We start from the raw sequence: 133,759 nt of genomic DNA, 5'->3' as shown, positions 1-133,759 counted from the left end.
ATTGGCTCTAAATTTCTTGAGTCAGCTCAGTTGACGTCTAGGGATAAGCTACATAAAATCTTTGCTATTTGTGGAGGATGCTTTCCAGAGCTTAGTTTACTGTAGCATAATCTGGGATGTACACAAATGTGTTTCCAGTGCGTTAAGTAGAAAAATAGCAGTGGTGATCATAAGCCTTGGCCCTGTCTACTGAGTGAATGACGACGGCCCAATGTCTCACAGTATTTCAGGTTCCTGGTGGTTATTCCTCATAACTTTGTGACAACCTTTTTTCCTGATCCGCTGCTGTGGTGCTTAATATTTCCATCAGTGACCTGAACCGTAGCTTTTAGCTATAACTGAGGAAGCCACTCTCATCTGCAAGTGTGGAGTCATGACGTGCAGCGAATTGCCTGCAATTGAGTTGGTTTCATTTGAGATTTTTGTCATCTTTATGATGTCAAATCAAATACTTTTGTGGGCTAATGTGAGAAATGGTCACTTCAATTGGATATTATGCAGATTTGGCTCTAAATTAAATATAGAAAGGAAAGATGTCAATGTGTTAAATGCAGTCAAAAGGTATCCGAGGCACTCCGTGGTATCAGAAATTAAAGGATCTGTATCATGCTATTTTAGCCATCTGAAAGTAAAGTATAGGCATTCATATGATATATTGTACCTCTACCACTATGGAGTACTATTTTTTGTAATAAATATAAGTATTCTCTGGAGATATTTTTCAAACCCGGAAGACAGAACGCTTGGATTCAGTTAACTCCCCCTCTCTCCGCTCATGCAACTTTTGCAGTAGTAGAAATATAAATACAAAGCAAAAAGTGAAGTTACTTCACGATGCAGTCATAAGGAGTTGACATCTGCAACACAGCTTCATAAATGGCTAACACACAAGCTAACACACTCACCGCTCTGGTCCATCGCTGTTTACGTTATGGGACTTTGATTCTGGCGAAGGTTCACCAAACATCCATCAAGAGACAGACACAGAAAAACACAATTTTGGCTGATAGTCGCCACAACTTCTGGCAAGTGTCCTCTTCTTTAGGAGGGTTGAATAAAGTCCAGTCCTCCAGCCAAATACGCTTTTCTCTGACATTACAGACGTCAAGCACTTCCGTTCCGCTCTGACGACACAACGGAGCAAGACAGTCGTTCACAAGGAGAGGGCGGAGCAGCTGCTCAGAGAGCAGGATTCAGAGGGATTGCTGAGAACTGCGTGAATGAAGCCAAAAACCACTCTGGGCGTGTTTTTGATAAGGAAATAATAAGGAATAATAAGGATGTTGTGTTGATAGCATAAAAACATGGCCAAAAGCTCCAAAAAGTCGATTTTGCATGATTTAGCCCCTTTAAAAGTCCTTTATAGAGCTCCACAGTCACACCCACTCCCGGTCACGTGTCGTGTCGGCGCCGGTTAATCAGCTATGTCACAGACATGAAACATACAAGGTAAAATTGAAGATTTGTCTATAACGTTATAAACTGCAATATTATAAAAGTAATTTTGTTGTATTTTCAAGTATTGTTTGTTTGTTTCTTGTAAAATGCCCGCACAAGTGTCGGTAGTTAGCACATAGCTGATTAGCCGGCGTCGTGCCATTAAACTCTTAATAATTGACTTTTTCGAAAAGTCAATGCTAAAAATACATGGGATTTTTGTGTCGGACCCCGACATGTGACCGGGAGTGGGTGGGACTGTGGAGCCCTATTATTACATGGACAAAGCCTGTGTAATAAAGGAGAGAAACGTTACTGGCATGGCAAGCAGATCCACCTGAGATGTTTTCGACACACCACAGAGAGGGGGTGCCATAATTATCTGGGGTGCTTTTTCCTTTAGTGGAAAAATTGTGCTTTATTAAATGGAAAAAGCATATTGTTTGTTGTTGTCTCTGGAGTGATGTGTCACTGAGTATCTTAAAAACACAGTATTTATTTTTGAGTGTCTGTTCCCCTTTATTCACCTTAATTAAAGAGCAGTATTTCAATGATGCATTTTATTGCACAAGGCTATCTGACTGAACAGACTCCATGACCTTTTCATTAGTTTGTGAAAATAACCTCTTTGGACTTATTTAGACTTCCAGCTAAAGCAAGTCAAAGGTACTATACTATTTTAAGGCAGTGTTGCTGTTGTTTTCATGTCTTATCTCAGATTTCCATTCTCATCGACACGACAGCAAACATTTTTCACTTCACACTGCGGGGGCGGCGGCGCGTTGCAGAGGGTTCGTGTTACCTGAGCCTCGGGCAGGACCAGCCTGCTGCGACCTTGAACTTGGGCCTGCTTTAGAGCGATACTGGCTCCTCACACCTCCTGTATACAAAGTTGGCATTGGATGTATGTGATCTAAATATACAGATGTGTAAATAATTAACTTGGCGAAGAGGTGGAGGAAGGTCACAAGAGTGATGTGTAACTGAGACAGACCACAGGAAAGCACAAACTTTGCTTTATGGAAGCACAGGGGGAGGATGGAAAAAGCATGGTACCTAAAAGTGTAATGACATGATTATAGTAATCACACAGAAACTAGGGCCACTACCTCCAAATGTACCAAAAGTGGGACATGTTGTGCAATGTAATTGTAGCGTCATTAGATAGACTGTTATAGAAGGATTTAGTTTACAGATTTCATTTACATGGGCCAGCAGGAGGTCACAGACTGACCCAGAAAATTAGGACGCATACGTTTTATGCAAGGCGTGTATAGAATGCAATTTTTTGTGTTCGCTACAGCTATAGAAAAATGTCATAAACAATTACCCTCTTGGCCTTGATATTGGGACCCTGGTTGTCATCTTATTTTGTTCAATCTCAATTGTACAAGGAAACCCTCGATCAGACTTTATTTTTAAGTCTACAGAATCATCTGTTTCTGTGTTCTAATTGATTATTTCATTTTCTCAGTTCACTTTTGTAGCTTTTCCCTTGCATTGATTTGCATTTGCTCGCAGACACGGGACAAAAATACCACAACGATGTATCGGGGGAAAATTAACAAGACAGTGCAACCACAGCACAGAAATAGCAAAACACTTCACTTAGTGCTTTTTAGAGTATAAACACTCACACGTACTAATTTTGGCTGAGTTAGATTTTTGACATCTGAGCTGAATGGCCCAGTTTTAGTTTTCCAATATACTGGAATTGGAATTGAACAGTCAGCAGCTCTTCCAAACACTGTAGTAGGGCTGCACAACAGGACAAAAGATTGTGATGTTTGATAACTGTTCTGAATATTGAGCTAAAATTATCATTGTGATATTATACTTGAAGGCACTATATCTGATTTTTTCTTTCTCGTAGTGGAACAAATTTCACTTTGTCCTCCTTGAGTATATTGTAAACCCAGACTTTTGTGGGAAAAACACTGTCCAGCTAATTACAAGGCATGCATCAATTTCATGAACTCGCAGGCTTGTTTTCTAGCATTTCTGTGACAATCACCCTAAAACGTCACCCTGCACTTTGTGAAATGTGCCTATAAACTCGTCCCTGTGAAAATCACGAATCACAGAAGGAAGACTTCAGTGATTTTTGCCAGACAGTATTATGTCTCCTAATAATACAGATACTGCGTCACCTAATAACAATAATTTGTTGAGATATTGCGCTGCCCTACTTTACAGCTGACTGATACCTAGATTTGCTTTGAAGAAATTCTTTATTAGTTGAGAAACTGTAGAAAGCATGACAGAAGTCTCCAGTGACTGTGGCTATATATAACGCTGACTACCATGACGCTGCAGTCTTTAGGATGCATCACTGTACCTATAACATAGCGACATCCATAATTTATTAACATAATCTCCTACATAAGAAGCCTTCTGGCAACACTGATCTCATGTGTATTCAGCGCAAATAGTATGTCAGCCACATTTACTGGTATTGCAGAAAGTGGTTAACTGTTTTGACAAAATGACCTGCTAGTTTGCCTCAGGAAATGAATCCTCAATATAAATTTGCCATTGGTTTTTTGATCTGACTTCGCAATATCCTTATATTCAATTTATGTACTTGTTTATTACCATGTGTAGAAAGAGCACAGCTTGTTGATACGTGCCTGAGATTACATCCACGACACAGATGGTATGTTTCTCTGTTTTCACTGGGATCACCATGATGAGATATGATCCGACAGTCAAACAGTACACACGTAAAGCCACAAGGCTACACACAGCACAACTGTTTAAAAATGCAAGAAATAAACGTGACAGCCTCTTTTTGGTCATGCGAGACAAAACTTGCTGTAATTCCAGAGGTGGGTTGAGTAGCCTCATTGTTTTACTAAAAATAGAAGAAAATAGGGTATACACATGATGTCATAACATTCCGCAAGTGAGAGGCAACGTCGTTTGAGTGGCACTGTTGAGTTATATTAAGATTTTGCCTCTCAGACTAGAAATTTGTTAGCGCATAACCTTGTCATCAATTAAGAGCAAGTGAAACTTTTTTACTTTATTGTAGAGCGTCCCATAAACTGGTTGCATAACCCAAAGCAAACATTCTCTCTATAAATGTCAGAATGGTTTTATGCTATCTTGTTCGAGCATCCTGACCTTTTCCAATGGGTGACAGGAACCAAGCAAAACAGGAATCTATCTTTGCTGTTACAGACATTGACTTGGACAAACTTTATTGATCCAGGAGGGAAATTGCTTGGATACAGTAACTCATGCAATAAAGTTTAGTTTAGTTTATTTGTTTGAGCAGTTAACATTCTGCTCAAAAAGGAGTGGGCCGAAGCAAAAACTTTGGGTGACGGTGGCATTTTGATGCACACTGTCGTTGTGTCGTTGGGCAAGACACTTAACCCACCTTGCCTCCAGTGTCTGTGGTGTATGCAGCGGGTACGTCATACAGCTAAATATAACTTGTGATATTTAAACTGTTTAACTTCAGTCAAATGTTTTGGATTTCCTTCCACAAGCTTCTAACAATAGTTGGGAGGAATTCTGGTGTAACTGAGCCAAATTTGTAGGCCACCTTGCGTGCACGTGCCTTTTCAGTTCTGCCCATATAGTGTTTTCAACTGGATTGATATCATTATTTTTGACCACTTCAAAATAATGACTTTATTATCCATAAGCCACTTTGTAACCAGTTTGGCAGTTTGCTTTGGGTCATGTCCATGTGGAAGACTCATCTGCACCCAAGCTTTAACTTCCTGGCTGATGTCTTGAGATGTTGCTCCAATATTTCCACATAATGTTCTTTCTTCATGATGTCATCTATTTTGTGAAGTGCACCAGTCCTTCCCGCAGCAAAACAACCCCACAGCATGATGCTACCACCCCCGTATTTCACAGTTGGGATGGTGGCTTGCCAGATTTCCCCCTTTTTCCTTTTAACACAATGATGGTCATTATGGCCAAAAAAAATGTCTTCCTGGCAGAGTATACCTCTCAGCTCATGTCGGTACAGTACTTGTTTCACTGTGGATGATGACAAGCCAGCATCTTCACCAGGTCTTTTGCATTTGTTCTTGTTTATATTACAGAACCTTCTTTCCGATCTGTAATGACTGGACATTTCCATTCCGCCTTTGCTATGCCCGATCCCGTCAGACCTTGGAAGCTAAGCAGGGAAGGGCCTGGTCGGTACTTGGATGGGAGACCGTTTAGTAACACCAGGAAGCCTGGCGAATGTAGTGTGTGAGTGGTTGGTGATGGTCGGAGGGGCCGATGGCGCAGACTGGTTGCCTTGCTTCCGTCAGTCTCCCCCAGGGCAGCTGTGGCTACAATAGAAGCTTACCACCACCAAGTATGGAGTGAATGAATAATGCAATGTAAAGCTACTTTGAGTGTCCAAAAAAACACTATATAAACGATGCATTATTATTATTATTATTATTATTATTATTATTATTATTATTATTATTGTTATTATTATTGTTATTATTATTATTATTATTATTATTATTATTATTATTATTATTATTATTATTATTTATATAATTGTTTGAACCAATGAATGTTGCACCTTCAAGTGTTTTGAAACCCATCGATGAACCAGATTTGTGCATATTGGGCTTTCCCAAATAGTTTAAAGGTTAGTGTATATAAACTTCTGACTTTTTTAAAAGTAACAAAAACATTTCTAAAAAGATCTATCTCTCATTCTTCTGGGATTTATCAAATAGATTTTTTTTTATTCTATCATGTCAGACTTTGCAAAATATATGCAAATGTGTCTATTTATTCTATTTAGGCACATTGAGTTGCCTTGTGTACAAAATGCGTGGTATGATGTTGCCTTGCCTTGCCTTATGAAGTGTATGTAAACATCTGGTTCCCACTTTATATGGATGCAATATGTTTATTTAGTTTGCACTTAGTTTTTTGTTGGTATTTGTTCATTTACGGAAGTCTGGACTGAGAGTCAAATCAATTTCTATAATGACACTCTATTACAATTTTTTTGCTATGCTGTGGTATCACCAGCATACCCACTATCAGATATTTCTTCTATCTGTTTAAATTCTTAATCATTGCTTTGCTTATTCTCATCTGTTACAATAGTAGTATATCTACAGGAATGGTGTAAAACTATAATACAGAGCAATATGAATGCTCTCTTTGCTCTACTTTTTATTGCTGCGATGATGCTTGTTACTTGTAAAAGTTGTTTTGAAAAAGAGGCAGGGGGCATCTCTCTCTCCCTGGATCTGGCCGCGAAGGTGATCAGTCGCCTCAGCACATCGCAGCCTGCACCTGGCAGACTGTTAATAAAGGTGACGGTGGGAGGGCGGGAGCTGCTGGTGTCAAGGTCTGTTCACGGGAGACACCCAGCTTTGCCTCAGGTAACAGGCTCTGCATGTTCCTCTGTGGCAAGACTGCACAATAGGTGAAAATGAGGAGATGTGGAACTAACAAAGCTAACTATTTGACATTTTGAGTTACATTGAGTAGAAGAAATCCCTGCATTCTCTTTATAGCTTCAAAATAGCTACATTTGTGTTTCCTTTTAGTTGGCAGCTGTGGCTTCGTGGAATGAATGAACAGTGGTCCATTGAGAGGCATTTTTGGCTACATCATTATGCCTGTTAAAAGGGACATCCCGTCCCCCACATAAGACCACTGCATTTTACATCTTTACATTGTGTTTACAAGTGTTGCATCGCTGTAATTTCACTCCTTAATTTAACAAAAAATACTCTACAGTCCAACTTTATAGAAACCCACAACAATATCCACACGTGTAGCAATCAATATAATAACACCAACCTCCTCTTTGTGTAGCAGCACCTGTGTTTTCACTCCCCACGCCTCCCAAGTCACTTCATAAATCACTGTCAAACAACAACAGTTCATTCCCCCTCGTCCACATGGTTTGTTTTCCACATGGCACCGACACCTTCATCTTCTGCCAACACCCCACAACTGTGAAATCTGCTGATTTTTTTTAAGTCTCCCGCTTCCAAATCACCTGTTACTTAGCAACAGCCTCATGGATCCAAGATGGCAGCCAACAAGACATGTTTTATTGCGGTCTCTTCACCCTCCTCCACTCTTTAGTGTTGACCTGGGATATTGGAGAGACTACTGTAGCGTGATATCTGGTGATGGTGTGTTCTGTGCATTTCACATGCAATTCTCTCTAAACAACAGCAGGAAGATTAATGCAAACTCACTCATTTACATATGGCATTACCCTTGGTTGCCTTCATATGTTTTCTGCATCCCCTGCAGTTTCTATGTCTGGCGGTCCATGTGCGCTTTCTTATCACATCATTGCTCCCTTTAAAGTCTCACACACTTCATGATCAGCACTTCATCATGAGAATACTCGGCATCACTGTGCAGGACTGTAATTTATGCCATAGCATCAGCACTTCCATTTCGGTAACTATTGTAAGCCAAACAAGCTTTAAACAGCCAGTGCTGTTGTCGTATATCGTTTTTGATGATCTTGCGTCTGAAATTAGTTCAGCATAAAATTAGGAAAGCAAGTCTCTTAGATCTATTTTAGGTCAGAATAATAGGCCAAAGTAAGTATCAAGGTGACGTAAAAGTATTATTATTGTACTTTGATTGAAAATAATAATAGTTTTCTTGTTTGCCACAACTATTTACTTATAGTCATTTGGTGCATGTTTTTACACTTTCAGTATTCTGTTGTTGGCCTTTGAAATAACTTGTTTCGGCTACATGTTGACCTTATCGAGAAGTAAGCAATGGCTGCTTTTATGTAGGTAATACAATGTACTTACAAAACAAGAAAACACCCATGACCACACTGGATCTTAAAACCATACAACCTGCAAACTCTGTAGTTTAGATCGGATTCTTGTGTTATATTAGCAGGTCTTCTCTCAAATGTTATTTGTCCAGGATATGCATAAAATATGCACTATTCTTGAAAAAATGTATATCACACATATTGTTGCAATCACACTTATCATAAAAATGTGTATCAAGTTAGTTAGTTTTTCAAAATGTTGTATTATTTTGTTATTTTAAGTGCTGCATTCAGTGTTGCCATGGGGGAGGGGGTGAAGGTAAAAAAAAATGGAGTTCTCCATTTATGTGAATAGCTAAACAAGTCCCAGAATGCTTGTTTTTACCTGCAGATACCTCCTCCATATTCAAAGTGCAAATATCCCCTCTATAGTGACAAGTGCCTTTAGAGTGCCGGGCTCGTTGTCCCTCATTCTTACACGGAAACATGCACTGCTGTTATGTCGACTCCACTGGGCTTCCCGATTATTTGTATGCCCCGTGCATGTGGGAGAGGCAGGGAGAGCAAGACAGGCGAACGATCCAAGGCTACAGAGATTTAATCTGGCTGCTGTGGTCATGTGATTAATCGTGGCTAGGGGCCAGTGGATAGTGTAATTTATGGTAAGGGGGGGTGGGGGCACAACACATTTGGAAGGGTGCTGCTCCTGAGGGAAATCTCACTCCTAAACCAATCCGGTATTCTTGTCTGTCGCTCCATTACAATATTGCAGATGTGACAGCTGTGGCATGGGCAAGCTGCATTGTTTTGTTCCAGGCAATCACATATTCAGCCACGTTTTGTTAATATCATTAAGTCTCTACAATATTTAGACCAGTGCCAATGCTTGCTTGCGTGCTACAATAGTTAGCTTTTATACTTAAAATACACAAATGATTGACATGATCATCTTGGAATGTATTGTAAATCAAATTCACATTTTTTTCTCACAATGTTAAGGCAAGGTTTGTGAGATGTTTGTATTTCATATACATGACCTACTTCTCTTATATAAGGATATGAGGAACATGGTCAGATAAAGGATTCATTTTACATCCATTGTATTTGTTGGTTTATTCACATTACAAAAACATTGCACGTCATATAAAGGTTGCTGTAAACATTTTAAGCAGCATCAGAACAAGCCCCACTCAGGCGGAGCAGTTTGCGCTCCAGCCTTACAGCAAGAGGTCAGAAAGTAAAGAAGATGTGAGACCTTTCTGTGTGACGCTTGCATGTTCTCTTCATCTATAAAAATATGTACAATAGCCAGGATGAATACGGAACGAGTGGAAACTAAACCCAGCTGAATAGACTAAAGCTCGAAATTCTTAAAGTCACACAATCCAAAGTCCAAATTAGTGCTAGTGCAGGCCTTTGGAGATACTTTCAAATGAGGAATGGCACATTTAGTGAAACTTGTGCTCAAACTACTGTATGTACTGCAAATTTAGTTTGAACTCCTGGAATGGCTGGTTGGCTGTGTACTGGCTTTGAGGTAACAAAGTCCCATGTAAATGAGCCAAATAAATATTTATAATTTAACCAATTATAACAGGGTATTTTCTTCATCTGACTCAGTTCAGAGTTTTGGCTACTTTATTTCTATTGCTGTACATGATAACGACAGTAGAAAAGCATTGCTCATTATGCATCATTCTGGGCTCCCACTGTCCTCCTGGCTTTGGCCCACGTCGCCGCTGTGGTGACCTCTCCATCCTTCAGGCCACCGTTGCTGTGCCAGAGTATGACTGCGCGTGTGTTTACTTAATCCTCTTTCCAACTCCCCAACTTGGACATCTGTGGGGCTTGAGCAGGAAGTTGTCGCGTGTCTAGAGTTTTTCCAACGAGTTTATGTAGTTTTTGAGGCATCCAGTATCAAGCCGCGCTGACGGCTGCAGTTTTCTCTGACCTTCCTCCCCAGCTGCTCACAGACAGGGCCATCAAACTGAATACAGATACGCTAGAATGGCACAACATGAGAAAAACATGTAAATAGTAATAAACAAAGTCTCAGGTCTTATTTTCACAATATTTGCTTCTGATTCTAAATCGTCATATGAAGGTAGGACCTACTCTTGTGACACATTTTGTACAGTTTTACATCAAAATTTATATATATTGCCAATCCCTAATAAACACAGTCTTCTTTCCCTTGGCACTGTATCGTGGCATGCAGTTGAGTTTATTTTCCACTGCTGTGCATGTGCTATCTCACCTACCTCGCTGTTTATGCTACTGTTTTTCCTGCCCTCATTTTGTCATAAAAGCTAATGTAAACAGACAGTGAGTGATATCTTACCATTCAGGCAAAAATCTGTGTCTGTTTTAAAGATGTCAAAGCCAAAAGGTTAACAGTCTTGCCCAAGAAGCAATTGGTGAGCGGTCACAGTTACGTCACACTCCTCCTCATCATTCATCAATCCTAGAAAACCCGATCTGGCGAATGCAAACACAGCAGTAGCAGAAAAATAAATATATATGTATGGAGTGGTCAGTCCCTCGACCCTGCGCCCTTGAGGACCCACTAATGACGCATGTTTACTGGGCATCTGACACTGGATCAATCCCGACATCGATTTGCATCTTCTCCGGCACTGGTGGTCTCCTCTGTCTTAGAAGCAGACTGTCAACCCTGTCGCTATAAGTGTTGATTAGAATGAAATAAAAGACATAGTTTTCATTACCGCGATGTCATAACAGAGTCATTCTTTGAGATCGAGTATGACAGGGTTTGCCGGTAAATAAAGCCAACAGACTAATTAAATAACAAAGACCAAGAGAAATGCTGAAAACACTGTCCAATTCCTCCCTGTTGTTAATGATTCGGCTGGTGAACAACAATCATCATGTGCAAAACAAAGAAACACTTTCCAACTTGTGTATTAGATGCTGTCCTTTTAGAAAGCACACCTATCTAGTTTAATATTGTGGAGAATATACTGCAAAGACTCGCTGTCACATGGGATTTTTCAAAACCTCATAATCTACTTTGCTGGGTTCATGTGAGGATCGAGACCATGGTGTTTACTGACACCTGTTAAATGCTTAAAGGGATTGTGATGGAAATAACAAGATTATTCTACTTAAGAGTTAAGAAAGTGAGCCATAGAAAAATCAGTAAACTCAAACCAACAAGGAGATGCAGTATTTATTGCATGTTATGGCTATTTATAGGCTAGCCTAAATAATGAGCCAAACAATGTCCTTTAGGTGTGTTTAGAAGATCTCCATAAAGCTCAATGTGCAATTATTGATTTGTCCGTATAAGTGTGTGCCTGTAAATGACAAAATTATCACAATGACATGTAGATATAATGAGGAATGAATGCCATAAAATCTTAGTTATTATTTACTACTTTTCTGGTGCGTGAGTTAGTGGTGAGATGTCAGCTGAGATTTTAATGAAGGTGAACAAATTGCCTTAAGATTCAACAAACTGCAATCCACCCTTTTGCATTTTCAATAAATGATCACCAGAACAAAATATCCAGTTGTTGAGATATGATAATGTGTTATATTTCTTTTTGGAACCATAGCCTGGTGATATAATCGCATTGTGACTGTGAAAAAAACTTTATTCGCCCCTCCATGCCTTCTCCCTGAACTGTTTAGTCACATCGACCGAGGTCTCCTGACCCAAATCCTGCGCCGCGATTTATTTTTACGCCAACGATCAATAGAGTGAAATCATAATACATGTATTGGCCTGTATTTTGCCACAGTGACATTCTCCTTAGTGGCAGTTAAGGTTACCCCCTCTTGAGCCATGACATCGCTCCCTACCCTCCCCCTCGTGCCGTCACTCCTCTTCGCCGCCCGCCCCTCTCGCGCTCTACACTACCTCGCAGACGCACGGATGCTGCCGCTCCTGCATCCACTCTCTATCAACTCTTTGTTTTGGTCCATGACAGAATGAGAGAGGTGTAAATAAAACAAAGAAGAGAGGGCAAAAAGTATCGCTACATCTAAAATGGCCAGTTTCTGGTGAAATGTGTATGTTTTAAGCCAATCTATTCTGAGCTGTAATGAGATTAGGCGGACAGTGCAGACATGGGTCGCGGCGGCGTGGCACCTCTATTTGAGCTCCTCGGGGGAACCTTTAACCTGTCCGCGGACCTCCACAAGTGGACATGGCGTTTCTGAAGCGGAGGACCCAGCAGCGGACGCCGGCAGACAATAACAAACACTTGAATGCGTGCGTACCTGGGCAGCTTTTACGCGCTCACGCCTAGAAGAAAACCAAAAAGTAGCGAAGACAGAGCAAGTCTCAGAAGACGAGATGAAGTACCAGAAGTACATCACGGTGATGCAAATGGCCATGGGAGTGACAGCGTCCAATAAAGACTGCCTGCCCCAGAAGAGACAGCTGTGGTGAGTACAAAGAGGAAGTGCACGGTGCGCGCTTGTTTTTTTCACGTGGAGCGACTGGCTTTAAAAACACCGCGACTCCTGGAAATTGAATGGCGTTTCCCGAAACCATTTTCTCCCTACTCTGTGAAATAGCTACACCCGAGTTGTATTTTTATTCTGTCTGATGTTTTGGCATACGATCTTCTAAATAAACAGCGTGGATGGACTGGAGGATGGAGCGTAGTCTGGAAGAGTTAGTTTGTAGTTTTAGTGCGTTAATAATAAAAATAGTTGCACGTTATTCTGTTGTCTTAACAGTGAGTTTTTTTTAGCAGCTATGCTGCTGTAAATTCACCATCCTTTATAGAGTAACTGATTTTTAGAATATTTATTAAAAAGTGTTTCAACCAAATCATTATCAGACATTGTTGAGGTGTGAATGCCCTGTTTTACACGTTTTTTTCTGTGTTGTTTTTGTTATGTTGTGGTAGAGGAAACTGCGGGCATGGAGAAAACAGGTAAACTCCACATACAAAGGTCCCACCCGGCCAATTATTCAAACCCGTGCCCTTTCCGCTGTGAGCCGAGTGCTCTAACGGCTGCACTACTGCGAGTTTTCTGTAAGCCCCTCTTGACCAGCAATGGTTCTGAATTTAAATATGCATATCCCCCTTACCCACTTGCTTCCATCGTCTGTGCAGACTGTCTGAAAGAGTGAATAGGTTTATTGAGTTAATGAGTGACAGGTTCCTTGACATGAGCCCCATGAAGTACCCATTTACCCATTATTTGTTTATTATTTGTACTTTGCTAATTTCAATCTATGGCATTGCCAATTAACTGTTGCCATTGTAATCATCAGAGAGTTTGCAATCTCACTCTTTGAGGACTCCCATACAAAAAGTTGATTGTTTAGAGGGAAAGCCCTCATCAAGCCACATGATAAGTCTTGTGGATGCATGTGGAGATCCCTGAAGACTCCCATCTGACAGCCATCATGCAGAGCTAGAATATGTTCGCTCATCTTACTCAGGTTACTGCTGTCAAACGTTTAGTTAAGCTCAGTTGTTGAGTTGGTTCTGACACTTCTCCCTTAAGAGAGGCGCGGCGGCTTGTCTGGGCCCATCACATCACGTTGGGGGAGGGGCTCAGCCATTAAAACAGTGTTACAGTATCTCCTCCGACAGCCACTTGAACTGAAGGAAGCTGAACCAGCGTGTGTCGGCACATGCAGTTCTCTCATTCACTTCTCAGGTTTGCCTGCCTTCACTGACAGCAACTGTGGTGCCTCAGTGTGGTTTAGGATTGGCTTGTTGGGCTTAAGTTGAACATCATTTTTACAACTGTGGTTAGCATCGTGACTCTTTCCAAAAACATGTCTTATAATAAGGTTAGTCCCCGTACATAAATCTATGTATTTTACCCATCCTTCAGAGCCACTGGGGCAACATGAAGGGACCAGTGGGTCTTGCAGATCTTGAGAAAGGTTTGGTTCAGACTTCCAACCAGGAAAATGAACCCAATGCGCATATTTTTGGGGTTGATAAGTGAAAACAGAGCACCCGAAGGAACCAGACATGGACGGAACATTTAAGGCCCCACACGGTCAAAGAATCGAACACCAAACCTTCTTGATGTGAAGAAAGAGTGCTAACCACTCTGCCACCGTGCCACCAATACGTGCCAACACTAATGAATGTGAACAAAAGTGACACTTTTCCTGAGATTTGGGAACTGCAATTGTTTAACTCAGCAGTAAAGATGTTTTTGTGAAAGTATACTGTATCATCCGTCATATTCACACCATGTTTATCAGTGACACCTTTTCATTCTAATTCAGTTTAAAACAAAACCATGGCCCACTCATTATCTTCAAAAGAAAATGAAAAGAGGCATTGAGAAGTTCATGACAAGACTTATAAAAACAGTTTGAGGGAGTTTACCTGTAAAAAGAGCAGCTCGGTTACTTTGTTGACAGTTTATATAATGGGAATCCCTGTCTTGTTATTGGACCGTTGTTAGTTATAATTAAATACGATTCGTCTTTGAAAGTAAAATTCGGAAAACACATATTGCTATTTCACCAACAGAGAAAACTGTAATCAGTCCAAAATCCATAAACAGTAATTACTCAGTTGTTCGTGTGAAGCGGTCGTGCCCTCTCTGAACACGTGGGTGCCAGATGTGGGCTCCTCTCCAGTCCACGCTCATCCTGGTCCTCTCAGTGCACCTGCTTGATGAGGCAGAATGGCAGCGTCCCGTCTTCCCCCATCTCACGCCCCTCTCCTTGCCCCTGCCCACCCTTTCAGACTCCTGTCCCGTCTGTAGCTCTCCCCCTGTCCCACTCCGGGAGGCTGTGAGGCGTGATCACACAAACTGACAAAGCTTCGTGTTAGTTACCGCGGCAAGAGCCTAAGCCCACAGAGCCCTGTCATCACGATCATCACTTTTCACGAGAATATGTAAAAGTACTTGATCTCTTCTCACACTATTTCATCCCTCTCTCCCTTAAGTCAAGAAGTACCCATTTGCGTCAGAGTCATATCATCTTAGGCTTAGGGAGTTGACAGTCTTCAAAGGTGAAGCACTTCTCAGTTCTCCTATACTTCATACCCACGACTTCTCTATTCACAGTCCATTAGGAAGTTGCATGATGTTGTTAGTTTGGCAGAACGGTTGTAATCTCCGATCCCATGGTTTATTCCACTAAAGGGAACAGATTACACAGGGTTTACTGACTCACGGCTCACTCTCCAGCTTCCTGTTTCTGTGAAATATTATTTCTATGCAGACTGTATTTTTTGTTTGTTTTCTCCAGCGGAGATTGAGATTGAGATTAGTATTCTGGACAAATCAACTTGCATTATCACAATATGGAGATATCTTAGCCTCTTAAATCAGTGCAGTGTTGGTTAGCTACAACGAAAGAGAAGAGATATGTTTGATTCTTTGTATGTATTGGTTTAGAAATTTCAGAAAAAGGTGGGCCAAGGAATGAATGATGCAGTTTTGTAGTTTGCCCAAGACCATCAAACTAGAAATTCTTCAAACGACTGTATCATCATGTAACGGAGCAAAACATCTTCAAATTACTGGTAGTATAACAATATTATTGACCAACTTTTGACCACTGTAAGGCTGCACAAATAATCACAAACTAATGAAAATCTCGTATAGTTGTTAATCGCAAATGGCACTGACTGTAAATTAGCCAGTACAGTATACATATTATTTATACTGTAACAGCATGTATTTTTCCAACAACAAAATCTTGTGTCCATGGGGTATTATTACTGTGTATAAAACCTACTAACCCTGCACTTTAGACCGCAACAAACACAGGTCCCAAATGTCTAATGGGGATGAGCTTTTCCTTTGTGATTTGTATAATATTAGTGTTTTGTGGCATTTATCCCTGAACCATGGACATTGAGAGATGTGGCTGGCATCACATCCAATAAAGTTTACACTGAACAACCATCTGTATCACCATTGTTACCATAATTCTGAGATATAAGTTTAAACCTATGTGACATGTAACTGGCAGCAGTACATTTGGGAAAGAGCCTGTCACCACAACTTCAGACTTTGTGAGTCAGACGCTCTGTGCCTCTGGTGACTCAGGACTGTCATGGCTACTCAGGGGGACGACAAGATGCTGTCCATCACTGTGTCCCATAAATAGAGGACATTGCCTAATGAAGATCCCAAATTAGTAGGCAGCTAGTTCTTCCATGTTTGATAGCCACAAGTATTACACCGCTCTATTTGTTTTGATCTTTCAGAACGTATTAAAGAAACAAAACAACTGGACCTATGTGGATGTTTTGAACTGAAATACAGTATGTGTCATTGCCATTTACATTTACATGGAACAGATTGATTTAGTCACATTAATCCTGTTAAATCCCAAGACTTGAGGGGGCTCTGCTGTCAGGGAGGCCTTAAGTATGAGGCACTGTACCGTTGCCATAAAATCATTATTTGCCATAACAGTGAAAAGAACAGAATAATATAAAGTATTTCTTCAAGCCTTGCTCTCATTTTGTGTTTCCTGTCCGTTCTTGTCTGTTCCCCCTGATCGAAGTGCGGTTGACTGTGTCCCGAACTTCCTTTGATGTTGATGTCCGTTATTAGGACTGAAGCCCCCTGCTGACCTGCACGTTACCCTCGTCTGGTCACTGCAGGGTCAGACAGCTCTCGGACATGACGCCTTGTTTGATACATGTCTATATGCCTAATCTGGTCTGTCCATCTGTCGCTACTGTCGCGCTGAATCACGGCCACAGATCCACATTGTCCGCCTCTGCTCAGGTGCCATTCACACAACTTCAATACAACTTTACTCCAAGTTTGGCCAAGTCACAAAGTCTCCAATGTGCTTCGCTGATAAAACACACAATAAAGTTATACTTATACCAACACAATCATAAATAAAATGCTTAGAATAATTAGAAATCGTAAAAAAAAAAAGATTTGAAATGATGAATATGTATAAAAGGCAGTCAGTTAAACACACAGTTCTCATTCCGGGTTAAAAGTACTGCTACATCAACACTATTTGGTGTTTTCACCATCATTTCAAGGATGTTTTGGATTCTGAACTTCTGAGGGGGTCATTGAGCTCAAGTGTGGGATTTGTTCCCAGTGCCATTGTTTGAGCTTCTCCCCTGCAGTGATGGGACTGTGATGTTTATGTTGATGAGTGCCCAAAGTCTCTTCGGGCAGTCAGGACGACCTCTGAGCCATGCTCTGGCACTGCCCTCTGTTCCCTGTCCCTTTGCATTATGGTCTTTAGAGTTTCCTCTGCCTCCCAGCTTTGTGCGCCGTCATGCCCAGTCACCTGTCCTTTTTAGTCCTGACTTTATGCTCTCTGTCTCTGCCACCAGTGCCTCTTGACCCGCTTGTGGTTGCAAATTTAAATTGGGCTGCAATATCAAATTTGATAAAACTGCAATTAGAAAAAACCTAATAATCTAATCACAAATGCAATTACCTAAAAAACAAAAGACAAAACTCCTTTTAACCTCTACATATATGTTCTGCATTGCCAGTGATTCTTGTATGCATGGTTAATTTTCAGTTATCTTTTAGATGCTTCTAATGCTGAGAAGATAGAAAATCTTGCACTGTGACCAAACCTTTATTTAAAACATAGATTGCAAATCTTATCGTGATTGCTGTTGCTTCTTATCAGATTAAAAACATTGGATGTTTCTTTTTTATACAACATTAACAGTTGGGGGTACACTCAGATAAAAGGATCTGTTCTCACTGCCAATGCTGCCACTGTTTAAGACTCAGACACAGTAAACTCAAAACTATAGTTAGAGAAAATTAGAGCAAAAAGCAGGCAGCTGCAGAGTTGACAGTGTGGCAGTGGGAAACCAGTGGGGGATTGAACCATCAGAGCATTGCTCCTCATTGAGAGTGTTGTCAGGATGGAGATGAGAAGCACCTGCTTCTATCCCTGTGGTCCCTGATTAGCGAGAATAAATGTTCAGAAAATGACTCGCCATCTGGAGAAGTTTTACCGAGACTGTTAAAAAGTGTTTGCAGTTAGATGAAGTTTCTGTTGCTTAGATGTACTCTGTGTATTTCAACATGATGATGAATACATACACAATTATTATAGTGACTTTGTTTTGCCATCATTAACCATCATTCATTCATTGTCCACACTCGGTGACAGAAGGAGTATACTGACGGAAGTGTGGCTGCCAATCTGCGCCCACTGCCCCTGCGACCAACCCACACCACTTGTTCACTGCATTCCCACATTGACAAGATGGGCGAAGTCTTTTGCCCAAGGACACCACAACATGCATCAGTCAAAGCCGAGATTCAAACAGCTGACAACCTCACCACCTACCTTACCTACCTGTGCGACGCTTATCATCTGAAAAAATAGGTTGTACATATGACTGGATTTAATAATCGGCTTTAACTGGGCTGTATCGTATAGAATGTTATGTTTTTACAAGGAGCATTCATGTAGGCACTCCATTACTGTGTCATTGTACTGTCTTTTTCATGCAACACACAACTAAAAAAATGCAATAGGAAAATAAATCTACAATAATGCTTTGACAGTGAGAGAAGCATATGTGGGAGGGTGTCAGAATAATTGTAAAAATCTACATCTTTGATTCAGAAATCTTTATTCACATCCAGAGAGCACACCACATAATAATAGGTCTATAGAGTACAGCAACGATTTACAGCGATCATAACATCAGAGATTAAAGCAACCGACACATCTTACACAGACATATGGAAACACTGTTTTGTTTTTTTCTCCATTGTAGTTTTATGCGTTGAATCCCAAAGGTATCCTCATACCTCTCATTCGGAGATGATTTGAATCCAAGGCAAGAGGAAGAATTTCTATTTAAAGGTTTAGAGATGAATGTTTTATTCATATTCATTCATTTTGACTCTAGTCAATTTCGAATGTCTTTTCTTACAACTTTCAGATCCGGTTTTGGGTGGAGTTTGTGCTCATTACTAGTGGGTTATTGTGTGTTTCCTGGTGTTTTTTTGGGCTAACGGAAACTCTGACAATCATTGTCTTTGCTCAAAATGCTGATGTGTGCAACCCACTTTTTGAGAGCCAAAATCCTTTCATACAGTATATTAAAGATTTATTTCCTCCTGCAAGTGAGCAGTCTGCCCTTGGAATACTTTGATCCCTAGCCATGTGGAGCCTTGTGGAGTTTGCACATTCTACCTATGTCAGCGTAAGAGTCCCCTGGTGTCCCTCACCTCTAAAAAACATCTACAATGGGGTCTTCCCTGGGCCTGACAAAAATTGTGAAATGTTCATATATCAAGCCCACTAACCATTAACAAAGAGACCAATGTCAATTCTCAGACAGGTACAAGTTTAAGTACCCTCTCACCGTTAAAAAATAATGCTTCAACTTTTACCTCACAGGGCAGTTGTATACTGGAATTAGGTTACCAGATTAGGTCACAGGTTGTGAACCACTGGGATTGTTTAGGTCAGCTCTTCCTATTGTGGGGACCAGTGCTGTTAAAACCTTTAAGTCCTCATAAGCTGCTGTTGTGTGTGAGGGAATCCCTTTGTAAGTAAAACACTGGGATTATGGTCACGGTGACTGGACGCTCTACAGTAAAAAGGCCGTGTCACTGAGCACTCCTGTTAATTAGATGTTGATAAATCACCTTATCCTTTTAATTGAATCTTATTTGTGCTGATTTTTTTTTTTTCTTTTCAGTTTTAGTAAGTTTGGTGAGTCTGGGACAGTTCCAAGCCAGACCCCTTTTGCGATTGGTGGGGTTTGACTTAAGGCTGCTAGACAATGTGGTCCATGGTTTCTGCTCTCCTTCTAATGTTTACGCCTGTCAATAGACACATTTTACAATCAATATCCTTCTGGACATAAAACAAAAGCAGCGTGTATTGACTGATCTAATGCAGGTGCTAAGTGCTCACCGCATGCAAAGACAACACTGGTCCAATACTTGTCCATCTGCTTCAAGGGGGCATTACTGTGTTACTTTAGACAGCCTGTTATACATATAAAGGTTATTTCTAGATAGTTAGAATTGACTTTGCCAATTTTGAAAGTACAGTAATCGAATTACTGTCAGAGCCATATGTAACCTGTAACCTGCTGCTATTCACTGCTTCAATGTGCCTCCTGCCTTTCACTGATTTATATGGAGCTATTCGATTTTCTTGGACATTCCCTCTGTTTGCTTGGCCAACAGACAATGAAGGCTAATTCTGGCTAAACAATAGACAAGAGAGTGCAGTGTACCTAGTCTCCATCTGCAGGCTACCCGCTGACATTCAGCCCAATTACTCACACTTGCTCGAATAGCACTACACCCAACAGGAAAAGATGTCCTTTAAAAAGTAACGACAGTAAGAGGAAAGTTATGTCACGCTGATCCTCGGGCCATCTTTATGCTTTTCTTCAGGTCTGCTTGCACTTCAAAGCAAGACAAAGCATGGTCACTGTAAGCTCATGTAGTATTTAATGAACAAGGCTGTGCTGTCACTCTTCCAGTCACCTTCATTTCTACACGTCTGGAAATTGTCGAAAACGCTGTAGCGCTCGTTTCATTCATCCACAAGCACATTTCTTAATCTATACAGGGAGAATTTTTTGGTCACGAAGGATGCCTCAAGATTTTTGTCCTTCAGTGCACTATAAAGTATGTTTTTGTTTATTTCTCCAGGATAACCCCGCCAGATGGAGAGACGTCCCCTCCTGGTGCGTCCGGGGGCCCAGATGTGCTGATGGGTGCTACTGGTGGAGTTGGTGCTACAGCGATGCCTGCTACCTCCACACTGTCTCTCCCTATGAGCCAGGGCAAGCCCTCTCTCCGCCGGATCAAGGGACGCATTCACCGCAGCAAGAGCCTGGACAGCATGGACCTGCTTGACGCAAATGTAAGTATCATTAATGCAAAGTTCAAATCCGATGTAACTTTTTCTCACACATTACTATTAACAGGTGTTTAAAAGTTACATAAAATTAGGGATGCACCGATCCGATACTGGTATAGAATATTAGAGCCGATACTGAAAAAATACGATATCGGGCATCGGCTACAAATATCCGATACTGAACTGATAACAGTTTTGGCTCTTAACGCCTTAAAGCAGTAATAAGTAACTCTCCAGCTTTGAAAAGCCGCGGTTAGCATCATGCTAAAGCTATCGGGGGTATGCTAATGCTAACAAAAAGTAATAAAGGCTGGGTCAGAAACTATGATAGAAATACATAAAGAAGCCTAATAAAATAAAATGACCACTGCTCCTGTAGTGGCCAAGTGTTTGTATTTTAGTTTAAGAAATAGCCAAACTGATCTGAAATAATTGTAATGATCAGATCACTTCATCGTGAGCTGTTTATATTAATGTAACCTAGAGCCTGTCATATACCCAAGCATATTTAGTGCAGAAAAGTCCAGTGATCCTTGATAAATGTTTATCCAAGAGTTTATCAATAGATATAATTGATCTGTATTATCATAACAATAAATTATGACTTTATTGATCTTAAAATGCAGTAAAGAGTCAATTCAGTTTTTCACTCAGAGAAAAACCCTTTTAAGAAAGGCTATTGGTATCGGTAAATATCGGATATCGGCAGATACTCAAAATCAGTATCGGTATCGGTAGCAAAAAAGCAGGATCGGTGCATCTCTACATTAAATAGATGTGTCCTAGTACTTTGACAGCATCAGTTACACATTTGGTAGGTCTTGTATAATTGCTATAAATGTAAATTATTTTGGGGGTAAACCTTGTCTGCCTGACGGTTTCATTCAAATGTAGAATCCCTAAATACTGCGGCTTAAATCCCAGCCCAAACTCACAGGCACACAGGATGACCGCCTGTTACGCAATATTTCCTTGCAGTTTAACACATTCCCCATGTTGACTGTCTCTCTATGACTGGCTCAAATAACGTATTAATCTGATAAATGATTGGGTAAGCAGATTGAAACTAAACCCCTTCCTAACGCTGGGTTTGTCCATTGAGTCCAACCTTTTGCTCGCTCTCTCTCTCTCTCTCGGTTTATGTCCAGTCAGACGCTGCCAGAGTACCGCTAATGCTTGGTCAGGTCAGACTGGGTACAGTGTTGCTCCTTCCTCCCAAGTTCTTTAGCAAGAAAATACAATTGCTGTATGAATCATCAAAATCCACATTGGAATCAAAATTAGAAACGTGTGCGTAAAGTAACATGTTATTGAATCATAATCAGCACAATTGGTTTTCAGTAAATTGCTGAGGTATTTCCCTAAATAGTTGTTGATGCCTTGTTGTGCTTATTTTAGCCAACAGAAGGCATATAGATAATCAAGACGTCTCCTTATGAGTGCTCTTTGTATCTCTCTCCAGCACCCACATACTTCCTCCTCACGCTAAAAGGCCCTTACTCTCTACGTTTAGTGGCTGACCCTAATTGGGATCTGCCAGGTGCTTCTGCAGGAAGACTCATTATTCTTCCTCGCAACAGCAGCCAGCATGTCTGCACAGTAGCGCTCATGATTACATTTGAAAGACACACCATCGCAGTTCATACAAGTTAATGTATTACTGATGAGAGAGAGAGAGCAGGATTAAACAGGTCTCCTTCGGGGCCAGCATTAATTATTTTAAATCTACATTACTGTGAGTAGGTAGTCAACAGCGTCTCATTGCATGCCATTTAAAACACTAAGGAGCAGATATTCTTGCGCTTGTAAAAGTTGACCTGGCAAAGCTGTCAGGCTGGGCAATCCATCGAAATCGCAATCTCTACTTTGGTCGATCTCAGTACTCGTCATGGGACTTTATAATTGTCAAGCGTCTTTGGCAGAAACAGCTCCTAGTTTTGGTGTTTGGATGAGACTGCGGCAGATTGTTGTGTGTTAAATGAAAGTCAAAGGTCTGTCTAAGTTTATGACTCAGCTGCTAGTATTTATTTTAATCATAAAGGAAAGAATATCTAATGAGAGATTGATCGATATGAGAAGAAAAAAAATCCTGATTCATTTTTTGCCATTTTGCCCAGCCCAACAAAGCTGTGAAGTGTGTATGTGCATTCCACTCTGCATACAGTTTGTACCTCATTAACAGTTAAGTGGAAATTGGCTTAAGTTCAACAACAGGTCTGAGCTATATATAACCCTATAACCCTATACTGTATATAAGACCCACATGAGCTGAAGAAGCCTCTTGAATGAGAGGCGAAAACAATCCAGTTCAGTTGACTATGTTTTTAGCCACAATGGAAAACTCTTGATCGACTGAGAGCATTACGCATTCTCTGGATGTAACTATGGCCAGTCTGAGACATTAGTTCATATATCACTGACACATACTGGAATATAGAGACCAAACTCAATTCACTGTTGGCACAAAGTTGCTTCTAATTTTAGAACAATTTTTAAACGTCTTGAGCACTTCATTTTATTTGAGAAATTCTTGGCTGTGGGCCCTGTCTCTGCCATCCTCGCGGGGTCTGTGTGGCTCATTTACCTTTACGGACGACACTGACCAAAGAACAGAGGGGGCTGTGAACGTAGAATGAATGAAATTGGTGCAAATATCTCACCATCAAACACTTAATATTATCGTTTTTCAAGTGAACAAGGGGTCTAATTATAGCTGCACTGTTTTCATTATCAAACATAGTAGCACTGAATACTAATGCACACACTCGCATATCCGGTTTCTGAATCACACACTTACAGTTTAGCATCGGTGTGACTGTGATCACCCGCCTCAATCTCTCTCTACTCAAAGCTTTATCTCATAGGCGTCAATGCACGCACTACTACAGCACTACGGTGTGTATGCTCTTATTAACTCTTGGGTAAAAGTTGAAATCCATGGCTGAAGTCATGCCTCTTGCCGTTGAAATTGTATCCATTTCCAAGTGAGAGGCAATTGTATCAGCTACTTTGAGTGAGTGTTTAAGCAACGCCCAGAAAACTTTTGTTGTCTATCAGTAGAGCCAGTAAGTGTGCCACATAAATAATGAATAAAATAAATAATCTGCTCAGTGTTTTTGACTCAGTTGCTATTTATATCTAAAACCGCTTTGTGAAATATGTGGAAATCTGTAAGGTCCCTGGTTAAATTAAGAGTATCCTGCTGGGATTATTTATTATTTATTCAACAGGTAACGATCACTGCTCTGTTTGTCTCCTGATGCAAAGTAGCTGCCAATGCACGCTCCGGCCTCAAGGATAAAGATTGATCATGCACTACTCTGTCATTTGGTGGATCTATGGAGCATGAGTGAAGTTTGACCCAGTCGAGCCCTTGAACTGTCACTGATCTTCCTGTGGCATGTTGAACACAGAGGTGCTTTCTTTATATAACGCCTGTATCAAAAATGCAAGGGCTTAAACCTCTTTGGACATTATACAGAGAGAACATTTTATTATCAGATATTACCATCATTGAAATGCTCGGTTCATGTCACAATAATCGGGTATGATCAAACGAAGGTTAGCTTTACCTCATATACAGAGAATTTGGTCTGGTCCGTGGTCAACACTATCACAACTATCATACAGTTTGTGAAAATTCTATTCTCAATTCTTTCTCAATTTTTTACCATTGTAACAGAAACACAGGATCAGTTACCCAACATAGAGTGTTTGTGTCACGCGCTAGGGCCATGTGTGTTGCTTGTTGGTTTATCCATTTGATAGCCCAGCCTACTCGCTAATACCAATCATAGGAATAAACAGAGCTTCGAAAAATAAATAGCAAAGACCTCCATGTATTACTAGTAGTAACAGTATTAATATTGTGGTAATAGTAGTGATATAGTAGCATAATTGCTGACATCATAAATTGAATTTTATTAATTCAGCACATACATAATGCATAGTTTTGTTGTGTTATTCAGCGTGCTTTAACAGACCTCACGCCCTGTTCCTTATTGATAGCCCTGAGTGCAGCTGACAGAGGCAGTCAGAGAGAGAGAGAGAGAGAGAGATATTGCAAAGCAGTGATGGAGGTGATGGAGCAGAGGAGGTTATGACACGGGTGGACCCGGTGAGGGATGACGGCCTCGTTCGACAGCTCGGCGAGAGATGTTTCGATTAGATGAATATATTTTCCTCAGATCGACACCAAGTCTCACCTGGACCTTATAATTCACTCGGTTGAGCCCTTTTTTCCACACAGTACAATGCCACAAAATTGCATTTCATATACAGGTCGTTCATCTTACATGAGTTCTATCTGGAAATTGTGCCCTGTCTATCGGTCCAGATTTACAGTATATGCTGCCCTATATCCCACACACATTCAAACACAATGTTATAGTATTCAAAGAGGCTTTGTTGTATGTTTAATGCAGTTGAGGGTGCGACTTATACTCAGGAGCGACTTAAATGTCAGAATATATAATTCCAAATGTTATTTTCACACTGACAGCCGATAGAGGGGGCTCTAGGCTTGTGCACCAGTATCTGCTATTACTGTACCACAGAAGATTTAAAAAACGGTAAAATGAAAGGATTTAAATAACAAAGAGAAAGCTGTCTACATCAGGTCTACGTCGGGCTGAAGGCCAGAGCAAAATGGTGAGCTTTAAACTTTGTCCACAGACAGAGCTGAGGCACATGGAGAGGAAGGCTGTTCCACAGATTAGGCCACCTCGGTCTCCTCTGGACACAAGCCTGGACTTGGGAACAGCCAAAAGGAGCTGGTCTGCAACCTCATAGTTCAGAGAGAACAGTAGAGCTTCAGCAGCTCTGACAAGTACTTTGGTGTCAGCGAGTTTAGACACAATCAATAACATTTTTATATTAATTCGAAAGGGAATAGAAGCCAGTGCCAGCAATTGAAAATAGTTTAATTGATGTTTTATTAATACATAAGTTATGTATTTTTCTGGACATAGTTTAGCCAAATGTTTTCAATTTTCGATCTTTTTGAAGCCCATTAGTCCTGATTTGATCTTGGCCTATAAGCCCGGGGGTTCTTGAAAGTAAAAAAAATCATGAGGTTGTACTTTTCCAAAGTAAAATTTGAGAACCACTCCCAATGCTAAGTACACCAATTGCAACACACTGAAATTATACTCTTGATTATATGTAAATGAACATCTATTTTCCACAAATTGATCAACTTCAATATGCTTCATGCTTCCTTTACCACAGTGTTGATGTGTCTGCAGTGTTTTATGTTTAAACCTATACAATTATAAAAAGCCACAAAGGCTCGATAAGCTTCTTGTACATGATGACTATGTAAAATCTGATCCAGACATGTTTGATCCTGATAGTTCAATGCTATCTGGTTTCTATAGGATGTTTACATAAGCATATACAGCTCAAGCTGTGAATATAAGTAGCTATAAGGCGCTAAACAGTGGGACAGAGCAGGAAATCAAACCCCTATATTAGATCGAGAGCCCATTTCTCAGTCTGCCACTAAAGCAATTGCCATGCCTTTATATGAGTCCCAGTGGTGCATAAACCCCATCCCATGTTTTATATGATACGCCTTATATGTTTTCACTCTTCATTTATTATTTATATTGGCTTACATTCTGAACTAGAATGTCGTGCTCACAAATAGTGTTTGTAGAGCTCATTTACGGAGCTCTGCTTGCGACCACTATTATAAACTTGCTATGCTCTAAAATCTATCTGTAGAGGTCACAATATGGAGCATGGGTGGTGTTTGTAGGTCAAAGTAGAAAACTAAGCTTCAAAAGGGGGATAACATCTGAAGAAATTGACATCCCCTGAGGTCTCTATAGATTAATTATCAGGAGGCTTTAAAACCATGGCTTTATTATGGATGTTCTTGTTAAAAATGTTGTACTTTGGTGTCCAATGACCATTCCAAAGACAGCTGTGAGTCTGAACTGTCCTGAAGTATTCCATATTTTTACCATTGTAAATATCATGAAGTGGTCAGAAGCTTCTTCTTGCTCTTGTTGTCAAATATAGTACTCGTTACCACACATTCGGCCTATCTAAGCTCTGTCTCCATAACTCTACTTATTTCTTGTTAACACAATGATCTCGGATTCCAGGCTGATTGAGAGCCTAAACATTATTCCACGTTCAGTCACTCACTGCTTGTTATTCAAACTACTAGCTTTCCTAGTCCACAAAGGGACTTCAAGCAAAATGTAAGTGATACCGATCTACATTTCTATCAAAGCTGGTGCCACAAGTAGGAGTTATTACATTGGTCACAGTGCCTCTGTTTGTAGTAATATTCCAGTGTAAATCCATACACGTTGTCTGAGAGTGCTGTTGAGTTGGCCGCTGGCTCGCCCCGACTTTGATCACTTCCTTGGGCTGCGGGTTCACGGCAGCCATTAGGGACAGCTTATGAAGCGTCCTGCTAATGGTGTTCGCCATTTATCAGCTGGAAATCTATAGGCTGCAGCTCCCACGTTCCCTATAGCTTTGATTGTGATCGCAGTGATTCATTAGCCGTTTAAAGACACGGCGCCCCCTGCATAATGACCCACTCCCCGGCTCTGTGTGTAAGCTCATCCCGCGGCTCTGTGCATCCATAATGTCAGCGAGGAAGGGCACTCAAAATCAATGTTGGTTCTATACATAGATGAGTGATGATCTATGACATCTATACAGCAGCAGCCCAGATCAGAAGGGCCCATTTCAACACATGCTTATATCAAATACTTCTCATAAAATGAAATTAAATGTATCAATCACTGGAGGAGTGGGGGTGGGAGTGGGGGGCTGGGGGGGTGTAGTGCTTGCATACATTTGAGTCTTCATATTAGTATGTCCGGCGGCCCGCTGTCCTCTGCTTGATATTGATTGGTCGCATTAGTGAAGCTGTGGGTCAGCATTTCTCAAATAGGGACAGTACAGTAGAAGGAAAAAGGAATTACTGGAGGACACTGGCAGATAAGGATGAGACCGAGGCTGCCAGAGAACATGAGAGATGAGAGGATTAAAAAATTAAAATAGACAGGAGTAATGTTTAGCCCGAGTGTAAGTGAACCTACTCTGACTGGTGTCTGCCCCACAGGTGCTCACACCCCTCCTGCATGGGCTCAGTATTGATTTTATTATGTGCTGAAACTGGTTAAAGATGAATTACTGTTTGGCCCCTCTGGTTTCTATTTACTATATGTTTATTCTCATTATATGGACACTGAGGCTGTTCATCAATGGCAGATAAAGAACATTAAATGCTGAACTCGGCCCTAAGTGTTTTCTCTTTCTTCAGTTGTGGAATAATTGTATTGATCGGTTGTGGGCAGTTAACCCGACAACGCAGACTCACTCTCATGGGACTAAACTCACTATTTAGTCCCTGTTTTTGTGCGCAAGGTTTGCCAGGTTTTTGTTTTGTTGTATAGCTGGACATGAACATTGATTGTTTTTGAAAATAGCCATGTGATTGAAAATGTTTTCACAATCAATATCAAATTTCGAAAATCCTTATTTGAAAGCGATAACATTTCACATTCAGCAAGGCATTAAAGCTCAAGCTGTGGGCCTGAGGGGAACGTAAAAGCAAAATTATACAGTATATATGTTCAGTTAAAAGAAAACCACAAGAAAAATCCACTCCCCTTTCATACGAGTAAAGCCTTAAACACACAAATGCACTTCTCTTTATGCTTGAGCGTGACAAAAGACAATTCTCTGCTGTTGTCTTTATAAATATGTCCAGATCTATATTTGGCTCCAGTGCAAATCTAAATCTAAAAATACCGTCTTGGATTGATCTCCACTGCCTGAAAGCCTCCACTGCTTGTCCCTTTATGCCCATTGTGGCATTATGAAAGAGTGGATTGGGCAAATTTATGACTCTAGCATTCGTGCCTGGACCACGTGGGGGCAGCAGGCAGCAGCCCAGCCTCATTGTAACGAGATGGGATGGATCCACAATTTAGGCTCTCTCCCCTGTTTCCATGGCAACAGTGCTCGTGTGCCCCGGGTGTTGGAGGTTAGGGCGATAATGCATGTATGTTAAAGTAATGCGAGGCGGCAGATTTTTGTGTTGCAAGAGGCCACAGAAAGGAAGACACTTACTTTGCTCTGTGCCGCTGTGACACCAAGGGAGTTTTCTTTGTTCAAATGCTAGGTCTCAAATGCACAAGGTGTGACATCCTCCATACCATTCGAAAGTGGGGGCAGGACAGAATTCTATGGAAGAATACGATTATTTTCTGGATTATGGTCAATAACTTTGTAAGCTTTCTAGGCCTATTGACTTAAAGCAGCAGCGAGGACAAAGTTTGATGTCTCTTATGTGCATAATTGAAAACAAATGGGTATGAAAGGTTTTTCATCAAATTGTGTTTTGGGATGTTTCTTTGTGTAGATTTCTTTCCAAAGCAGTGTCACCCATAAAGCAATTGACTCTTTGAATAAAAGATTGGAGTTCGCAGAGTCTTGCTCTGGCTACAGGCCCAGTTTGTTTGACCTTTATTCTTCTGGCTCTCTCAGTGCTTAATGAGCAAACAGTAATGGTACTAGTGCATGTGGACTTTGGCAAGTGCAAATTTTCTAAATGGACTGTAGGCGTGATTACTTTCTATAATTAACCTTACAAATCTAATTTGCAATTTGTGCTCATTTTGCATTGCGCCCATACATGCATGATGTCAAAGCATCACCCACATGAGTACCGTCAGATCTGTTTTGTTACATGAGCATAAAATTAATTTTGAAATGGAGGAAGAAAAGGATAAACGCACTCTAACCAGCCGACACTGGTGTGTTAGCACCAATGTTCTCTGACATTTGGTTTGGTGATTTCCTGTTACTCAATGTATCATATAGATTTCAGTTTAGAGTCTGAATATAAATGAAATCTCTCAGTGAAACGTGCTTTCTGGCTTAACCGCACAAAGCTGAAATTTCAGCTGGAGGAAGACCTTTAGGGCTATAAATATTCCAGTACATTAATGTTGAAAACAGTGGCTACAATAAGCCATGGCTCTAGGTGTGATTTGTGTCATTGGCTTTCACTAGTGCCAACTGTCAGCTGGAGGTGACCAGACAGTGATGCTGTGTATAACCTTTACCTCCACATGGCCACCTCTGGGTGCTCCCGTTTCACATCTGACCTTTAATGTTCCCTTGGACAGAACTGTCCTCCAGAAACCCGACCCGTCGTAAGGTGAGACCTCCTCAGGGAAGTCACGATGCTAAACCACAGTGGAGCTTTGCGGTCTCTGTTGACAAAGACCATCAAAAATCTGGTGAAGTGAATTAATAAACAGAAGTGGTTTGTAACACAACTGTGTAGTTAGTCATAATGTAATCAAAAACACGATGTCAATAATGGTCAATCTCAATTATCGTCATGGGGCTTTTTTATTTTCAGATTTACAGTCAATTCTGTGGCAGGAAATGCACCTGGTTTTGGAGTTTAGAGGAGTAAAATGGAATGTTTTCGTGTAACAAAATGAACTGTAGTGTAGGGTGATGTTAGTGACTGGGTCAATATTGTCTATGCCCATATACCATCCTATTTTAATCTATTTACCATCATCTGTTTTGATCCGTTTTCTGTTGTATCGATAGACTAGTGAACTTCTCCATGAGTTAATTTTATTTCAAAGTACTTGAGTACAATATCTAAGTTTAGTAGGACTGGTCACTCTGCAAGTCAAATTGTAATATTTTACCCTGAATGACTTAAAAAGAAAGTCAGTTTCCAGAAGTTATAAACTAAATGTTAGTCTCATGATATTTGGTGTAATATTTTGCTTGTGCTTAGATGTTGACCGACAGTGTTAAATCATTGTTTGTCCTGACAACAAAAAACAAACAGATAAATATGCCCATTGCCCACTGTTATTAGTATTTCAATATATGGTTTGCGATATGTTATTGGTATCACAACTTAAATCTATGACAATATGTGAATCACAAAACTATGTATTGTCTCTAATAGTTGGTATTGTTCACATTGTTACATTTCAAATTATTTTAGGATTTTTAAACAATTATTTTATTGTATAAATACAAAAGTGGTTTCTTTGTACATGCCTTCAGTACTTCTAATGCTTCTTACTATGTACCATAGACACTTCCGCTCAAATGGTTTTTTGTGTTTTTTTTTTATGAGAATAGCAATAAATTAATCACAAATACAGTCTAGATATTGTTAAAGATGTGAATGCCTATTCTAGCTGGAAATGGATGATTTTTACCTACACTTTTATTCAGAGGTGCATTTCTAGCAACTATGGCTCCAGTGTTGTAATGGTACATTGTGTTAGCTAATTGTGTTAGAGGGTAATTGATGATTAGAAAACCCTCGTGCAATTATGCTAGCACTGCTGAAAAACTGTTGTGCCGATTAGAGAAGGACTAGGACTGGCCTGGATGACCCCAAACCTTTGAGCCCTCCATGGCATCCTTTCCACCTCGGAAACCTATACAAATGCAGGTTGAATTGCTATAGCAACCTTTCACGCATCAACTATTTTCTTACTGCAAACTCTACTGTTTAGCGATAGCTAATGTAAATAATCACTCAGCGTCCCACCAAGAAGAACACGGGCAATGACGTGTACCCTCCACAACAATGTGCCTGGGACAACCTCCCATATATATATACATTTTATATATTAGGATTAAATAAATAGATTAGTCAGTTAAAGGCAAAGCTAAAAAGGTGGGTCTTGAGCCTGCTCTTAAAAGCATGAACGTTCTCTGCAGCCCTGAGCTCCTCCTCAGGTCGTTCCAGAGGCGAGGGACGTAATATTGGAAAAACGCCTCACCGTGAGTCTTTTTGTTGACTTTAGGAATAACTAGGAGACCCCTGCCAGAGGAGCGAAGGGGCCGTGAAGGTTCGTAAGGTAAAAGCAGTTCTGAAAGATAAGAAGGACGACGTCACAATTTTTTTTGACAGGTTGGGAATTGATATGGGAAAGTTGGCAGTTTTGAATTAAACTTTTTAAGAGCATATTATGTATTTTCATTAAATTTCTTTCTTTCTTTCTATAAAATTCAAAATACAAATTGCTCATTATGGTATTTTCACTCTTACACTGTCAACACCAAAAGCAGCAACACTCTTATTACCGTACACTTTTCGCTGCTCTCTAAGCTCTCCCTGTAATATGTGTCAGTAAGTTTTCAGGATGGATTTGACAGGACCAGGGGCTGCTCTGTGCTCCATTAGGATCAGGCTGCTATTTCAGGACACTACCTGCTGAGAGATGTACTCTGCTCTCAGTTTTGATGCCCTCTGCCCAAGTCCATTACACCAGCCAATCATGAAACCTAGAAACTGGGTTAAGAAAACCGCGTTTAGGTCGACTGTGTAGCTTATGACGTTGTTTGCCTTTTTTGCATTAAGCTACATCCGTCTAATCAATGATGTTTTATTCTGCTGAGTTTTTTGGGGCAAAGTGTGGGGAGAGACATTCTGCAAATTGTAGGAGCCCACGACGCTGAGGACAGAACAGTGCTCTCTGCCATATGTTTACTTTATGTGTTTGATCAAATGTTAGTGCTGTAAGCAAGAAGCCAAGAATAATAATATCCATTGTGAATTTAAATAACAGTTTCTGTGATTGCGACCTAATAATGGGCTGGATTTTGCTAATGACGACATTAAAATACCGTCACCTTTAATGAGTTATATCCGCAGGATTTTACGTAAAAGTGCAGTTGTGTTGTGAAAATGGGACATTTCGCCGCCCCTGCCTGCGTGTCCTCAGTCAGATGTGTAAAGTGTTTCTTTGAGGAGGAGTGAGTCAGCAGCTCCTCCCTCTCGCACAGTGACAGTCCAGAGCCACTGAGCCCTCGGGGTCAGAGGTCACGTCGAGCAGTCAGTCAGAGACACAACAGTAAACTCTTCACCTAATCAACTGAAGATTTCATTTATTATAACTGCTTGTACATTACGTTTACTTCAAGCACATGCAGAAATGGGGTCTAAATTCTAGTTTAAAAATAATATAGGGCCTAAATCTTGAATGCAAACCTATGAATGTGTGAAGGCGTTTTTATCTCAGTGGTTATACCTTGAATTTATTTTATTTGTTGTTATGAAAAAAAAAACAGGTCCTAAATCTTGACACCTAAATATATCAGCCCTATCTTTGAACTGTTATACCTACATTCATTATGATATATTCACAGCTCAACTTCTTTACAAAGCTTCCCTGTTGTATTTGCAGTTGTATTTCCCTTCCAATTTGCATACAGTATGTTGTGGTGTTGTTTTTGCGCTCTCATGCATGCAGTTTACCGTCAACGCCACTAGGGGCACATTTGCTGCGCTGCATAATTAAGCGTCAATGTAGCTTACTGTCCTGCAGAGGGCAGAGTTTAATCATTAACAAACGTTGTTGTCGCTCAGTGGATTCTCCTGCTCAGCACCACAAGTATAACAAGTTTGGAAAAAGTCCACTCCTATAAAGACATATTTAATCTGAACCATTAATAACATGAGATTTTTAATCTGCTATTAACTATACACTTTTTAAAATCATTCGCATGTACATGCACATAAAAAGCTGTTTTATATGAATTTGCTAATTGCAGTGTAGTTGCAAAACATTATAGTCAAGGCCTTTACTTGCTGATTATGCTTAAGCCTTTTACATATTTCCAACAGCTAGTTTAGTTTCACGGGACATACTTTTTTGCATAATCAAGCACATTGTAAAGTCGCTTCTTGTGTAAAAACAATTACTCAGAAAGACATAAACCATACATTTGATGAACCATCTTTCAGTCAGTTTGTCTACAGATGCCTGTGGTGTCGGCTCCACCTCTGACTCCTTGGCCAACGCTGATGCCAGAAAATTTAATTAAGTCAAATCGACATTCCTCAAAGGCCCACTGGGGACCATTCTGCTGCGCTGAATGAGTGAGTGGCAGATCTGAGCTCCGGGAGAGAGAAAGACGAGTGATGGTTACAATACATGCTACAGTATTATGCTTACTATACTACTGCAATAGAGGCTAAACAGTGTCACAAATGTATTATCATTTTTTTGTTGCATGACCAAGCAAAACATAGGCTATATGTTCACATGGAAATACATGTTTTGCTCTGATCTTCTAACTGACTTTTGTTTTCTTGAAAATAACGCCATAATTCAACATATGCTGCATTTTCACTGTTGTAATTTCGATTGCACAAAACACAGAGATGTGAAGTTAGCGGGTAAGCTCCGGGTATGAGGTAGTACTGAGGGTTAGCTGGAGATGTTTCATTAAAATAACATGGGGGAGGTGCACGGCTGTGAGGGTGCTGGGGCGCACAGCAGGGGTAGGCTGATCAGTCAGGTGATAGGGATTTTGTCATCCGTGGGTCAGCACTTTTGTCTTGCATCCTGCCAGGCAAATTAATGAACAGTTCTTTATCGCTTTATTTATTCCTTTGTCTGGCATTGCCCTTGGATCTTCCAAACAAGCCTGTCAGCGTGCTGCACGTAGCTGCCAAGATTACATATGATTATGTTTATTGCGCACACATTTTAGCAGTAGCTCATGTTCAGAAAGGCATCTGACTTGGTACTGAGGGAGCTCCGTGAGGCTCAGTGACGTTGCCAGAAGATTAACTGTCCTCATAACCTCGCATCACTATTATTCCTTGGCTTGTTTTCTTTTAATAAAGCTGGCTGGCCTCCCTATAGTCCTGGGACGATTTCTGCCAGCCAGCCAGTCAGACAGGGAGCCAATACAGGTGGGCAGCAACAACAATGAGAAAAGATGTTTGAAAAGTTATTTCGAAAGTCCTGTAATAATCTTTATTAACTTTTTTTTTTTTTTTTAAACCTTTTTTTTACTCTTCAAGTACGTCTGCATCTCAAGGTATTACTGGGTGTGTCCTTAGCCAATCCGAAGACTTGTTACAGATAATGAGACTTGTAACACTTTCTATCATCTTTATGAGGGTTCAGAATTGTTGTTTTGTATTGTTTTTTTCTGAAACTCTTTTCAAGTATGAATTGGGCCAGGGGGAGGCAGCCACATGCAGCTCTTTAACCTCTTATACACACTTTTACGGACTGTATTTTCTCCAGTTCGGCTACAAATCTAAAAACTTCTCAATTGCTGAGGTTTTTGTCAACTTTTCAGTCGCTCTATTGTGGCTTTTATGTTGGTTTCTCCATCCCTCTTTAGTCACGTTTTTGTCGCTTTTTTATTGTGTTTTTGTTACTTTTCCGGCATGTTTTTGTAGCTCTTTTCACACTATATTGTCACTTTTTTTGTTGTTGCGTCTTCATCCTCGTTTTTGTTGCTCTTTTGACACTTTTTTTCAAGAAGCTTTTAGATTTGGGTAAAGCCAAACTGAAGAAAATGTGCTTGGTTCAGGTGGGGGTTAAGAGGTTAAAGTTTCATTCATTCATCATCATGTTTTATATATGGAAAACCGTCGGTCTGGTGCTTTTTGTCTGGACTCTTCATCAGTGAAGTGATACTGTCTGAGCTCTGACAATGCAGCAGGTGGGCGGGAGTGTCACGAGTGGGAGACAGACTAAATGTGAAGGTTTACTCAAACAAAGCACAACTCAAGGTTTGTTTTTCATCCGGTAAACAGATTATGGTAACATTGTACAAAGCTCAACGTTTGCGATGTTGTTAACGCCAGACAAACGTGCAGAAAAGAAAAAGCGTAATAAAGCTGCGTGGAGCGGGTGTTAGATGAGATCAGCTCAGAGGTCAGGATACTGTGAACTACTGTCAGTGTGACGGCCTCCCTGCTGTCACTGTGCATCCTCTATTCTGGTCTGAGGAGGATTCTTATCAACAGGACGACCTGACAGTGTCATTCAGACGCAGTCGCACAATAAAAGTTAAACAGTTGAACCTGAAGTCATCAAAAAGAGAGGGAAAAAAGTGAAACAAATGCTGATCAGTTTTGTGTTATACGAGCAAAGTGCACCAAATTGGCAAGGGATCATAGTAATAGTATAGGAATACATCAGCTGGAAAGCAAAGTACTTTCCAAATGAAGTCATCTCACTGTGGGTATGTTGCCAGAATTGGATGGATGCCGATTTTCATTTTGTCCATCTAAACCTGCTACTTTAATTGAGCTGTTAATGCACACTCACGCTTTTATGATGCTACAAGGCATTTCTCATTTGCCGCTATAACTCTTTAGATAGTTTTGATGCCATGAAATACACCTTAGTGATGCTTCTGGTCATGGGAAGGGTGACACTGAATGTTTCAATATGTATTTCAATCACAAAGTCAGCCAGCTGTACTCCGACTGTGCTGCATTTCTGCTTAGCCAGTAAGATACTTATTATCGCTCCTCTTAGTGACAACAACAGCAAGTTATCATAGGCGCTGATGGGGCCTCTCTAATGGCGGTCCATAAATAAAGTTGCATCCAATGAAGAGAATTGATTTCCAGAAACATGTCGAAGATTTATGCTCCCGGTCTGACTCTGCTGCGCTCGGTATATCACTCTTTCAGCCCTGGCGTTTTTTTTTTTCTTTTTTCATTCGCTCACTCCAATTAAAACTAAGAACAGTGCATTCTTTCACTTGGAGATTAGAGATGCCAAAATCTCTCTCTTTGCCTCTTTGATCTCGTCGGGGTTTATCATAACAGTTGACTTGCCTTGTGCTCTGTTCACCTGGCCCCTCGCGCAGTCACACACTAATTTATTTTAGTAATCCCCGAAAAATAACAACCTTTTTAGCGTGTTTTGTACATGGTCTTATTGCTTAAGCGCAAAATCCTTTATCTTTGAGACAAATTAGTGACGATACCACATCTTTCCGGGACATCCCATGTGATACTTTGTCAGTTTTATTGCAGCGATCCCACGCAATACATTGACCTGACCTTGTCTGCTGATAATAATTCTAGTATTGAACCAGTGCTTAATCCTCCCGCACAGCTCCATATGAACAGGCTTCAAATGGATTTGTCCATTGCCCGGCAGATGTTTCCGTGACTGTGCATGCCTTTAGTGTACACTGCCGTGGACACCCAGGCCCCCTTAACCACGGATGCAACAGGCTTTGTTTTATTAATGTTTTTCATTTCCTCTTATATGTCGGCCGAAGCCCCTCTGGCTGCTTGTCTGTCCATTCCCACATTCCTCCGTTTGGATGGAATTAAGGGAGAGGCCTGTGGTGAGGCAGGGCGCAGGAATGTCTCTGTTATCACTGGAGAGGACGAGGGGGGAGGAAGGGAACAGGGGGGGTCAAGCCACAGGGCCTCGCTGCTGTTAGCCTGTCTTCACTCAGGACAGTCGGAGGTGTATGGGGGTCTCCATCATCAAAGCTCTGCTCACTTAAGAGAGGGGGTTGTCCTGTAGACTCGTATAGGTTAGTGCTTCTGCCCCAATCTAATTTTAGCCTTTTTAAATCGATATGGGCTCTCCTGTCAGGCGCAGTGTCATGTAGATTATCTCACAGCCCTCACAGATGTCACAGCAGGTCGGCCGCGCGCTCAGTCCCCAGAGTGTGCTCACCCGGCTTTACTCTGCGCCGCACATGCACTGAGGCTGGAGCAGGCAGCGGGACACATCAGGTGCACTGTGGCTGTGTGGATGTGTGCTGGTGAGTGCTCTGTTTTTATGCCTTGTGTTTTATTGATGGCCTTGTTTTAGTGCAACGGAGCCTAGTGTTTGTTGCAGACTGTTTTGCCTGTTTTCAATTCTTCTTTCTACATTTATTGGTCATTGATTGCTTTTTTATTTTATTTTTTTTGCATATCTTCATGGGATGCTGCAATGTGACAACAAAATATGCATCATAACTCAATATCTGATGCCTTAGCAAGACCCTGTATCAGGTCCAGATCAGATTGCACAGGGAACAAAATGGTTATTTAGCAGGATTTTTTTGCATTGCTGGTGCGAGCTTTTCCTCCCTAAAAGTCTCTTATCATTCCCTTATGTTTCTGTGCTCAAGTAATACTGCTCCAATAAAGGTTGTAATAGAGGTTGTATTATTTTTGTTTCGATTATGCGAAAACATCTACTGTCCATTTTCTTCAGGCTAAAATCCACAATGCCTGGCTTTTTGTGAGATGGACTGTGTTGTTACATAATACCAACTGTAACTTTTACCATTTAATCCCCATCCTTGAACATAGTCATCCAGGCTGTATAGAAGCACAAAGAGGATTATTTTTTATCCTTTTAATATTCCGGTTGTAAATGGTACCTCCAAATCTGTGCTATTGAGAGATTAACACCTTACACTTGTCCTGTCAGTCCCTGGTTATGTTGTTTCTGGTACTTGTGGCTGGAAAAAGATCTATTTATGATTCCCTGAAGTAGTTAGTAAAGTAGAATATCCTTGGAAAACGACACAATAATCTGTCAACATTGGGATTTCTCATGTAGTTTAGACCTCCTTAGTTCATGTAGGGACATCTTAAAATTGTCTTTACTTTTATATTTCTACCTCTTTCTGTCATCAATGTTAATGCTTTGGTATTTACAATGTGCACTGTGAACTGGATCTTGGTTTTAAAACATCAAACGCAAATCTAATCGCCATTGCCGTGCTTGTCTGAAATAACGTAATTTGGGTTTTTTCTGTAATGTTCCAGCCCTAGTAAGTATAGGGGTTTCTCGACCTGATTTAATGCAGTCTTTGCGACGGATCATTGTAACCATTAAAATTGCGTTTAAGATGAATTTGTGATTGATCGCAGCCCTGTCTGTACTTGGTTGGTTTCCATGCTGAATTTGTTGCTGTGGTCCGGTGCAATGACTCACTGTGGGGGCTTGTAAAGGCTCTTGTCCTGCTCAGTGTGTCATAGGGGCTGACCTTCCCGGGGGACTGCTGCTGTTGCACTCTGCGCTCTGACTAACAGCATGACAACACAGCTAATCACTGTAGTGCCCTCTGCATAATGTTCCCTCCAATATGGTCTGTAATTAAAGATATGCATGTTTGGTTCAGCCTTAACAGTTGCATCATAATGAGTTTCCAATAAAGTCGATTCAAGATTTTATTTTCTGCTTTAGTCAGACCTTCTATATTTTTGGTGTAAAGCTGTGATATTTCATAGTTATGACTTTAAAAAAAAAAACATTTAAAAAGGCTACAACCGACCTTGCCTTGTTCTTAACCTCATGACACCAACGACCCTGGAGAGACGTGTTGAATATGCCAGATCGCTCTCATATGCTAGAATGAAACAAATCAACTCCATTTTTTTTTTTTTACCAAGTTTTTATTTGGTTGCACATTTTTAAAATCTTCTCTACCCCTGCTGACAATGAACAGTTCTTCTGCTCTTTCTTTTTACATGCCAAATTAAAATGTTGTGCTTTTGTAGTTGAGTTTCCACTGCAGACCAAGAGTAGAATCAATATACATATATGTCCATAGCTAAATATAGCTGCCTTTGCATCTGGCTGCATTACCCTGTAACTGTCCCACAGGAGCCTCCCTATATGATGTTTACCTTTCAGGTCACATGGTCAGGTCACCTGAGGAGGTCATGTGACTGCAGAAGTGAGGGCAAACATACGCAGATAACATCTATGTTCACTGTTTATCCATGCAGCTAAAGCAAATACTGCAAACCTCCTTTGAAAATGGTGGTATACTGCCAGTTTGTACATCTCACAAAGTAAAACCTGTCACTGCAAGACAATTTAATAATGTAAAGATTGTAGTATACTGACGGACGTGAAACTTTGAGCAATCGTATATAGTGTCATGTAGAAAAAACTTTCACACCTCCTCCAAGTTCTTTCCTCTGACAATGTCTTGCTAATCAGTATCAGAATCCTGACATTATGATGTTGTAGAAGAATTCCAGAGAAATGCACGTGTGAAAAAGATACATATGTTGCACAACAACAAATGGCCCAGCATTTATAAATGCTCAATCTATTCAACAAACATCACCTCGATCATATTCAAGGTTTAAAGCCTACCATCCAAGCACACATGCGACACAAATATTGTTTCTTTATTTGCAATAGTGAAGATTAGTTGATCAAAGATATTGTTGACCCCTGTAAAGATGAATATTATCTCAATATGTACTGTATCTAATCAGGCCAATATTTCAGACTCAGAGTTATCTTGCAAATAAACTATTGCAAAACAAAGGATTATTTCCTTTTCTTTTAATTGAAAGTTATGTTTTCATTGCTTATAATTATAATAATACACACTAGTATTTACACACTTTAACATATGCATTCAAATGTCCTGCTGCAGCATGGATAAAAACATAAAAACAATGCTGCACTGATCTTTAGGCTTTGATGGTCTACTGTATGAGCTCATAGCTGTCAGTACACTGTACAGAGCTGCATTGTGAATCCCTCTTGCCCTGCCAACCCCAGGCCCCAGATCACAGCCCCTGAGAGGTGGCTCAGACTGGCTTTGGGTGCGCTCCCCATTCTGCTGAGTTCATCAGACTGGGCCTTTGAGCGCGGAGCCGGCACAACTGCTAGTGGTGCTTTTCTTTCTTTTCACTCCACAAATGTGCTCAAACAGCAGTCCATAATCACCCGCCATTATGGTCTGTTGTGTCGGGCATTAGCAGCTCGAATTGACCAGTGGGTCGTTATAAAAATGCGCCTGACAAGAGAACACCAAAGCTGATGAGTGTGGAGGCTGGCAGTGCCCGCACAAAGGATTAGTCAGTAACACACAGAGGCTGGGTCCCTTCACATCTCATCAGCGGACGCTCCTAGCAGCCCCTGTGGCCGCTGCGGCTCACTGCTCCTGCTGCTCATCCTTTACCCAGTCCCCTCTGTAGCCACTGCTCCACCAAAAGCATCCCCACAATGTGAGGTTATGAACGTGTTTTAAGCTGAGTCATGTTGCTTTTAATATGAGCTTTCTACATTCAAATGTTTATCTTTTGAAGCTTGTTTAGTTTGGTCAGTAGCCAGCTACACAAATATCAAAAGTGCTATTTGTTGTGTTTTTCAAACTGTGGTACATTGATAGTGTTTGGGCTTTCCTCAGGTGGTTCAAGGTCATCTGTAATTTTAGACTTTAATGATTTTGCTTTTGTAATGCATTCAAGTTAGGTTTAGACACCCAGTTTATTATTTGGTCCAATTTAATTCTAAACCCTTTTAGACACAGTTTTGATCTTGATCTGGGGCTGGTGATACTTAGAAAGTTAAATATATATTGCATAATTATTAAAAGAGTTTATGACTTTTCACATACTGTACATATTTCAATAAATATGTATATACTGTATGCTGCCCACATTTAAATGCTAGCCCATTGAGTGTGCCACTGTACATTACAATTAAACTATAAAGTAGTTTTAGATATGCTCGGGCATGCTTTTACTAAAATGAAATCGTTTTCTTTCACAAAGTGTGTCTGCGTCGGACAGAGTCTTGCAAAATGACCTATTGAACTTTCAGGAATAAGAGCAGACTCATGTTTGATGCAAGCTGTACAAACGGAAACTCAATCTGCGTTGACATATTTTCGTAGGTGGCTGAACAAAGTTGAAATAATATTTATACAACCGTATCGCTTTGACCAATCATATTCGTTGCAGATGTTGAACGGCCCTGCTCTGGTTCGAGCGCTGTTTTCACTCCAATTCAAACCTAAATTGACTTTGATTCAAACCACATTTCCATAATTGAGTGACCAGTTGACATTTTTTCTACCTACATTAAACAGTGGGTCTTTAGTGCAACTATTTTAGTTTGAGTTCCTTTATATTTTTCCCTGGAAGTTCACACTGTTTCCACTGCTGTGCTCAGTGCCAGCAGCTTCATTCTGTTGGAATGCAGCAGTAACAGGCAGTACCATGATAAAACCCTCTGACCAATCAGAGCGGCTCGAGGGGGGCAGCTCTTTCGTCAGCTACAGTGCTGCTCATGTACCTATTCTTCAAACACCATGGCTATTGCAGTTCTGTTTTACAACACGTTACTTCAAATTTTATGCACATTTGTTTGTATGCGCATTGTCACATCATCACTTCTGGTGGTTCTTTTTGATATGACATTCCAAAGTCTATAACATTGGACACTGATAGAGAAGATAAAATAGTATTGTTCATATGGAGATCATACCCCCAATTAAAATGACTCATTTCATAATATACAGACCTTTTGTGATTTCACTTCAGATCATTATTAGGTCAGGTGAATTAAACCAATCTATAGCCACAAACAATAGACAATCCGAATACTCAAATTACAGTAAAATCAGATCTATCTTACAGAAGTAGTATCTAACTCTGCCCATATGCCTCTACCCTGTTAGACCGCTGACGGGATTATAAATCTCCTGTGTAAAGTGCATAACTACACCCTGCTCGTCCGGGAGTCGCAGTTGCTCCAATGTTAGACTTGTAAATCTCAACTCTTCCTTGAAATTCAATTACATGCTGCTTACAGAATGTGTCAAATGGCACTTTAATGCCCGCCACTCGCTGTCAACGCTGCAATACGAACCGCAGCTGTTGTACTGACCAGTCCATAAGTCTATCTCTCTGCGGAGGGGCAGAACATGCACGGGGGCTTTAAACAATTTATTAACACGGGATCGTTGGAACATTTACACCAGGAAGCCAGATATCAGCGCGAGAGCTGAAGTTATACACTACGCTAAAGGGACTAGTTTGCCTAATGTTCGCGACAAGTATTGCAATTAGGACATTTGGATTTGCAATACTGTGCAATTTGTTATTATTTGCAACCACATTCACACAGGAAAAGAGTCTTGCCCAAGGACACAATGACAATATGAACTGGTTTAAACAGGATTGAATCTATAACTTTGGAACCAAGGACGAATGCTCCTACACTGTCGCTACACTGACGCTTTATGTGTCCAATCAAACTTCTCTCTTTTATGCTTCTTGTGTACCTTTCATCCATAGCAGTGTATGCACTCTAGGGCTGCAACTAACGATTATTTTGGTAATCGATTAATCGACCGATTATTTTTACGATTAATCGATTAATCGCTTGGCTGTGAAAGGTGCATGGAAATTGAATTTTTTTCAATTTTTTTATCACATAAAGCTAAAGTGGCGCCGCTTGAGGACATGTGGATGGAGTAAACTTAAAGTAAACGTTTGTAGGAGGCTCTTTGTGCTAATTCTGCTTTCTGATTGGACGAGACAAAGACAGATATTTATGAAATTTACGATGTACAAAACACTGCAGACCCTCACTTTAAAAACAAAGTAGGTTTTCATCCAAAATACATAATTGTCATGTCTTTTTTGCTCAATTTTGGTCTGTGTTCACTAGAAAACGATTAATCGATTACTGAAATAGTTGACAACTATTTTAGTAATCGATTAGTTGTCGATTAATCGATTAATTGTTTCAGCCCTAATGCACTCCCACTATGTATAAATGCAATATTGACAATACCCATTTGTGACATGTCATCTTAATATTTTCTTGCATCCATGTGTGACCAAGTGCACCTTTTGGATGATAAAATTCACACGCCGGTGCCTGGGCGCGAGTTATTCACACAAGAACAAGAAATTTGCAAGACGGCGCGTTTATGAATCCCGCCGAGTTATGCCTGTGTGTCTGCTGTCTGTTTCTGCGGGCAATGATAATCTTTTAATCATCCAGGCGTCCTGAATATTCATCATGTACTAAGACCGTGATTAGGCTGGAGACTAATTTGTAGCCTTTGCGTCTGAAAGATAACTCCAGAACAGTGCGTGCTGATTTTTTTTTATTTTTTTTGCACATGACCAGGGTTGAAGGACAGAAAGCCAATAAGCACACTGATAATTTTGCTCTCATAATATCAAACAGTAGCACAATGTCTCTCGGGTTAGATTTGCTTCATATTGGAATGTAGTAACAATGAAGGTAGAGGGGGAATTGTTTTGAGGCTTTTATTGGCAACTAACACAATGGACTTTTTCAAGGAACATACACTGAATGAATGTTTCTTGTTTTGTTTCCAATAAAGGATACCTTAAGTAAAAGTTTGAGAAATCGTGTTTACTTGGCCATTTCTTCTTCCACAGCTGCTTGCATAAAGTACAGTGCATTTATATACACTATATTGAATCTGGAACTGTCCTGCACATTTTCAAAGTTCATAAATCACCCCTGACCTGTTCCACACTCAAAGTGTGTTCATTTTGCCAATAGTATGCGGCAAAAGAACCCTGTGTTTTTCATTGTCTGCCTGCAGACTGTGCAGAGGGCATACATTTAGGTAGTTGGCAAGATTTCAGTGATGCTGTTGTGAAGTTGGTTATTCGATTACCTTTGTGAGTGCAAGTTAGTTTAGTTCATTCTAGTTCACTTCACCCCCTCTCTCTTAAAACATGCTATAAATGGCCCAGCTCCCCTTGTGTCCCAAAAAGAACAAATTTAGAAAGGGGAGCAGAAAGAGGGATTTTTGGTTGGTTGATCACAGACTTTCTATTTGGGGTAAATTTAGCTTCCTCACTATCAGAGTGGAGATCCTCTGCAGGGATTTTGCCCTAACAAAGTTTCCCCAGTCGCGTCTGTGTCGGTTTCGATATAAAATCCCATTATTCTTGCAAGAACTCTGTGATTTGCCAGCGACTCGAAAACAAATCAGACAAACAAACAACTTTGAGTAAGTGCTGAGTAACGTTTATTGATTCTGCATATTTATAAAGGGTCACAAATGAGCTGTAATTGCAACTTTAATTAATGCAATTGTTTAAGTTCTATAGGATGACCTCGCATCAAACAACACTGATAACTTGTCTCTTGAAAAGCTGCTTTACCTGTAGTTTAAACCTCTACAAACAAGTAAATGCTCATGAAGGTGTTTAAAAATGCACACTGAGAGCTGAATCTTCATATTAAACATACATTACAAATCTTAATGATATTTGTCCATAATCTTTCAGCCCTTCTGGGTATATATACATTTGCTTTAATCATCACGAGTGTTTTACACATGACTACAAGTGGTGTGCTCCTATCATGACAAAGTCTGATTTATGGTCGACTATCTTTGAATATGTGACAGCTGGATGTCAGGAAAGCAGTTGACATTTCTAGTGGTAGATCAGATTTAGGGCCACTCCTACAAGATGGATGCCTCGTTGCACATTGTAAAGCTAAACGCTCGGATCTGTAAAAAGCTTTCTGATCCGGGAGCTCTTATCTGTGGTTATTCAATATTTGATGAGAAAAAAAAGAGACCCTCGTGTGGCTTGTGGAAAAAAAGAAGAAGAAAGAACATTGTGTTGAAAGGTCCTGACCGAATACAGGAGATGCCTGGCTAATCCTGTAATGTTATACTAATCTGGCCACAAACAGTTGGCCTCTTGAATCAGACATGTTGATATGGTTATTACTCTGAGAGGGTTACACCACCGTGATTTCTCGGCGAATTGCAATTGGTTATCAATTAGTGGAATAGGTATCGCTCATGTCCTTATTTGGTCACAAGTGTTAAGAAGTAATAGTACTTTGATTGGGGTTAACAATGAAGCATTAGACCACTAGCAAAAGAGGCAAATGTTAGAGCCAATATCCACTTTGTTGATAATAAAGAGCAGTGTTTGAGTATGAGAACAGAACAAGCACAGCACATATTAAAGATCTGATGCGAAAACTTTGACAGTCACTGAACTGTAGTTTTTTTTTTCTTTCTAAAATTGCACATTTATTGGCATCTCGGCTTCAGCTTTCAATGACATTGACCGATGGACCTGCATGGCATCCCAGCTGATTTCCATTAGTGCAGGGAAACAGAGAAGGACCTACAGGCCACGGGGTGCAGATAGACCAGAGGTGTGTACCGGCGCCTCTCAAAGACACTTTAATGCAGGACAGATGAAGAGAGAGATAAAACAACCACTGCATGTAGGCCCCTAACACATGCATTTCCACTGTTTATGTGCATCAGTAGACAGTGGTACATGTGGAGGATGCTCAGGTTATGCTGTTTCACTCTACATTAGGTAATCCGCTGCAGGAGAGGCTGAGCTGAATGAACCCTGTGATGTGCAGCCTTCCAAATGTGGCCCTCCATGTTCCCCTTTGTTTCCATCTGCTTGCTCTTCCATGAGAGCACCTGAGCTTTGAAGCCATACACTGTCCCGCCAAGCTGCGCCTCTTTATATGTGCATATGAGAGAGCAAGCAGCGCGCAAGCAGAACAGACAAGAGTGGCTTTGATCAAACTGGAGTGTCACTAATGCCGTGCTCTTCGCTGTCGCAACAACTCATCTGCCATCACTCAGGTGCGGACCGAAGTCAGAGGCTATCGGAGCAGCGCAGGATATTATGATTTTGACCGTTTTTTTCTTACACAGACGTAGGTTTTGTGCAAACTGAAGAAACGGTTTTGTTGGAAAGTATTTTAGACTATGTTGAACATTTTGCTGACTGCCCTGTACGATCCTGAGAGACAACTGAGGTGCTTCACAAGGAGTGAGCGACTTGCATCCATATTAGTATGTATCTGGGGCTTTGTGTACTGTCTTCTGTTCTCGGGAAAGTTGAACAAATGTTTTAAAATAGCGGTACCTGTCTAAAAAAAAAAAATGCATGCATAGCTCAATGCCTGTTGCTCTGTCATGGTCCTGTTTTTTGTTGACCTGTCCTTTGTCGAGGTCATTCTCTGCTTGCAGCCCTTGACATGTATGCTTTTCCAACGGCGGTATTCCAGCCCTGTGGGATTATTGTCTGGTGGGAATTATCCCCTTAGACCACCTAGACACAACAACACTGATCTGAGCAGAGTAAGAAACAAGGACTTTATATTCAGGAAGATTAGTTGGCTGTTGTTATGGTAGGCGGCCTTTTTCTACATGATTGAAAATAAGTTTCTAACGTCACTATTCTAGGCCACACAGAAATATTTGTTGGAATTCAAAGTAAACGTGGAACAATACTGGCTGAGATTGTTGCATCCTGTGGGTGGTGTCTGGTTTAGGAAGTGCAGGAGCTTGACTGAGTGGTATTTGGGGTTTCCTGTGAGGTGACTTATCCACCACAGGCACTCTCCTCAATGCTTTTGTTTGTTTTGGGCATCACAGATAGGGGTGCACGTTTGATTGTGGCTTTAAAACTTCACTTTGCTTACCTATTATGAGTAACAGCAACCTTAAAACATACTGGTAAGTGTACACTTTTTAAGTGAAGTGTTCAGGTGACCACACTTCTTGGACCCGCTAAAACAACAAAACAGCGAAAGTGAGCATTCAGCATCTGCAGGACAGCAGCGTCGGTTCTCCTCATTGTATCCCAGGCTGTGTATTAAGCTGGAAAACGGGGGTGCGCTTTCTTTTATGCTATTATTAAGAAAACGCTTAATTGCAAATATTCACAGATATATGTCTATAACTATGAAATTGCATTTGCCTATATAGTTATTCGGCCACGCATTTGCTCCTTTTGGCTTAACTATCTCGTGCCCCCGTTTTGTGTGAAACTGTCCACCCCTCTGTGTGTGCAATGGTACAGTCCGGACAGCCTCGCCACGGCCGCTGCTTACGGAGCAGGGAGCAGCCTGCCATTGCTGTGTACCGTCCCACTGATGCCTACTCTTCCTAACTTTTCATCCAGAGGTTAGCGAGGAAATCCTCACATAAGGTTGGCTAAAACGTATTCATTTTGACGCTAAACTTTCTTTTATGCTTTCACACGAAACTGGATTAACCTCGGCGTTTGAATCGACGAAGATAAGATCATGAACTTTGGACTTTCCATACGGCTTTTCGTGACATGTTTCCCCTCGTCCTGGATGAAATAAAATAACATCGTAGCCCGGCGCGGCGGCAGCTGGGCGAAAATTCATTTAGAAAAGGGAATACCGCACGTTTTTTACCAAAACACAGACTGCAGTAACTTTTACCCTGCTTCCTTGGAGCGGAATACGAGTGTAAAATGTCCTCCAAAGCCTCCAATAAGGTGGGTACCTGTCCGAGTGCATTTCAAGTGCAAGTGTTTACGTTTTCGCGTTTAACCTCTGGTGACGCCTGTTTGCTCCTGTGCAAAGCAAACAGAAATGCAAAGAAGCTTCCGAAATTCACAGACGGCATCTACACTGCAGCTTTTCTGTGTGTAATCTGGAGTTAGGCTGGCAGTGATGAAAGTTTTGTATGTTTGTGTGTAGCTGTGGGATGTCAGGAATCTCCACCCAGTTACACATCCACCCAACTAAACAACCATCCACGCTGTTTGTCTGACCCAGGTCCATCATTGTGCTGCTCTTGCCTCTTCTGGACGCCCATTATGTTTGATAAATATCAAACCCAATATGTTAGAGGGTCCATTCACTTGGCAGCTACCTGTTGATTGCCAAAGTTTCAGTTTGCAACTTGCTTTAACTAGGCCAAGAGAACTGTGCATGCTGGCTAAAGGGACACATTATTGTAAATCTCAGATATTGTTTATGGATCTGCCATTTCATCAAGAGATTCTCAGCATAGATCCGCTTAAGTTTGCTGTTGTATACCGAGATTATGTTTATCCTCCTTGTCTTACAGGCCTGCATTGTCTTTGTAAATATTTAGTTACCTTGTCATCATCGCCATACCTTAATACCTTTGATCAAAACCTCTCTCGTAGCCGTCATACCAGTCATGCTTGTGTTATTTCAGCCTAAACTGTTCCACACACACCTTTCATCAGCTGTGTATCAGTTAGTGACCCATCCGGTGCCTCTGTTCTTGTACTGTGTGACTAATGCCTGTAAAATGCTTTAGTCATTTGGCTATTGAAACTATATTGTAACGCAGCTGAACAGCAGGTTGAATTTAGTTTCAACTGGGTCAAGCCTCATATTAGACCTAGATATTGTGTGTTCAGAGTTTGGAATATGGATTTTTCTCCAGTTTGACAAGTGAGGAATGTGCTGTGTGTTTGTGTAACCGTGCTGGTCTGGGCGGTTCTTCCTGTCCAACGAAACCAGCTTCACTACATCAGCTGGTGACGTTATGGTGCACTGTACGTACGCCAGTGCTGCTGTCACACCTCTACGCTCTGACCGGACTACTATACACTGTTTACACTGGGCCTGAGCCAGAGATGATTTACACATTAGACAAATACCAGAATAATGGCCGTTAAGTCACTGGTGTGTTTGAAGTTTTCCTCATACTGCGGAATAGTACTGAAAGGTGATTCACAATCGAATAACAAACCTCCTAACCCTGTAGTTTAGACCTCTGTTCTAAAATGCACGATTCTTGTTAATTAAGTCATTCAAATTTGAATAATAATAGTAATTATAATACATTTTATTTGTTTGGCGCCTTTCTAAGCACGCACACACATTTAAAGTACATTGCACAAACATTTGGCCTTTCATCAAATTTCAATGCGCAGCCTTATTGTCTCGGCTGTTTTGACAAGGTGGTGTTTTCTCCCATGAAGGTTCACAGCGTCCCATACTCCTCTGTCTTGTTGACTCCCACAATGACTGATATCCTTAGGTTGGAATCAGTTACACGCAAATGCTTGCTAACATTGTGTTGAAGAATCTGGCCTTGAGATTGTCCTCAGACGGCCGCTCACATGTGGCACACATCTTGGTTTAGACAGAGAGGCTTGTCTCCAGCGCTGTCCACCTTTTATACAAGACATCCATCTTTCTCACCTCCCTCCAGAAACAGAAAGAGCAATGTGGTCATTGGAGGTCATTATGATGGTTTGCGTCAACTTAAGACAAGTTCAGAAAGTGTGGAAAGTTTCACAGAAGCACCAACTTACTGTGCAGTAAAAGTAAAACGACTTTTTGCATTGCCATTGAAGGAAGCCGTACTAAACAAAACAAAAATTCACTTCATTTTGTGTTCCCATATCACTATTTTCTCCAAATATAATGAAGTATGTAATAGAGTATATGATCATTGATAATTGGACCTACTTGAAGTTGCCACTCAGCCTGGCATAATAACACTGCATTGCATAATGACAGTTTTTTGGGCTGTGAGTGTAATTGCTGTTTTGACCCTTGCAGCTTTCCGTGAATATATAAAAGTAATGAGTTTACGCCTGGTGCCACGTTTCCTGCTCTGCCCCCAATGAAAGAAAGGATATCCTCACTTCAGATTTGCATCCAGACCACTTCGACCTCCCGACAGCTGGGCATGTTTCTGCGTGAGACAAGCAGATATTTTAAATATGCTTACTGCCTTACAGCAGCTTACAGCTGTGATGTGAGCTTTTAACCGGGGAAGGGTCTGCCATCAGAAGAGATAAGATTAGACACGTTTTGTTAAAAATAGCTCCGTTTTTAAAAAGCCTAAATGAAAGGATGTTTTGCTTTTTTCTGGAGATGCTATTGCAGTATTGTGCAAACAACTTTTTTTTTAGATACACTATGAACACGGTGTGTCAGTGGACAAAAATACGTTATAAATAGATGAATATCAAAACATCAGTCACTTAGAATGTAGACCTCAGCAAAGGCGCTAACTTCTGTCATGTTAGATGTGGGCAATAGATCAACCACAAGATAATATTAAACAAAGCTGTTGTTCAGAAGATGAACAAAAGGCTAATATCATCATTCATTTTTCTTTCTTTTTTTTCATTTATTTATTCATTTGAGCAGAAAAAAAGTATGTCAACATTTTACAGAAAGTAAAAAAATACAAAACAAGACTTTGTGCTCAAAAGGAGTAGGAAGAAGTTCAAGAACTTATAGTAAACCTACCCCTTATCTCTCATTCAAGTAATCTTCACATAAACTTTCCACTAGACTCATGCAAGAAACCGATGCATGAGTCTGTGCTTACATATTGATATAAATCGTTTATGATCGTACAAAATGTCAAAGAATTTCATCATTTACAGTCGTAAATAAAAAAATACACCATATGGTACATAAGAGTTATACCAAGGCACATCTCTTTCGTTCTGATCCTACAAAAATATAATATCGCTCAGCCCTGCTATACCAACTATACCCAAATGTACGGAGCTTCCGTATAACCATGTACAAGCTCCAATGACAATCAATGACAAGAATCCAACAAAACATCTGTAAAAAAAAAAAGGAAAAAAAATGGAATTATTAATATATTTACACATTTTAAGCGCACTAACAAAATGTGTTGAGATGAAATTTATGGCTCACCCCAGAGCTTTCTTGTTGTTCCAGATGTTTTGTTGTAGCGCAGTATCCAAAGAACCCAATACGGGGGACACGCGCTCACCACAGCTGGCTTCAGTTCTGTGCGGACCCTCAGGCCAGAACTGCCCATTTATGTGAACGCAGCACAAAACGGAGCATAATTTAGTGCATCAGCGGACTCGAGTTTTGACAAGACAAATGAATGGAGATGCATTAGCGAGGAGAAGGTTGTATTAATTAGCGTGGCACAGCAGGCCCAGAACAGCCTGTTTTGCTTTGATGATTGCGAATCTCCCATTTACATCACTGAAGGAGGGAAATGTAATTAGGATCAAGAGGAGGCCGAGTGGCTGCTGCAGAAATGATTGAGCTTGTTTGAAACAGTCGGTGGGAGCGCGCCGTCAAACTGATTCATGTTACGTTCATCCACTTTTCATTACAAGTGCTTATAGCAAAATCAAAACACTGTTACAGCTGCTTGAAGGGGAGGGTTTGCGCGGTAATTTATGAACGTCACATGGGCCGGGTCGTCATGGAGACTGCGGTTGTTTATGCCAGACGAAGAAGACAAGTAAACAACTTTTAATCATGTACTTTCGAAACTCTTGTAATGAATACTTCCAAGTCTATTTCCACTTTCAGTTTGAGCCACCGTCATAAATTGCGAAACTATTTGTCTGAGATGTTATTGTTATGAAGACATTAATTCTGTTAGTGAGACAACCACTCTACTATTATTTATTTTTTCTGTCTCGATGCATCATTCTGAGTCTCATTCGCCTCTGCATAACTGTCGACATGCAAGTAAGTGTGCTGCAGATTGAAGAGTGGCACAAAATATCGCCATGTTATTGTAATCGCTATATTAGTGTCGCTATATCGCCACGCAAAAAGCCACAGTATATCGTAGTAAGGTCATCTCTCACCACTGGGGCTAGAGGTCAGAAACACCAGGCAGGAGGATTAGCCCAGTGTGCATGTAATATCACTGAGTTCTTCCATCCAACTGAGATTTACTGTTATTTTGCTCACGCAGCCACAAAAACGCATGTTAAAGCGGTACTAAGTAACGTGTTTACCTTAATAACTCCGTTTCGTAGTCCCTGTGGGGGTAATACAAGTGTTTACGGGATGATTGGAGGGTCTTTCATCTCCCCTGGTGTCTCTGGCCAGAAAACCATGTTTGCAACTTGATTGCCACTGGTGCGGAGAAAGCAATACACACTAATGTAATCACGAAGAAGAAGCTAATATGCTAACGGGCAAAGCTAATTGCGGGCTAACGTCACTTTAAACAGTATTTACAGCCAAGTTTGAGTGAAAAAAAATATTTCCATTGTATAATTGGATGCACAGTAACCCTCTCTCCCTTCGCCTTTTCTGTCAGCGTAGTATTTACTCTCCAAGACAATTAATAAGTTAAAAAATCGTAACTTGCTACTACACCTGCAGTTGCGCTTATGGCCTCTAGGGGGAAGAGTTACTTAGTACTGCTTTAAACACAATAAACGCAATGTAACGCAATTTTACTTCCTTACTTTACTTACTTTTCCACTGCAGGTGTCGTAGCATGTTGTGTTTTTTTTAACCATCAATTGTCTGAGAGTAAATACTACACTGACAGGAAAGACAGAGGGAGAGAGGGATATTGTGCATCCAACTACACATTGAATGGAGATAATAATTTTCACTCAAACTTGGCTGTAAGTTCTGTTTAAGTGGCGCTAGCCTGCACTTAGCTTTGTCTGTTAGCCTGGTAGCTTCTTCGTGATTCGATTAGTCTTTATTGGTGACTCCGACCCGGAGGCAGGAAAGTTGCAATTGCGGTTTTCTGGCCAGAGACACCAGAGGCAGATGAAAGACCCCCCAATCATCCCATTAATACTTGTATTACACCCAGAGGCACAAACGAAAAGGATTTATTAAGGTAAACAAGTTATTTAGTTTATATTGTGCAGCCCTTTTGAGAAGTCTACACGGAACATGGCCTTTTCGTGGAGCACAGCGTCCTCCTGAAACAGACAGAGGGGTCTTTGATGGTGGCCTTTGATGGGACGTCCTGAGAGCCCTGAGGAGAGCAGGTGTATGCCGTCTGCCTCTATAAGAGCAGGCAGCTGCCAACTGCAGTCACAGCCTGTTAGTTCAACTCTGCTTTTTGACTTTGGGTTTTGGCCTCGTATTTGTGATGGTTTGATTTTTAACCACCAGGGCAGTGTTGTACAGTTTTATACACATTGTTTATTCATTTATATATGGCAACTACAACAAAACCATCCCGGTGGCCTGTAGGATTCTCCAGGATGAATTGTTTTTTTAGGTTTCTGGTAGTATAATTACAATTACAATATATTCAGAAAACCTACCAGAAACCGTAAAAAACCTGAAAATAAATGATCCTGAAGCATCATAGGGGCCGCTAAGCTAATCACCCATACAGCCACTGGGTCACTGAATGGTCAAACACTCACTAATATTAACTTCTTTACACGAGGGACGGCGTAGTATAGTATTGTCATTTTTCTTTTGTTGTGTCCTCTCATTCAGACTGATTCTGGAGTAAATAAAAAGTCTGTGTGTTTACAGGTTACTATGGATGTCATTTGCTCGGTCGATTTGTCAGCAACATCTACTACTAGCTACTGTTTTCCATTGCAGGCTTGGCTAATGGTTAATCCCCGCAAAACTCACTCAACTGTAGCAGATTTCATGTTTGCAAACACTACACAACACTGAAATGCTGCAAAGGTAACCTGTTCCATATGGCTTCTTTTATGGCCTACCTGGATGACTGAGAAAGTGTGTACATGTTGTAAAACGTGGTCAGTGACTCCAGGAGTTTTCTGGCTTTGTCCAAAAGCGCTGAGAGAAAACAGCTGTGTTTGAGTTGTGGAGAGTTGCCCTGGCACCTATCAAACATGTCTGACCTTATCGGGACTGATCCTTTCATCTCTGAGGGAAACCCAGGCACACAGCAGCAGCAGGAGGAGCAGGAGGAGGAGGAGGCAGGTGGAGGCCAGAGAGTGGGGCTGAGCTTTATGGCAACGAAAAGAAATATCAACTTTTATTATCAGTACTTCTATGTTTTCCATTCTGGTGCCATTTAACACAAAATAGAAGGGCAGTGCTGTGAAACAACATCTGGACTTTGTCTATGTTCCGGGATCATACTACTAAAAACTACATTTCTTTCTTTTAAAAAATGGATTTGTGATGAGCCCCACTAAATAATTCCCATTTGATTCCTCCAAACAAAGGGCTGTCACCGCCACATGATTGGTCCTGTACCTGTCGCTGATGTTGCTGATAATTGAACTTTAACCATAGATTTGACCAAGATTTGCTTGATATTTGAAGTACAAGTCGCCTGAACTGTGAGGAGGAGCGAGTGGGAGGAACCAGTGCAGCGGTTCTAATCAGAGTCACATGGCAGATCTTAAAACACCAGGCTGTAATCATGACATTAAGGCCCGGGCACTTCCATTTTAGAAAGTGTTTTATGCAGCACATAAACGTCTGCTTCCATTTAATCACATGCATGGCCTGGGTGGAGTAGAGTCTGACAGTAGTTTTGCAAAACAAACCCCCCTCTTAATATGACTGGGCTTATCGCGGTCTTGATTTCATAAACGTTTGTGTCTGGGATGTTTCTGGTGTTTGTCCGTGTAACTTTGGCAACATGACGTAGTCCTGGCTAAGCACATCCCTCGCAATGTTGACTTCTTTTTTTCTTTTTTTATTGCAATAACAAGGGTGTGTCATCAAGTCCTATAAAAACTCTTTTCCCCAACAAAATTGCTAGTACTGTCAATTTGCTTTGGTAAAATGGGTGTTTACTGCTGGTCCGCTGGTCAACATTGAGACAAATGGGCAAATGTTTTTGAGTTGAAGTAGTCTCCTCTGGCGCGAGACTGAAGGAGCAGAATCTAAACCACCTGGATGACTGTGCTCTGCCCAGTCTGTGTCTATAACTCCTCTGTCTGCCGCGGGAGGAAGCAAGGAGGGGAGGCAACCAGCGGCGTGTCGCCACTGAGCCTTTTTCATTTTGAAATACTCCTCTGCCCAGACAGATGCGCGCGGCTGCTTTTATGTTAAAACTTCACGGTTTGGGGCAGGCTTCACTTTAGCCACTGGAATCTTGCTGCTGTTTTGCTTTATCATAAAAGTAACTCAGCTCTTGGGCCAATGCGATCAAAGATACAGGTCTTCCATGGGTTTTACATTAGGGAGACGATTGAGGAGTCTCCATCCTTGCAAGGTCCATCTGACTGAAGGTCTTCATCCACCAGCTGAACTCTCCTCTTCAGTCTCTCGGGCCGACCTCTATCGTGCACATTTTTGTTATTGCTCTGTATATAGTTTTGCATATTGTTTTTTTGCACCAAAGGTTTGAGTTTGACACAGTTTTGATTTTATCGATGGGCTTCAGATTGACAATCAAAATGATTGCCTCTTGTCTACCTAGTTCTGGCCCTGCTACTTGCATTCCTCGTGGTTACAAAGCGTTCCATGCTGTAATAAATCCACAAGGGGATCCAAGCTTGGATAAATGAAGAGCATAAGGCTGTAAATGAATGCCAAATGAGCATTGAAACGTACTGCAACTATAGCAGTGCAGTGGCTTCATATTGACAGCACCGTGTTATGAAGATACATTGTTCCAGTCATTCTGCTCTGTCCTCATGCCATAACATCCCCATTTCGCACCATTATCATCCCCCCAGTGTTTACATGAGGCAGCAGTGTTATAGCAGTAGTCTCTCCTCTTCACCAGCGCCATGGCCTGGTCTCTGTCGGCTTTATCAGCCCCTCTCAGGCACAGGGGATTTGACACAGGGCGTTTTGTGAGAGTGCACAGTGAGGCGAGGGGGCGAGGGCGGGGGCAGGACAGAGTGCATGTGGCAGCCGAGGCTCAGCTGGTGAGAGAGAGGGGAGAGAGAAACCGCGGCTGGAACAGATTCGACCCTAGGCTGGTTGCCCTACATGCCTTTGCACATGCACCGCACTCAGCTGTTTGCTCATTTGCAACTTCCACAATATTGACTGTTCATTTCCCCTCTGCAGTCGAGGGATTCATCGTCTGACTGTGGATCTGTACTTTTCTGTTGTGACTATCGAGCAATTTAGAAAAGCTTTTAGTTTGCACAATATTCAAAAATTGCTATATTTGATAACTACTGTATCTTGAACATTGCCATAAATATATCGCTGTATCTTACAATTTGAACAAGTTGTTTTTTTTCCAGCAAATTTGTGAAGACTAGGTCTGTTAATGCTGATAACGCTGAATCAAAGTTAATGCTAATAACTGAATCAAAGCTAATGCTAATAACGCTAAATCAAAGCTAATGCTAGTAACTCTAGATCAACGCTATTGCTAATAACTCTAGATCAAAGTTAAGGCTAATAAGTCTGACTGAATCAAAGCTAATGCTAATAACTCTAAATCAAAGTTAATGTTAATAACTCTAAATCAAAGTTAATGCTAATAACTCTGAATCAAAGTTAATGCTAATAACTCTGAATCAAAGCTAATGCTAATAACCCTAAATGAAAGTTAAGGCTAATAACTCTAAATCAAAGCTAATGTTAATAACTCTAAATCAAAGTTAATGCTAATAACTCTGAATCAAAGCTAATGCTAATAACCCTAAATGAAAGTTAAGGCTAATAACTCTAAATCAAAGCTAATGTTAATAACCCTAAATGAAAGTTAAGGCTAATAACTCTAAATCAAAGCTAATGCTAATAACTCTAAATCAAAGTTAATGTTAATAACTCTAAATCAAAGCTAATGCTAATAACTCTAAATCAAAGCTAATGTTAATAACTCTAAATCAAAGTTAATGCTAATAACTCTAAATCAAAGTTAATGTTAATAACTCTAAATCAAAGCTAATGCTAATAACCCTAAATGAAAGTTAAGGCTAATAACTCTAAATCAAAGCTAATGCTAATAACTCTAAATCAAAGTTAATGTTAATAACTCTAAATCAAAGCTAATGCTAATAACTCTAAATCAAAGCTAATGTTAATAACTCTAAATCAAAGTTAATGCTAATAACTCTAAATCAAAGTTAATGTTAATAACTCTGAATCAAAGCTAATGCTAATAACCCTAAATGAAAGTTAAGGCTAATAACTCTAAATCAAAGCTAATGCTAATAACTCTAAATCAAAGTTAATGTTAATAACTCTAAATCAAAGTTAATGCTAATAACTCTGAATCAAAGCTAATGCTAATAACCCTAAATGAAAGTTAAGGCTAATAACTCTAAATCAAAGCTAATGCTAATAACTCTAAATCAAAGTTAATGTTAATAACTCTAAATCAAAGTTAATGCTAATAACTCCGAATCAAAGCTAATGCTAATAACTCTAAATCAAAGTTAATGTTAATAAGTCTAAATCAAAGCTAATGTTAATAACTCTAAATCAAAGCTAATGCTAATAACTCTAAATCAAAGTTAATGTTAATAACTCTAAATCAAAGCTAATGTTAATAACTCTAAATCAAAGTTAATGTTAATAACTCTGAATCAAAGCTAATGCTAATAACTCTAAATCAAAGTTAATGTTAATAAGTCTAAATCAAAGCTAATGTTAATAACTCTAAATCAAAGTTAATGCTAATAACTCCGAATCAAAGCTAATGCTAATAACTCCGAATCAAAGCTAATGTTAATAACTCTAAATCAAAGCTAATGTTAATAACTCTAAATCAAAGCTAATGTTAATAACTCTAAATCAGAACCAAAACGAAAAAGACTAATGCGGCTTAATAAGAAAACTTGATGCAAAAAATAACTTTTGCACTTTCTAAAGTTACAGTAGAGTTTTCTTTTACTGTAATCAGATGGAAGAAACCAGTGATTTGTTATGATGGCTTATTGTGATAGGATGTTGCACCTGATATTTCGCTAATATAGTTTGCTGATATAATATGGAGCCCTAGACTTAAGCTATTGTTTGGTAAAGTAATAATTTTTACATTAAATTACAGAACAATGTGATGTGATTTATTATTCAGAAGCAGAAGTTGGTCTGAGCTGTCGTATTGTTTCATCATTACATATGTCTTCACCAGAACGTAGTCAATGAGGTGTAAACTAGACTTGCCTGCAGAGTTTGAATAGTCACAATGAGTTGACAGTTGGCTGCAATTATTTGAGTAATGTGACGCCCTTTCCAAATGTTTTTGTAGAATTCCCTCCCTGTCTCCTTAAACGCTGTAGTTTAGACAGAGTTGACAAAGTCATAAAATGCTTGTCATTCCTGCGTTTGTTCAACTATTCATTCATGTTTCCGTCTTTGCTCAAATGTTAATGCTGCTCCGGGAAGTGTTTTGAAATGTGTCTGTGGGCTGATTCACAGCTTTAAAACATACATTACAAAGCTAGTCCTGATCACAATACTAGCATAAATCATAATTGTTCAGCCCTTGCCAAACTTTGAACTGGGGCTGAAACATACAAGCTCTTCACCGTTTAGTGGAAACATGCCCCAGACCAGCAAATGTTTACACCGGACGAGCCCCTCTGACTTTATGCCCAGCTTTATCCATATATATCAGACACATGCGCCTTCAGCTGTTGACTGTGCTCTTCCACATGCCGTTATCCAACATCGGCCTTGTTTATGTGCATCTACATTTGTGCCACGACCCCCTTTTGCCTTAAACATCTATATTTCATGTTTCTTGAAATGGCACTGCCTTTCGTCTTGTTCACTGTACTCGGCCACAATGCTATTTTTCCTGTTGCATCCTATGAAAATCCCGCAATCAACACATTTCCCGCGGTCCTCAAAGGGCAGCCCTAATGTTGTTGTTGTTGTTTTTTTGAGCCGCTAAATAACCCAGCAATAAGGCGCCATCGCTGATTTGCCGCGGCCCATCTTTCCTCCCATTGTAGTTAGTCCATTTTGTGCATCAGAGGACGTGAGCTTTATCAGAGCAGGCCGAGTTGAAGAGTTCTTTGTAGTTGTCATTACAAGCCAAGTCATTTATACTTTATCTTTCTGCGCTTGTGCAACCCCGGCGTTTAAACAATGCGCGCTTACCCCTCCCGACCGCTCATCCCTTTGCGAATGGTAATTATGTTGCTGGTTTAAAAAAAAAAAAAAAAAAAAAAGTGCTGGGAAAATGGCGGCCTCAACAGTAACTCATTAATTCACTATAGATTCTGCCCCACAACATGCCCATTGTGGCGCAGCTCTCACAAGGCTTGGGAATGCCGTCGAGTGGGCCCGGCCCGATGCTTTATGGCACCATGTGACACCAAGTCGTGGCTCTCAGTCGCATAGCTCCAAGGAGATTGTGCAACTCGGAAATTCTTACGGGGGTTTACTGTTGTTGCTGTAAAACACAACGGGTCGGCCTGAGGTTATTAAGTAAAGTCGAGGAAAACAGAGTTCAGTGTGTCTTCAGTGTAAAGCGTATGCGGCGTGTTTGATGAGCGGCCAGACTTTGTCCTGGGGCAGTTACAGCGTTTTGTCGTTTTATTCCTCTACTTATTTGCTCATTTTATTAATTTAGAATAAAGCTTCAAACGCGATACTGTATAAAAAGATTTGTTATGTGCACCATGGAGTGGAGCAATAGGAGGTGCAGTAATAAGCTAAGATGTGTCGCACGCAAAGATCCACGATAACTTGCAAAAATTAAGATTTCTTCATGATTTTTCTTTTATATTTCGTTCCATTTTAGCCTTGTTTTGGTCCTGATTTAGTGTTTTCAAGTCTTGTTTTGACTAAATTCGATCAAAAAAACCAAAGTGATTAAAGCAGTACTAAGTAACTCATGCCCCTAGAGGCCGTAAGCACCACTGCAGGTGTTGTATCATGTTGCATTTTTTTAATTCATTAATAATCCGTGAGAGTAAATGCTACACTGACAGAGGGAGAGAGGGATATTGTACATCCAATTACACAATGGAGATTTTTTTTTTACTCAAACTTGGCTGTAAATACTGTTTAAGTGGCGCTAGCCTGCAGTTAGCTTTGGTCGTTAGCCTGTTAGCTTCTTCTTCGTGATTCAATTAGTGTGTATTGGTGCCTCCGGTTCGGAAAAAGGAAAGTTGCAATTGTGGTTTTCTGGCCAGAGACACCAGGGGGAGATGAAAGACCCCCCAATTATCCCATCAACACTTGTATTACCCCCAGAGGGACTACGGTAAGGATTTATCAAGGTAAAAAGTAGTAGTAAAAAGTACTTAGTGCTGCCTTAACCGAGCACATTTTCTCCACTTAGGCTTTACCTAAATGTAGAAGCTTCCTGCATTTAGAGCTTGCAGTCTGTAGGCCAGTGCAACGCCTCAGTTGAAAGCTAAGACCTACAAAAATGATGGCTCTTTAATCGTGTGTTTTTGACGCTTTTTTGTTGTTGTGCTTTTGCTTTTCCAGCACGTATTTGTAGCTCATTTACCGCGTTTTTGTCACATTTTGGAAGTGTTTTTGTTGTGTTTTCGGCTTTTTTACTCGCTTTATTTTGTCTTTTTTTTTTTTTTTTTTTTTGCTTTTTCATCACTCATTGCACGGTTAAGGCGGGGGTTAAAGGGTAAATGAAACATGCCCTGCCACTATCAACATCACAGGGCTATTTAGGCGGGCTTCAGAAACGCTCCAACAGCCCGTGACTTTATAACAAAGCGTGCAGCTCCAAAGCACTTGCTGGAAGAAAAATGAAAGTGCGTGACCTTTTAGAACAAAATAAATCCAGGCGCTGACAGTGTGTGTTCGGGCTCCTGATATGATGTTGTTTTTTGTGTCAGGAAAGCTCTTCAGAACCAGGAGAGGAAAAGGTGAGGGAAGCGCGGTGGAACGAGGGACGGCAGTATAAAGGGGGCGTGGCTTCGTCGCTATCGGTCACATTCCTGCAGAGAGTGTGAGAAGTGGGCGGGGCCTGTGTGGGCATTGTGATAGTGGCGCGATCTGTGATTGGCTGCGGCTGAGGTTTCGAGTGCGCCGTCGTTGCTTATCGTTTTTCCTTCCCTCGGCCTGTATTCCGTTTCCAAGACAAAACCAAAGCAGAGAAAGAGAAAGAGGGCGCGTGCTTCTCACTGCTGCCTGACTCTGGTTATTTGAATCACTGTAGGCCAAGTGTCAGATAAACACATCAATGAATCTCGTGCGAAACTGAAACCAGAGATGGGAGTTTGTAGTGAGAGAAAAGTGCCAGAAGTTCTCCCCTTTGACCTCGACTCCGCTGCGTCACTGTGGACTCAGACCAATTAGTTTGGGTGAGCTGGGATGACATTGCTGCTGGATAAGCTCCGCTGAAGATGCTCTCGCCAAACTTTTTATGTAGTCAAGAGATTATCAATTGACTTCTCATGCATTTTATGATATCCAACTGCATCCTGAAGTTCATGTTAGCTTTGTAATTAAAACCTTGAATGTCCACACAATCTTACTGTCCCATTCCTAACTGATTGACTGGCTAAGACGGTTAAATACAGTGCCGTGTTTGTAAATATTTACAGTCATGATTGCTGAGATAGCATTTCTACCTTTGATCCGGTGCCTCGGTGCAGGCTTGATGCAGCAGACAACTTCAGAGGGAATCGTGGCTCAGATTAACGTTTTAATCCAAAAGCCAGGATTATCGGTTTTGTATTTTATTCCTCCCCTCACGATTCCCGCGCTGACTCTTAAGACAGAGCGAGGGGTGTGTCTGTGTCACTGCTGCAGGAGCAGGGCTCGGGGGTAGAGCGGCTGTTTGAGACTAATTAACTCAAACACATTTGAGCACGTCAGCGCCGGGCTGCACGAGCGCTGACTGTAGCTCTGCCTCATCGTCATCTGCCCCGGAGCGCATGCCCCATGTGTCCACTCCAACAGCACGTGCAGCCGCTACAGCAGTCACAACCTCCACTCAGGCCTGCCGCTGAATCCCTGTTAAATACTGCAGGGATAGAGCAGGGTCTGTGGGAACCTCCCGAATGTGCACTTCAGCCGTCAGTGTCTCCAATACATGTCATATAATGCCACTGACTGCACATTACCATGGTGCATCAGTTCATTCCTGATGATATGCTGATTTTGAGTTATTGAATGTGCTTACTAAATGTTTTCTAGTTATCAAGCTATATTTAGACAACTTTTCTATGCTAATAATAACCTTAGCCCTGGAGAACTTTTTACAGTGAGGCCAATATCTCTCGTAGTTTTGTGTGGACGAATAGAAAGCTTTTGGAAGTTGCATTGTTGTCAGAAACTTACACGTGTAACTGAGACTTCTGAGCGAGTTCCATTGTTGTGTTGTGTGTTTGAAACAACAACCTGTCTTTCAGTTAGAACTACTTCTCTTTGACCGAGTGACCAAAATCCCTTATTTGTAAAAGGCCTTAAGATGAGATCATTTTCAGTAGAGCGCAGAATTCCCTCTCAGTTTCCTGCAAACAGGAAGTGGAGTGTTTTCCTGTGGGTGCTGTGGCTGGTCTTGCTGACATCCTGCCTCCAGTTATCACAAACGCGCAGCTCCTTTGGCCTGAAACTCTGAGGATTGGGCCTTATCTTCACCATCATCTTGACACATGTTAAAGATTTCACCACAGTATGACTAAGGACTTTTCAGAAACAAGTGCTGCTGCTGACCTCTTCTTTTCTCCTTGTTCCTGGCAGTCATTGTGCTGTGTCTTATCCTCTTTGATACTCCCACTTTATGAAACATTCCTCTGGTTTAAAGCAGCCAGATGAAGGGAGGCTCTGAGTGATAAACTACATGGACTGCAAATAAGAAAGTTATGACAGGGAGTCTGTTATCTGCAGAAAGTGACCTCACAGCCACCTATGGACTGGTCATAGTCTGTTGAATAACAGTACATTTACTGTAGATGTTAGTCATCTGAGAATACAAGCACAACTGTTTCATTGTTCTGGTTTGCCTCATGTATGTGTGACGACGATGATGAGATTGAGAAATGCCATCATCTGGCTTTCCGCATATGAATTTAAATGAAAGGTGTAGGTTAAATATTTGCTGTTACTGGCCGTCTAAATATTGGCTCATACTTGAAGTCTTGGTATTTGCGCCGAGTGTCTAAGCGCTCCTCCTCACCACTCGCAGTGCATCAGCACCCAGGTAGAGAAAGAGAGAGAGGTGCTCCATCTGCAGTGAACTCCTGCTCGCCCCTTCAGCTTCTCTGAAGTGCTTACAACAAAGTCTTGCTTAGACCTTCAGGTCTCTACAAGAGTTGATCACGGGGACCAACGCAGCCTGTCAGTTTATATTGACGCGCTGCGCTCTCAGACGCTAACATGAGGGGTAAGATAAGAATAGTGTCAGAAGATGATGCATAATATACACAACGCTGGTGCTGTGATGTCATCGTTACAGGAAAAGTTGCGCAGCAGCAGTAACAATGGACCCACATAAACGGCTTTTGGAAATCTTTCAACATAGGACATAGTTTAATCAATCAATCAGAGTTTATTTCTTTATAATTTACAACAACACTTGGAAAAATAAAAGTGCTTCACATCAAAACATAAGAGAAAGCATCAACATTTAATGGCATAATGGCAAAATATAAAAACATCGGAAAAAACAAACCAATTGGAGCAGCACTAGGTGTTTTGGAAGTGAGTCTTTCGGTCTGGACTTTAACATTGGCAGGTCAGGGATGACTGGGAGCGAGGTCCACAGTGTTGGCCTTGCCACGGCAAAAGCACCATCGCCCCTCTGCCTGGACCTGGACCTGGGCACATCCAACCATATGAGAAGGCAGTGGACAGACTCCCGGACAAATATGGGGAATATGTCTATGAAGAGCTTTAAAAACAAATGGCAACATTTTCAAATCAATATAAAAACAGACTAGGAGCCAGTGGAGGGAGGAGATGATGTGGTGATGTGGGATCACTGATAAAACATTGCGTTTCGGCTTGAGCTTGTTTTCGTGTGTACAAGGTCTTAGTCAATTCAAGTGATGTTTTGTTGACCCTGTGAAGTTTCAGTTTTCAAACAATACTGATGTGGTATTTTTTCCCTTATCAACAATTTGTAGCAAAGTCTTCAATACAGTTTAGCTTTAACTGCGGTCATATGCTCTTTAACCCTCGGTGTGCCCTATGAAATGCCTATTCTTGGTTCAGTGTTTTGATTCTGGAGGGCTCATACAGGACTATCCCAGCCTCCAAGGGAACAAAGCGCCCCTGTTGTGCCGGTCAGCACCGTGTGTGTGCCCAAGTGCCGGACCTCTGCCTGTGTGTGTCCACTGGCTGCTCTTTTGTTTTCCCGCCCTGGGCCTGGCTGCTTTGGCCTGAGCTCAAGCCTGACTAATATGGACGTATTTATACACCAGGCTGCCGTCACACAGAGCAACTTCAAGCCCTCCATTGTTTCACACAACTCTGTGACTTCAGAGATAACTCCTGGGCTTAGTTCCTGCCTCTATTGTCTTACTTTGCTCCTTTACTTTTCTGTGTAAGCAAGTCTTTGGTGTCATCTAAGATTCTCCTACAAATACTAGAACTACTACTACTACCACTGCCGCTTATTTCATCTTTCCATTACTACGTCTAGTACTTCTTCTACTACTGCTTTTTGACTTGCAGATTTTAGTCCTAAAGGTTGTTTCTATTTTTACTTTATTCATTCGATGTAAAGCCCTCATGCATAACTTTCTCTCCGCATGCCACTCTCAATCAGCCAGGGTCAGGCGTTTAATAACTTCATTAATTAAAGTCTTAATCTCATCAGGGAAAAGCTACACTGCTAAATATTCTAAAAGTCACATGGAAAGATTCTCTCTCCTCTCACATTTTATTATGAACGAAGCGTGCCTAGTTTAATATCAAACATCATGCTTGTATTTGGAAATATACGTTCCTTTTGTAGTTGTAGGATAATTATACACATTCCCTGATCTGGCTGTGCGACGTCTGAAAGTCTTTGTGATATTGCTGTGTTTTTCCTTTGACTCAGATGTGACCTGTGAACTCTGACCGCTTCAAACGGCCCACGCCCAACACATGAGACCTCCCTCATTCAGGACTTCATGTTACATAATGTCCAATAACGACATGTATTTGATATTTATACTGTGTTATATTTGCAAATTGATCATCGTTAAAGTGAAAGGAAGCCATTCCAGATTGTTATCTGTGTCACAAGATCAACGTAAATGTTGTAAAACTCAAGGACCAAAACGACAGCAATACCGAACATGCGTCTAAGGATCAGCTCTATGGTTTTTAGCTGTGTGTCTTCTTGAATATATAAGTAAAGCATTTGGAGGACCACCTGAAATCTAATGTCTGCCTGAAGTCCAAGCTCTATGGAGACAAGCTGGTGACGTCCCGCTCCCCGTACTGTTAATAAACCAATAAAAAAAAAATTATAAGACATCATAGCCATGTATTTATATTATTTATCAAAAAGTAATCAAATTGTTACTTTTACCAAAGTGTCTTGGATGTTCAAACAAACTAAAACATGCAGGAGCGCTGCTTGGATATCCTTGTTTTTTTCCAAAATCTAACTTTGGTGCTCTTCAGTTCAGGGATCAGCAATTGACTTTAAAAAGATACAAAACTGAGCCACTCAAAGAAAAAGTGCTGGTAAAAGGCCTTTATTGCAGCATGGCCATTAGATTAAAACATTGCCTACGCGTTTCAGCCGTATAGGCCTTCGTCAGGGCAGTACAGTGTCTTGGATGTTGTTTGTTGATTTGTTTGAATAGTTATTTCTAGAGGTCAGTTCTTTAAAGGCACACTGCGTAACATTTGGGACTATACTGTTGCCAACAATACAAAACATGCTCCCAATGACCAGCTAAACATTATTTTTGTTGCGGGTAATCAAATAATAGATTTGGATGAGAACCTAAACTGTTCTCAATCTCATCTTTGGCTGCCTTAAGTCTACTTCTCTATGGAGACGAGTTGGAGACGTCCCGCTCCCAGTAAAGTTACAGTCAGGTCTGAGGAGAGATAAACCGCTCACAGCAAACATTTCGTTTGGTCATTTTTTAGGTATTTTTCAAAGATTAAAATATCTGTATTCATAGAAATAATGGATTTTTTTCTGTTTATTGAAAAGTAACAAGGTGTGGCTTGAAAAAGACTGGTTTCATTGATAAAACGTCAAAGCACAGCTGTTTTCTGATCTTTGTGCCCAAAAGATTGACATCTTCCTCCTTTTCAATTTTTGCCCTGTCAATACAGCTGCCTTTTCAGCAAAACACAATGCTTTATATTCTAGAAGCGCTGCTTAGCTTGATTTTGCCAAAATGGAAATAAAGAAGTTGAAAATGTAATTCTCAATTATATTAACCTCTCAATAAATTAACCTGGATGCGCTGCTACCAGACCCCCTTCTATAGTAACATAGATTGAGAGCCATAAACTCTGACCAGCGCTTGCGCCTATGACCCCTTAATGCACGCTGTCCCGGGCCACTGTAAGCATTAGCGCCTCTCGCGGCCTTGCTTGGCGCTTCCCTCTCGGCTGTAGTAAATCAGATGACCCCACAGTTCAAGGACAAGGCCACCACCAGCACCACCTCCTCCTCCTCCTCCTACCTGCCGCCCCCCGTCCCATTCAAACACAGGCCCCAGGGCTTTGTTGTTTCGGACCGGACAGTTGGGACAGCGGAAGGATGAATGGGTGAACACACGGATGGATGGATATAGGAGGAATGATGTTTGGGATTGGGAATGTCGGGGGGGAGATTCGGCTAAATAGGTCAGGACTCTTTCTCACAATAGCGGCGTTACTGTGGGAGTTGAAGGGGCAGCCGTAGACAAAAGTGTGTGTGTGTGTTGGGGGGGGGACCCAATTATGGACATAAATAACATCTACATCGAACTGCCATGGAAATGAGGGCCAGGGGGTTAACTGTGTGTGCTGTAGGTTTCATAGTCATCACATGCAGACAAATGAAGGGGAAAACAGCAGTGTCTTATGAAGATTGTTACGCAGAGGTGCACCGGGGATTGTCCGCTCCACACCTGGCCTTGAAGTCCAGCGCAGGTTTTCAGATAATTGGCTAATTGTACGTCCATGTACGCCCTTTAGTTAATCCTTAAATAGATTCAAGAATAGCCAGAAGACGTCAAATAAAATCAGATTTTTCCTTCTTTTTTTTTTAATAGTTGTTTTTGGGCTTGATATTTATCGTCTGTACTTTTCTTAATTCCCCCATTTTTTCTTTGTAAAACTTTGATTTCTTACTGAAGCAAATTGAGTTACTGCAGCTTGTGTGATTATGCACTTTTAGACAAAACAAAAGTTTAGGTCATTTTTAGTTGACAGGTTCGAGTATCGTTAGAGTCGATATTATTGTTTATCGCGATACTTTCCTGCCTCAATATATCGAACTACAAATTTGTTATCGTGACAGGCCTAGAATCAAATATCATCTTCCGTATATTGTAAAAGCAGACAATGTGAAAACAGGGTTGTGCATCTAATTACAGACATTTTATTGATATTTCCGTGACAGTATTGCTCCCTCAAAGTTGTGAAATTTGCTTATTATACTCTCGAACTATTTCATTGTTTGTAAATGGTCTATCCCACCAATTGCGTTTCACTATATTGTATTGTGATGCACAGCAGCTGAATGAACTACATTGCATCAAAAGCCCCCCTTTTTTTTGTACTTAGCAAAGTTGTGCCATGTCATCAAGCAGTATTAAGTATTGTAGAGAGAAGCGTGTACTTAAGTGGAGAAGGTGCTGACAGTAACGACCACAGTAATGATGAAGCTGGTAGTTTGGGGCTTTGCTGATGAGCGGGTGAGCGGCAGATGATTGTATTCAATGTATGGGCCGCGGCCGTAGTGTATATTATTTTAAAGGTCTGATTATGGACTGCGGTTTAAACGGGGAGTGAGTCACGTGCGGTGTTTGCCTGCCTGCCTGCTCTCCTCCTGTTTCTGCCACAAACAGCTGTAGCCCAGTCAGTCCCGCGGGCGCGCACTGAGATGCCTCATCAGCGCAGAGGGAAAACTGCAATTTAAAACTGAGCATGTAGCACTTGGGAAGTAGCTCGAGACAGGAATTACGCTCTGCCTAATTCAAACAGTTTCCCATAGTGTAAAGTGCAAACATTCTTCTGTACGCTTGTTGTCAGATCTGTGAATTTATCAAGAATATTCACCTTTTTTAATACAGTTTTTAAGATTCTTATGATATTGACGATATGCCTTTGCACAGACCAGCATAGTTTGTGTTGATGATATGAACAGCACCATCAATGGACACTGTTTTCGACTTAACTTACTTAGAGCAGTCAGTGATAGTAGAAAATCGGCTGCCCAGCTTCAGTCTAATCCCGTGTGGTGAGGTCAGACAAGCAGCTAAATACTTTCATTGCTTCGTTGCTCTCTAACGACCCGGCTTGGAATCATGTGGGCATGTTCACTCAATCTCTCCAACCAGAAACCGCCGTCCCCTCTCACTTGGCTGTTCTTTTATGCGCTTGTTGACACCCCAAACAGGAAGGCACACATTGTTTTTAGAGCTCAACGCCATTCAAGTCCATGGTTGGACTCATTTTCTATGTCACACCAACCGCTTCAGCAGTCTTGCCTTTCACTCATTAATTATTTTAAGGCTGTCGACTGTAGCGGTCTCCTCTATAATCCTGAAAAGTGTTTCTGTGTGAAATAGCATTGGTCAAACAACAAAATAAAAAAAGAAGTCTGCGTAGACGAGGGGGGCACCGGTAACCATAACTGTATTATGTTATTTTGGGGTAAACAGGTCAAATATTATTATCTCTATTTAATATGTCTTACTCTTATACAGTTATGCTATACTGATCAATATGTTTATTTATGATCATTATTAAAAAAGGTGTGGTTTGTCAAAGCACCAAAAGTCCTTGATTATGACAGAAGTTGTTTTTACTGGACGAGATACACTGGCGACTGACACATGCCTTTTGCCCTTGTGTTGCAGAATGCAGCGATGGAGGAAACAGTAATCTGGGAACAGCACACGGTGACTCTTCACAGGGTAAGTGTTTCCACGTTTTTCATTCACTTGTGTCACTCCCCTCTCTATATTGTACTGCTCCCGCCCCGAGTGGCTTTGGCATACCAGCGCCGCCGTGCGTCTTCTCTCTCCTCCTCGTCTGCTCAGTGCAGGCCGTCTCTCGACTCGGCCAGCTGCAGCAGCAGGATGTACGTCTCTGGAACAATGGTCGGAGAATCCAGATGGCAGGAAACAAATCCAAGGAACTCTGAAATCAGCTCCTGCTTCCCTACTACTTCTTCGGTCTTCCTTCCTGTTGGCACCACGCTCCCCCATATAAGACTAGAGACACTCAAGGAATGAACCCATGGAAGATGTATTTTGTTTATAATCCGTAAACCTTCGTGTTTCTGAAGCTATCACATTACCGTAAAATCTATAGGTGTAGAAAAGATTGTAATCCTAATCTAGCTCATTGTCTTGTCGTGGTGTTTGCAGTTAGATGGTAAACTCTGATTAGTCAATGCTTTGGTGCCGTGGGATTGAGCAGAGCACCTGTCTAGACTGGCCTGTTTGCTGTAATCTAATTAGTAGTGGCTTTATAGAGGCTGAAGGAGTGGCCCAGTCACTGCTGGTGTTGTTGTGGTGATAAGATTACATCATATGATGTCCCACAGGAGTAACTCTCTGCATCGGAATAACTGTGGTCTGCCCCAGTGGAAACCACTGTTTAATATTTATCAATAACATAAATCAAAAGCAGTGACCGGTGACTGTGATGCAGGATAATGTCTGAGTTGTTTTTGTGCGCAGGCACCTGGATTTGGGTTTGGTATTGCCATTTCTGGTGGAAGAGACAACCCTCATTTTCAAAGTGGAGAGACGTCCATCGTGATCTCTGATGTGTTAAAAGGAGGGCCCGCCGAAGGACTGCTACAGTACGTCTTCAACCATGTTCAAACAGTGTGTTTTTCACACATATTACTCACATTATTTTATTCTTTCAGAGAAAATGATCGGGTGGTCATGGTAAACGCCGTCTCCATGGACAATGTGGAGCATGCCTATGCCGTACAGCAGCTCCGGAAGAGTGGGAAAAATGCAAAGATAGTAAGTTTATAAACAGAAAACATAGACTCACTTTGTCACATCATTGAGATGAAGAGGTTATTCATATCAAGTAAAACTTTCTCAGACGATTCGACGGAAGCGGAAAGTGCAGATCCCGGTGTCTCGGACGGGGGACAGAGAGACGATGTCCGAGCAGGAGGAGGACACCGATGAAGAAGCTTATGACCAGCAAGATGGTCCAAGTGCCTATGGGGCGAGTGGAGGGACAGGCACGAGCCGGCGGCACGAGCGCGACCGCAGACGGGACCGCAGTGCCTCCAGAGAGCGCAGCGTCTCACCTCGATCCGATCGCCGCTCACAGGCCTCCTCTGCCCCGTCCCGTCCCTCCAAGGTCACTCTTGTCAAGTCTCGCAAAAACGAAGGTAAAGGCGACATACATTTGATTTTATAATATATGCTTCTTAATTTGACTAATTAAATAACTTTCCTTTTTTGGAAAGCAGAATATGGACTTCGATTGGCAAGCCACATTTTTGTGAAGGACATTTCTCCTGAGAGCCTTGCTGCGAGAGATGGACACATACAGGAGGGAGACGTTGTACTGAAGGTGGATGACCAGCCTTTACTATGTGAAGGTCCTACTGTTTTTGTACACTTTACTAAGGTCCTTTTTCTATATCTGCTGTTTTTTCTAGATTAATGGCACTGTCACAGAGAACCTGTCACTGATAGATGCCAAAAAGCTCATTGAGAGGTCAAAGGGTAAACTGAAGATGGTGGTACAGAGAGACGAGAAAGCCACACTGCTCAACATTCCTGACATGGACGACAGCATCCCATCAGCAAACAACTCCGACAGAGATGGTTAGACATATTCAGCCTTTTTACATTATTAATCACATGTTTTTATTCCGCTCTAATGTTCTTTACATTTTGACAGACATTTCAGAAATCCACTCTTTGACGTCAGACCATTCCAATCGATCCCCGGGGCGAGGTCGATCGCGCTCCCCTGACAGGCCAGAGCCATCAGAGCTCCTCCGCCACTCGCCGCGGCCCCTCAGCAACGGCAGGTAAATGAAATGCACTCACACGCATGTGATTCAGATCTGTCACATCTCCCATAGGCACCCATCTTTCTCCTGCCGCAGCATGTGTGAGCACCCCTTACACATCACTCACCCCGCAGGTTACAGGCTGCTGACTAAGTGACTTACTGCATTAATGCGTCAATCTATAGGTAAAGACATAAACTATCACATGCTAACTTAGGCCCCCGAGTGCCCATAATGCAGCGCTCTGCGGGACAGAGGAAAGACCAGAAAGACCACCTTTACATATCATTTTGCCTGACTTTCTTGTGACCCTGTTATGCTAAGGCAATGTTGTTTAAAACTTGAACTCAATGAAATTCAAATTTGTGAAGTTGTATATGATTTATTTGGCACAATCAGACAGTATTTGTTATCCTACAAATACTGGGAAAAATATAGTTACCCACACATCTGTACATGGGAGTGAAATGAGCTTGTTATCAGTTATGACATAACCACATAACTGTAGGTTCAGCAACTCTTTGTGCCAAAAGAAAAATGTTCCTTCTTTTAATTTGCTTTAATCAATTCTAATACTTTCTATTTCATGAGAGGTAAGTGAAAGTCCTCGTTTATCTCTAATCTGCAGCGTCTGCTGAAGTTTTACTATCTGCTCATTTAGAAAGTGAATAGAAGAATTTGACATACTTCCCACAGTGCTTTGCCCGGGGCCAGATGGTTCACTGAACCTGATTGGCTGCTCCGCTCGGACACATTCTTCACCCATGTCCACGATGCTACTGTGTTTTTAAAAGATGAGGTCAAAAGAGCTGAGCATTTCAACGGTCTCTGAGTGAGAATGAGCGTAGCCTCACGCTAGAAGGAACTTTGCCTTTTTCAGCAACATGGTCCAAATATTGGAAACGGTTGTGTGAGTAATCAGTGTTATTGTTTTTGTGTGTGTTATTTTTTACTTTAGGTTTATTTGTTTTTCCACTTTGAATTTTTAGTCTGTCGCTATTGTCCGATATTAGGTCCAGTTATTTCTGCATTTGTGTTAACTGTGACTGCATCCCTAATTAACTTTGCCGTTTTGTTCAATTTTGACGTGTAGAAATCTAAAATAAGCCTCCGTCTCTGTGCGCTTATTGGGGCCCCTTTTGTCCTTGTCAGAGTTTGTGCTTCTTTTCCGAGTCCACGCTTTCGCTAGCTCCTCCTCTCATCTGGCTGTGCTGTGGGAGATGGTGTCGGTTAGGGCACTGGGGACCTGTCAGAAACTGTGAAGCCTTTTTAGCAGCGTTCTGCAGCAAAGAAACAGCGCAGTCAGGAGTTGCACTACTCACTGTTTCTTCTTTCACTTTGGCTCTGCCTCAGTCATCCATTACCGCTCACCGGCACAGCCTCACACGCTACACTGCGTCCTCAGGCTTCAGCTATGTTAGTCTTCTTTAGTCACTTCTTTTGCTCATTAATGCGCCGTTAAATATTCAAAACAATACATATGTTTGAGATGTTTCTTTTATGCGCTTAGACAAGGACATACAGGGGAATGAAACGCATAATTGCCCATGAAGTTTCTATTTATCTGTTATCACCAAATGAAGGACTGTAAGATGCGCTCTTGCTTCAAAACTCCAGCTGAACTTTGGTAGCCTTAAGGAAGTAAAAGTTTGACTGTGAACATGCCCCTCCTCATGTGAAAGAACCTACTGGAGGCCTGCACGAGAACTAATTAGGACCTTATTGGGGACTGGAGCTGGGACTGTGGAAGTCGTAGAAGTCGTTTCTGTTCATTTCCAAGTTAAATTTAGCCATAGGACTTTGCAATGCTAAATCGGGCTTATTCTGCTTTCTGATCGTGTATTTGTTCTGAGAGCCAAAACGAGAAGTGTAAACAAACAGCTTTTACATCATGTGAAATTGTGAATGCTTTATAGTGAATAAATCAACTTTAAGAAGTAATTGTTGAAGTAACCGTTTGATTCGAACACAAATAGGTCATGTTTATTGAATATAAACAAATCTCACTTTTATGTGTTATTGTGTTATTATATTAATCATTAACACAGTAAGGCATTTAATGATGATAATCATGATAATAATAATGTATGGGACTTCTATAGCGCTTTTAAAGAACACAAAGAGTTAAGTTTAGTTTATTTGTTAATTTGAGGATACATTCTGCTCAAAAGGAGTGGGCTGAAGCAAGAGGTTATGAGCGGGGCGCCTTCCCTCAAGCTCAGTATAATAAAACTTTCCATTTCACAATAGTACAAAACGAACAAAACAAACACCAAAGGAACAACAGTAAAAACAGATTAAGTGCACTATCTGGTCATAGTAGAATTGTCAAGATGGCATTGACATTAAGTAAGATCACATGACTGAACTCATGCACTGTACACATTCCCCCAACGCGTAATACTAATTACACTAATAATGATAAAGCTACATAATGACATTGTAATCAGGCGCATGCACGACCCCTGCAGCGTGCTTCGGTTTCCACAGCAATAACAAGAAAAGAAATGTACATGTTCAGTTATTCAAACCCAGGCACATACAAATACTACATACATGTGCATGTACCCGTTTATTAATCAGCTTTATCCTGTTTATCCTATTATCAATCATACATTTAACAGCATCATATTGTCATCAGTCTAATTGACAAAAGAAGAACTTGTTAGAGCTTATAAACATAGACCAAACTTATAACCACTGTTTGAATATAGTTAAATAAATAATAAAATCAAATTAAATACAGTTAGATACACTATTACCACTTATCCATTGTGTGCACAAATGTCAGCATTGCAGAGAATAGAAGTGTTCATTGATAAGTTCATGAAAAGAGCATAATTAGCCATAATTAAGCGACCAATCTGGGCAAAGTTTATAACATAGATATTGTACAGAACTGTATCTAAATGCAGCACGAGAAGGTTTTTGTCTGCACTGAAATCAGCTTAATGTATAGTCACAGTTTGCATTGTCCTGCCTGTTGTATCAGGCCTTTCAGCAGCAACAATGCAGTGTACTCCGGTCTATAGTCTGAGTGAGTGGCGCAGCTTGCACCTTTGCATTCTGCACAAAAGCTCCCGAGTCCTGCTCCAGCTCTGTGCCAGCAGCCAGTCATGTGACACAATTGGAATTCAACCATTGTTTTATGCAGCGCTTTCTACAGCGTTAGACCTATTAGAAACACACTGAGCACAGACTCTTCTCATGTTTATCTTCGCCAGGTTAAACAGGAACTCTGAAAAGTATCCCTTCAGTAAAGTTTATGTTGGAAAACCTACATTTTCACTGTGGTGAGAAAAGACTCAGTTGAGAGAAAAGTGTGTTAAAGGTTTAAGCGGAGAGTAAAATGATATTTAGGCAGTACAATTAATATACTCTGCTAAAATAAAGTAAATATCTGGTGTCAGTGAAGCCTTATTGTGTTGGTTTAGCAGTTTAATGTGTTAAAATGTTCACAGTGAACTATTTTAAACATAAATCACAAGACAAAACAATCTCAATACATCCTAGAAGAAATGTAATTGGCCCTAGTTCACGCTGTGCACAAATTGCTTGTAGATTTTCCATTTTCATCGCTGTCTAATTATAGCAACCCTTGATGATGGTTTATTTTAAGAACCACCTGATTAGTGGCTTGTGCTCTGATCGTTTCGTTTGTTGCTCTTGTGTAAACGATTTGCTTGTTGTTTACTCGCAGCCACAGGAGCCGGGATGAGGAGCGCCTGCCCAAACCAGGGGCCGTGTCCACACCAGTCAAAAGCTCTGACGACGGCGTCCTGTCTCAGGCCAGCGACCAGGCCAGCTCCGGCGGGCTGCCTCCTCTGCCTGGTACACGCCTTCCTTCTCCTCATTGTCCTTTCGTTTTGTTAATTGTTTGGAAGTTTTCTGTAGATTTAGTTTTGCGGTGGCCAGTTACTGAAGCCAAAACATACAGGAAATGACTGTGCACATTCACAGGCAGATTTCGCTTTACTCTTTTTATCTGTTTTGGCAGAACCAAAGCCAGTTTATGCACAGCCTGGTCAGCCTGATGTCGACCTCCCCGTCAGTCCCTCTGATGCCCCTGTGCCCAGTGCTGCCCATGACGACAGTATACTCAGGTACACCTTTAAAGGAATAGGCCACCGTTTTTACATACTAAAATATGTTCTTACCTCACTTTAGACGTGTTAATATATCCCCGTCTGGTCTTTGTCCGTGCGCTCTGTCACGCAAACGGAGCACATACGCAGCCTCTCCCACATGTCACATAGCTCCGAAAAAGCTCACGATAGAAGCTACCAAGCTCTTCCACGTGTTCCCTATTTAAATAAAGTTACGTGAAGTGTTTTCATGCGAAGTATATTTACACAGAAATGTAACATGTCGATTTTATAAGCAAATAAAAAGGGGGACTATATTGTGAGGCGTAATGATACGAGGAGCAAAACGTCCGCGCAGTAACTCCTAAAGACTTCCCCCGCTCACTTCCGTCAATAACCTTTAGGAGTTACTGCGCTGACGTTTTACTCCTCGTATCATTACGCCTCACAATATAGTCCCCCTTTTTATTTGCTTATAAAATCGACATGTTACATTTCTGTGTAAATATACTTCGCATGAAAACACTTCACGTAACTTTATTTAAATAGGGAACACGTGGAAGAGCTTGGTAGCTTCTATCGTGAGCTTTTTCGGAGCTATGTGACATGTGGGAGAGGCTGCGTATGTGCTCCGTTTGCGTGACAGAGCGCACGGACAAAGACCAGACGGGGATATATTAACTCGACTAAAGTGAGGTAAGAACATATTTTAGTATGTAAAAACGGTGGCCTATTCCTTTAATCATACATCTTTTTCATTTTGTGACTTTCTTCTACTATTACTGCTCATACTACGACACTTAAAGGGTATCTAACCCCCCCTTCCAGAGGCTCAGTCTGAGAGTGTCAGATTTGAAAATCTCAACAGAAAAGGGGCGTTGCCTGGAGGACTAAGGGGCACGCGGGAGGGGTGAGGGGTGGGAGGGGTTTCGGGGTCTGATTGACAGGCCTGAGTCATTTGACTAACGATGCACTCGCAACGCTCCTCGTAAACAAAGTTCGAGCACAGCGAGCTAACTTATTTAGCAACATGGTGAGACAGCTCTACAGCTCTCTTTACACAGGACAGGCATCGTGGCAGACAGTGGCCTTGTACCCGAGACTGCTCTGAGGCGCGGGGTTGTTTTATTAGTGATTCCGCTGTCATTTACAAAGCTAACGGCTTAGCATTGAGCAAGATCGATGTTAGCATCGCAGCTAAGGGACCAAACGTAACTGTCCTGGCTACTTTCAGAATCTACCGATCTATTTTAGATGTAGACTTTTCACTGTGGTCTACATAAACATTGCAGATGTATCTCAGTGTCCCAAGCAGAGAATGTGTGAGGTATAGAGACTTGATTATATGTATTACAAAGCTTTATTTTATTTCTCTCACAGCAAAGTGCACAAAACATGTCACATAAAAAAAAAATATTGTGCAAGAACACTGTCCTAGAAATAGTTTTCGGTTGGTCATTGAAGATAAAGCAGATAAATCATCCATGTTTATCTAAAGGCTTAACTAAGGGTCTGTAACATTAGGCTCTTGGGTCCACAAAGTCATTTCTATTATTACTACATTTAGTGAATTACAGGTTTAACCAATGTAACACACGCACTGAACTACCACTAAATGATGAGTAAAGGCTATAATAAAGTCTTTACATGTATGCTTATTTAGTTGAAATAGTGAAAATGATAGATCTTATTTTTTTGGTAAGTTTTCTTACTTAATTTTGTACTTCCTGGCTTTTACAACATTGCAATTACCCAATGCAATTTTTCTTTTGTTAATCTTACTACGACAATATCAATCAATCAATAATGACAGTTTATATTTCATTTGAGGATCAAGCTGCATGTGGTACTCTATTCACTTAGTCTACCTAGATGTGTGCAATAAACAAATTGAACAAATACAATTTAAATTAATACTTGCCATACAATATCGAACTTGACTGTTTAATACTTAATTTATGGAATCAGAACTAGAACACACTGAACTGAATTTTTAAATGTGGCTCGATCATCCATCAAACTTTGATACGCCTTTTAGATTGATATAATTACAGTTTTGAGGGGAAAAGGCATTAAAAACATAGCAGTAAAGCTGAATTCTTGCATCCACAGTTGAGCTACAGGATGGCTTAAATTAACCAAGTAGCAGTAGCTCATGTACAGTATGCTGCATGCATGCAGGTCTTCTCAATGCACGGGAGACAAAGTTGACTTCTTATGGCTATACAGTTGTTGGGTTGCAGGTTAGTGTTCTAAAGGCCTATAATGTTATATAGAGGTACAATTATTTCATTTTTGAGGAAATGTTTGGTCTTGTATAAGAAAGATAATGGACCCAGTGACTGAAATTAGTGATCATTTTTGTAATCCATACATTTATTTTTTTGGCTGCAACTTGTGAAAGTGTAATGCAGTTAATATGAAAAACTGGCTCCTGCCTCCCCACTGGGGAGTGTGACATCACATTTTAGAACCTGCAACCCAGCAATACCAACTAAAATAATTACACATGCACCATTAAGTTTTCAGCTTCTAGAGACAAAGTGGTGCTGGTTCTACCTCACCAAACCATCCTGTGAAATATCTGACAGAAACAGCTAAAGGCTTCATTTTGTTCTTGGATTGCTGATCAGTGTCTACAATTAAATCTTGCATGGAACATTGATTTCATCTACTATGTTGTCCAGTGGCATGTCAGCTTATAGAATTCTTCATATTGCAATGTTTACTCCCATCGTTCTATATGTGGTTGGCGACTGTCCTTGTCCAATGTGCCTCCATTTCCAGAAACATTCTTTCTTTGCCCGATAGAGAGGTCGTCTGAAAATGTGAATTGAAATGCTATAAAAAAATTTAAAAAACACACAAAGACATGAATTACTTTAAAAGGGAAGTCTGTCATCAATATACTGATCAAATGCATCACTGTGTGATCCGATACATACAGTGGACATGAAGAATGGTTTGCATGCATTTTCTCCACCTCTTTCTCCACCTCTGACTCTGCATGGACAAGAAAAGTCTGTTACAACTCAGCATACATTTTTGCGTGCAAGATGTGTTAGCATCATTCTAATTTACATTTAAAATATAGTCCTCAATAAGGCAAAAAACTGTTTTCAATGAGAAGAAATATAAACCACTTGGGGAAATAGTAATATAAACAAAATGATAGGTGAAAACAATTCTCCCACTTACTGGTGTAAAATACAATACTCCTATGCTACATTTGTTAGAATTTTAATGCGAGTTGAGCAATATTGTGATGTGCTCACCTACAGGTACTTATGACAGTTCAAATGAGTGGCCAGTCCTGTCTTGCACACACCTCAAGCTGGAAAATCCAGAAAACCACTCATACACGGGCTTTTTTCATCCACTGGACTTTGGTTCATGGTTAGCCACTGCTCTCAGGCAACACAGTCTGCATTCTGAAAAGATTTTGTTCCATACTGCCAGGCCAGTCTGAAAATATAATAATGCATATTCCACAGTCAATCCATAATCATCTGAGAATTCTAATGGTAACTGGTGCATTATTTCCCTGTAATCGCACAGTTCGTCTGAAAATCATGTTCTATATCACTCCACTGCAGCAATTTCCACAGTAATGATTAAAAATTAAGCTACTATTGTTGTGGAAGTCGCTTTAGATAAATCATCTGAAAAAACTGACTCTGCGTTGTGCAGTAAACCTGTGTAATACACAGCTTCTTGTTGTTTAATCCTTACTTATTCTACATTTGCTAAACTAGCACTATAGTCTAGCATTATAAACTAGCTATGTAATCTACGTAATATATTTGCCACACAAAATTATCAAGCCAAAACTTAACATGCTCACCTTATGTCCTCTTGAAAAATCTGGACCTGTGCCTGCTCACAGCCTCCTGCTTGTCTGGCCTCTCATACTGGGCACAGAGTGGTTCAGGCACAGGTACTTTGTCTGTGTGCTCCTGGTATGGGAGAGGATCCTCAACCACACTTTCAAACAGCAGGGCCATTAGTTGGTCAATGTAGACTGTAAACAAAGCACAAAACATTTGTCTTTGTAAAAGCATTGGTTGTGTTGTTTTTAATGTGACATACCTGAGGTAGCTCTGGTCTTCAAGGCTCGCACGGTGTAGTCGCCACGTTTGTACTTTGGGTACACTATTGCATGCCGCAGTACACCTTCAAGTGTTGTAGCATGTGACCTTGTAGCATTTTCATTGTAGTGCAGGGCAGCAATTTGCAACCTACAACATTTTTAGGTACAGATTCACACAACATTTTTTTTTTTTTAAATGTATGTATGTATTACCTTGCTAACATTCCTCTGAAGGAGAAGCCTGCACTTTTGGGGGAGAACCTAATTATCAGGCTGTGGAAGGCCTCAAGGGTTGACGTGTGGTACACCGGGCTGATTTTCTCCACATCCTTCACAAAGCGTGGAGCCAACACAATGTCACTGAGCCTCTCACATGCTGCTGTGCCTACAGAGTAAATTACCATGACATAATTGTAAAGCAATTTTTGTTTCGAATGACAATGCCAACCTTACATTTTTGAAATGTACATAAAATACAATGAGTAGAGGGCCAGTATTACTGATAACAAATGCAAAACTTACTTGGTTTGAGCCACACTCTTGACCCTTCCCCAACCAGAGGCCCGTGTAGGCACCGAGGGAACAGGGCATTGTCGTGCGTGTGCACATTCTGCATGTGGTTGGCCACAGACGTCCACTTAGCGACAGCCTCCTGTCCCGAGGTGGAAGTCGAAGCTGCCCAATAGAGGTGATTTACCACGCTTTTTCTCCACTGGCCAGCGTCCTGGGTGCTCTTTCTCTTTGCGAGCTCATCAATTTTTTCCCCAATTCCTAGAGTTTAAAATACATATTTACTAAATGCAGAATAACCATAATATTACACAGCATTCCCCAAATGCATACCCTTTCCCATGTGCCATGGGTCAAAGTAGTGCCTGATTTCCTTCTTTTCCTCCCTTAAAAACTTTTGCACGCCGGTGTGTCGGTCCGTCACAATGGCCTCCACATTGACACCCCTCTCTTCCAGCATGGTCAGACTCCGCACAAAGCCCTCCTTCTCCATGCGCACGCTGTTTCCAACCTCATTGCTCTAATAAGACAAAAAATAAATTAGGTGCTGAAATGCACAGAGTGATCCCAAATTACATATTGAAACATTCCTTGAATTCCATTACCTGGACTAGCTGGATGTCAATGACTTTGTTATTACTGAGATTCATCATCGTGTAACTGCCATATTTGGCCGAATGTCCTACACGAATGCAAGTTGTACGTTAGCTGACTTTTACTTCTGATAAATGTTAATGAAATGTATTTACCAGGTGAATCTGCCCGCATGTCCCCGCCCAGTGACACAGAGCCGCTTTCAAGAGCCTCCCTGATGAGGTCCTCCTGCTCCAACTTCCACTGCCAGTTGACCGTAGGGATGAGGAGCTTGGCCTGATGCCTGTAGAAGCACTGCTCTGACAGTCCCTGAATATTGAAGGCCCTCAAGAACTATAAAAGGAAAAAATAGGTTATCAACTGATAATAGATGGAAACAAAATCCAAACAAAATAATTTGTGCTGTACCTTTGAAATCTGGCTAAATGATGAGCCGGTGAACAGCACAGCAGCACAGAGCTGTAGGTTTCCAGCTGGGACGTTGTTCACCATGGGCTGACTGGACCACTGACTGGAGAACTCACAGCGAGGACACTGTTGAGTGACCCGAAGCAGTGTGCCGACTGTGATGGTGTCCACAGCACAGCGACCAGTGCAGACAGGACAGCGCCTGAACAGCTCCAGCAGTTGGTCCTCGTGAACAATATATTTTTTGTCCTTGTGTGGAGGGACTTCAGTGGGAATGCTATATAAAATAAAGGATATTTCATCCCTCAAAAAAACAGGAAGCTGTATATATTTTTTCTATTAAAAAGCTAGATTTCCTTTGTACCTTGAACAGTTCACAGTGCTGGCACTGTCATCGATGTGGAAGCTGGGGTCAGACGCTGACACCTCACACCTTCTCCTTTTTAAAGGTGTAGAGGCTGCTCTGGGACTGTCAGGAAGAGGGATTTCCATCAGGTCCTCAGTACCACAACCGACGCTTGTGTAAGCGGTCCGGGCTTGAGTAGCTGTACAAAACACAAACAAAATAAACAAACATGTTAAAAATGGCCGTAATTATCATTTACACAAAACAGAGTGTTTTTAGAAATAAAATGACTGTATAAACACCTTTGCTTCGCCTGCTCGGCTTCACATTGGCCTGGACACTTGCATGCCTTACAATGACTGGATCAGTCTGGCAGCCAAATTCTCTGGTCACTGGCTGAAAACGTAAAAATACATATTATTTTTAAAATGTACACTACAGAAGAAGGGTAATGTGTTACATTTCCTTAGTGCATTTAATTGTTGTCTAATGCAGATTAGTGAACGTAAGCCAACATATGGATCCCAGCACCAGAGCACCCAATAACCATACGGTCCACCTGGAGTGGTCAGCCCTCTCGCCCCTCACTGACCACGATCACATATCACACGAGCGCGCGCGGAGCCACGGGCACCTGCCTGGTCAGTTTAGCCACACATTAAATGATAGCTATCCGTTAGCTTTATAGGTTAGCTTGTAGATGCACTCACGTTTTGCGCAGCTGTTGTCAAATATGAAAGCTACTGTCATCGCGAAAATGTAGACTAGTTTGGTGCTCAGTCTCAAGCACAATTACGCGCGGTCTCAGCGTAACTTTATTGTGCAGACTGATGCATTAGCCACTCCCGCTAGCTACAAAAGGCTATAAAAGTTCACATGTCATAATATACAGCGGTGTAACTGTCAGCTCACCGTCTCATGCGGTTCATAGCTCTCTGTTTGAGCGCGGTTAGAGAGTTGCCAGGCAGCTGATGGATGCAGACTGCTGTTCCTCTGCCCAAGTCAAGTGAACGAGTGCGGGGCGCACCGCTTGGAGCACACGCAGCCACAAGCCTCACCCAGTGCATAGTTTATTTACACGCCAGATCCCGCATTGTTTGAGACACTACTACAATCTATTTCTACGTGCACTATCGAAATTCTACTTACATGACATTAGTAGCAGTTTTAGGTTGTTGTTATTCTCACTCACCTCAGATTGGCGCCTGAAATCGTCCTGCTGGCGGGGCAGCAGTGTCGGTGGGCTCAGTCGTGGAAGAGCAAGGGTGGGGACTGCCTCATTCTTCAAACGAAGAACCTTACTGTAGCCCAGCTCAAACTCCAAGGAGTTGGCGAAGGAATCGCAAGCAAAATGTTGGTTGCAAACTCCAGCACGAGGCGGGAGTTCGCAGTTTTCCCCCAGGCCAATTGCGCGCAGCCACTGGCGCCTAATTTCTAAGTCCTGAGGAAAGTAATGTAAACCTACAGAACTATGACAACCTACAACACTACACTTTCTCCCCATCCTAACAAACAAGACTACAACACTACACCTAATATTACACAATACAGAACACTAAATACAGCTAACCTAGCTAATTCTTATGCTAAATGCTACTAATCTCTCACTAAGACTAAACTACAACTAAATCTAATAACTATCTAAACTACGACAAGCTAATAAATCTAACTAAAAGCTACGCTAATAAATCTAACTAAAAGCTATGTAATAAATCTAACTAAAAGCTATGTAATAAATCTAACTAAAAGCTACGCTAATAAATCGCAAACCTGAAAATCGATATAAAGACACTCGCTATTCCAAACTCCAACTCGCTACGGGGGCGTGTGCGGAGTGGGCTGCTTTTATACTCCACAGAAGAGAGGCCGCTGACGTCGGCGCCCTCCTGCTGACGTAAGCGCCCCGCTCAGAGCTTATCACGAAGGAGACCAACAGTAAAGCATGTAATGCACTCGATAAGGTGCAGATGGCGCCACACAGACGGTTTTGGACACAAAGACAGGATTTCAACAAATATGCACTAAATTGTTAAAATAGTGACAGATACATGTAGACAACACTATAAGATACCCATTTATACAACTTAGCTAGAAAAAAAAGTTGATTTTGGGGTTAGTTGTTCTTTAAAGTTTCTGCACAACAAGTTAATTGTTTTTGTTTCTACCCTTAGGCCGAGTATGAAGCTGGTCAAGTTTAAGAAAGGAGAGAGCGTTGGTCTGCGATTAGCGGGAGGCAACGACGTGGGGATTTTTGTGGCTGGCGTTTTGGAGGACAGTCCCGCGGCGAAAGAGGGATTGGAAGAAGGAGACCAAATCCTCAGGGTAAACACATCGGCAGTGATCATTAAAAACGTGAACAACAAACTCTCGTTATTGCCAAATGTGGAAAGACTTATTTAATTTCTATCACGAGGGGAAAACATCTGCCGTCATTTCTAAGCGGCCACACTGAAAGATCACTGTGTACTTGTCCTTCGGGTAAAACTACTTAAAGTTCTGCGTAATGAGTTCTTGGATGGTCACTGCAATGCATTTGTTAGTCTGACTCACCCCAAAGCGTCGTCTAGTGTCAAAACTCCCCTTGTTTTCAATATGAACACACAAAGGCGCTGGTTATTGCCCTTTGACCTCTGAACAGTTGCCCTCTGTTAAACCAAACACTAGTCTAACTTTGTTGTTGGGATGATGCAAACTCTTGATGTCATCCTTGGAGCTTCTCTGATTTGTTCACACAAGCCATAGGATTACAGCTGAACCACGCGCCAGTACGTAGTGAAATAACAACATGCTTGTCGTGTTTGTGAGGGCAGTGGACGAGTTCCAATGGAATGCATGAATGTTTACAGTTTACATGTCATTTCAGAGCCCAAAACAAACTCCTTTAAACAGGGAGCTGAAATCGGATATTTCAAAACAATAGTATCAATATCTCACCAACATTTATTTATTGTTATTTCATGTCGTTGTAAAAAGTAAGGATTCAACTATATGGAACTTGGAGCGATTTTGTCCCATGAAAGCGTTTGCTCGCATGCAAACCGAGCAGCACGTGGAAAAGTGGAGCTTTACTCGCGTAACATTTTCTTGGTCGATATTAGATTTGTGGCCCTATTGCTGTAATACACATCATTTCAATCAGGTGAAGCATGTTTCAGCACTTAGCACTAAATTACCTCCTAAGTATTCTGGGATGAATTGGACATTCCCAATAAGTAAGTAAGTGCTTTATTTGCCATTGTACACGTGTTCAATAAAATAGTGTTCAGGTGTTAGTCCTGAGCCGCTGTGACTGAGCTACAACACCACTGTAGGCCAGCCTGACCAGCATGTTTTTGGAGGTCGGGGAAACCGTAGCACCCGGAGGAAACCTGGCTGGCTGCCTTCAGTCTCCTCTGATCCTCTGAAACGGTGCAACCCCTCCTCGGTTTGTCCCCGTTTCTGATCGCGGTGTCCTGCACTGGTCAGCTCCACCTCCTCCTTCCTCTTCCTCCTGTGCAGTTCCCTCCGCTCCACAATTGTCTTTCACCATCTTTTGGGAAGAGCTTAGCAGTTAATCTGTTATATTCTCCAGTGAACATCCATTAGCCAGAACAATAGAAGGCATGTGTGGCTTAGCTGTGATTCTTGCCTGGGTACCTCCTCGTTTGTCCCTTCCTTGTTTCCTGTAGTGCCTTGTGACGCCTCCACTGTGCTGCAGGTGTGGGGGCTCTTGGTGTCTTTTCAGTTTCTCAGAAGAAGAAATTTGTAGGTCTCAAATTGGTTTAGCTCATAAGGTAGCTGTTTACTTTTAAAAAGCTTTTTTCTTTTGGACCATTATGGACTCTTTACAGTAAAAAAATCCACTGATCCCCACAAACCACAAATGCAGTTCACAGAAAAGGCAAAAATGCAGCCGTGCCGAGAGAGGGAGGTTGCTATAATAAACCAATTGAGATATAAAATGTAAATTACCAGAGTCACCGTCCACATAAATGTTTGTGGAGACTGCAGCAGATTATATATATACAATATTTATACGGTATTGAGAAAATCGGCCCACCAGCAAGTAAACCTGCCCACTCCTTGACTAAAACTTGTTATAGGATCGATTAGTTTAGCCCTTTCAAACTCAAATCAACTTTTGAGAACAGCGTCTCCATCTTGAGACTGTTTTCCTTGAGTTAATGCGTACTCACTCATTGATAAAGACCTCAGTGTCAGTGATTTCTGGGAAGGATAAAGGTGTCTCTCTGAGGTGGGGTTGAGCGGCCATGTGTTTCTTGTTCCCTGCTGCCCCCGGAGCAGAGTCAATAAACAGCAGTTATTGTGTTTGGGATTGCAGCAGGAGATGGGGGGGCGGCGTAAAGAAAGTGGACTTCCTGTTCTCGCAGTTAGGTTCATTCAGGCGTAGCACCCAATCCTAGATAAAGAAGAGAATTGTGTTGCTGCACGTCATTGGGAAAAATACTGCTGTGAAAACCCCAGAATTTGCCCATTGTAAAAAATATTGTCTAAGATACTTACCATAAAATACCATTGTTTACATTCCATATAGTATTATCATGATTTGATACTTTTGATCAACTTAAAACAGTGGCTGTGCCTGTTCGCTAACACATGTGCTACATATAAACAGTGGCTTAGGCTTAATACTGTATGTTTCTGTGTTGTTTCATCTATAGGTGAACAATGTGGACTTTGCCAACATTATTAGAGAAGAGGCCGTGCTGTTTTTGCTGGATCTTCCGAGAGGAGACGAAGTCACAATTCTGGCGCAGAAGAAAAAAGATGGTCCGTTATTGTCTCACCTGTGAACACTGTATGTTTTACTGCATTATAAGCTCATAAAGTTGATATTGTTTCTTTCCCCCAGTGTATCGGAGGATAGTGGAGTCAGATGTGGGCGACTCGTTCTACATTCGGACACATTTTGAATATGAGAAAGAGTCACCGTACGGACTGAGCTTCAACAAAGGAGAGGTTTTCCGTGTGGTGGACACTCTGTATAATGGCAAACTTGGATCCTGGCTTGCTATTCGTATTGGCAAGAACCATCAGGAAGTGGAAAGAGGCATCATACCCAACAAGAACAGGTAAAGCTACTATGGTGGGATAAACACATACAGTTTATGTATTTGGTAAAGTTCTGTGCAGTCATGAAGGCAGTGGTTTCACAATATAAACAATTTAATTACCTGTAAATGCTATTGGATATTGACAACTCAGGTGTTTATGCAAAAGCAACGATGTCATATCATTCGCCATCCTACCAATCCTTGCAGTGTTTTCCTACTGACTGTTTTTCTTCGCTGGTCCCCACAGAGCCGAGCAGCTCTCCAGTGTGCAGTACACACTCCCCAAAACGGCCGGCGGAGACAGGGCGGACTTCTGGAGGTTTCGTGGGTTGAGAAGCTCCAAGAGAAATTTGCGGAAAAGTAGAGAAGACCTGTCGGCTCAGCCGGTTCAGACCAAGTTCCCAGCGTACGAGAGGGTGGTGTTGAGGGAAGGTCGGTCTCTCTTGCGTGCTAAAATATCTTATCTTAGCGTTTTAATAGCTATTTCACTGAACTTTATTCTTTTCTTCAGCTGGTTTCCTGCGGCCTGTGGTCCTCTTTGGGCCCATAGCAGACGTGGCCAGAGAGAAACTGGCCCGGGAAGAGCCTGACGTTTTTGAACTAGCCAGTGAGTAAAGAGTCTTGTCCTGTCCTTGCAGCAGTTTTAAGATTGTATTTATACCCCAAATGATTATTAATAGCTACTAGCTGCAGAGAGATTTGTTACCCCTGTTTCTTTTCTTATTTGTCACAAAATATATATCTGCATTGTTATCTCTGCGGACACATCTGTGTTGTTTTAGCTTGAATGCACAAACTAATGTGTTGTCGTTATGAAATAGAGCAGCATTATAAAACGTCAATTAACCCCTGAGACCTCTGGGATTAAACTCGGTGTTTGAGTAACTATATTGTCTTTTCAGAAACTCAGCAACAACAAGGAGGGGAAAGTACGTCATACAGTGCATCAACTTGTGTTATTTTTTGTTGCTTTTCTTATATTCTTTGCTTAGTGAATGGCAGAGAAAACTAGCTTGTAATTTTGAGCATTATTTAATGCTTTGTGTATTCACTGAGAGGGATACCACTATATTTAATCCTCATTCATATTTATTAACCCGCCTGGCTTTAAAACTAAACCATAATATGTCCATTTTATCTTGTAATTCATTGATTTCTTAACACGCACATCAACAGTTTAAATTTAATGGTATTCCTCTTTCCTTTTTGAGGTTGCTCAAGGCAGCATGCAAACCCTGTGTGCGGCAGAGGTTTCTCAACACGCTCAATAGCACAGAACAGTTCCTATTTGTGAGCCCTATGATACACCCTTGTCCCGTGAACAGTCCCAAACAAACCATCTGACAACAACAAATTTATAACCCATGAAAAAGAATAGATGTGGCATTTAAATCTCATTTGTTCCAGCATTTGTATTTAAATTTTCCCTTCTGTTCAGTATGAAGCATATTGGACAGAACCATCGCTTATATCTGTCGTAGAATAGACCTCCTTACACATCCTTGTTGACACATCCCCAAGACTTATAGTACTGTAGCAGAAAATAGTAGTCATATTGTAGCAGTGTTCTCTACCCATGATGCAACATGACATGATTTGGCACCCATCCACGTTTGAATGTCTTGCTGGTTTAATTAAAATGCCATTGTCCGCTCCTGTACGCAGATTACGTGCTATGGATCTATTTTTAGAAGGGAGTGCATGCTACAAGGATGTCTAATTGGGGCAAAGGAGCACAGTGGTGATGTTTAGCTGCTGTAGTGGACATGATGCAGTGACGGTCTGTGGTTCCCTTTGCAGAGAGCGAACCCCGAGACGCAGGAACGGACACCAAGAGCTCGGGTATCATCCGCCTGCACACCATCAAACAGATCATCGACAGGGTGAGTCAGGAGTCATCAATGTGCTGCAAATGCTGGCACAGATGAATGACAAAAGGCTCCAGCACATTTGTTTTGGTTATGGACATTGTGTACCCAAAGGTGTTTTAATGCTGGTCACTGCTGCCACCTAGTGTCTGCTTTCAAAAGTGCCTAAACACTGACTAATGACACTTTTTTTTATTTTATTTATTCTTTTTTCATGGTAATGCAACATAAAATAAAGCAACAACACTTTACAGCAATTCTGCACAAAAGCCTCAATAAAGTATAGACATTCACTTAACTAAGCTCATAGGATTTCAAGTCTTTAAACAGTTAGTCATTTGTCATTCATGGTTTTGACTTTCAGGATAAGCATGCTGTTCTGGACATCACTCCTAATGCGGTGGACCGCCTAAACTACGCCCAGTGGTATCCCATTGTGGTGTTTCTGAACCCAGATACCAAACAGGGCGTGAAGACCATGAGAACCCGCCTCTGTCCCGAGTCTAGGAAGAGCGCCCGAAAACTGTACGAACGTGCCCTGAAGTTACGGAAGAACAACCACCACCTCTTCACCAGTGAGTCTGCAGTCTGTGTGTGTGTTTGTGTGTGAGATACATGGTCCTCTAATGGAAGGCAAACAGGATAAGTCGATAGCAGCTTATAATGGAATGTGTCGGTCCTGGAGTCACGGGCCACATTTGTTGTGTCTGGCCTTGTTCGGTCTTGACAAAAGAGGCTTTCTGAAACTGACTGTCATGCACCATCAGGCACCATCAGGCACCATCACCAAGATTTGTCTGCTGATGCATCAGAGTTTTGTTTTGTTTAGGCTTAATCAAATGATCAAAGTGTATGTAAAAACTCTTCTATTAGTATGTGTGGCTGTTAACTCCCTTTGTTCAGACACGGAGCTGCTGTTTGTATATAGAGTGTTTGATGGACATCAAAGTGGCTGTAGACGTGGTCAGTCTGCTTCAGGGCAGCTCTGGCTTGAGCTATCACCTCGATGTGTGATGAAATTAAATGTATGTTCTCTTTCTTTGTGCTCAGCGACCATTAACTTAAATAACATGAATGACGGCTGGTTTGGAGCTCTCAAAGAGACAATCCAGCAGCAGCAGAACCAGCTGGTCTGGGTCTCAGAGGGCAAGGTAAACTCTCATTTACAGTATGTAGTGCTAACCGTATACTGCAGATAGTTTGACCCTCTCTCTGCACTGAAGGCGGACGGAGCAGGCGATGATGACCTGGATATCCATGACGACAGGCTGTCGTACCTGTCGGCTCCGGGCAGCGAGTACTCCATGTACAGCACTGACAGCCGGCACACGTCTGACTACGAGGATACAGACACCGAGGGCGGGGCCTACACCGACCAGGAGCTGGACGAGACGCTGAATGATGACGTGGGTCCACCAGCGGAGCCCGCCATCACACGCTCCTCTGAGCCGGTCCGGGACGAGATACCTGTGATCCAGGAGCCTCCGGGATACGCAGCCTTCGCCCCGCAAGCGGATGCCTTGAACCGCATCGACCCGGCTGGCTTCAAGGCCCCGGCGCCGCAACAGGTAGCGTTTCTGAGGCCTGTGCGCCTCCCCTGTTGTCTAGAGGACGTGGTGTGCGTTAGGAGAGTGTTCTGGAAGCGCTACTAAAGCCATAATGTTATACTGCTACTTACCTCTATATAAGCTAATCCAAACTTCTGTGACCAACTATTTACTGCTCTCAGTATTATTCAATATATTGAATACATTTATTTCATATACAATATTTATATATATTTATCTATCTATCAAAATTATACTGTGAACGTTTGTGGCTTGGTGTCAGTGGGAGTGTTTTTTATTTCCAAAAAGTGGAAGAATTGTATAAATGTTATTGTATAATTGTATAACCGCGAGTTGTCTTATTGCCACAACTGTTGCTAATTTTAACTGAAACGTGTTGTTCAAGTGTCTGTACAAGTGCCCATGTTAATCTCAGACTTTAATCTAAAGACTCTGATACCTGAAAGTATTATATGTGCATGTTCCATGCAAGTGTATCCAGTGTTACTGTGAAATGTATTTTCCGAAAGTGCGGAATTGGCTGTTGTTACACCAAAAGAGCTGATCTTGTGGTTTTCTGTCAAAGACTAAGGAATTCAATGTATTGTAACCACAGTATTAAATTCTAACAGTATACTCTGATTATATGCATTTGTCCTGTTGCTAATTCTTTGAAAAATGCTTTCAAAATGTTGAGGAGGAGCTAAAACTATTTGGTGCCTGATTTTAGGTTGTGATAAGATGTAGATCTTTAAACTTCTCTACAGCATCTCAGAGCATGTTATTAAACATTTCTGAACCACTTCACAGAAAGCAGAGGCCGCTGCCGTCCCTAGCATCCCCCAGCAGCCTGAGCCCCTGGCTGAGACAGCGCCCCCCGCTGTTGATGTTACTGTAAAAACTATAGGGGTTGTGAGCACTGACCAGGCTCCTGCAGCTCCCGTCAGCCAGCCCAGCCCCAGCCCAGAGGCAGGCTCTCTTAGGAGGCTGACCCCTGAGCTAGCACCCCCCAGTGTCCCACCGGAGCCTCTGCAGCCTGGACTCAGTACTGACCCAAAGGTATCGCTCTGACTCTCTGAGGATGTGGCTCTCTGACTGGGCCCAGTGCAGCTCATTGAGGCCCTCTGCTGCTGCCTGTCCACTGCCTCCTGCTGCTGCTTCTGTCTCTTTCTCCTGCATGCTCTGACCACAGTGCTGCCGGGGAGCTGTGTGTGTGCACGTGCCGACAGTAAACAACAGTGGAGCTGCTTGTGCCATATGCAGAAGACCAGTCCCTGTTGCTTACCCTCTTTGCATGGCCGCGACTTGTTTGACCCTGTTAACCTTAAAATGTGGATGTGTGTGCAATTACTGTTAAACTTGAATTGTTTTGTTTCTTTGTAAAAGTACCCATTAATTTTTCATCTATCAAGCATATAGTGAATAAGTCTTCAGCTCGAGGCAGCCCTCTGATGAGATGGATCTTTAATGGGTTCTTATTTTAGATAGTCTTTTAAATACTTTTTGAAAAATGTGCTTGTTGTAGAATTTTTTTTATAACCTATAATTTATTTGGATGTCAATAGATCCAAAACAATGGGACATATATTTTGTCAATATACATGTTGTAGTAGAACAGCTTATATCCTTTTGGTGCAAATATAATTTTTTGTAGTATTAATTAGTTTGTTTCATACAAGATGAATGTCTCCCATTGTGTTGGTACAACTGTGTCATTGCTTTAGTTAATTTCATGTTGCATTGTGCAGAGACGCGATTGTGTTGCAAAGTTATGTACCGCGTCAACATTAACTCCCTCTCAGCTTCTCTATTACAGGTCTTTTCTCTATTTTCTCTTGTGCAATTAATTTTTCACACTTTTAATGCTACTCTTTAGCATTTGCATCTGGTTTGTTGCATATTTTGAAAATGCATTTTGTGATGACACAGGTTTTTGACTCACTGTATATTTTGTACTTTGATAGATGTATCTGAAAGATCCTGTCAGTGACAACACAGGACGTCATGGCATGAAGTCTGCAAACTACAGCCCTCCTCAGGGGTACCACCCAGACCAGCAGCCATACCGAGATTACGACCACCCGCCCAGTCGCTATGACATCAGTGCCGGAGGCGGCTACACCGAACCAAAGTACCGAAACTACGACGCTCCATACGAGAACAATGTGCCTCATTATGACCAGCAGCAGTGGAACCCATACGGCAGCTCCCAGAGCTTTGACCGCTTACCCTACGCAGACGGGCCTGACAACCACTACACCCCCCCAATCCGCTACGACGAGCCTCCGCCCGCTCAACCCTTTGACGGACGGCCACGCTATGGCAAACCCACAGGATCTGGGCCTGTCCGGTTTGATGAACCACCCCCTGCATCCCATGAGCTGCACTACGACCCGGACTCTCACTTAAACTCGTACCCCTCTGCCCGCTCCCCCGACCCTTCTGCCCCGAGGCACAACTACAGCCAGGGCCCATCCCCACAGAAAGGCTTCAAACCTCAGCCGTACAACCCCTCTCCAGTAAACTCTAGCCCAACACCCCCTCCAAAAACAGAGAGCCCTTCACCTGCCCCTGTGGAGGCCCCAAAACCCTCACCTACAAACGACAAACAGGACGACGACCCCGCTCATAAGCATCAGTCTGTCCTGACCAGAGTGAAAATGTTTGAGAACAAGCGCTCTGTGTCTGTGGACCGTGTCAGAGACGCAGGGGAATCGGCCACCAACAAGGTAAAACTAAAAACATTTCTAAAAGACGTTTATAATCTCCTCTATGAACAAGGAATTCACAATTATGTTTTTTAGGCTGCAGGAGTCATCCCTAAAGCCAATTCTTTGAGTAACTTGGACCAAGATAAGCCCTACAGGTAATGTGTCCTTTGTGTAAATCTCTGCGGCACAGTGCGTATACAATCTTAACTGTTAATCTCCCCCAGAGCTCCAGAGCCGCAGAAGCCCCAGACTAAAGTCGCTGATGATATTGTCCGCTCAAATCATTATGATCCTGAAGAGGACGAGGATTATTACAGAAAACAGCTGTCTTACTTTGACCAAATTCAGTCTGGTCCCAGCAAACCACACGCACAAACCAACAACTTCCCAAGGTACTGTTTTCATAATGGTTCCTGTAGAAAACAAAAACGCGTTCTTTGTCTTGATTTTTTATATCCCATCACTCTGTCAGGACGGAGTCGGTAGAAAAGAGATACGAACCAGTCCCACAAGTGACACCTTCTTTGCCACCAGCCACACTGCCCAAACCTGCACCAGAGGGTTAGTAGCTTGAACATAATGAACAACTATTCAACCAAGCCATGGCAACAAATGTAAACTGTACATTTTCAACACAGTGAAGCCACATGCCAGCAGAGAGGACACCGTGCAGTCCAACTTCTTGCCTCATAAGAGTTTCCCGGAGAAGTCCCCGGTCAATGGCACAAGTGACCAGCACTCAAAGACCTCCACGAGCACCGCAGTACCACCAGCCTCCAGCTACAACCGCTACGTGCCCAAGCCTTACACCACCTCAGCCAGGCCTTTCGAGCGCAAGTTTGATAGCCCCAAGTTCAACCACAACCTCCTGCCCAACGACAAGACGGAGATTACTTCAAAGGTGCATTGCGACTTCTTACACGTCTTGTATAATTGGCTGTACAGTTTGATCTCGACCAATGTGTGTCAAATGTTATTCATTTATACTTGATTGTTTTTGATTCAGGTCCAGAGCACAAGCCCAGTAAAACCGCAGATCTCTCCTCAGCCTCAGAACACCGATCACGACAGCGGCGTGGACACATTCTCCCGCACCATGGACTACCGCTCCAAATACCAGCAGAACAATGTCAACGCGGTGCCCAAAGCCATCCCTGTCAGGTACAAGACCCCAGTATAGGCCCATTTCTACTGAGGCGGAACAGGATGGGCCAGATAGTTGAACCGTTCCGAGCGCAAAGGGGGATCCAAAGCATTCCAACCCCAGCCCCTTTTGCTCAGGGATCTGAAATAATATTGGCTACTATCATTTCATTACTTACTTTAAGTGGCCCAATCATTGTTTCTGTCCCGTCTTGATTTGTTGATGTGAGATTCAGACCTTCAAAATGAGGTTCAGCATGAGCATATTCCTTTAGATTTAGCTGGCGGAAGTCGTGGTTTTGAAGCGATGGGAGCCAAAACATTTGGAATTGATGCACAATATCGTATTTTTCTGTACGATACCATTATCGGAGCGGTGCATCCCTAGTCGTACACTTAAAACTATTACGACCTCATTATGTTGCTGTCAGATACTCATTACCTGCATTAAACCATGAGAACGAGAAATGAAAAAAGTTTTGGAAGTATTTTAAAAAAGGAAAAACAAAAGTTCCATAAGACTGCATATAAACTGCAGACTCATAGTGCTGTTTTTGAACATTCTTTAAAAAAAAATGAGGGTTGTTGTTTTCAGATAATTGCCCCTGGTTTAAAAAACCTATAACCTTCTGGATAGGAATAAATAGAGGGTTATGAATTCCTCCTGAATCCACTGTTTACATTTAGACTTCAGTTAAAATGGTATATTTGTAATGCGAGTGAACCTCTTGTGCCTCAGCCCCAGTGCTTTAGACGACGAGGAAGAGGAGGATGAAGGACACACAGTGGTGGCGACAGCGAGAGGGATCTTTAACAGTAACGGAGGCGTCCTGAGCTCCATCGAGACAGGTGTCAGCATTATTATTCCTCAAGGTGCCATCCCTGAAGGTGTGGAGCAGGAAATCTACTTCAAAGTGTGCCGCGACAACAGCATCCTGCCGCCGCTCGACAAGGAGAAAGGTAACGCCGCCGAAATAGACACGACACGAGGAGGCTTTCAGGAGTGTTCAGGCTTGTGATGTGTGATGCGCGTGGCAGCCTGTAAAAGATACTTTTAAACAGAGGTGCACAATATCAGAAAAGCTTGCATTCATTTACTGTGTTGTTGAAACAATGTGATTGGTTATCGCTGACACTGAGTATCTGCAGTCATCAATGATAGTAAGTTCTGTTAAACCAGACTTAATGTGATCCCTGGGATTTACTCGTCAAACAGATTTCCTTTTTTTTTTTTTTTTCATAGAAGCTTGATGAATTACATTTTAGATATATTTCCTTTGTTCTGAACATGTTTAACACAATTTTTATTATGTTATGTATGAAGCATTTTCTTGGCTGGTGAACTCGAGTAAAGCTTTGTAGAAGAAGCTCACAGGGTAGAAGCGTTGGAGGCCTCTGATACAGACTGCTCAGTTTAACAAATAGGAAAATGTAACTGTCTAATTTGAGTATGTTTGTCCAGGGGAGACTCTGCTCAGCCCGTTGGTCATGTGTGGACCTCATGGCCTGAAGTTCCTGAAGCCTGTGGAGCTGCGCCTGCCTCACTGTGCGTCTATGACCCCTGATGGTTGGTCTTTTGCTCTAAAATCCTCCGACTCCTCGTCGGGTATGCTGTGCTTTCTGTTCTTTGGGGTCGTTTGGGCTGGCTGTGTGACAATCTGAGGGTGTGGGGCACTGTTTCGTCAGCTTTACCTCTAGGTTTTATTCTCTAAAAAAGGCTTCATTACTCTAATTTTCCATGAACAAACAAATCTTCCGGTGAGAATGAGTCTAAAGGTAAAGCTGACCTTTTATGATCATGCTTTTAGATTGTTTAGTTCATTTAAATCATTCAAATGTAACCCACTCCTCCCAATCATTTTGCTCAATCACCCATTTTTACATGTCACAAAATTTCCTCTTTGCTTTCTCCTCTTAACACCGTCTCCTCTTATTTATCTGCCACTTATAAGTTTGCTTCATCACTTCAATAATTTAATATTGCATGCTGCAGTGGGAAATGTGCTTCTTCCTCCTAATCACATAGCCACCCAAATCCTGACCTGAAGAACAGCTTAAACATAGTTTTACAATTAAAAAGTGTTAATAACAATCCCCTAAACAGAATAACAATAACAAATAATTGTTTTGTGTTATTAATGTTGTGTCTGACGTGTAACTGGTCTGTAATGGCTTTCGTCTCTCTTTGTACTTCTCTTTGGTTGCGCTGTGGTCAAAGCAGTGATGATTTTGGCCGTGGTCAGGATTAGTTGTTAATTAGCCTCATTTTTGAGCAGCTGAATGAGATGTCGGCCCGCTGTGTTGCCCGCCGAATTGTGTGCGGATTATCAAGCAGCGCCTAATCCTCTTATTGTAAAGCAAGGCCACTCTCCTCCGTCCTTCTGCGCTCTGCTTCTGCCCCTTCTAATGCTTTCTGGATATTTTCTCTTTTCCCTTCTCTAACTCAGGTTATTTTATTGGACATGCATAAAACAGTTTAGTCCCTCCAATGGGATTTTTACACATTATTGAATCACTGAACTGAAATCAATTCATATGAGCATAAATGACACAAGTTGAAAATACATTTGAATATAAAAGGAATTAAGCGTTGATGTTACTGAGAGAATTGTAAATGTTGTATTTCTTTATTTATTACTTTTATTTAATCAAGTAAAACATTAAGAACAAATTCTCCTTTTAAATGTTGGCCTAAAACAAACAATTACAACAGTATAAAGTTATACAGGGAATTAAAATCATTTACGTAAAACATTTACATGAGTTGTTAACTATGTTCTCTAGCCTGTGTTTAGAAGCAGAGAGTGAGATCAGTTTTATTGTAAAAAAATAATAATAATAGTTCACCCTGTAAGAAGGATCTCATTTGGGAGACATATTTACTTAGTTTCTTGGTTGATTTTATAAACTGTGGTAAGTTTGATTACTCAAGTGTTTTTGTATCTGATGTGTACTTTTATAACTTTCGATCAATACAGACTCAAGTGTGGACTGTATTCAAACACCAGCGTGTGCTTTCGCTTAAAGGAATAGGCCACCGTTTTTAAATACTGAGATATGTTCTTACCTGAGTTTAGATGAGTTGATGCGTAACTGTCTGGTCTTTACGTGTGCGCTCAGTCACGCAAAAAGACCAATGTTGTTGTTAGCATTTAGCCTCTCCTCCTCTCCTCATGGACCCAAATGGGAATGAAGTTAAAAGCGACCAAGCTCTTCCACGTTTTCCTTTTGTAAATATGGTTTTGTGAACAGTTACTCGATCCAAGTAGAGTCACACAGAATGTTCTTTGCGGATGAAAAGGGGAACTATATTGTAAGGCGTAATAACACCTTAGGAGCGCTTCGACTTCCGCGCAGTAAAGTCGAAATGCTCGACCATAATAGTAAATATAGTCACCCTTTTTATCCGCTAAGAACACAACAGGAGGAGAGGCTAAATGTAAGCAACATCTTTTTTTTTGCAACTGAGCACACGCACAACAACCAGACAGGTACGCATCAACTCGTCTAAGCTCAGGTAAAAACATATCTCAGTATGGAAAAACTGTGGCCTGTTCCTTTCAATTATTGGAAATCTGTCCTACAGAAATATTTACAATGTGAAAAAAAGGCTTAAGCAGTTCATAAAATATAATCCCAATAATTCCCTTACAGATTGGGTTGCTTATAAATAATATGCAACGATGGATCATTGGAATGTTTAGTAAAATCTACAACATTTCAGTAATTTTAAAGGACCTTTATCGTTTATCTTTAATTTTCGGTAAATAATACATGCTTTAATTGATGGGATTGTTAAACAAAACCAACTCAACTGTACTGTAAACTGTAACTCTGTCTTTAGGTGACCCCAAAAGCTGGCAGAACAAGGCTCTTCCCGGAGACCCCAACTACCTGGTGGGGGCCAACTGTGTGTCCGTTCTCATCGACCACTTTTAAAGAGCAGCCGTAGTGAAGTTACTGACTGTGGAGGGAAATCTCAAGCACACGAACCACTCCCCACAACGAGCAAAAACAAGTCTGAGGAAAAATACCCTTTAAGTGCCATTTTACTGCAATGACGGCACTGACGACCAACACTGACGACCTTTTTGTGGTGAAAAACTCTCCCCATCCCATGTGTCGATGTGAAAACAAATGCATGCCCCACGTCCCTGAAGAATACCAGTTTATATGAGGCGTAATGTACCTTTTAAGATGGGTTTGTTGACTTTGTTCATATTACCACCAGCGTAAAAACAAGCTGAAAAAGCTTTGTAGCTGTATTTATACGATATATGCACACATATATATATATATATGAGAGAAATTGTGCTCACCTTTACAGTCAACATTTTGCCATTTCCCTCGACTGAACGTTCAATTTTGTTTTTACAACATGAAGCAGGTTTTATTGAAGAGATGAAGATTGCTGTTAAAGAGGTTTTTTGTCGAAGGATTGTGCCAGAGTTGAGTTTTGAGTGGCACATATTAAAAAGCTCTTCCGATTTTTATTTGTTTTTCCCCTTCCCTGTTCCCGCTGTGAAATCATAGTGTTTCTAGCTGGCACTGCGTCTCTCCTTCCAGCCTGAGGGAGATCTATGCATGTTCTTTACTCAGGTCACCACTTCCTGACTCCTATCTCCTACCTTTGAAGACTCTTCCTTTGTGTACTCAAAACACCAATAAGCAGTGATGCCTTATCTGCAGATTATTCACTTATCAAGACAAATATAAGTTGTGAATAAATGTCATTATCGGTTGCCATCTTTTTTTCTTTTTTTTTTGAGCGCCCATATTGTACAGGTCCTTCTCAAAAAATTAGCATATTGTGATAAAGTTAATTCTTTTCCATAATGTAATGATAAAAATTGAAAAACTTTAATATATTTTAGATTCATTGCACACCAACTGAAATATTTCAGGTCTTTTATTGTTTTAAAACGGATGATTTTGGCATACAGCTCATGAAAACCCCAAATTCCTATCTAAAAAAAATAGCATATCATGAAAAAGTTCTCAAAACAAGCTATTAACCTAATCATCTGAATCAACTCAGTAACTCGAAACACCTGCAAAAGGTTCCTAAGGCTTTTAAAAACTCCCAGCCTGGTTCATTACTCAAAACCGCAATCATGGGTAAGACTGCCGACCTGACAGTGTCCAGGAGGCCATCATTGACACCCTCAAGCCTAACCCCATAGAGAATCTGTGGGATATTGTGAAGAGAAAGTTGAGAGACCCAACACTCTGGATGAGCTTAAGGCGGCTCTCGAAGCATCCTGGGCCTCCAGAACACCTCAGCAGTGCCACAGGCTGATTACCTCCATGCCACGCCGCATTGAAGCAGTTATTTCTGCAAAAGGATTCCCGACCAAGTATTGAGTGCATAACTGAACATAATTATTTGAAGGTTGACTTTTTTTGTATTAAAAACACTTTTCTTTTATTGGTCGGATGAAATATGCTAATTTTTTGAGATAGACATTTTGGGTTTTCATGAGCTGTATGCCAAGATCATCAGTTTTAAAACAATAAAAGACCAGAAATATTTCAGTTGGTGTGCAATGAATCTAAAATATATGAAAGTTTAATTTTTATCATTACATTATGGAAAAGAATGAACTTTATCACAATATGCTAATATTTTGAGAAGGACCTGTATAATTATTTTGGGTTCTGCACAGTTTAACAGTGAATAAAAGTTTGCTCTTCTCTTTCTGCTATGCATTACTTAAAAATAACGTCAGAAAATAAGTGGCTGTAAATATAACTAGCATATTGCCTTGTTTTTTTTTTTCGTTTTGTTTTTTTTTGTTTGTAAATGAACTTTTTTTTGTATGGTCTTTCTTTTTTGTATAAAAATTTAGAGAAAACATGTTTTAAAAAGTGGAAGGAAAGTTTAACGTGGATATCTTTGTATTCTGGATATACCCTGCAGCCTTGAACTGACAATAATCTGTAACATTTTCTACATATAAACAATATAATGAAGTCTATGAGGATCCAAAAAATGCTTAGGCTAAAACTGCATTTAAAACATGTTCAAATGAAGGGTGTGTCCCCCTCACCACTTTGTGATACAGATGCTGTATCGTGTGCCCTTAAATGTATTTTTGTACTAATAGACGATATATTATGTAAGGCACACCAGTACTGTTTTATTTTTAGATATAACACGGCTTTAATTTGGATTTTTAGATCTTCACGTGTGGCTGACTTCTTTTTTTTTCTTTCCTCTGCAACACAATTTTCAGTATACCACTGTATTAATAAATAAATCATTTTTGAAGTAATATGACTTCAAGGAAACCTTTTTTGTTGTTGCTTTACACAAGTTTAGAGCGACGAGAGACCCTGGTTCACCCACGAGACCCAGCAGGGCACACACAAATAGACAAACTAGTAAGATGTAATACAGTTTTGAGCCACTAATTCTCTATACGGAATATTTCGACTATGTCTCAGAAAGTGAAAAGTGGACTAAGGATTGCTTTTATATTCTGCCCTTTGGCCAAGAGAGAGAATTTCATGTCAAATACCAGGTTTTCATCAACACAAAGGCTGTTAAATGTGCTCTATCCTCACTATTGTGTGATTTTAAAAGTGCTACCAGTTTCTCGAGAGTGCCTTCATCATAGATAGGCTCATAATAGGGCTGAAACAACTAATCGATTGACAACTAATAGATTATTTGAAAAGTTGACAACTATTTTCGTAATCAATCATTTTCTAGTAAACACAGACTCAAATAGAGCAAAAATAACATGATTTTTTTTTATTTTTGATGGAAACCCACTTTGTTTTTCAAGTTAGTGTTTTGTACATTGAACAATTCATCTGTTTGTGTCTCATCCAATCAGAAAGCAGAATTGGCACTTAGAGCCTCCAAAAAACACTCACTTTAAAGCCACACTGCATAGAATTTTACCCAATAAATAAAATTGAAATACAAGCATTTATCTTACGACAGATATTTTCATTATTGAAAAATTACCTCATGAATTTACAAACAAACCTGTTTTTGCTGTGAGCGGCTCAGCTCTCCTACGACATGACTGTAACTTCACTGGGAGTGGGGCGTCTCCAGCTCGTCTCCATGGAGATGTGACTAAAGTCAGCAGAATTTGAGATTTGAACAGGTTAGGTCTTCATCCAGATCCATATTTTGATCACCCATTGCAGTAATAGCACTTTCTGTTTGGAGCTGGTCATTAGGAGCATGTTCTGTAGTGATGGCAACAGTATAGTCCAAAATGTTACGCAGTGTGCCTTTAACCCCTTAATGCCGAGTGTCGCGAATTTACGACATACCTCGTCCTGCAAGAATTTAGCATCAACTTGAAAGCAAAAACACATCCGATCTCTGAGTGAGAGGCGGGACATGGCCACACGACAGACCCTCCAGAACATCCAGGAGGACAGTTCTTCTCCTCTGCACCTTCATGGCTCAGACCCTCCATTACAGACCAGCTCAGGCAACGAAGACCATATGCAGCCAAGAAGAGCGACACAACAAAAACATGAAACCTCTTATCATCTCACGAGCGTTGACGTTGTTTTATAACTCTGTTTTAGAGATTTTGTTTTCTTCTATTGCTGTTTTTATTCTATTATAATTGACACATTGCATTGCACATTTCCTGCTATGTCAATGTTTAATACACCTAAAAACACTGATAATATATTATTTATATAACTAGAAATAAATTCAGGCGTCAAGGGGTTAAGTTTACTCCATCAACATGTCCTCAAGCGGAGCCACTTTAGCTTTATGTGATTAAAAAATAAAAAAAATAAAAATTAACTATCCATCCATCCATCCATTTTCTTCCGCTTTATCCGGGGCCGGGTCGCGGGGGCAGCAGTCTCAGCAGAGATGCCCAAACTTCCCGATCCACACACACCTCCTCCAGCTGTTCTGGGGGGACCCCGAGGCAACACCAGGCCAGCTCGGAGACATAGTTCCACCACCGTGTCCTGGGCTTTCCACGAGGCCTTGTCCCACTAGGACATGCCTGGAACACCTCCCGCGGGAGGCGACCAGGAGGCATCCGAAACAGATGCCCGAGCCACCTCAGCTGGCTCCTTTCGACGTGAAGGAGCAGCGACTCTACTCCGAGCTCCTCCCGGGTAACTGAGCTCCTCACCCGATCTTGGAGGGTGCGCCCAGCCACCCTGCGAAGGAAACTCATTTCGGCCGCTTGTATTCGCGATCTTGTCCTTTCGGTCATGACCCAAATCTCATGACCATAGGTGAGAGTGGGAACGTAGATCGATCGGTAAATCGAGAGCTTTGCCCCGACTCAGCTCCCTCTTCACCACGACAGACCGATACAGCGACCGCATCACTGCTGACGCCGCACCGATCCGTCTGTCGATCTCACGCTCCATCCGTCCCCCACTCGTGAACAAGACCCCGAGATACTTGAACTCCTCCACTTGAGGTAAGGACTCCCCACCGACCTGGAGAGGGGAAACCACCTTTTTCCGGTGGAGAACCATGGCCTCGGATTTGGAGGTGCTGATCCTCATCCCGGCCGCTACACACTCGGCTGCAAACCGCCCCAGTGCGTGCTGAAGGTCCTGGTTCGTTGGAGCCATCAGAACAACATCGTCCGCAAACAGCAGAGATGAGACTCTGAGGCTCCCAAACCGGACACCCTCCGGCCCCTGGCTGCGCCTAGAAATTCTGTCCATAAAAGTAATGAACAGAACCGGTGACAAAGGGCAGCCCTGGCGGAGACCAACACGCACCGGGAACAGGTCTGACTTACTGCCGGCAATGCGAACCAAGCTTCTGCTGCGGTCATACAGGGAACGGACAGCCCTTAGCAGAGGGCCCCGGACCCCATACTCCCGGAGCACCCCCCACAGGGCACCACGAGGGACACGGTCGAACGCTTTCTCCAGATCCAAAATAAAAATTAACTACAATTTTCCTATCGATTAATCGTCAAAATAAGCGGTGGATTGATCGTTTACCAAGAATAATCGTTAATTGCAGCCCTAGCTCATAATTCCCCTTCAGTGTTGCGTGACTCATCGCCGGCAGATGGCGCAATACAGCTCTGAATAATTCTGCTGCAAGGTCAGAGATAAAATCACACAGGGCCTACGCAATGCTTTATTTGAACGGAGGAACAAAAGCGGCACAAGCAAGGCCACAAAGCGAACGTAAGCGACATTAAAATCAGAAAGCTTTTGCAGCCAATTAATGTCCCTCTTTTAGGCGACACGTCTTCCCTCGTCGCGTCCAAATGTAAAACAACGACTGCTTTGAATTCACCACTAAGTAAAAAAAAAATAAAAAAAATAAACAAATGCACCACCACAAGTGTAGCCTGATCAGCGCCTCATCTGCAGGCGCTTTATCAATAATGCGCCTGACCTTATACATGCACGAGAATTGATCTACTTTGACGTGGGGGACAATAGACAATTTGTCCTGCAGGCTTTTGGAGCCAACTCAGTAAAGAAAAGGGAATATCCTTAAGAAAACACTGCGCAACACGGACAGCATCCTTTTCGCGCCGCCACATCCTTCCCCTCTCTCTGCTCCCCTCTGGATGCTCTCACACCAGCAGCAGCACCAGCAGCAGCAGCAGCAGCAGCTACGTCGTCGGTGAGGGGCAACAAATCGCATGCTGCTTTATTCTGATGCTGCTGACGCCCCCCCTCGCCCCCCGCCCCTCCGCTCTCTTACCTCCGCTCCTCGCCTCTCGCGCTCTTCATAGTAGCGCCCGTTCACCGCCATGTAGACACACTGTGAGCATCCTGTGGGCAACAGACTGACTGACTCGACCACCACCTTAGTTTCGCTTTCTGAAACACCCACCTCGATCCTTTTTTCCCGAAGCCCTTTTGAACGGACCGCACGGCGCGCGCTTTGTGCCAAACCTCCTCCGGGGGGGCTCACCTTTGAGTTGTGGGGAAAGAAGCTGCAGAGGCGACAGCGCGACAATGCTGCGAGGGAAGCAAACAAGAGGATGCGTCTCGTGGAGTTTTTGAGTCATGGGTTTTGCGCTGAGGCACTGTTTGAGAACTTACCGGGCACGTTTGGATCTCTGTTCCGGTGAAGATCTCCCTGCCAGCGCGTGATTCATTGATCGCGAATTGGATGTGATTTTTTTTTCTTTCCTTCTTCTTCTTCTTCTTCCTCCTCCTCCAGCGCTTCTCTGTCCTGTGTGTGACTGACAATGCCGCTGAACGCGCTTCCCCGCGGAGGCAGGAGCAGCAGCGTGGCCGGGCTCGGCGTGGGCTTGATGGGTGTGGGGGGTTCGGGTCTCGGCGGTGGCCCGGGTTCGTTGAGCCCGGCGTCGCTGTCCCGCAGTCTGTCCCGGCTGAGGGAGTACCGCACGCGCACGCGGATCATGCTGGCCCTGGGGGTGTCTCAGATGGTCCTGGGGAGCCTGATCCTGGCCGTGAGCTTCGCAGCGCTGGCTCTCACCACGTCGCCCCGGGTCCGCCACTCGTGTCCCTTCTGGGCCGGATTTTCGGTGAGTCAGAAAGTGTCAGTGCGTTTGTGAAATAATAGCATTGAGGAGAATCAGCCCAACAAACGATGACTTCAACCTTTGCCACTCGCGGTTTACCTATAGGCATGTTGGTGATACAGGTCATCTGACATTTTAGTGTAGGCCTATTATTAATTAGGTTCAATCCAGGGGCGGACGGGCCATATGTCCATTCTGGAAGAGCACAGAAGGGCCACTGGCTCGAGGGCCACCGGTCCTGCCTCAACCGAGCTTTACCCAAATCTAAAAGCTAAAAAGAAAAGCATCAAAAGAGCGAGAAAAAGAGGATGAAAAGTCAACAAAAACACGAGAAAAAAACAACAAAAATATGACAAAAATGTGGCGACGTGACGAAAAGTTTCCATCACTTTTGTAGGTCTTAGCTTTCAAATGAGGCGTTACATTGTTGATCTCCAGTCGAGAAGCTTTTAGATTTGGGTAAAGCCCAGTATAAAAAAAACATGAATCTAAAAGGAATTCCGTGGAGTATGGTGCACCACAAGGGTCACTTTTGGGACCATTATTATTTATTATTTATATTAATGATTTTGCTTCCGTTTCTACGACCACCTTTCCCGTTCTTTTTGCTGATGATACCAGTCAAAAAAATAATAATAAAAAGCCGAACTGGGGAAAATGCACTGGTTAATGTTAAGGCGGGGGGTAAGAGGTTAAAATATGTATTTGTGGAAGTTACAATTACACTAATTGGGGCCAGGCTGGTCAGAGTCCAGGGCTGTTTTTCAGTCCCAATCCGCCCCTGGTTCAATCTCATATAGCTGATATGCTTTTGCAATGTTTTTAAGTGTGTTCATGATTCAGATTTAGTTTTTACTCATAATTTAGTCAAAGTTTATCAGCACCTTTTTACACTTGGTTTAGTCCGGATCTATGGGCAAACATTGAATCAGTATTTGAACATGTTTTTGTGAAGATTAGGCATATTTTCTGTTTCCGGATGAAAGCTTGTATGTTCAGAGACCAATTTCGCCCAAAACCTGAAAACAAAAAAAACTTGAGTTTTGCCTGCAGTGTCTCCCCTTAATATGGCATTCTGGTATTCTCCGCCTAAATGAGCCAGAGACCATTGCGATCCAACCTAGACCTTCATGAAGTGAGAATAAACTAAACCGAAGCCAGAGCAAGTTTATGTTTCTGAGTCAGGGCAAGATTCATCATATCAATGCGCTATCAGCTGGACAGGCTTTAGATTGGATGCCACTCAAGAATGTCATCGACACATCCGGCCGTCATCATCAACAGCTTGGTGTTGAGAACATACTGTGTCTTTGTGACTTCAAATCGCAGCAATCCATTCCTAATGACAGCAGTTCATCTGGGCACACACTGACACTGAACAAGATCGTATTTACTGAATCCAAACACAGCAAAACAGTGTTACAGTCTGATCCCACGGCCTATAACCCAACAAAACGACTGGACCAAGGGACTGAATCAGGCCTAATAGTAAGATCTCTCGCTGAGAAGACCTGAATGTGGACCTATCAGCCCGTATTGTAGCCACATTTAAGTATATCAATGCTTTGGGCCTCCTACACCTCTCATGATGCTTTCCTCACAGTCACCCCTCACTACAGTCCGACCTTTATGTGAATCAGCCTGAACACAGCGCTGCTCTTGTGTACTCTGTGTCTGTGGCGATTTCTCCATGTGAAAATTTCATGCTTGTTTCGGTAAATATTTATGACCGTGTGCACTCCCTTGATTTGCTGCCAAAGAGCCTGAGCACGTGGCTGGTCCCATTAATTATAGAGAAGTGGTGGTCTATTGGAGAAAGAGGGAAGGTTCTTGGGATGGGGGGTTGGCAGGTGTGGGAGGGCGGCTGGGGTGGTCCGGCCCTGGGACATCTGTGTGGGAGGGGTCAGGGATGGTGAGGAGTAGGGTTTGGTTACAGGCAGCCACATGTAGGAAACTGGAGGGGTCAAAGGTGAAAGGTCGAAGCATTTTGTACATCAGTGAGTCAGTGATGTGGTTGTATAGATTTTTTTAAATCGATGTTTTGGGGCATTCTTGAAAGGGTGAGGGTCCATAGAGTATTATCATTATAAGTATAGTGGGTAGAACAGAAAGATAAATCAGTGTAAATAGTTTATGTTAGAAAATCACAAACTCTCCATTTACTTTAGTAATAAAATGCCCTTTAGCATATTTCTGTGCTCTAGCGAATGTTTATGCACTGATTGAAAAGTAGCTGTGGCCACAAAACTATAAAAGCTTTTTAACACGTACGTACAATATGTTGTTTTCTCTTATTCAAGCTGAACAAAAGTCTTGAAGGATCCATTCCTTATACTATTGTGGACTTAGTCTGTCAATAGTCTCTTCTGTCTGTTCAGTCTTGCTTGTGTTTATTGGTTGAATGAATTCTTTGATGATGAAGGTGATTGGATGCCAGATTATGACAATGGAAATGCTCCATGATGTCGGAATTCTCACAATGGCACAAATGTCTCCACACCTGAATCAGGGTTTCATTGTGATAAGTAAGTAAGAATAAAGTAAATAATTGTACCTAACCAAAAAACAAACAAACCTTTTCTTTGTTGCAATGCGAAACACACTTCCCCGCAGAGCCCCAAACAATCCTTATGGACCTGTTTTCAGTTTCTACATTATTGGGCCTCTTTCTCCTCTATTCAGCTCTAAAGCTCCAGAAAAGCATTGATTTTCCCTTCCTCCTCCTCCTCCTCCTCCTCCTCCTCCACCTCGCCTCCCACCACTGCTGGTGTGTGGCGGACGTCTCTCCAACATTTACAGCAAACCAAGCCTGAATTATTCATCTTTCTGTTGCCAAATGGTGCAGAGCCTTGTGCCGATAATGCGCGCCCTGCTCTGTTTAGCTTGAATGGTTAAATGGACCCTGTATTTCCAGTCAGAAGGATGTCCTTGTCACACAAGCGCAGTGATAACTCTCAACAATGTGCCTGAATGTGCATGAAACACACTTAGCATCGAGCGTTTGAGTCGACTTGGGTTTAGCTTCCGGGCGACTGAAGCAAACTGCGATAATGAGGAGCATGACAACGTGCACTAAACCTGTTTCCACCTCTGTGTATTATTAAATGCGCGTGCGGTCTCGGTGGGACGTCCCGGAGGAGTGCCTACTTGATGAACGGCATTGTGGGGATTTCAGCGGGGTCACAGCGAGGAGAAGGCATAATGTTAATATTCTGCAAAGGAAAAGGCAAGAGTCAGCCCACACGCCTGCATGTGAGAAAGCTGCTTTGTGCATGGTTGACTTTATTGACACAGTGTTCTGAAAGAAACTGGGAATCAAATTATTTATTTCACCAGAAGAACATGTCGCGGAGGAAGAGAATGGGTAGGCAAATCACTTTTACAAGAAGATTGTATTGATTGTCCATAAACATTTGTGTGTGAGTGAATCATAGTCTGAAAGGCTGAGATTGGGAGCCATGACTCTATGTTTGTTTACCCCAATGCAACTTTGTCCTTTCTCCTTTATGCAGTATTGTCTTTCTTTTACCTATGTTTTAAGCATGTTATGACATCTGGAGTGGTGTTTTGTTTTGTAGTGATTCGGCCTATTCAGTCCATTTCCATCTTCCACACGCTAAACGCCAGCCCACACTCCAATATGCGTCACATGGAGTCTTCAATGAAGTCTAGACTCTGAAGTATAGACACTTCATACCGTCAATTTCACTGCATTGTGCCCTATACTAGTATTTTCAAGACACATACATTACTTTAGCTTGTACTACAAACATCACAAGACTGACAGGTTAAAGCAATACTAGGTAGCTTGTTTACCTTGATAAATCATTTTCGTAGTCCCTCTGGGGGTAATAGAAGTGTTAATGGGATGATTGGGGGGTCTTTCATCTCCCCCTGTTTCTCTAGCCAGAAAACCACACTTGCTAACAGGCTAACGGGCAAAGCTAACTGCGGGCTAGCACTACTTTAAGCAGCATTTACAGCCAAGTTTGAGTGAAATAGATTATTCCCATTGTGTAATTGGATGTACAATATCCCTCTCTCCCTTTGTCTTCTCTGTCAGCGTAGTATTTACTCACACGGACAATTAATAAGTAAAAAAAATCGGAACTTGCTACGACACCTGCAGTTGTGCTTATGACCTCTAGGGGCAAGAGTTACTTAGTACTGCTTTAAAAAGCCAAGTATAATACAGGACCTTTAAATCCAGTTCATACTACTAAAGAGCAATGTAGAGCACAAAGAATATACTTTTAAACATGCAAATAAAGCTTTAGTGTAAAAAAGGAAGTCATATAGCACTGGGCTAAAGATTTTCTAAACCAATTTTCTTTGGAACTGCGAGAGCAAGACGACACATGCACTAAGTTTCTATTGCTTTAGAAACCCTTACACGGCTCACATTCATTTTTCCGAAGAGTTGCCAGAACCGCAAGATAAACTCTGGCTCTTTGTATTATTATACCTTCTTTGTTGTCTGCAATAACAGCTTCAGCATAACACAAAAACTTTCCAAACCACCCCCCCAAAAAACTCTCAAGTCCTCTCTCAGGCATATCCAATTGATGCGTCCCTCATCCTGATTCCCCACACTTTCCTCCCAAACCTCTTTTTGATGTTTTTCCTTGTGCGTTTCGACAGCACCACGTCGCGCCCCTCCCTACTGTCCTCCTAATCTTAAATATCTTTCCCTCAGCTCCTTATAATCATCCCGCAACCTGCTTTCTTAGCCGCAGTCATTTCCTGTTTGTGTACCAACCGTGACAAATGATGACGCAGTGCATTGTAGCTTGGCCAGTTTCGCCGTCAGCTGTGAATCTTATCGACACTGGCTGCATTCGGAGCGATAAGTGCGTCGCCCGGGCCCCGGTGAAGCCAAAGGTGCGCTGTTGCTGTCCAGAAGCTGACAAGCAAAGAGACAAATTAGTGTCCATGCCTCATTCGCTTGAATTTAAACTGGAGCGATTCCAAGGATCCTCTCCCGCTGCCACACAAAGATTAAAGATGGGAATATGTAAATGCCTCACGAGGAGCTATTGCTGCATAATTTATGAATTCAAAACAGATTATTGCTGTCGCTAAGTGTGATATCTCTGTTTTCATTACAGTAGCTCGAATACTCCCTCTCATCTGTCTGCCACAAAAGACTTAAAGCCGGGGAGATGGATACAAGCCGCCTCCGTCCTCTGAAGTGATGAAGCGAAAGTGGGCACATTTTGGCTGAATTTAGAGACGACGCAGTTATTTTGTTGACAGATTATTGTGCATCTTGGATTAAATACTAAGGTGATTATGATGGTTCACTGTGTGCGTTGTCTGGAAAGGTCTATTGTATTTATCTTCATCTTCTACCAACTTTCGATAGCTTGTCTGATTGTGAATTAGCTTGAGGGTATTGCTCAAATAGAGCTCAACAGTCCCACCCACTCCCGGTCACGTGTCGGGGTCCAACATAAAAAAATCCCTTGTATTATTAGCATTGACTTTTCGAAAAAGTCAACATCACGGCGCCGGCTAATCAGCTATGTGCTAACTCACGGACATGAAACATAGGCAAAATTGAAGATTTGTCTAAAACGATACAAACTGCAAAATTATAAAAGTAATTTCGTCGTATTTTCAAGTATTGTTTCTTTTTGTCTTGTAAAATACCCGCGCAAGTGTCGGTAGCTGATTAGCCGGCGTCGTGCCATTAAACTCTTAATACATGGGAGTTTTTGTGTCAGCCCCGACACGTGACCGGGTGTGTGTGGGACTGTGGAGCTCTATATAGTACAGAATAAAGTAATCATATTGACACTGTCTGTGGCTTCAATCTGTAGCCACGGTCAAAGATTGGGAGATGGATCTATGAACAAATTAATATTCATAGCAACCACAAGGTCTTCACTAGAGATGCACCGATCCAGCTTTTTTGCTACTGATACCGATACTGGGGTTTGAGTATCTGCCGATATCCAATACTGAAGGTATTTCTATTATAGTTTCTGACCCAGCCTTGATTAGTTTTCGTTAGCAATAGCATGCACCCGCTAGCTTTAGCATGCTATTGCACGGCGATCAAAAACACATTTGCGGAGGTCAAAACTAAATCGGCGATTGAATTCTCTAGGTTCTCCATGCCCAAATTCACCTCGATTTAGGTGGTAAAAGTTGTGTTTTTAAGGCGTTGAGAGCCAAAACTTGATATCGGTTCAGTATCGGATATTTGTAGCCGATACCCAATATCGTATTTTTCGTATCAGATCGGTGCATCCCTAGTTTTCACTAACAAATGGAATTGAAATTGTCAGTATATTTGGTAAAACTTGCACAGCCTTGTCATTGGAGTTACAAAGACTGTTTCCCCAGTGTTTGTCGTGGGATGTATCTGTCTCTATAGGAAGCATTCAGAGTGCTGTGTCAGCGGATGCGCACTGAGCTGTTTGTGTGTTTGAATAGGGTTCGACACACAATGCCTTGTGTGAGCCGGCTGCGGAGTGTGGGGAGGCACTACAAGAGGTGCTGCTTGACTGAGAAGGAGCGAGAAGTGAGGTCAGATGTCTTGACAGAATGTGATGAACAGCTCCTCAGTAGAAGAGAACTTGTTGCAGTTTCCCTGTCGTTCTCTATTGCAACAAGAATGGTTGAGGTCTCACTGCAAGGAGGAGGCGGGTGCAATTCTTGGACTGTCCGTAGAGTTAAAATGTTGACATCATACGATAACTAGAAAATGTTGCAATTGCTGCGCAATTGCGATTGACTGCGGAATCCTAGGCTACTAATGCAGAAATGGCAAAAAATGCATAAAAATTGTGAAAAAATTCATAATTGCATAAGAGTGCTTTTTTCGTGAAAATCCTCATTTAGTTGCATTATAGTGCTTTATATGTGAAAATCCCTATTAAGTTGCATTATAGTGCTTTATATGTGAAAATCCCTATTAAGTTGCATTATAGTGCTTTTATTGTGAAAATCCCTATTAAGTTGCATTATAGTGCTTTTATTGTGAAAATCCCTATTAAGTTGCATTATAGTGCTTTATATGTGAAAATCCCTATTAAGTTGCATTATAGTGCTTTTATTGTGAAAATCCCTATTAAGTTGCATTATAGTGCTTTTATTGTGAAAATCCCTATTAAGTTGCATTATAGTGCTTTATATGTGAAAATCCCTATTAAGTTGCATTATAGTGCTTTATATGCGAAAATCCCTATTAAGTTGCATTATAGTGCTTTTATTGTGAAAATCCCTATTAAGTTGCATTATAGTGCTTTACATGCGAAAATCCCTATTAAGTTGCATTATAGTGCTTTTATTGTGAAAATCCCTATTAAGTTGCATTATAGTGCTTTACATGTGAAAATCCCTATTAAGTTGCATTATACTGCTTTACATGTGAAAATCCCTATTAAGTTGCATTATAGTGCTTTATATGCGAAAATCCCTATTAAGTTGCACTATAGTGCTTTTATTGTGAAAATCCCTATTAAGTTGCATTATAGTGCTTTACATGTGAAAATCCCTATTAAGTTGCATTATAGTGCTTTACATGTGAAAATCCCTATTAAGTTGCATTATAGTGCTTTATATGTGAAAATCCCTATTAAGTTGCATTATAGTGCTTTATATGCGAAAATCCCTATTAAGTTGCATTATACTGCTTTATATGTGAAAATCCCTATTAAGTTGCATTATACTGCTTTATATGTGAAAATCCCTATTAAGTTGCATTATACTGCTTTACATGCGAAAATCCCTATTAAGTTGCATTATACTGCTTTACATGCGAAAATCCCTATTAAGTTGCATTATAGTGCTTTAAATGTGAAAATCCCTATTAAGTTGCATTATAGTGCTTTATATGTGAAAATCCCTATTTAGTTGCATTATACTGCTTTACATGCGAAAATCCCTATTAAGTTGCATTATAGTGCTTTAAATGTGAAAATCCCTATTAAGTTGCATTATAGTGCTTTATATGTGAAAATCCCTATTAAGTTGCATTATAGTGCTTTATATGTGAAAATCCCTATTAAGTTGCATTATAGTGCTTTACATGTGAAAATCCCTATTAAGTTGCATTATAGTGCTTTACATGTGAAAATCCCTATTAAGTTGCATTATAGTGCTTTTATTGTGAAAATCCCTATTAAGTTGCATTATAGTGCTTTACATGCGAAAATCCCTATTAAGTTGCATTATAGTGCTTTTATTGTGAAAATCCCTATTAAGTTGCATAATTGTGTTGTAATTGCAAAAATCCCTATTTTGTTGCAGAAACTGTAAAAACTGTTGAAATTGCAGAAACTCTTAACATTGTATAAAGTCTTAACATTGTATAAACTGTTTAAATCACTCACAGACTTCACTGTATCAGAAATCCTATTAAAATGAATGGGCAGAATTCCCCATACAAATCAATGGCAGAATTCCCAAGCCCGTAGAAAAAAACTGGAAAACTGCAGAACTCTAATTTTTTCAGAAAACTGACAAGTTGTGGAAGCTGAACAAGCACAAACTGCAGAAATTGCTGAAACTGTGGAAAAAACTGCAGAATCTGTGAATTTGCGGGAGCCCCATTATAACTAATAGGAAAAATCGGCCGAATATCGGCCGATTGCGGAAAAACCGGAAGTTGCAGAATTCCCAAAAGTAATAGCAGGATTCTCTCCAACATGCTGAACGTTTTGATGTATAACTTGTGGAAATCGCTGAAATTGTGAAAGTTGTGAAAGCTGCAGAAAATTTGGAAAAAAATACTATAATAATAATAACTAGAAAATTTTGCAATTGCTGCGCAATTGCGATTGACTGCGGAATCCTAGGCTACTAATGCAGAAATTGCAAAAAATGAATAAAAATTGTGAAAAAAATCATAATTGCATAAGAGTGCTTTTATCGTCCTCATTTAGTTGCATAATACTGCTTTACATGCGAAAATCCCTATTAAGTTGCATTATACTGCTTTACATGTGAAAATCCCTATTAAGTTGCATTATACTGCTTTATATGTGAAAATCCCTATTAAGTTGCATTATACTGCTTTACATGTGAAAATCCTTATTAAGTTGCATAATAGTGCTTTATATGTGAAAATCCCTATTAAGGTGCATTATAGTGCTTTATATGCGAAAATCCCTATTAAGTTGCATAATTGTGCTTTATATGCGAAAATCCCTATTAAGGTGCATAATACTGCTTTACATGCGAAAATCCCTATTAAGTTGCATTATACTGCTTTATATGCGAAAATCCCTATTAAGTTGCATTATACTGCTTTACATGTGAAAATCCCTATTAAGTTGCATAATACTGCTTTACATGCGAAAATCCCTATTAAGTTGCATTATACTGCTTTATATGTGAAAATCCCTATTAAGTTGCATTATACTGCTTTACATGTGAAAATCCCTATTAAGTTGCATTATAGTGCTTTACATGTGAAAATCCCTATTAAGTTGCATTATACTGCTTTATATGTGAAAATCCCCATTAAGTTGCATTATACTGCTTTACATGCGAAAATCCCTATTAAGTTGCATTATACTGCTTTACATGCGAAAATCCCTATTAAGTTGCATTATACTGCTTTACATGTGAAAATCCCTATTAAGTTGCATTATAGTGCTTTACATGTGAAAATCCCTATTAAGTTGCATTATAGTGCTTTTATTGTGAAAATCCCTATTAAGTTGCATTATACTGCTTTTATTGTGAAAATCCCTATTAAGTTGCATTATAGTGCTTTACATGTGAAAATCCCTATTAAGTTGCATTATAGTGCTTTACATGTGAAAATCCCTATTAAGTTGCATTATACTGCTTTACATGTGAAAATCCCTATTAAGTTGCATTATACTGCTTTTATTGTGAAAATCCCTATTGAGTTGCATTATAGTGCTTTACATGTGAAAATCCCTATTAAGTTGCATTATAGTGCTTTACATGTGAAAATCCCTATTAAGTTGCATTATAGTGCTTTTATTGTGAAAATCCCTATTAAGTTGCATTATAGTGCTTTTATTGTGAAAATCCCTATTAAGTTGCATTATAGTGCTTTTATTGTGAAAATCCCTATTAAGTTGCATTATAGTGCTTTTATTGTGAAAATCCCTATTAAGTTGCATTATAGTGCTTTTATTGTGAAAATCCCTATTGAGTTGCTTTATAGTGCTTTTATTGTGAAAATCCCTATTAAGTTGCATTATAGTGCTTTTATTGTGAAAATCCCTATTTAGTTGCATAATTGTGTTGTAATTGCAAAAATCCCTATTAAGTTGCAGAAACTGTAAAAACTGTTGAAATTGCAGAAACTTGACATTGTATAAAGTCTTAACATTGTATAAACTGTTTAAATCACTCACAGACTTCACTGTATCAGAAATCCTATTAAAATGAATGGGCAGAATTCCCCATACAAATCAATGGCAGAATTCCCAAGCCCGTAGAAAAAAACTGGAAAACTGTAGAACTCTAATTTTTTCAGAAAACTGACAAGTTGTGGAAGCTGAACAAGCACAAACTGCAGAAATTGCTGAAACTGTGGAAAAAACTGCAGAATCTGTGAATTTGCGGGAGCCCCATTATAACTAATAGGAAAAATCGGCCGAATATCGGCCGATTGCGGAAAAACCGGAAGTTGCAGAATTCCCAAAAGTAATAGCAGGATTCTCTCCAACATGCGGAACGTTTTGATGTATAACTTGTGGAAATCGCTGAAATTGTGAAAGTTGTGAAAGCTGCAGAAAATTTGGAAAAAAATACTATAATAATAATAATAATAATAATAATAATAAAGAACGTGAAAACCATTTATTGACTGCGGAAGGATTCCGCAGTCAATCAACTAGAAAATTTTGCAATTGCTGCGCAATTGCGATTGACTGCGGAATCCTAGGCTACTAATGCAGAAATGGCAAAAATTGCATAAAAATTGTGAAAAAATTCATAATTGCATAAGAGTGTAAGAGAGTGCGTTTATCGTGAAAATCCTCATTTAGTTGCATAATACTGCTTTACATGTGAAAATCCCTATTAAGTTGCATAATACTGCTTTATATGTGAAAATCCCTATTAAGTTGCATTATACTGCTTTATATGTGAAAATCCCTATTAAGTTGCATTATAGTGCTTTACATGTGAAAATCCCTATTAAGTTGCATTATAGTGCTTTACATGTGAAAATCCCTATTAAGTTGCATTATAGTGCTTTATATGTGAAAATCCCCATTAAGTTGCATTATAGTGCTTTTATTGTGAAAATCCCTATTAAGTTGCATTATAGTGCTTTTATTGTGAAAATCCCTATTAAGTTGCATTATAGTGCTTTATATGTGAAAATCCCTATTAAGTTGCATTATAGTGCTTTTATTGTGAAAATCCCTATTAAGTTGCATTATACTGCTTTATATGTGAAAATCCCTATTAAGTTGCATTATAGTGCTTTACATGTGAAAATCCCTATTAAGTTGCATTATAGTGCTTTACATGTGAAAATCCCTATTAAGTTGCATTATAGTGCTTTTATTGTGAAAATCCCTATTAAGTTGCATTATAGTGCTTTATATGTGAAAATCCCTATTTAGTTGCATTATAGTGCTTTATATGTGAAAATCCCTATTTAGTTGCATTATAGTGCTTTATATGTGAAAATCCCTATTTAGTTGCATTATAGTGCTTTATATGTGAAAATCCCTATTAAGTTGCATTATAGTGCTTTATATGTGAAAATCCCTATTTAGTTGCATTATAGTGCTTTATATGTGAAAATCCCTATTTAGTTGCATTATAGTGCTTTACATGTGAAAATCCCTATTAAGTTGCATTATAGTGCTTTACATGTGAAAATCCCTATTAAGTTGCATTATAGTGCTTTTATTGTGAAAATCCCTATTAAGTTGCATTATAGTGCTTTACATGCGAAAATCCCTATTAAGTTGCATTATAGTGCTTTTATTGTGAAAATCCCTATTAAGTTGCATTATAGTGCTTTACATGTGAAAATCCCTATTAAGTTGCATTATAGTGCTTTATATGTGAAAATCCCTATTTAGTTGCATTATAGTGCTTTACATGTGAAAATCCCTATTAAGTTGCATTATAGTGCTTGTATTGTGAAAATCCCTATTAAGTTGCATTATAGTGCTTTTATTGTGAAAATCCCAATTAAGTTGCATTATTGTGCTTTATATGTGAAAATCCCTATTAAGTTGCATTATACTGCTTTACATATGAAAATCCCTATTAAGTTGCATTATAGTGCTTTTATTGTGAAAATCCCTATTAAGTTGCATTATAGTGCTTTTATTGTGAAAATCCCAATTAAGTTGCATTATACTGCTTTATATGTGAAAATCCCTATTAAGTTGCATTATAGTGCTTTTATTGTGAAAATCCCTATTAAGTTGCATTATTGTGCTTTATATGTGAAAATCCCTATTAAGTTGCATTATAGTGCTTTACATATGAAAATCCCTATTAAGTTGCATTATAGTGCTTTTATTGTGAAAATCCCAATTAAGTTGCATTATACTGCTTTATATGTGAAAATCCCTATTAAGTTGCATTATACTGCTTTACATGTGAAAATCCCTATTAAGTTGCATTATAGTGCTTTACATGTGAAAATCCCTATTAAGTTGCATTATAGTGCTTTTATTGTGAAAATCCCTATTTAGTTGCATATTGTGTTGTAATTGCAAAAATCCCTATTTTGTTGCAGAAACTGTAAAAACTGTTGAAATTGCAGAAACTTGACATTGTATAAAGTCTTAACATTGTATAAACTGTTTAAATCACTCACAGACTTCACTGTATCAGAAATCCTATTAAAATGAATGGGCAGAATTCCCCATACAAATCAATGGCAGAATTCCCAAGCCCGTAGAAAAAAACTGGAAAACTGCAGAACTCTAATTTTTTCAGAAAACTGACAAGTTGTGGAACCTGAACAAGCACAAACTGCAGAAATTGCTGAAACTGTGGAAAAAACTGCAGAATCTGTGAATTTGCGGGAGCCCCATTATAACTAATAGGAAAAATCGGCCGAATATCGGCCGATTGCGGAAAAAACGGAAGTTGCAGAATTCCCAAAAGTAATAGCAGGATTCTCTCCAACATGCTGAACGTTTTGATGTATAACTTGTGGAAATCGCTGAAATTGTGAAAGTTGTGAAAGCTGCAGAAAATTTGGAAAAAAATACTATAATAATAACTAGAAAATGTTGCAATTGCTGCGCAATTGCGATTGACTGCGGAATCCTAGGCTACTAATGCAGAAATGGCAAAAATTGCATAAAAATTGTGAAAAAATTCATAATTGCATAAGAGTGTAAGAGAGTGCGTTTATCGTGAAAATCCTCATTTAGTTGCATAATACTGCTTTATATGTGAAAATCCCTATTAAGTTGCATTATACTGCTTTATATGTGAAAATCCCTAATAAGTTGCATTATAGTGCTTTATATGCGAAAATCCCTATTAAGTTGCATTATAGTGCTTTTATTGTGAAAATCCCTATTAAGTTGCATTATAGTGCTTTACATGTGAAAATCCCTATTAAGTTGCATTATAGTGCTTTACATGTGAAAATCCCTATTAAGTTGCATTATAGTGCTTTTATTGTGAAAATCCCTATTAAGTTGCATTATAGTGCTTTTATTGTGAAAATCCCTATTAAGTTGCATTATAGTGCTTTATATGTGAAAATCCCTATTAAGTTGCATTATAGTGCTTTTATTGTGAAAATCCCTATTAAGTTGCATTATACTGCTTTATATGTGAAAATCCCTATTAAGTTGCATTATAGTGCTTTACATGTGAAAATCCCTATTAAGTTGCATTATAGTGCTTTACATGTGAAAATCCCTATTAAGTTGCATTATAGTGCTTTTATTGTGAAAATCCCTATTAAGTTGCATTATAGTGCTTTATATGTGAAAATCCCTATTTAGTTGCATTATAGTGCTTTATATGTGAAAATCCCTATTAAGTTGCATTATAGTGCTTTTATTGTGAAAATCCCTATTAAGTTGCATTATAGTGCTTTATATGTGAAAATCCCTATTAAGTTGCATTATAGTGCTTTATATGTGAAAATCCCTATTTAGTTGCATTATAGTGCTTTACATGTGAAAATCCCTATTAAAGGGGCTGGAAGCAAGTTCGCCATTTTATACTCACTACTGCCACCTCAGGCCATATGTGTAACTGCACCTTCTATATTAAGCTCGTGCATGACGGCAATTCGGGCCGAAGTGACACATTTTTGAGTGACCGTACAGGATTTTAGAGGCAGTTGTGGTGAACAGGTCTGAGCTCATTCTACACATTAGGACATGGCTGGAACATGTAGGGGGAGGAAAATACTTAATTTTAACATTTTTAAACTCCTTATAGTCCCTTTAAGTTGCATTATAGTGCTTTACATGTGAAAATCCCTATTAAGTTGCATTATAGTGCTTTTATTGTGAAAATCCCTATTAAGTTGCATTATAGTGCTTTACATGCGAAAATCCCTATTAAGTTGCATTATAGTGCTTTTATTGTGAAAATCCCTATTAAGTTGCATTATAGTGCTTTACATGTGAAAATCCCTATTAAGTTGCATTATAGTGCTTTATATGTGAAAATCCCTATTAAGTTGCATTATAGTGCTTTACATGTGAAAATCCCTATTAAGTTGCATTATAGTGCTTGTATTGTGAAAATCCCTATTAAGTTGCATTATAGTGCTTTTATTGTGAAAATCCCTATTAAGTTGCATTATTGTGCTTTATATGTGAAAATCCCTATTAAGTTGCATTATAGTGCTTTTATTGTGAAAATCCCAATTAAGTTGCATTATACTGCTTTATATGTGAAAATCCCTATTAAGTTGCATTATAGTGCTTTTATTGTGAAAATCCCTATTAAGTTGCATTATTGTGCTTTATATGTGAAAATCCCTATTAAGTTGCATTATAGTGCTTTACATATGAAAATCCCTATTAAGTTGCATTATAGTGCTTTTATTGTGAAAATCCCAATTAAGTTGCATTATAGTGCTTTATATGTGAAAATCCCTATTAAGTTGCATTATACTGCTTTACATGTGAAAATCCCTATTAAGTTGCATTATAGTGCTTTACATGTGAAAATCCCTATTAAGTTGCATTATAGTGCTTTTATTGTGAAAATCCCTATTTAGTTGCATATTGTGTTGTAATTGCAAAAATCCCTATTTTGTTGCAGAAACTGTAAAAACTGTTGAAATTGCAGAAACTTGACATTGTATAAAGTCTTAACATTGTATAAACTGTTTAAATCACTCACAGACTTCACTGTATCAGAAATCCTATTAAAATGAATGGGCAGAATTCCCCATACAAATCAATGGCAGAATTCCCAAGCCCGTAGAAAAAAACTGGAAAACTGTAGAACTCTAATTTTTTCAGAAAACTGACAAGTTGTGGAACCTGAACAAGCACAAACTGCAGAAATTGCTGAAACTCTGGAAAAAACTGCAGAATCTGTGAATTTGCGGGAGCCCCATTATAAGTAATAGGAAAAATCGGCCGAATATCGGCCGATTGCGGAAAAACCGGAAGTTGCAGAATTCCCAAAAGTAATAGCAGGATTCTCTCCAACATGCTGAACATTTTGATGTATAACTTGTGGAAATCGCTGAAATTGTGAAAGTTGTGAAAGCTGCAGAAAATTTGGAAAAAAATACTATAATAATAACTAGAAAATTTTGCAATTGCTGCACAATTGCGATTGACTGCGGAATCCTAGGCTACTAATGCAGAAATTTCAAAAATTGCATAAAAATTGTGAAAAGATTCATAATTGCATAAGAGTGCTTTTATTGTGAAAATCCTCATTTAGTTGCATAATACTGCTTTACATGTGAAAATCCTCATTTAGTTGCATAATACTGCTTTACATGTGAAAATCCTCATTTAGTTGCATAATACTGCTTTACATGTGAAAATCCCTATTAAGTTGCATTATAGTGCTTTACATGTGAAAATCCCTATTAAGTTGTATTATAGTGCTTTATATGTGAAAATCCCTATTAAGTTGCATTATAGTGCTTTATATGTGAAAATCCCTATTAAGTTGCATAATACTGCTTTATATGTGAAAATCCCTATTAAGTTGCATTATAGTGCTTTACATGTGAAAATCCCTATTAAGTTGTATTATAGTGCTTTATATGTGAAAATCCCTAATAAGTTGCATTATAGTGCTTTATATGTGAAAATCCCTATTAAGTTGCATTATAGTGCTTTATATGTGAAAATCCCTATTAAGTTGCATTATAGTGCTTTATATGCGAAAATCCCTATTAAGTTGTATTATAGTGCTTTACATGTGAAAATCCCTATTAAGTTGCATTATACTGCTATTATTGTGAAAATCCCTATTAAGTTGCATTATAGTGCTATTATTGTGAAAATCCCTATTAAGTTGCATTATAGTGCTTTATATGTGAAAATCCCTATTAAGTTGCATTATATTGCTTTATATGTGAAAATCCCTATTAAGTTGCATTATAGTGCTTTATATAAGAAAATCCCTATTAAGTTGCATTATAGTGCTTTACATGTGCAAATCCCTATTAAGTTGCATTATAGTTTTTTACATTATAGTGCTTTACATGTGAAAATCCCTATTAAGTTGCATTATACTGCTTTACATGTGAAAATCCCTATTAAGTTGCATTATACTGCTTTACATGTGAAAATCCCTATTAAGTTGCATTATACTGCTTTACATGTGAACATCCCTATTAAGTTGCATTATAGTGCTTTTATTGTGAAAATCCCTATTAAGTTGCATTATAGTGCTTTACATGTGAAAATCCCTATTAAGTTGCATTATAGTGCTTTTATTGTGAAAATCCCTATTAAGTTGCATTATAGTGCTTTTATTCTGAAAATCCCTATTAAGTTGCATTACAGTGCTTTTATTGTGAAAATCCCTATTAATTTGCATTATAGTGCTTTTATTGTGAAAATCCCTATTAAGTTGCATTATAGTGCTTTATATGTGAAAATCCCTATTTAGTTGCATTATAGTGCTTTATATGTGAAAATCCCTATTTAGTTGCATTATAGTGCTTTTATTGTGAAAATCCCTATTAAGTTGCATTATAGTGCTTTATATGTGAAAATCCCTATTAAGTTGCATTATTGTGCTTTATATGTGAAAATCCCTATTTAGTTGCATTATAGTGCTTTTATTGTGAAAATCCCTATTAAGTTGCATTATAGTGCTTTTATTGTGAAAATCCCTATTAAGTTGCATTATAGTGCTTTTATTTTGAAAATCCCTATTAAGTTGCATTATAGTGGTTTATATGCGAAAATCCCAATTAAGTTGCATTATAGTGCTTTTATTGTGAAAATCCCTATTAAGTTGCATTATAGTGCTTTTATTGTGAAAATCCCAATTAAGTTGCATTATAGAGCTTTTATTGTGAAAATCCCTATTAAGTTGCATTATAGTGCTTTTATTGTGAAAATCCCTATTTAGTTGCATAATTGTGTTGTAATTGCAAAAATCCCTATTTTGTTGCAGAAACTGTAAAAACTGTTGAAATTGCAGAAACTCTTTACATTGTATAAAGTCTTAACATTGTATAAACTGTTTAAATCACTCACAGACTCCACTGTATCAGAAATCCTATTAAAATGAATGGGCAGAATTCCCCATACAAATCAATGGCAGAATTCCCAAGCCCGTAGAAAAAAACTGGAAAACTGTAGAACTCTAATTTTTTCAGAAAACTGACAAGTTGTGGAAGCTGAACAAGCACAAACTGCAGAAATTGCTGAAACTGTGGAAAAAACTGCAGAATCTGTGAATTTGCGGGAGCCCCATTATAACTAATAGGAAAAATCGGCCGAATATCGGCCGATTGCGGAAAAACCGGAAGTTGCAGAATTCCCAAAAGTAATAGCAGGATTCTCTCCAACATGCTGAACGTTTTGATGTATAACTTGTGGAAATCGCTGAAATTGTGAAAGTTGTGAAAGCTGCAGAAAATTTGGAAAAAAATACTATAATAATAACTAGAAAATGTTGCAATTGCTGCGCAATTGCGATTGACTGCGGAATCCTAGGCTACTAATGCAGAAATTGCAAAAATTGCATAAAAATTGTGAAAAATATCATAATTGCATAAGAGTTTAAGAGAGTGCGTTAATCGTGAAAATCCTCATTTAGTTGCATAATACTGCTTTACATGTGAAAATCCCTATTAAGTTGCATAATACTGCTTTACATGTGAAAATCCCTATTAAGTTGCATTATACTGCTTTATATGTGAAAATCCCTAATAAGTTGCATTATAGTGCTTTATATGCGAAAATCCCTATTAAGTTGCATTATAGTGCTTTACATGTGAAAATCCCTATTAAGTTGCATAATACTGCTTTACATGTGAAAATCCCTATTAAGTTGCATTATACTGCTTTATATGTGAAAATCCCTAATAAGTTGCATTATAGTGCTTTATATGCGAAAATCCCTATTAAGTTGCATTATAGTGCTTTACATGTGAAAATCCCTATTAAGTTGCATTATACTGCTTTACATGTGAAAATCCCTATTAAGTTGCATTATAGTGCTTTTATTGTGAAAATCCCTATTAAGTTGCATTATAGTGCTTTACATGTGAAAATCCCTATTAAGTTGCATTATACTGCTTTATATGCGAAAATCCCTATTAAGTTGCATTATAGTGCTTTTATTGTGAAAATCCCTATTAAGTTGCATTATACTGCTTTACATGTGAAAATCCCTATTAAGTTGCATTATACTGCTTTACATGTGAAAATCCCTATTAAGTTGCATTATAGTGCTTTTATTGTGAAAATCCCTATTAAGTTGCATTATAGTGCTTTACATGTGAAAATCCCTATTAAGTTGCATTATACTGCTTTACATGTGAAAATCCCTATTAAGTTGCATTATAGTGCTTTATATGTGAAAATCCCTATTAAGTTGCATTATAGTGCTTTTATTGTGAAAATCCCTATTAAGTTGCATTATACTGCTTTATATGCGAAAATCCCTATTAAGTTGCATTATAGTGCTTTTATTGTGAAAATCCCTATTAAGTTGCATTATACTGCTTTACATGTGAAAATCCCTATTAAGTTGCATTATACTGCTTTACATGTGAAAATCCCTATTAAGTTGCATTATAGTGCTTTTATTGTGAAAATCCCTATTAAGTTGCATTATAGTGCTTTACATGTGAAAATCCCTATTAAGTTGCATTATACTGCTTTACATGTGAAAATCCCTATTAAGTTGCATTATAGTGCTTTATATGTGAAAATCCCTATTAAGTTGCATTATAGTGCTTTTATTGTGAAAATCCCTATTAAGTTGCATTAAACTGCTTTATATGTGAAAATCCCTATTAAGTTGCATTATACTGCTTTACATGTGAAAATCCCTATTAAGTTGCATTATAGTGCTTTATATGTGAAAATCCCTATTAAGTTGCATTATAGTGCTTTTATTGTGAAAATCCCTATTAAGTTGCATTATACTGCTTTATATGTGAAAATCCCTATTAAGTTGCATTATAGTGCTTTACATGTGAAAATCCCTATTAAGTTGCATTATAGTGCTTTACATGTGAAAATCCCTATTAAGTTGCATTATAGTGCTTTTATTGTGAAAATCCCTATTAAGTTGCATTATAGTGCTTTTATTGTGAAAATCCCTATTAAGTTGCATTATAGTGCTTTACATGTGAAAATCCCTATTAAGTTGCATTATAGTGCTTTACATGTGAAAATCCCTATTAAGTTGCATTATAGTGCTTTACATGTGAAAATCCCTATTAAGTTGCATTATAGTGCTTTTATTGTGAAAATCCCTATTAAGTTGCATTATAGTGCTTTACATGTGAAAATCCCTATTAAGTTGCATTATAGTGCTTTACATGTGAAAATCCCTATTAAGTTGCATTATAGTGCTTTACATGTGAAAATCCCTATTAAGTTGCATTATAGTGCTTTACATGTGAAAATCCCTATTAAGTTGCATTATAGTGCTTTTATTGTGAAAATCCCTATTAAGTTGCATTATACTGCTTTATATGTGAAAATCCCTATTTAGTTGCATTATAGTGCTTTTATTGTGAAAATCCCTATTAAGTTGCATTATAGTGCTTTTATTGTGAAAATCCCTATTAAGTTGCATTATAGTGCTTTTATTGTGAAAATCCCTATTTAGTTGCATAATTGTGTTGTAATTGCAAAAATCCCTATTTTGTTGCAGAAACTGTAAAAACTGTTGAAATTGCAGAAACTTGACATTGTATAAAGTCTTAACATTGTATAAACTGTTTAAATCACTCACAGACTTCACTGTATCAGAAATCCTATTAAAATGAATGGGCAGAATTCCCCATACAAATCAATGGCAGAATTCCCAAGCCCGTAGAAAAAAACTGGAAAACTGTAGAACTCTAATTTTTTCAGAAAACTGACAAGCTGCGGAAGCTGAACAAGCACAAACTGCAGAAATTGCTGAAACTGTGGAAAAAACTGCAGAATCTGTGAATTTGCGGGAGCCCCATTATAACTAATAGGAAAAATCGGCCGAATATCGGCCGATTGCGGAAAAACCGGAAGTTGCAGAATTCCCAAAAGTAATAGCAGGATTCTCTCCAACATGCTGAACGTTTTGATGTATAACTTGTGGAAATCGCTGAAATTGTGAAAGTTGTGAAAGCTGCAGAAAATTTGGAAAAAAATACTATAATAATAATAATAATAATAATAATAAAGAACGTGAAAACCATTTATTGACTGCGGAAGGATTCCGCAGTCAATCAATAATAATAATAATAATAAAGAACGTGAAAACCATTTATTGACTGCGGAAGGATTCCGCAGTCAATCAACTAGAAAATGTTGCAATTGCTGCGCAATTGCGATTGACTGCGGAATAGATCTAATGCAGAAGTCACCTGAAAAATCCTTGAAAATGCCTTGAAACTGTTAAAATACTTTCTTTGAAACTTCTGAAGTCCTTGAAAGATTTGAAACATTGAAACTCCTGAAATCTTCAAAACTGTTGAAACTTTGAAACTGTTGAAACTTTGAAACTGTTGAAACCTTGAAACTGTTGAAACCATGAAACTGTTAAAACCGTGAAATTCCTATAATCCTTAACACTGTTTAATTCCTGAACACTGAAATACTTGAAACTCCTGAAATTATCCGGTAACTATGGAAATGTGGTCTGGACTTTGCCTGGCTTCTGTAGTTTTCCTGGATCTGGTTTTGGTTCCGGTAACTATGGTAACTTGGTCTGGAGGTGACCTGGCTTCTGCAGTTTTCCTGGTTATGGTTTTAGTTCCGGTAACTATGGTAACTTGGTCTGGACTTGGCCTTGCTTCTGTGGTTTACATGGTTATGAATTGAATTCAGGTTACTATGGTAACTTGGTCTGGACTTGGCCTGGCTTCTGTGGTTTACCTGGTTATGGATTGAATTCTGGTAACTATGGTAACTTGGTCTGGACCTGGCCTGGCTTCTGTGGTTTTCCTGGTTATGGATTGAATTCAGGTTACTATGGTAACTTGGTCTGGACTTGCCCTGGCTTCTGTGGTTTTCCTGGTTATGGTTTTAATTCCGGTAACTATGGGGACTTGGTCTGGACTTGGCCTGGTTCCTGTGGTTTACCTGGTTATGGTTTTAAATCAGGTTACTATGGTAACTTGGTCTGGACTTGGCCTTGCTTCTGTGGTTTACCTGGTTATGGATTGAATTCAGGTTACTATGGTAACTTGGTCTGGACTTGGCCTGGCTTCTGTGGTTTACCTGGTTATGGATTGAATTCTGGTAACTATGGTAACTTGATCTGGACTTGTCCTGGCTTCTGTGGTTTTCCTGGTTATGGATTGAATTCTGGTAACTATGGTAACTTGGTCTGGACCTGGCCTGGCTTCTGTGGTTTTCCTGGTTATGGATTGAATTCAGGTTACTATGGTAACTTGGTCTGGACTTGCCCTGGCTTCTGTGGTTTTCCTGGTTATGGTTTTAATTCCGGTAACTATGGGGACTTGGTCTGGACTTGGCCTGGTTCCTGTGGTTTACCTGGTTTTGGTTTTAAATCAGGTTACTATGGTAACTTGGTCTGGACTTGGCCTGGCTTCTGTGGTTTACCTGGTTATGGATTGAATTCAGGTTACTATGATAACTTGATCTGGACTTGCCCTGGCTTCTGTGGTTTGCCTGGTTATGGATTGAATTCTGGTAACTATGGTAACTTGGTCTGGACTTGCCCTGGCTTCTGTGGTTTTCCTGGTTATGGATTGAATTCAGGTTACTATGGTAACTTGGTCTGGACCTGGCCTGGCTTCTGTGGTTTTCCTGGTTATGGATTGAATTCAGGTTACTATGGTAACTTGGTCTGGACTTGCCCTGGCTTCTGTGGTTTTCCTGGTTATGGTTTTAATTCCGGTAACTATGGGGACTTGGTCTGGACTTGGCCTGGTTCCTGTGGTTTACCTGGTTATGGTTTTAAATCAGGTTACTATGGTAACTTGGTCTGGACTTGGCCTTGCTTCTGTGGTTTACCTGGTTATGGATTGAATTCAGGTTACTATGGTAACTTGGTCTGGACTTGGCCTTGCTTCTGTGGTTTACCTGGTTATGGATTGAATTCAGGTTACTATGGTAACTTGGTCTGGACTTGGCCTTGCTTCTGTGGTTTACCTGGTTATGGATTGAATTCAGGTTACTATGGTAACTTGGTCTTGACTATGCCTGGCTTCTGTGGTTTACCTGGTTATGGATTGAATTCCGGTAGCTATGGCAACCTGGTCTGGACTTGGTCTTGGTCCAGGTCTTGGGTCGGATCTTGGTCTGGGTCTTGGTCTGGGTTTTGGTTCGGGTCTTGGTTCGGGTCTTGGTCCGGGTCTTGGTTCGGGTCTTGTTCTGGGTCTGGCTTTTGGCTCCGGTCTTGGTCTTGGTTCGGATCTTAGTCTGGGTCTTGTTTCTGGTCTTGGTCTGGGTCTTGGTTTGGGTTTTCGTTCGGATCTTGGTTCGGATCTTGGTTCGGGTCTTGGTTCGGGTCTTGGTCTGGGTCTTGGTTCGGGTCTCGGTCTGGGTCTCGGTCTGGGTCTTGGTTCGGGTCTTGGTTCGGGTCTTGGTTCGGGTCTTGGTTCGGGTCTTGGTTCGGGTCTGGGTCTTGGTTCGGGTCTCGGTTCGGGTCTTGGTTCGGGTCTTGGTTCGGGTCTTGGTTCAGGTCTTGGTCTGGGTCTTGGTTCGGGTCTTGGTTCGGGTCTTGGTTCGGGTCTTGGTTCGGGTCTTGGTTCAGGTCTTGGTCTGGGTCTTGGTTCGGGTCTTGGTTCGAGTCTCGGTTCGGGTCTTGGTTCGGGTCTTGGTTCGGGTCTTGGTTCAGGTCTTGGTTCAGGTCTTGGTTCGGGTCTTGGTTCGGGTCTTGGTTTGGGTCTTGGTTCGGGTCTTGGTTCAGGTCTTGGTCTGGGTCTTGGTTCGGGTCTTGGTTCGGGTCTTGGTTCGGGTCTTGGTTCGGGTCTTGGTTCGGGTCTTGGTTCAGGTCTTGGTTCAGGTCTTGGTTCGGGTCTTGGTTCGGGTCTTGGTTTGGGTCTTGGTTCGGGTCTTGGTTCGGGTCTTGGTTCGGGTCTTGGTTCGGGTCTTGGTTCGGGTCTTGGTTCGGGTCTTGGTTCGGGTCTTGGTTCGGGTCTTGGTTCGGGTCTTGGTCTGGGTCTTGGTTCGGGTCTTGGTTCGGGTCTTGGTTCGGGTCTTGGTTCGGGTCTCGGTCTGGGTCTTGGTTCGGGTCTTGGTTCGGGTCTTGGTTCGGGTCTTGGTTCGGGTCTTGGTCTGGGTCTTGGTTCGGGTCTTGGTTCGGGTCTTGGTTCGGGTCTTGGTTCGGGTCTTGGTTCGGGTCTTGGTTCGGGTCTTGGTCTGGGTCTTTGTTCGGGTCTTGGTTCGGGTCTTGGTTCGGGTCTTGGTTCGGGTCTTGGTTCAGGTCTCGGTCTGGGTCTTGGTTCGGGTCTCGGTTCGGGTCTCGGTTCGGGTCTTGGTTCGGGTCTTGGTTCAGGTCTTGGTTCAGGTCTTGGTTCAGGTCTTGGTTCGGGTCTTGGTTCGGGTCTTGGTTCGGGTCTTGGTTCGGGTCTTGGTTCGGGTCTTGGTTCGGGTCTTGGTTCGGGTCTTGGTTCGGGTCTTGGTCTGGGTCTTGGTTCGGGTCTTGGTTCGGGTCTTGGTTCGGGTCTTGGTTCAGGTCTTGGTTCGGGTCTTGGTTCGGGTCTTGGTTCAGGTCTTGGTTCGGGTCTTGGTTCGGGTCTTGGTTCGGGTCTTGGTTCAGGTCTTGGTTCAGGTCTTGGTTCGGGTCTTGGTTCGGGTCTTGGTTCGGGTCTTGGTTCAGGTCTTGGTTCAGGTCTTGGTTCAGGTCTTGGTTCGGGTCTTGGTTCAGGTCTTGGTTCAGGTCTTGGTTCGGGTCTTGGTTCAGGTCTTGGTTCAGGTCTTGGTTCGGGTCTTGGTTCGGGTCTTGGTTCGGGTGTTGGTTCAGGTCTTGGTTCGGGTCTTGGTTCAGGTCTTGGTTCAGGTCTTGGTTCAGGTCTTGGTTCAGGTCTTGGTTCGGGTCTTGGTTCAGGTCTTGGTTCAGGTCTTGGTTCGGGTCTGGGTCTTTGTCCCAATCCTTGAAACTGCAGAAGTATTTGAACTGCGGAAGTATTTGAACTGCAGAAGTATTTGAACTGCAGAAGTATTTGAACTGCAGAAGTATTTGAACTGCAGAAGTATTTGAAACTGCAGAAGTATTTGAACTGCAGAAGTATTTGAAACTGCAGAAGTATTTGAAACTGCAGAAGTATTTGAAACTGCAGAAGTATTTGAAACTGCAGAAGTATTTGAACTGCAGAAGTATTTGAACTGCAGAAGTATTTGAAACTGCAGAAGTATTTAAAACTGCAGAAGTATTTGAACTGCAGAAGTATTTGAAACTGCAGAAGTATTTGAAACTGCAGAAGTATTTGAACTGCAGAAATGGCTGAAAGACCTGAATGTACCTGAAGTCCCATTAAAATGCATGGCCCTATTAAAATGAATGGGCAGAATTCCCCATACAAATCAATGGCAGAATTCCCGATCCCGTAGAAAAAAACAGGAAAACTGCAGAAGGCGGAATTTTTCTGAAAACTGACAAGCTGCGGAAGCTGAACAAGCACAAACTGCAGAAATTGCTGAAACTGCGGAAAAAATTGCAGAATCTTTGAATTTGAGGAAGCCCCATTATAAGTAATGGGAAAAATCGGCCGAATATCGTCCGATTGCGGAAAAACCGTAAATCGCTGAATTCCCAAAAGTAATAGCAGGATTCTCTCCAACATGCTGAACGTTTTGAGGTATAAGTTGCTGAAATTGCTGAAACCGTGCAAGCTGTGAAAACTCCCGAAAATCTGGAAAAAAATATAATAATAAAGAACATGAAAACCAATGGTTGACTGCGGAAGGATTCCGCAGTCAATCAATAATAAAGAACACCAAAACCATTTATTGTCTGCGGAAGGATTCCGCAGACAATCAATAATAGATAAAGAACACCAAAACCATTTATTGACTGCGGAAGGATTCCGCAGTCAATCAATAAAGAACACCAAAACCATTTATTGACTGCGGAAGGATTCCGCAGTCAATCAATAAAGAACACCAAAACCATTTATTGTCTGCGGAAGGATTCCGCAGACAATCAATAATAATAATAATATTAAAGAACATGAGAACCAATGGTTGACTGCGGAAGGATTCCGCAGTCAATCAATAACTAGAAAATTTTGCAATTGCTGCGCAATTGCGATTGACTGCGGAATAGATCTAATGCAGAAGTCACCTGAAAAATCCTTGAAAATGCCTTGAAACTGTTAAAATACTTTCTTTGAAACTCCTGAAGTCCTTGAAAGATTTGAAACATTGAAACTCCTGAAGTCCTCTTCAAAACTGTTGACACCTTGAACCTCCTGAAATCCTTGAAACTGTTAAAACTTTGAAACTGTTGAAACCTTGAAACTGTTGAAACCTTGAAACTGTTGAAACCTTGAAACTGTTGAAACCTTGAAACTGTTGAAACCTTGAAACTGTTGAAACCTTGAAAATCCTATAATCCTTAACACTGTTGAATCCCTCACCACTCCTGAAATACTTGAAACTCCTGAAATTATCCGGTAACTATGGAAATGCGGTCTGGACTGCCTGGCTTCTGTAGTTTTCCTGGATCTGGTTTTGGTTCCGGTAACTATGGTAACTTGGTCTGGACTTGGCCTGGCTTCTGCAGTTTTCCTGGTTATGGTTTTAATTCTGGTAACTATGGTAACTTGGTCTGGACTTGGCCTGGTTTCTGTGGATTTCCTGGTTATGGTTTTCATTCTGGTAACTATGGTAACTTGGTCTGGACTTGGCTTGGCTTCTGTGGTTTACCTGGTTATGAATTGAATTCTGGTAACTATGGCAACCTGGTCTGGACTTGGCCCGTTTCTGTGGTTTGCCTGGATCTGATTTTGGTTGTGGTAACTATGGCAACCTGGTCTGGACTTGGCCTGGTTTCTGTAGATTTCCTGGTTATGGTTTTAATTCCGGTAACTATGACAACCTAGTCTGGACTTGCCCTGGCTTCTGCAGTTTTCCTGGTTATGGTTTTAATTCAGGTTACTATGGTAACTTGGTCTGGACTTGGCCTTGCTTCTGTGTGTATTACCTGGTTATGGTTTTAATTCCGGTAACTATGGTAACTTGGTCTGGACTTGGTTCGGGTCTTGGTTCGGGTCTTGGTTCGGGTCTTGGTTCGGGTCTTGGTTCGGGTCTTAGTTCGGGTCTTAGTTCGGGTCTTAGTTCGGGTCTTGGTTCGGGTCTTGGTCCCGGTCTTGGTTCGGGTCTTGGTCTGGGTCTTGGTTCGGGTCTTGGTCCGGGTCTTGGTTCGGGTCTTGGTCTGGGTCTTGGTCCGGGTCTTGGTTCGGGTCTTGGTTCGGGTCTTGGTTCGGGTCTTAGTTCGGGTCTTAGTTCGGGTCTTGGTTCGGGTCTTAGTTCGGGTCTTAGTTCGGGTCTTGGTTCGGGTCTTGGTTCGGGTCTTGGTTCGGGTCTTGGTTCGGGTCTTGATTCGGGTCTTGGTTTGGGTCTTGGTCCGGGTCTTGGTTCGGGTCTTGATTCGGGTCTTGGTTTGGGTCTTGGTTCGGGTCTTGGTTCGGGTCTTGGTCCGGGTCTTGGTTCGGGTCTTGATTCGGGTCTTGGTTTGGGTCTTGGTTCGGGTCTTGGTTCGGGTCTTGATTCGGGTCTTGGTTTGGGTCTTGGTTCGGGTCTTGGTTCGGGTCTTGGTCCGGGTCTTGGTTCGGGTCTTGATTCGGGTCTTGGTTTGGGTCTTGGTTCGGGTCTTGGTTCGGGTCTTGTTCTGGGTCTGGCTTTTGGCTCGGGTCTTGGTCTTGGTTCGGATCTTAGTCTGGGTCTTGGTTTGGATCTTGGTTTGAATCTTGGTCTGGGTCTTGGTTCGAGTCTTTGTTCTGGTCTTGGTCTGGGTCTCGGTCTTGGTTCTGGTCTTGGTCTGGGTCTTGGTCTGGGTCTTGGTTTGGATCTTGGTTTGAATCTTGGTCTGGGTCTTGGTTCGAGTCTTTGTTCTGGTCTTGGTCTGGGTCTCGGTCTGGGTCTTGGTTCTGGTCTTGGTCTGGGTCTTGGTCTGGGTCTTGGTTCGGGTCTTGGTTCGGGTCTTGGTTCTGGTCTTGGTCTTTGTCCCAATCCTTGAAACTGCAGAAGTATTTGAACTGCGGAAGTATTTGAACTGCGGAGGTATTTGAACTGCGGAAGTATTTGAAACTGCAGAAGTATTTGAACTGCGGAGGTATTTGAACTGCGGAAGTATTTGAACTGCGGTAGTATTTGAACTGCAGAAGTATTTGAAACTGCAGAAGTATTTGAACTGCAGAAGTATTTGAAACTGCAGAAGTATTTGAACTGCAGAAGTATTTGAAACTGCAGAAGTATTTGAAACTGCGGAAGTATTTGAACTGCAGAAGTATTTGAACTGCAGAAGTATTTGAACTGCAGAAGTATTTGAACTGCAGAAGTATTTGAAACTGCAGAAGTATTTGAACTGCAGAAGTATTTGAACTGCAGAAGTATTTGAACTGCAGAAGTATTTGAAACTGCAGAAGTATTTGAACTGCAGAAGTATTTGAAACTGCAGAAGTATTTGAACTGCAGAAGTATTTGAAACTGCAGAAGTATTTGAAACTGCGGAAGTATTTGAACTGCAGAAGTATTTGAACTGCAGAAGTATTTGAACTGCAGAAGTATTTGAACTGCAGAAGTATTTGAAACTGCAGAAGTATTTGAACTGCAGAAGTATTTGAACTGCAGAAGTATTTGAACTGCAGAAGTATTTGAAACTGCAGAAGTATTTGAACTGCAGAAGTATTTGAAACTGCAGAAATGGCTGAAAGACCTGAAAGTACCTGAAGTCCCATTAAAATGCATGGGCCTATTAAAATGAATGGGCAGAATTCCCCATACAAATCAATGGCAGAATTCCCAAGCCCGTAGAAAAAAACTGGAAAACTGCAGAACTCTATTTTTTTCTGAAAACTGACAAGCTGCGGAAGCTGAACAAGCACAAACTGCAGAAATTGCTGAAACTGCGGAAAAAACTGCAGAATCTGTGAATTTGAGGAAGCCCCATTATAAATAATGGGAAAAATCGGCCGAATATCGTCCGATTGCGGAAAAACCGGAAATCGCTGAATTCCCAAAAGTAATAGCAGGATTCTCCCGAACATGCGGAACGTTTAAATGTATAACTTGCTGAAATTGCTGAAACTGTGAAAGCTGTGAAAGCTGCCGAAAAACGGGAAAAACATAGATTAATAATAATAAAGAACATGAAAACCATTTATTGACTGCGGAAGTTTTCCGCAGTCAATCAATAATAATAATAATAATAATAAAGAACGTGAAAACCATTTATTGACTGCGGAAGGATTCCGCAGTCAATCAACTAGAAAATTTTGCAATTGCTGCGCAATTGCGATTGACTGCGGAATCGTAGGCTACTAATGCAGAAATTGCAGAAATTGCATAAAAGTTGTGAAAAAATTCAGAATTGCATAAGAGTGCTTTTATTGTGAAAATCCTCATTTAGTTGCATAATACTGCTTTACATGTGAAAATCCTTATTTACTTGCATAATAGTGCTTTATATACGAAAATCCCTATTAAGTTGCATTATAGTGCTTTACATGTGAAAATCCCTATTAAGTTGCATTATACTGCTTTATATACGAAAATCCCTATTAAGTTGCATCATAGTGCTTTATATGTGAAAATCCCTATTAAGTTGCATCATAGTGCTTTATATGCGAAAATCCCTATTAAGTTGCATTATACTGCTTTATATGCGAAAATCCCTATTAAGTTGCATTATACTGCTTTACATGTGAAAATCCCTATTAAGTTGCATTATAGTGCTTTACATGTGAAAATCCCTATTAAGTTGCATTATAGTGCTTTACATGTGAAAATCCCTATTAAGTTGCATTATAGTGCTTTATATGTGAAAATCCCTATTAAGTTGCATTATACTGCTTTACATGTGAAAATCCCTATTAAGTTGCATTATAGTGCTTTACATGTGAAAATCCCTATGAAGTTGCATTATACTGCTTTACATGTGAAAATCCCTATTAAGTTGCATTATAGTGCTTTACATGTGAAAATCCCTATTAAGTTGCATTATAGTGCTTTATATGTGAAAATCCCTATTAAGTTGCATTATACTGCTTTACATGTGAAAATCCCTATTAAGTTGCATTATAGTGCTTTACATGTGAAAATCCCTATGAAGTTGCATTAT

General features: G+C 40.8%; 2 protein-coding genes and 1 long non-coding RNA gene across 10 annotated transcripts in view; 2 read left to right on the top strand and 1 right to left on the bottom strand.

Annotated features, from left to right (window-relative positions):
- Positions 1 to 12,070: 12,070 nt before the first annotated feature.
- Positions 12,071 to 98,204, top strand: tjp1a (tight junction protein 1a). 8 transcript variants are annotated; one of them, XM_079555664.1, is made up of 31 exons: positions 12,071 to 12,598; positions 20,789 to 21,002; positions 68,938 to 68,994; positions 69,766 to 69,890; positions 69,960 to 70,062; positions 70,148 to 70,445; positions 70,527 to 70,630; positions 70,719 to 70,887; positions 70,964 to 71,096; positions 74,779 to 74,909; positions 75,076 to 75,181; positions 83,283 to 83,433; positions 85,773 to 85,881; positions 85,964 to 86,183; positions 86,413 to 86,597; positions 86,677 to 86,772; positions 87,068 to 87,094; positions 87,966 to 88,048; positions 88,398 to 88,608; positions 89,084 to 89,184; positions 89,257 to 89,601; positions 90,391 to 90,639; positions 91,545 to 92,309; positions 92,385 to 92,446; positions 92,516 to 92,683; positions 92,764 to 92,852; positions 92,930 to 93,192; positions 93,298 to 93,452; positions 94,174 to 94,394; positions 94,897 to 94,980; positions 97,279 to 98,204. In XM_079555664.1, exons 1-31 carry the CDS (start codon positions 12,507 to 12,509, stop codon positions 97,371 to 97,373), a joined length of 5,211 nt encoding a protein of 1,736 aa, XP_079411790.1. In that variant the 5' UTR covers positions 12,071 to 12,506; the 3' UTR covers positions 97,374 to 98,204. The 8 variants fall into 8 exon arrangements, with proteins under 8 accessions (XP_079411790.1, XP_079411789.1, XP_079411787.1 ...); XM_079555663.1 differs by having other exon boundaries at positions 94,897 to 95,001; XM_079555661.1 differs by having other exon boundaries at positions 94,897 to 95,040.
- Positions 78,059 to 79,316, bottom strand: LOC306962522. Its single transcript, XR_013792824.1, has 3 exons — positions 79,253 to 79,316; positions 79,000 to 79,184; positions 78,059 to 78,148 (listed from the first exon to the last, which is right to left on the bottom strand). It is a non-coding gene; the product is annotated as an uncharacterized lncRNA (long non-coding RNA).
- Positions 98,205 to 103,301: 5,097 nt separating the features above from the next.
- The window catches only part of fam189a1 (family with sequence similarity 189 member A1), a 158,753-nt gene continuing 128,295 nt past the window's right edge, over positions 103,302 to 133,759 (top strand). Inside the window, 1 exon segment of the mRNA XM_079555156.1 lies at positions 103,302 to 103,912. Within this exon segment, the coding sequence (XP_079411282.1) occupies positions 103,613 to 103,912 (300 nt within the window). The 5' untranslated portion in view covers positions 103,302 to 103,612.

This window comes from Gobius niger (genome assembly GCF_951799975.1).
Source record: "Gobius niger genome assembly, chromosome: 4".
Taxonomy (NCBI): Eukaryota; Metazoa; Chordata; class Actinopteri; order Gobiiformes; family Gobiidae; genus Gobius; species Gobius niger.
Note: the sequence above shows the minus strand (reverse complement) of the source record. Positions and strands in the feature narration are given on the sequence as shown.

Excerpts from the sequence above, each read along its gene's own strand:
- tjp1a (XM_079555661.1), top strand. The coding sequence starts at position 12,507 with ATGAAGTACCAGAAGTACATCACGGTGATGCAAATGGCCATGGGAGTG. Across the intron at positions 89,185-89,256 it reads TCTGGGTCTCAGAGGGCAAG|GCGGACGGAGCAGGCGATGA; the intron begins GTAAACTCTCAT and ends TCTGCACTGAAG. Across the intron at positions 92,853-92,929 it reads GCCCAAACCTGCACCAGAGG|TGAAGCCACATGCCAGCAGA; the intron begins GTTAGTAGCTTG and ends TTTTCAACACAG.